Source organism: Triticum urartu, chromosome 3 (assembly GCF_003073215.2).
Source record: "Triticum urartu cultivar G1812 chromosome 3, Tu2.1, whole genome shotgun sequence".
NCBI lineage: Eukaryota > Viridiplantae > Streptophyta > Magnoliopsida > Poales > Poaceae > Triticum > Triticum urartu.
This window is the reverse complement of record NC_053024.1, coordinates 45,418,000-45,562,178: the sequence shown is the minus strand read 5'-3', so window position 1 is coordinate 45,562,178 and position 144,179 is coordinate 45,418,000.

The window sequence follows — 144,179 nt, the reverse complement described above, 5'->3', positions numbered from 1 at the left end:
GAGGGTTACATGGCTTGCTGTACACACCTTTTGAGAGAGTCATCAATGAATTAAAATTTGATAGAATACTCTATGTGCTTCACTTATATCTTTTGAGCTATGTAGTTTTGCTCTATGTGCTTCACTTATATCTTTTGAGCGTTGAAATTTTGCTCTATGTGCTTCACTTAGATCTTTTAGAGCACGGTGGTGTTTTGTTTTAAAGAAACTATGATCTCTCCTGCTTCACTTTTTGAGAGTCGTAATAGCATGGTAATTTGCTTAATAATAACTTGCTTGGTATTCAAGATTTGTGAAAAATTCTTTTGAGTGCGTTGAATACTAAGAAAAGTTGGATGATTGATAATTGTTTTGAGATATGGAGGTAGTAATATCAAAATCATGCTAGTAGAGTAATTGTGAATTTGAGAGGTGCTTGAGTTAAAGTTTGCAAGTCCCGTAGCATGCACGTAAGGTTAACATTATGCAACAAATTTGAAACATGAGGTGTTATTTGATTGTCCTCCTTATGAGTGGCGGTCGGAGACGAGCAATGGTCTTTTCCTACCAATCTATCCCCCTAGGAGCATGCGCATAATACTTTGGTTTTTGATGGCTTGTAGATTTTTGCAATAAGTATATGAGTTCTTTATGACTAATGTTGAGTCCATGGATTATACGCACTCTCACCCTTCCATCATTGCTAGCCTCCACGGTACCATGCATTGCCCTTTCTCACATTGAGAGTTGGTGCAAACTTCGCCGGTGCATCCAAACCCCGTGATATGATACGCTCTTTCACACATAAACCTCCTTATATCTTCCTCAAAACAGCCACCATACCTACCTATTATGGCATTTCCATAGCCATTCTGAGATATATTGTCATGCAACTTTTGACCATCCAGTTTATCATGACACATTCATCATTGTCATATTGCTTAGCATGATCATGTAGTTGAAATAGTATTTGTGGCAAAGCCACCGTTCAAAATTTTTAGTTGTCACTCTTGATTCATTGCATATCCCGGTACACCGCCGGAGGCATTCATATAGAGTCATACTTTGTTCTAGTATCGAGTTGTAATCATTGAGTTGTAAATAAATAGAAGTGTGATGATCATCATTCAATAGAGCATTGTCCCAAAAAAAGGCCAAAGAAAAAAAAGAAGGCCCAAAAAAAGGGGCAATGTTACTATCCTTTTTCCACACTTGTGCTTCAAAGTAGCACCATGATATAGCAAGTCTCATATATTGAGCTTCAAAGTAGCACCATGTTCTTCATATAGAGAGTCTCTTGAGTTATCACTTTCATATACTAGTGGGAATTTTTTATTATAGAACTTGGCTTGTATATTCCAACAATGGGCCTCCTCAAGTGCCCTAGGTCTTCATGAGCAAGCAAGTTGGATGCACACCCACTTAGTTTCTTTTGTTGAGCTTTCATACATTTATAGCTCTAGTGCATCCGTTGCATGGCAATCCCTACTCCTCGCATTAACATCAATCGATGGGCATCTCCCTAGCCCATTGATTAGCCTCGTTGATGTGAGACTTTCTCCTTTTTTGTCTTCTCCACACAACCCCCATCATTATATTATATTCCACCCAGAGTGCTATATCCATGGCTCACGCTCATGTATTGGGCGAAAGTTTATGAGTTTGAAATTATTAAGGTATGAAAAAATTGCTTGGCTTGTCATCGGGGTTGTGCATGATGAGAGCATTCTTGTGTGACGAAAATGGAGCATGAATAAACTATATGATTTTGTAGGGATGAACTTTCTTTGGCCATGTTACTTTGAGAAAACATAATTGCTTTGTTAGTTTGCTTGAAGTGTTATTGTTCTTTATGTCAATATGAACTTTTGTCTTGAATCTTTCTAATATGAATATTCATACCACAATTAAGAAATTTTGCATTGAAATTATGCCAAGTAGCACTCCGCATCAAAAATTCTCTTTTTATCATTTACCTACTCGAGGACGAGCAAGAATTAAGCTTGGGGATGCCTGATACGTCTCCAACGTATCTATAATTTTTGATTGCTCCATGCTATATTATCTACTGTTTTGGACTATATTGGGCTTTACTTTCCACTTTTATATTATTTTTGGGACTAACCAATTAACCGGAGGCCCAGCCCAGAATTGATGTTTTTTGCCTATTTCAGTGTTTCGAAGAAACAGAATATCAAACGGAGTCCAAACAGAAAAATCCTTTTTGAAACGTGATTTTCTTCTCGGATAAGACCCAGGAGACTTGGACCCTACTCCAAGAAGTACTGGAGGCGGTCACGAGGGTAGGGGGCGCCCCCCCCCCTACAAGGCGCGCCCCCCTGCCTCGTGGGCCCCTCGGTGCTCCACTGACGTACTCCTTCCTCCTATATATACCCACGTACCCCCAAACGATCAGAACAGGAGCCAAAAACCTAATTCCACCGCCGCAACTTTCTGTATCCATGAGATCCCATCTTGGGGCCTGTTCCGGAGCTCCGCCGGAGAGGGCCGTCATCACGGAGGGCTTCTACATCATCATAGCCCCTCCAATGAAGTGTGAGTAGTTTACCTCAGACCTTCGGGTCCATAGTTATTAGCTAGATGGCTTCTTCTCTCTTTTTGGATCGCAATACAATGTTCTCCCCCTCTCTTGTGGAGATCTATTCGATGTAATCTTCTTCTTTTGCGGTGTGTTTGTTGAGACAGATGAATTGTGGGTTTATGATCAAGTCTATCTATGAACAATATTTGAATCTTCTATGAATTGTTTTATGTATGATTGGTTTTCTTTGCAAATCTCTTCGAATTATCTGTTTGGTTTGGCCAACTAGATTGGTAGTTCTTGCCATGGGAGAAGTGCTTGGCTTTGGGTTCGATCTTGCGGTGTTCTTTCCCAGTGACAGAAGGGGCAGCAAGACACGTATTGTATCGTTGCCATCGAGGATAACAAGATGGGGTTTATTTCATATTGCATGAATTTATCTCTCTACATCATGTCATCTTGCTTAAAGCATTACTCTGTTTTTAACTTAATACTCTAGATGCATGCTGGATAGCGGTCGATGAGTGGAGTAATAGTAGTAGATGCAGAATCGTTTCGATCTACTTGTCACGGACGTGATGCCTATATGCATGATCATGCCTAGATATTCTCATAACTATGCTCAATTCTGTCAATTGCTCGACAGTAATTTGTTCACCCACCGTACAAAACTTATGCTCTTGAGAGAAGCCACTTGTGAAACCTATGGCCCCCGGGTCTATTCTCATCATATCATTCTCCATCACTTTAATCTTGTTTTGTTTTTACTTTGCCTTTTACTTTTCACTTTGCATCTTTATATCGAAAATACCAAAAATATTATCTATCGGATCTCACTTCCGTAAGTGACCGTGAAGGGATTGACAACCCCTAATCGTGTTGGTTGCGTTGAGCTCTTTGTGTTGTGTAGGTACGAGGGACTTGTGCGTGGCCTCCTACTGGATTGATACCTTGGTTCTCAAAAACTGAGGGAAATACTTACGCTACTCTGCTGCATCATCCTTTCCTCTTCGAGGAAAACCAACGCAAGCTCAAGAGGTAGCATCAAGCAATGTGACTAATAAGTTAGTTGTGGGATGTTGCATTATGGAACGAGTAAAGAGACTTGCCGGTAACGAGATTGAACTAGGTATTGAGATACCGACGATCGAATCTCGGGCAAGTAACATACCGATGACAAAGGGAACAACGTATGTTGTTATGTGGTTTGAACGATAAAGATCTCCGTAGAATATGTAGGAACCAATATAAGCATCCAGGTTCCGCTATTGGTTATTGACTGAAAGTGAGTCTCGGTCATGTCTACATAGTTCTCGAACCTTTAAGGTCCGCACGCTTAACGTTCGATGACGATCGATATTGTGAGTTTATGTGTTTTGATGTACCGAAGGTAGTTCGTGGTTGTGGATGTGATCACGGACATGACGAGGAGTCTCGAAATGGTCGAGACATATAGATCGATTTATTGGAAGCCTATGTTTGGACATCGGAATGGTTCCGGAGTGTTCGGGCATTTACCGGATACCGGGGGGTTACCGGAACCCCCCGGGGGTCAATGGGCCTTATTGGGCCTTAGTGGGAGAGAGGAGGAGGCGGCCAGGTGGAGGGCCCCCCCAAGCCCAATCCGAATTGGGTGGGCCGCCCCTTTCCTTCCCTCTCTCTCCCTCTTCCTTCTTCTCCTACTCCTACTAGGAAGGGGGGAAACCTACTCCTACTGGGAGTAGGACTCCCCCCCTTGGGCGCGCCCTATGAGGGCCGTCCCTCCCCTCCTTCACTCCTTTATATACGGGGGAGGGGGCACCTCATAGACACACAAGTTGATTGTTTAGCCGTGTGCGGCGTCCCCCTCCACATAATTCCACCTCAGTCATATCATTGTAGTGCTTAGGCGAAACCCTGCATCGGTAACTTCATCATCACCGTCATCATGCCGTCATGCAGACGAAACTGTCGCTCGACCTTTGCTGGATCAAGAGTACGAGGGACGTCATCGAGCTGAACGTGTGCAGATCGCGGAGGTGTCATGCATTCGGTACTTGATTGGTTTGATCGTGAGGACGTTCGACTACATCAACTGTGTTTCATAACGCTTCCGCTTTCGGTCTATGAGGGTACGTAGAAATACTCTCCCCCTCTCGTTACTATGCATCTCCTAGATGGATCTTGCGTGTGCGTAGGAATTTTTTTGAAATTAATGCGTTCCCCAATAGTGGCATCAGAGCCAGGTCTATGCGTAGATGTTATATGCACGAGTAGAACACAAAGGAATTGTGGGTGTGGGTATATACATATTGCTTACCGTCACTAGTTGATTCTTGATTCGGCGGCATTGTTGGATGAAGCGGCCCAGACCGACATTACGCGTACGCTTACCCAAGACTGGTTCTACCGACGTGCTTCGCACACAGGTGGCTAGTGGGTGTCTGTTTCTCCAGCTTTAGTTGAATTGGATTCAATGAACAGGGTTATCTATGAAGATCGAAAAGCAATCACTCTACAACATTGTGGTTTTTTTGATGCATAGGTAAGAACGATTCTTGCTCAGCCCGTAGCAGCCACGTAAAACTTGCAACAACAAAGTAGAGGACGTCTAACTTGTTTTTGCAGGGCATGTTGTGATGTGATATGGTCAAGACATGATGCTAAATTTTATTGTATGAGATGATCATGTTTTGTAACACAGTTATCGGCAACTGGCAGGAGCCATATTGGTTGTCGCTTTATTGTATGAAATGCAATCGCCATGTAATTGCTTTACTTTATCACTAAGCGGTACGATAGTCGTAGAAGCAATAGTTGGCGAGACGACAACGATGCTTCGATGGAGATCAAGGTGTCAAGCCGGTGACGATGGTGATCATGACGGTGCTTTGGAGATGGAGATCAAAGGCACAAGATGATGATGGCCATATCATATCATTATATTGATTGCATGTGATGTTTATCCTTTATGCATCTTATTTTGCTTAGTACGGCGGTAGCATTATAAGATGATCTCTCACTAAATTTCAAGGTATAAGTGTTCTCCCTGAGTATGCACCGTTGCTACAGTTCGTCGTGCCGAGACACCACGTGATGATCGGGTGTGATAAGCTCTACGTTCACATACAAGGGATGCAACACCGTTACTTAAATGACTAACTACCTTATATGTGTTGCAGGGAAACAATGGGAAGCACTGAGGTTTACAATCGAGGTTAGCACGTGCATGGTCCGTTGTCTAATAGCACATTATTGTGCAATTGCAGGAACCATTCTAATTTAGGTTTTTAACAATTTGGTCTTGCACATGTAGGTCCTGCTGTCAGAGGTTTTGACCCACTGTTCGACCCTTTTTGCATATGGGGAAATGAGTTGTCCATGAATATCAGTCAAGTCAAGAAACTCAGAAAGATTGTTAGGATAAAAATTAGCGACAAAAACAACAAGATCTTTGTCTGCACAATGAAGAAGACATCAGTTCACTACAGGATGGTACTAACTATTATACCTTGCCTTTTTTATTCCTTTGCCCCATTTCCAATATAGAGAAGATATTTATGCACATCCTTGTTTTCAGGCCTTTCCAAAGCAGTTCACTGATGATTACCTCTCAAACCACCTGTATGGTCAGGAGGCGAGGAAGGTATTCATACAACACGGTTCAATATTGAAGTGTTCCTGAAGAGGACGAAGGATGGACGGTCAATCATCCACAGGCACTGGCCTAAAGTTACAAAGACCTTCAACATCAATGAAGGCTCAATATTCGCCTTCTGCTTCAGCAGTTTTCCAGATGAGATACACTGTCTATGTATCCATCTATGATGCTAATTTCGAAAGGTTATAGATGTTGCATGTGAAACTTGGGCTGGTGTAGTTGTGTAATGGGGTAGCTGAGTGCTGAAGCTATATGATGTTGTACTCTGATGTATTTCAATTATGAAAATGAAATATATTGTGTGCTTAATATGAAATGTCAATTAGATTAATAAATGGATTATGAATAATCGGATAATTAGCCTGCTAATTGGGTTTGCTATTGCAAACGGTTGTTGAAAAAATACCATGGGCGATGACCTCAGGCAACACACACAGTTTCTAGGAATAAATGTTGGATCAATGAACAATCACACAGACTTTCTCTTGAAAACTTGTTTGCGTTAGGCCACCTTGCGCAAACGTTTACCACAAAAACTGTGTGTGATGGACAGCCTTTGCCACACAGTTTCTTCTACGGACCGTGTGTGATACATTCAATAATGCAAACGATTTAACGGGAAAAATTGTGTGTGTACCTGTGAACGGAAACGTTTTCCTTGGAGCGACTGTGTGGGATGTACATACGAACGGAAACGTTTAGCGGGGACTGACTGTGGGATGTACTTGCGACAGAAACAATTTCGTCCGTATAATTGTATTTTTTAGCTCTACTGTATGTATTTCCATATTTGAGCACTCGCCGTCGCGCACCTCATTTTGTAGAGCGTGTGTGCCAGGAGGGCATATCCAACGGTTTCTGGTGTGTGGGAAGGACCCCCCTATCGCCCACACTCACTTGGCGACGGTTCCAAATGCCATCGCGGAAAGGGGTTAAAACCGTTTTGTATAGGCACCGATGCATACCATGGTTGTCTAGTGTCAAAGGATTCAAGAAAACCATGGCTTCATCATTAGCAGAAGTAACAGGCATGATGGTACGAAGCTCTCCAAAGTTATTTTGGAACGGAGTCCTGATAGGATAATTCGCTTTTTGGTACGAAGTTCAGCAAGGGACTTCGAATATCGCTATTTGGAAGGCCTTTGCTGAACTTTGTACCAAAAAGCGAATTATCCTATCAGGACTCCGTTTCAAAATAACTTTGGAGAGCTTCATACCATCATGCGCCTTACTTCCGTGCTAATTATGAAACCATGGATTTCTTCAATACTTTGACACAAGAGAACGTGCACATATAGAAGCGTAGATGAGATCAGGAAAAATATGGATCAACTTAATTATGCACATCCATAATGGGGGCATTCTTGATAAATCTCGAGAGTTTGTCGGGTAGGGGCGGGAGGGGGTAGGAGATCGACAATTTTTTCTAGGGTTTGGGTGTCCTCGAGAGTTGGTCGGGCGAGAGGGGGTTGATCGACGCTCATGTCGAAGTTACCGGAGTTTTCTTCTAGTGGTTTGGGTGGCCTCGAGAGTTTGTTAGGTAGGGGCGGGAGGGGGTAGGAGATCGACAACCTTTTTTCTAGGGTTTGGGTGCCCTCCTAGCACAACATAGCGACCCTCGACCCATCGGCGATCCTTCGACGACGACGACCCTGATAAAAAATAAGAAGAGAAGAAGAAATAAAAAGAGGAGAAGAAGAAGAATAGAGGAGAAGATCGAAGAAAAAAAGAAGAAAAGAGGAGAAAAAAGAAAGAAGAAGAAGAAAGAGGAGAAGAAGAAAAAATAGAAAATTCTATTTTTTCTTTCTTCTCCTCTATTCCTTTCTTCTTCTCCTTCTTTTTTTCTTTTCTTCTTCTTATTTTTTCTTCTCCTTCTCTCTCTTTTCTTCTCTTCTTCTTTTCTTCTTCCTTCTTTTTCTTCTCTTCTTTCTCTTTTCTTCTTTTTCCTTATTTTCCTTTTTCCTCCACTAACCTAAAATCTACTAACCTAAAATGCACTAACAGCAACTAACCTAAAAATGCACTAAATCAACTAACCTAAAATCGATATCTACTAACAACCTAAAAAAAATTAATACATATATAAAAAAACATATAATAAACAAAAAAGCTATAGAATCATTATACATATATACATAGCCTACATCCATTCATCATATAGCTACAACATACTAAAGTATATGAACAGCTAGGGAAGAGCCAGGGAGGAGGGGCGGCCGGACCTGTAGTGATGGGCAGCACGGACTGGGGCGGTCCACGGCGTATGGGGAAGGGGCGAGCGACGCGTCGGAGCGCGGTCGGCGAAGGGTCAGGCAAGGCGTGCGGATGGGCATCGAGGCAGGGGCGGAGACTGAGGGATCTGAGGATAGGGGCAAACGGCGAACGGTGGTAGAAGGTAGTGAGGCGCGCGACGTGTCCGAAGGTAGGGCGCGGCGACACAGCCGTCGGGGGCGTACGCGAAGCCAATGATGGGGCAGGGGATGAGGCGGTCGGGGGAGCGAGCGGCGAGGTGGGGCAGGGAGCCTGGGGGGACATAAGGCGTTTTTCAAGCAGCCTAAGGGCGGAGAAAACAAGGATTGTTTGTCCGGTTGGTGGCACAACCGGGATAAGGGGGAGTGGATTTGGTTGTAAAACGGGTACCAATGCACCCTTCGTCGCGGTTGGTGCTACTACTGGGGAAGGCTTGTGCTGCCGGCGCAAAGTTAGTCCCATCTCTAGTTAGAGAGGGGACCAATGTTATGGGCCACACATGCCGCTTCCCTCTGTCGAGCTCCTCTCAAATGAGGCTTACGGGAATCACACTGTATCTGCCTGTGGGCCCTCTGGGCCTTCTAGCCCATGGTTGGGTTTCTAGTCGTATTCAGGCCGTGGTGGCCTAGTAGGTGGCATTTTTTATTTTTTGTTTTTTGTTTTGTTTTTTGCTCTTATTTATTTATTTTTTGTTTCTACTTACAGTTTTTCAGTGATTCTTTTTGCTGTTAGGTCACAAAAATTATAAACTTTCTGTTAGTCCATTAGATTTGAAGAGTTCAAATTTGAATTTTTTGAAATTTGTGTGAATCACTAGTTTGTGAATAAGTTTACTATAAAAATAGATTTTTGAGTGATTCTTTTTCCTGCTATTTAATATTACTGTGTTTTATCATTATATTCAATTTGGTAATTTTTAGGTTATTTTAAATATCTGTTTTAATCAAAAACAATTTTGTTATTTTAGTTTGCTATTAAAGTTTCTAACAAAAAATTTTTATGAAAATTCTTTTGCTATTAATGTTTTGAACAGAAAATACTTTGATAATTTTAGTTGCATAAATTTTATATAATTTTAGTTTCAAAAAATACTAGAGGTTTATAAAAAGCTTTTTAGTTGATTCTTTTGCTATTAGAGTTTTATAAAAGCTTTTTAGTTGATTTTTTTGCTATTGAAGAATATTATAGTTTTGTTTTAGTTGATCATAACAGAATATTTAATTGATTATTTAGTTCATTCTTTTTGCTATTAGTTCATTCTTTTTGTATTAGTTCATTCTTTGAGCTAAATGACCCTGAAATTGAAAAGCACTATGAATGAACTCTGAAAAGGTTGAAAGTTGGCACGGTATCATCATTTCACCCACATAGCATTTGCTAAAAAGTTGAGAGGGTTACGGCAAAAACTGGATGTGCTTTGTGTAAAAAACGGACAATCTCTTTCGAAGTATCAGGGTTTCAGATGAAACTCATCTGTTACAAAGGGATTTCATTTTTTGAACTTATTTGAACTCCAGACTTTTTGTGTGTTCAAAATGCACCATTCAAAGCCACATAATCAATTTTCAACCCTTTCTGACTTCATATCATATTTTTCATGCATTTACTGATTTGTTTAAGCTAAATGACCCTAAAATTGAAAAGCAATACAAATGAACTCTGAAAAGGTTGAAAGTTGGCATGATATCATCATTTCACCCACATAGCATGTTATAAAAAGTTGAGAGGGTTATAGCAAAAACTGGATGCACTTCGTGTACAAAACGGACAATCTCTTTCGAAGTATTAGGTTCGGAGGAAAACTCATCTGTTACAAAAGGACTTTCATTTCTTCACATGTAACTGTAGTGATATTCTAGATCAAATGCATCGTCATAATACTTGTGGAGAGAAAGTCTTCACTTTTGCTTCTCTTATGTCCTTTGCTTATTACGTTGTAACCATGGATAATCTTCATCGTTTAACAGGGTGCTTGGGCCAGCCTTGACTTTGAAGGGAGGAATTTCATGAAACTTTTAATAATATTCAGACATGTCTGTCTTGCCCTCCAATCCCACGATGTCTCTTCTTCCTGAAAGAACTATGTGGCGCTTTGGCTCATCGTATGATGTATTCGCTTCCTTATCTTTTCTTTTTCTCGGTTTGGAAGACATGTCCTTCACATAGGAAACTTGTGCCACATCATTGGCTAGGACGAATGGTTCATCTGTGTACCCAAGATTGTTCAGATCCACTGTTGTCATTCCGTACTGTGGGTCTACCTGTACCCCGCCTCCTGACAGATTGACCCATTTGCACTGAAACAAAGGGACCTAAAATCACGTCCATAGTCAAGTTCCCATATGTCCACTATGTAACCATAATATGTGTCATTTCCCCTCTTGGTTGCTGCATCAAAGTGAACACCATTGTTTTGGTTGGTGCTCTTTTGATCTTGGGCGATTGTGTAAAATGTATTCCCATTTATCATGTACCCTTTGTAAGTCAATCTAGTCGAAGTTGGTCCCCTGGCCAACGAGTACAGCTCATCAGAAATAGTGTTGTCACACCTGAGACGTGTTTGCAACCAACTGCCGAAAGTCCTGTTGTTTTCACATGTAATCCAGTCGTCACACTCCTCCGGGTGTTTGGAGCACAGAATGTTCTTGTGTTCATCGGCATACGGGGTCACCAAGGTGGAATTATGTAGAACTTTGTAGTGTGATTGAGACCAAGAATGCTCGTCCCTACATATTATTGAGTCCCCTCCTAGCGTGCCTTTTCTAGTCAGTCTCCCCTCATACCGTGATTGAGGGAGATCAATCTTCTTAAGGTAAGGAATGAAGTCAACACAAAACCCAATGACATCCTCTGTTTGATGGCCCATGGAGATGCTTCCTTCTGGCCTAGCGTGGTTACAGGCATATTTCTTTAGGACTCCCATGAACCTCTCAAAGGGGAACATATTGTGTAGAAATACAAGGCCCAGAACAACAATCTCGTCGAATAGATGAACTAGGACGTGCATCATGATATTGAAGAAGGGTGGTGGAAACACCAGCTCACAACTAACAAGACATTGTGCCACATCACTCCTTAACATTGGTAGGATTTCTGGATCTATCACCTTCTAAGAGATGGCATTGAGGAATGCACATAGCTTCAAAATGGCTAATCAAACGTTTTTCGGTAGAAGCCCCCTCAATGCAACCGGAAGCAATTGCGTCATAATCACGTGGCAGTCATGAGACTTTAGGTTCTGGATCTTTTTCTTTGGCATATTTATTATTCCCTTTATATTCGACGAGAAGACAGGCGGGACCTTCATACTGAGCGGGCATTCAAAGAAGATTTCCTTCTCTTCTTTGGTAAGAGCGTAGCTAGCAGGACCTTCATACTGCGAATGCCGTTTTTTTCGTGCACATGTTGCTGATCCTCCCATGCCTCTGGTGTATCTTTTGTCTTCCCATACATGCCCAACAAGCCTAGTAGGTTCACGCAAAGATTTTTCGTCACATGCATCACGTCCATTGAAGAGCGGACCTCTATGTCTTTCCAGTAGGGTAGGACCCAAAATATAGATTTCTTCTTCCATGGCTATGCATCCCTCAGCGTCATTCGGAACAGATAGTCTGCTAGGACCCTTTCCAAAGATTACTTGTAAATCATTGACCATAAAAAGTATGTGATCACCGGTACAAATGGCGGGCTTCTTCCGGTGATCTGCCTCGCCTTAGAAATGATTTCCTTTCTTTTGACATTGATGGTTGGTCGGAAGAAATCGACGATTCCCCTGGTACACATTCTTCCTACATTTTTCCATGTATATACTTTCGGTGTCATCTAAATAGTGTGTGCATGCATGGTATCCCTTGTTTGTTTGTTTGTCCTGAAAGATTACTGAGAGCAGGCCAATCATTGATGGTTACAAACAACAACCCATGCAGGTCAAATTCCTAATGTTTGTGCTCATCCCACACACATACACTGTTTCCGTTCCACAGCTGTAAAAGTTCTTCAACTATTGGCCTTAGGTACACATCAATGTCACTGTTGGGTTGCTCAGGGCCTTGGATGTGAACTGGCATCATAATGAACTTCCGCTGCATGCACATCCATGGAGGAAGGTTATGCATACATAGAGTCATGGGCCAGGTGTTGTGGTTGCTGCTCTGCTCCCCCAAAGGATCAATGAGATCCGTGCTTAAACCAAACCATACGTTCCTTGCATCACCTGCAAAGTCCTCCCAGTACTTTCTCTCTATTTTTCTCCACTGCGACCTGTCAGCGGGTGCTCTCAACTTCCGGTTTTCTTACAGTCCTCTGTGTGCCATCGCATCAACTTGGCATGCTCTTTGTTTCTGAACAGACATTTCAACCATGGTATTATAGGAGCATACCACATCACCTTGGCAGGAACCCTCTTCCTGGGGCTCTCGTCGTCAACATCACCAGGGTCATCTCGTCTGATCTTATACCACAATGCACCGCATACCGGGCATGCGTTCAAATCCTCGTACGCACCGCGGTAGAGGATGCAGTCATTAGGGCATGCATGTATCTTCTGCACCTCCAATCCTAGAGGGCATACAATCTTCTTTGTTGCGTACGTACTGTTGGGCAATTTGTTATCCTTTGGAAGCTTCTTCAATATTTTCAATAGCTTCTCAAATCCTTTGTCAGGTATACCATTCTCTCCCCTCCACTGCAGCAATTACAGTGTGGTACCGAGCTTTGTGTTGCCATCTTTGCAATTGGGGTACAACCCTTTTTGTGATCCTCTAACATGCAATCGAACTTCAACTTCTCCTTTTCACTTTTTCAATGTCTCTTTGCATCAACAATGACCCGACGAAGATCATCATCGGGCACAGCGTCTGGTTCCTCTTGATCTTCAGCTTCTGTGCTTGGTCCAAACATTATAGGGTGGCATGAAACCCTTATAAAGCAGGTGGGTGTGAAGGGTTTTCTAGTCAGAGTAAGACCTCGTATTCCCACCCATAGGGCATGGACAACACATAAAACCATTCTGCTTGTTTGCCTTAGCCACTACGAGAACATTATGCACGCCCTCAATGTACTCAGAGGTGCGTCTGTTACCATACATCCATTGACGGTTCATCTGTGTGCATTATATATACCTAATTAAGTGTGTCAAAAACCATTATAGAACATCATGAATAGATAAGTGACCAAATTAATAGAAGTTCATCATCACATTAAAACCAAAGTACATACATAGTTCTCATTGAACAACATATATCTCTCCAGAGCATCTAATTAAACCATACATTGAAACTATCTAAACCATTACAAAGCAATAACAAATGTGATCATAATCGCAACTAAGGTAACAATTGATCCAACGGCAAAATGATACCAAGCCTCGATATGAATGGCATATTTTCTAATCTTTCTAATCATCAAGCACATTGCATCCATCTTGATCTTATGGATCATCGACGACATCCGCAACATGCAACTCCAATATCATCTTCTCCTCCTCAATTTTTTTCAATTTTCCCTTCAAGTAATTATTTTCTTCTTCAACTAAATTTAACCTCTTGACAATAGGGTCGGTTAGAATTTCCAGTTCACATACCTCCTAGATAAAAAATCTATGTCACGTTTGTCGGCATAATTGTCATAAACACTAAATGAACCAAATAGTTATAAAAGATAATATATACCACATCTAAATCATAGACAGGATGAGGGACGACGGAGGCGGATACTGATACGTCTCCAACGTATTTATAATTTGTGCAGTATTCATGCTGTTATTTTACCATTCTTGGGTGTTTTACAATCATTTTATAGCAACTTTATATAATTTTTTGGGACTAACCTATTGACCCAGTGCCCAGTGTGAGTTGTTGTTTTTTGCTTGTTTTTTACATTGCAGAAAATCATTACCAAACGAAGTCCAAACACCTTGAAACTTTACATAGATTTTTTTGGACCAGCAGGAACCCAATGGGCCAGAGCTGCACCTGGGGGTGCCCTGAGGGGGGCACAATCCACCAGGGCGCATCAGGGCCCCCTGGCGCGCCCAGGTGGGTTGTGCCCACCTCGATGGCCTCCCGTGCCCCTTCTTTGCACTATAAATTGCCAAATATTTTGAAACCCCTCGGGGTTAACCTAGATCAGAAGTTCCGCTGCCGCAGGGCTCCGTAGCCACCAAAAGCCAATCTAGACCTATTCCGGCACCTTACAGAGGGGGGAATCATCTCCGGTGGCCATCTTCATCATCCCGGTGACCACCACGATGAGGAGGGAGTAGTCCACCCTCGGGGCTGAGGGTTTGTACCAGTAACTATGTGTTTTATCTCTCTCTCAGGATCTATATCATGGGATTTTTTAATATAGTCAGATCATATGATGTTTCTCCCCTCTATACTCTTGTTGTGATGAATTGAATCTTTACCCTTTGAGGTTTTGTCATGTCGGATTGAATATTCAGAGAACACATGATATATGTCTTGCGGTATGAATACTCGAGGTGACAATTGGGGTATCTTATTGATTCACTTGATATATGTTATGGCATTCAACTTGCGGATTCCCGCGGTGATATTGGGGTAATCTATGCATAGGGGTTGATGCACGTTTTTCTCCGATGGAAACTTCGGGGTCTCTTTATAGTTTTATGTGTGGATTGCGTATTATGAATATGAATATGCTTTGGTATTATTCTAGTACGAACTCTAGGATAGATCAAACGGAAACAATAGCTTTGTGTTATTTTAGTACGAACACTTGAATAGATCGATCGGAAAGAATAGCTTTGAGGTGGCTTCGCACCCTACAAATAATTCCTACCTTTTTTTCTCCGCTAATAGGAACTCGGGAGTGATTCTTTGCTGTACTTTGAGGGATAATCATATGATCCAACTATGTTAGCACTGTTGAGAGGTTGCACTAGCGAAAGTACGGACCCTAGGCCTTGTTTTTAAGCATTGAAACACCGATTTTGTGCCCGTTCACTATTTGCTACCTTGCTGTTTTTATTTATTAAGATTATAAAAATACATTTCTACCATCAATATTACACTTTTATCACCATCTGTTCGCCGAACTAGGGCACCTATATAATTTGCCATTGTATTGGGTGTGTTGGGGACACAAGAGACTTCTTGTATTTGGTTGCAGGGTCATTTGAGACAGACCATCTTCATCCTACACCTCTCACGGATTGATAAACTATAGGTCATCCACTTGAGGGAAAATTCCTACTATCCTCCAAAGCTCTGCGCTTGGAGGCCCAACACATGTCTACAAGAATAAAGTTGCGTAGTAGACATCAGATACCAAAACCATGGCACTATATAATAACAAAAAATAATAAAAGTAAAAAATTACACAAATATCTATCTAAATCATACAAGTAAGAACTTTCTTCTTTTAGAAAGAAGATAAGATCAAGAGGCTCACCACGGTGGTGCCGGCGACGAGATCGGCACGGGCGATCGACGGCGGTGAGGACAGGGATGGGACAGGACGAACCGCCAAACCTAGACAAATATCGAGGAAAATGGAGCTTGGAGAAGGAGCTTAGATAGGAGAAAGCTTAAGTGTGGCTCGGGCATTTCATCGAACACCTCATGCGCATAGGAGGTAAGCTAGAGCACCACAAAGCTCTCCCACGACTTGCCAGAGAAACAGAGCACTCTACTGCTCTACTCGCGGGCGAGGGGGTATATATATAGGCATCTCATTAGTGTTGGTTTGTGGCTGCTGGAACCGGGACTAAAGGACCCCATTTGGTCGCGGTTCCATCCATGAACCAGGACCAATGGTTGTGGGCCAGGAGCAAGGACCATTGGTCCCAATTCGTGTCTGGAACCGAGACCAAAGGGCCAGACAAACCGGGACCAATGCCCCACGAGGCCCGTCCGGCCCCCTGGCCTCACGAAACGGGACCTGTGCCCCCATGGGTCTCGGTTCGTGACTGAACCGGGATTAATGGGCTTACCCGGCCTAGACCAAAGCCCTGTTTTCTACTAGTGACTGCATGTCCACCGACCATGTGCTATTGCAGTTGCACGCCCATCAGCTTTTATGTTCGTCTAGATATTGTGTATCTCTTAGAATATTTTGTGTTCCTGATTATGAGGGCATTTAAACAATATCAATGCTTAATATATTCGGCAAGATTTGAAATTTGAATTCTAAGGTATACAAATACAGAACATTTTATATAGTTTCATCATGTGCTAGGCATAAAACATTTTATCTAGTTCCATCATCTGCTAGCATGCATTATCATGTTTGAGTGTGTTTCAGAACAGATCATAATGTACAATAGTTCTCGGCCAGTTTGTAATTTATGAATCTATTATGTTTGAGTGTGCATTGTCATGTTTCATTGTGTTCAACTATGCATCTTCATATCTCATTGTGTGTCGCTTGAAATCGCATCTCCATATTGCCCTAACTATTTTGATACATTATAAAAAAACCATTTTAGAGCTCTAGTAATTTTAATGATTAACTACTATGGACTATTTCATATTCGGGTCCTTGGCAACAAGTGAAAGATCATTGGTGACTCCCACAAACTAATTTTCTAGTTGTTGTCCTTATGAAGCTCAATGCTTATACTTTTTAGGTATTTTAATGAATCCAAGATTCACGTTCAGTATAAGGACTACCATACTATGAAGCGGAGTACACTAGCAATTGCTTTGATTTGAACTCTAAGTCCTGACCCAATCTCAAAGTTATCAAAAATGTACTGCCTAGCGAATCTTCGTATGAGTTTCTCTAAGTCTCGGTACTTTTGAAGATTTTCTTTCGGGACTACCTAAACACTTAGGGTTGTTCATGCTATTCAGAACCACTATTCATTTTGGTCTAGAACTGCCAACCCAAATATTCCACTTTGACGAACATTATGTTTGTATGGCACTTTCGAGTCATCTTGGTTTACCTTTATGTGGTCACAAACATAAATAAGTTCGATGCATCCACTTGTTTTCGTCTAGAACATTCAAGTTATGACTTGGCACTTTTCTGCAAATTTCTCAAATCTTGCAATGGTTTTGTTTTATTTTGTTGATCATCTTCAGTTGTTCCATCTCCTCATCCACTTGGTTCAAGATTAGGTCCGTCCAGCCAAACCATGCGTAGAGAAAAGATCCTGCACAAAGCTCAATGTGCCATCCACCCTCCACAACAACAAGTGCTTCATGTTTTTGGAAGCCTTTACTGGCACCGTAATGTAAACCTTCATGAAATCTTTGGCGCCGGACGTTATGACGACGCTAAAAGGATAGGACCGTGTAGGTCTTCCTATGAGGAAGAGAACCTTTGTTGCGGGAAATCGACACCTATGGGATCACTGGGATCCCTTCTACTGTTGGCGGGCGCGGGGTTGTGGAAAGAGTGAGTCTGACAGGAAGCACACGGATCGTTTACCCAGGTTCGGGCCGCGAGGATGCGTAAAACCCTAGTCCTACTTTGGTGGATGTATTGAGAGTGTTCTTGTGTTCTTGAGCTACATACGGGGTGCAATTTTGCCCAAAATATATGAATCCTCCTCCTGGTCTCCTCGGGCCTCCTTTTATAAGAAAAAGGGGTTGCCACAGTGGCACATAGGAGGTGGAAAGATGTATAGTGGATGAGTCTATCCTCTGGCACCGTTGGACAAACGAATTTAATGCGATGCCGACGTGCCCCTCTCACTTTATCGGGGACGGCAAGGAAGCACGTCCCAGCTGTCGCCGCCATGACTAGTTTCGACACGCGTCTGAGCTGACGAGGCGTCGGGGCGCCACGTTGGCTGGCTGCTGGGCTGGCGCGGTGGTGGAGCCTTCAGGAAGACTTGCATGCCACCACGCAGGTGCTTGCTGGGTCGGTGTAGAGGCCGCTTGTCTCCACGCAGGTGCCCGCCTAGCTGGTTGAGCTAGCAGCTGCTTGGGGACGGCGGTGGAGCTTTGGCAGACGCGGGCCAGGCTGCGACCCTGCTGTTGTCCTCGGCAAGGGTCTCGCCGGGCCCCCGGTATGGGTCTTGCCGTGGCGTCGCGGTCGTCCCCGGCAAGGATCTCGCCGGGGGTCATCGTCTTCCGGTCCTCATCTGATCTTCCATGTTTGTGATCTTGACAAAGATCTGCATGTCACCACGGAGGTGCCTCCCGAGCCTTGGTTCCAATGTAGTTGTTGGCAGTGTTTGGAACTCCTGGGCTCAAGGGTGGCTCGCACTGCTGGTGTTGGGCAAGTTGCCCCGACAAGGCTCTTGCCAGGGCCACGGAGGTCGCCCCGGCAAGGGTCTTGCCGGGGGAGTCCACCTCGCCCCTTTGTTCTTCAGTGTTTCTGGAATTGGCGTTGCTTTGTTTGTCTTATGCTACGGTTCCCTCCAGCTTCCCTCCTCTGCCTTGTTAAGTGTGGCTGCGGGCGCGGCTCTGACTGCCCGCGCACAAGGAAAGGGGTCAAAAGGAGAGCCCCAACTTCTGTACACCGACAGGAGCCCCCGGGCCTGGGCCACACATAAGCGCGCCGTGTTGTTGGGCTAGGCCCAGAATGGTGCGCGGGCAGGTGGGGCGGATTTTACCGCAGTAACTTCTCGCTCGCTTGCGCTCCCCTACGACCCGTGTTGAACGCGTGATGTGGAGGGTCGTGCGTGATGTGGGGGTCATGCGTGGGGTGGTTCCCGCGTGCATGCGCCACATCGTGGTAAAGAGGCGGCTCGCGGCTTCCCCATAAAAAGAGGGAGGCGCAGAGGCGCGGCTCATTTACTTGGGTGGACTCGGGTTGTGGTCTTTAAGGCGTCAGTGTCCCTCGGTCACGGGGTGGGGAACGGTCACCCCACCCGTACCTTTGATTCTCCTTGCTTGCCACGTGTCCCCCATGCAGGTGGCAGGCGGTGGAGGCAGGAAACCGGGCCGTCGCTGATTGGGGCAGTGGGTCGGCCCCAATCCCCTGCGCCCCCGATGGCTGGATTGGCCGATAGGGGCGGCCAAGCCCCGACCCCTCTCCTTTATAAATAGGGGGAGGGGGATGGCATCCCACATCCTTTCATCATCCGTCTCCATTCACTTCGGCTCCTTTCTTCCATCTGCCATGGCGAGAGGAGGCGCCGGCCCTTCAACGGTGGCGGCGAGGGTTGCTGCACGACAGCGCGTCCCTCCTTCCCAAGAGCTCGTGGCGGAGGAGCCGGCCACGAGAGGAAGCGGGAGGGGGCGAGGCCGAGGTCGCCATGGCGCTTGGGGAAGAGGGGGATGGGGCGGCACACCAGCCTTGCCTCCGCCAGCGATGCCTCCCTCGATGGAAGGCCACTTCGGGGACCAGCCCCGCGAGTTCTTCATCAGGCTGCGCCGGCCACCGCATCACCGCCTTTGTCTCCCTACCCCCATTTGCTCGGGAGATGGAGCTCAATCCAAGCCAGACCCTCAGGTTGCACATGAGGGGCTGCGGGAACAGCGGCACGCGGGTCGACGTCGACTTCCCCACTCCTCACATCATGTACCTCCGTCGCGGATGGAAGACGTTCGCTCGTGTCCACAGCCTGACGGGGGGGCTTGTCCTCTACTTCAAGTTAATGGAGGGCGGCCTGCTCTCAGTCAAGGTCTTTGGAGATCTTGGAACTTGCCTGAAGTGCTGCATGGAGAGCTCCCCCAACGAGGAAGATTCCTCTTCAAGCGGGAGTGATGAGGAGGGTAGCGACAGCGATGATGAGAGCGTCGAGCGAGGTCACGTCGACCTTGTCGCCGATTGACCGCGTCGCCCCTCCCTACATCGTGCGGCCTGCCGAGGGCCTTCCTCGTTAAGCTCTCCATCGGCGCGTCCCCCGTCGCCTCCTTGGGCGGCTGGCGTAGGAGGGTTGGAGAAGGCGAAGAAGGTGGGTGGCGGCCATCAAGTCGGAGTACGCGGGCACCAACGCCTTCGTCGCATATTGCCGGCCCACTGCCTCATCTTCCAGCTCCCCTCCCGGCACCGGGACGTTCTCTTGGTGTCTTCTGCTCTTCGTACCTCGCCTAGGCACTCTTTTTGCCCTCCTGCTATCTTGTTCCACCTTCGGAGGAGAGGGACAAGAAAGGGATTATGGGCATCTTATCTCTTTTTAGTTTGCAAGCCCGCGGGCATTTGTTAGATTTAAAATTTGTAATCCCCTTGCTCATGTTTTTCATCCCGTATGAACTGCACCTCTATGGGACGTTTTTAATGAAAAAGGGTGCTTGTTGGGTTCTTTATGCGTGAGCGAGGCTCATGCCAAGGAATGAATCCTTGTTATTTCTAAGATAAACACTGACACCCGGCAACAGGCCTTGTCGCCTGATACGTCTCCAATGTATCTATAATTTTTGATTGCTCCATGCTATATTATCTACTGTTTCGGACTATATTGGGCTTTATTTTCCACTTTTGTATTATTTTTGGGACTAACCTATTAACCGGAGGCCCAGCCTAGAATAGCTGTTTTTTGCCTATTTCGGTGTTTCGAAGAAACAGAATATCAAACGGAGTCCAAACAGAAAAATCCTTTTTTGAACGTGATTTTCTTCTCGGATAAGACCCAGGAGACTTGGACCCTACTCCAACAAGTACCGGAGGCGGTCATTAGGGTAAGCCCCCCCCCCCCCCAGGGCGCGCCCCCCTGCCTCGTGGGCCCCTCGGTGCTCCACCGACGTACTCCTTCCTCCTATATATACCCACGTACCCCCAAACGGTCAGAACAGGAGCCAAAAACCTAATTCCACCGCCGCAACTTTCTGTATCCACGAGATCCCATCTTGGGGCCTGTTCCGGAGCTCCGCCGGAGAGGGCCATCATCACGGAGGGCTTCTACATCATCATAGCCCCTCCGATGAAGTGTGAGTAGTTTACCTCAGACCTTAGGGTCCATAGTTATTAGCTAGATGGCTTCTTCTTTCTTTTTGGATCTCAATACAATGTTCTCCCCCTCTCTTGTGGATATCTATTCGATGTAATCTTCTTCTTTTGCGGTGTGTTTGTTGAGACCGATGAATTGTGGGTTTCTGATCAAGTCTATCTATGAACAATATTTGAATCTTCTCTGAATTCTTTTATGTATGATTGGTTATATTTGCAAGTCTCTTCGAATTATCCGTTTGGTTTGGCCAACTAGATTGGTAGTTCTTGTCATGGGAGAAGTGCTTAGCTTTGGGTTTGATCTTGCGGTGTTCTTTCCCAGTGATAGAAGGGGCAGCAAGACACGTATTGTATCATTGCCATCGAGGATAACAAGATGGGGTTTATTTCATATTGCATGAATTTATCTCTCTACATCATGTCATCTTCCTTAAAGCGTTACTCTGTTTTTAACTAAATACTCTAGATGCATGCTGGATAGCGGTCAATGAGTGGAGTAATAGTAGTAGATGCAGAATCATTTCGATCTACTTGTCACGGACGTGATGCCTATATACATGATCATGCCTAGATATTCTCATAACTATGCTCAATTCTGTCAATTGCTCAACAGTAATTTGTTCACCCACCATAGAAAACTTATGCTCTTGAGAGAAGCCACTAGTGAAACCTATGGCCCCCGGGTCTATTCTCATCATATCAATCTCCATCACTTTAATCTTGTTTTGTTTTTACTTTGCCTTTTACTTTTCACTTTGCATCTTTATATCAAAAATACCAAAAATATTATCTATCGGATCTTACTTCCGTAAGTGACGGTGAAGGGATTGAGAACCCCTAATCGTGTTGGTTGCGTTGAGCTCTTTGTGTTGTGTAGGTACGAGGGACTTGCGCGTGGCCTTCTACTGGATTGATACATTGGTTATCAAAAACTGAGGGAAATACTTACGCTACTCTGTTGCATCATCCTTTCCTCTTCGGGGGAAACCAACGCAAGCTCAAGAGGTAGCAAGAAGAATTTATGGCGCCGTTGCCGGGGAGTCTACGCAAAAAGTCAACATACCAAGTACCATTACAATCCCTATCTCCCTCATTACATTAGTTGCCATTTGCCTCTCGTTTTCCTCTCCCCCACTTCACCCTTGCCGTTTTATTCGCCCTCTCTTTCTCCTTCCCCTTCTCCTTCTCCGTTTGCCTTTTTCTCGCTTGCCTTTTGTTTGCTCGTGTGTTGGATTGCTTGTTTGTCGCGATGGCTCAAGATACTACCCAATTGTGTGACTTCACCAATACCAACAACAATGATTTTCGTAGCACTCCGATTGCTCCTCTTGCCAATACTGAATCTTGTGAAATCAATACTGCTTTGTTGAATCTTGTTATGAAAGATCAATTCGCCGGCCTTCCTAGTGAAGATGCCGGTACTCATCTGAATAGCTTCGCTGATTTATTTGATATGCAAAAGAAAAAATATGTCGATAATGATGTCGTTAAATTGAAGCTATTTCCTTTTTCGCTTAGAGATCGTGCTAAAGCTTGGTTTTCGTCTTTGCCTAAAAATAGTATTGATTCTTGGAACAAGTGCAAAGATGCTTTTATGTCTAAGTATTTTCCTCCCACTAAGATCATCTCTCTTAGAAACGATATTATGAGTTTTAAGCAACTTGATCATGAACATGTTGCACAAGCTTGGGAGAGAATGAAATTAATGATACGTAATTGCCCTACTCATGGTTTAAATTTGTGGATGATTATACAGAAAATTTATGACGGATTGAATTTTTCTTCTAGAAATCTTTTAGATTCGGCTGCGGGAGGCACTTTTATGGAAATCACTTTAGGAGATGCTACTAAACTCCTAGATAATATTATGGTTAATTATTCTCAATGGCATACTGAAAGATCTTCTAATAAAAAAGTGCATGCGATAGAAGAAATCAATGTTTTGAGTGGAAAGATGGATGAACTTATGAAATTATTTGCTACTAAGAGTGTTTCTTCTGATCCTAATGATATGCCTTTGTCTACCTTGATTGAGAATAACAATGAATCTATGGATGTGAATTTTGTTGGTAGGAATAATTTTGGTAACAACGCTTATAGAGGGAATTTTAATCCTAGGACATATCCTAGTAATCCTTCTAATAATTATGGAAATTCCTACAACAACTCTTATGGAAATTATAATAAGATGCCCTCTGAATTTGAGAATATTGTTAAAGAGTTTATGAATTCACAAAATAATTTTAATGCTTTGCTTGAAGAGAAAGTGCTTAAAGTTGATGATTTGGCTAGGAACGTTGATAGAATTTCTCTTGAGATTGATTCTTTAAAGCTTAGATCTATTCCTCCTAAGGATGATATCAATGAGTCTCTCAAAGCTATGAGAATTTCCATTGATGAGTGCAAGGAAAGAACCGCTAGGATGCGTGCTTCAAAAGATGCCTTTATTAAAGCATGTTCTTCCAATACCTATGAAAATCAAGATGAAGATCTAAAAGTTATTGATGTGTCCCCTATCAAATCTTTGTTTTGCAATATGAATCTTGATGAAACTGAATATGATCTTCCTTTACCTAGAAGGCGTTCCAAAAATTTAGATGTTGCTAAACCCACTATATTGGATTTCAAGAAATTTAATTATGAAAGTTGCTCTTTGATTGATTGTATTTCCTTGTTGCAATCCGTGCTAAATTCTCCGCATGCTTATAGTCAAAATAAAGCCTTCACCGAACATATTGTTGATGCCTTGATGCAATCTTATGAAGAAAAACTTGAGTTGAAAGTCTCTATCCCTAGAAAACTCTATGATGAGTGGGAACCAACTATCAAAATTAAAATTAAAGATCATGAGTTTTATGCTTTGTGTGATTTGGGTGCTAGTGTCTCCACTATCCCCAAAACTTTGTGTGATTTGCTAGATTTCCGCGATCTTGATGATTGCTCTTTAAACTTACATCTCATGGATTCTACTATTAAGAAAGCTATGGGAAGGATTAACGATGTTCATATTGTTGCAAATAGGAATTATGTGCCCGTAGATTTCATTGTTCTTGATATAGATTGCAATCCTTCTTGCCCTATTATTCTTGGTAGACCTTTCCTTAGAACGGTTGGTGCGATTATTGATATGATGGAAGGGAATATTAGATTCCAATTTCCATTAAAAAGGGCATGGAACACTTTCCAAGAAAGAAAATAAAATTTCCATATGAAACCATCATGAGACCCACTTATGGATTTCCTTCCAAAGATGGCAATACCTAGATCTATCCTCGCTTTTATGCCTAGCTAGGGGCGTTAAACGATAGCGCTTGTTTGGAGGCAACCCAATTTTATTTTTATTTTTTTTGTTTTTGTATTCTGTTAGGAAATAAATAACCCATCTACCCTCTGTTTGGATGTTGTTTTGTGTTTTAATTAGTGTTTGTGCCAAGCTAAACCTACTGGATCTTCTTGGATGATAGTTATTTGATCTTGCTGTAATATCCAGAAACTTTGCGTTCAGTGCCCGAATTACTAAAAATCATCAGAACGTGATAAAATACTGATTCCAATTGCTTCTGATCAATAAACAAATTATCTAGGTCTTCTAATTTTGGTAGATTTTTTGGAGTTCCAGAAGTTTGCGTTAGTTACCGATTACTACAGACTATTCTGTTTTTGACAGATTCTGTTTTTCGTGTGTTGTTTTCTTATTTTGATGAATCTATGGTTAGTAAAATAGTTTATAATCCATAGATAAGTTGGAATAAAGTAGGTTTAACACCAAAATAAATAAAGAATGAGTTCATTACAATACTTTTAAGTGGTTTTATATTTTATTTCTCTAACGGAGCTCACGAGATTTCTATTGAGTTTTGTGTTGTGAAGTTTTTCAAGTTTTGGGTGAGTTATTTTGATGGATTATGGAACAAGGAGTGGAAAGAGACTAAGCTTGGGGATGCCCATGGCACCCCAAAGATAATCCAAGGACACCAAAAAACAAAGCTTGGGGATGCCCCAGAAGGCATCCCCTCTTTCGTCCACTTCCATCGGTAATTTACTTGGAGCTATATTTTTATTCACCAACATGATATGTGTTTTGCTTGGAGCGTCTTGTATTATTTGTGTCTTTGTTTGTTAGTGTGCCACAATCATCCTTGCTGTACACACCTTTTGAGAGAGTCATCAATGAATTAAAATTTGATAGAATACTCTATGTGCTTCACTTATATCTTTTGAGCTATGTAGTTTTGCTCTATGTGCTTCACTTATATCTTTTGAGCGTTGAAATTTTTCTCTATGTGCTTCACTTAGATCTTTTAGAGCACGGTGGTGTTTTGTTTTAAAGAAACTATGATCTCTCCTGCTTCACTTTTTGAGAGTCGTAATAGCATGGTAATTTGCTTAATAATAACTTGCTTGGTATTCAAGATTTGTGAAAAATTCTTTTGAGTGCGTTGAATACTAAGAAAAGTTGGATGATTGATAATTGTTTTGAGATATGGAGGTAGTAATATCAAAATCATGCTAGTAGAGTAATTGTGAATTTGAGAGGTGCTTGAGTTAAAGTTTGCAAGTCCCGTAGCATGCACGTAAGGTTAACATTATGCAACAAATTTGAAACATGAGGTGTTATTTGATTGTCCTCCTTATGAGTGGCGGTCGGAGACGAGCAATGGTCTTTTCCTACCAATCTATCCCCCTAGGAGCATGCGCATAATACTTTGGTTTTTGATGGCTTGTAGATTTTTGCAATAAGTATATGAGTTCTTTATGACTAATGTTGAGTCCATGGATTATACGCACTCTCACCCTTCCATCATTGCTAGCCTCCACGGTACCATGCATTGCCCTTTCTCACATTGAGAGTTGGTGCAAACTTCGCCGGTGCATCCAAACCCCGTGATATGATACGCTCTTTCACACATAAACCTCCTTATATCTTCCTCAAAACAGCCACCATACCTACCTATTATGGCATTTCCATAGCCATTCTGAGATATATTGTCATGCAACTTTTGACCATCCAGTTTATCATGACACATTCATCATTGTCATATTGCTTAGCATGATCATGTAGTTGAAATAGTATTTGTGGCAAAGCCACCGTTCAAAATTTTTAGTTGTCACTCTTGATTCATTGCATATCCCGGTACACCGCCGGAGGCATTCATATAGAGTCATACTTTGTTCTAGTATCGAGTTGTAATCATTGAGTTGTAAATAAATAGAAGTGTGATGATCATCATTCAATAGAGCATTGTCCCAAAAAAAGGCCAAAGAAAAAAAAGAAGGCCCAAAAAAAGGGGCAATGTTACTATCCTTTTTCCACACTTGTGCTTCAAAGTAGCACCATGATATAGCAAGTCTCATATATTGAGCTTCAAAGTAGCACCATGTTCTTCATATAGAGAGTCTCTTGAGTTATCACTTTCATATACTAGTGGGAATTTTTTATTATAGAACTTGGCTTGTATATTCCAACAATGGGCCTCCTCAAGTGCCCTAGGTCTTCATGAGCAAGCAAGTTGGATGCACACCCACTTAGTTTCTTTTGTTGAGCTTTCATACATTTATAGCTCTAGTGCATCCGTTGCATGGCAATCCCTACTCCTCGCATTAACATCAATCGATGGGCATCTCCCTAGCCCATTGATTAGCCTCGTTGATGTGAGACTTTCTCCTTTTTTGTCTTCTCCACACAACCCCCATCATTATATTATATTCCACCCAGAGTGCTATATCCATGGCTCACGCTCATGTATTGGGCGAAAGTTTATGAGTTTGAAATTATTAAGGTATGAAAAAATTGCTTGGCTTGTCATCGGGGTTGTGCATGATGAGAGCATTCTTGTGTGACGAAAATGGAGCATGAATAAACTATATGATTTTGTAGGGATGAACTTTCTTTGGCCATGTTACTTTGAGAAAACATAATTGCTTTGTTAGTTTGCTTGAAGTGTTATTGTTCTTTATGTCAATATGAACTTTTGTCTTGAATCTTTCTAATATGAATATTCATACCACAATTAAGAAATTTTGCATTGAAATTATGCCAAGTAGCACTCCGCATCAAAAATTCTCTTTTTATCATTTACCTACTCGAGGACGAGCAAGAATTAAGCTTGGGGATGCCTGATACGTCTCCAACGTATCTATAATTTTTGATTGCTCCATGCTATATTATCTACTGTTTTGGACTATATTGGGCTTTACTTTCCACTTTTATATTATTTTTGGGACTAACCAATTAACCGGAGGCCCAGCCCAGAATTGATGTTTTTTGCCTATTTCAGTGTTTCGAAGAAACAGAATATCAAACGGAGTCCAAACAGAAAAATCCTTTTTGAAACGTGATTTTCTTCTCGGATAAGACCCAGGAGACTTGGACCCTACTCCAAGAAGTACTGGAGGCGGTCACGAGGGTAGGGGGCGCCCCCCCCCCTACAAGGCGCGCCCCCCTGCCTCGTGGGCCCCTCGGTGCTCCACTGACGTACTCCTTCCTCCTATATATACCCACGTACCCCCAAACGATCAGAACAGGAGCCAAAAACCTAATTCCACCGCCGCAACTTTCTGTATCCATGAGATCCCATCTTGGGGCCTGTTCCGGAGCTCCGCCGGAGAGGGCCGTCATCACGGAGGGCTTCTACATCATCATAGCCCCTCCAATGAAGTGTGAGTAGTTTACCTCAGACCTTCGGGTCCATAGTTATTAGCTAGATGGCTTCTTCTCTCTTTTTGGATCGCAATACAATGTTCTCCCCCTCTCTTGTGGAGATCTATTCGATGTAATCTTCTTCTTTTGCGGTGTGTTTGTTGAGACAGATGAATTGTGGGTTTATGATCAAGTCTATCTATGAACAATATTTGAATCTTCTATGAATTGTTTTATGTATGATTGGTTTTCTTTGCAAATCTCTTCGAATTATCTGTTTGGTTTGGCCAACTAGATTGGTAGTTCTTGCCATGGGAGAAGTGCTTGGCTTTGGGTTCGATCTTGCGGTGTTCTTTCCCAGTGACAGAAGGGGCAGCAAGACACGTATTGTATCGTTGCCATCGAGGATAACAAGATGGGGTTTATTTCATATTGCATGAATTTATCTCTCTACATCATGTCATCTTGCTTAAAGCATTACTCTGTTTTTAACTTAATACTCTAGATGCATGCTGGATAGCGGTCGATGAGTGGAGTAATAGTAGTAGATGCAGAATCGTTTCGATCTACTTGTCACGGACGTGATGCCTATATGCATGATCATGCCTAGATATTCTCATAACTATGCTCAATTCTGTCAATTGCTCGACAGTAATTTGTTCACCCACCGTACAAAACTTATGCTCTTGAGAGAAGCCACTTGTGAAACCTATGGCCCCCGGGTCTATTCTCATCATATCATTCTCCATCACTTTAATCTTGTTTTGTTTTTACTTTGCCTTTTACTTTTCACTTTGCATCTTTATATCGAAAATACCAAAAATATTATCTATCGGATCTCACTTCCGTAAGTGACCGTGAAGGGATTGACAACCCCTAATCGTGTTGGTTGCGTTGAGCTCTTTGTGTTGTGTAGGTACGAGGGACTTGTGCGTGGCCTCCTACTGGATTGATACCTTGGTTCTCAAAAACTGAGGGAAATACTTACGCTACTCTGCTGCATCATCCTTTCCTCTTCGAGGAAAACCAACGCAAGCTCAAGAGGTAGCATCGTCCCCTTGCTTCAGCCAACCATCCTCATGCTCTTGGTGGAGGCAGGGCGAAGTAGAGTTAGGCCCCTCGTTTATTTCATCGCCGCCGCGGCTACGACCCGGTTCCGACCCAGGCACTTGGGTATAGGGAAAAAAAGGGGGAGCACGGTGGCCAAGGAGCAAAACGAGGTTTCCTACGCCCCAATATTCATACGGAAGTGCACAACAGAGGATGAAAGACTTATCTGAATCTGCAGCCCCCGGCAGCCTTGGCTTGCCGCGGTTGGATTCTTGTATCTGCAGCCCACGGCTACCTTAGCTTGCCGAGGCTGGAGCGCCGTCTCGTTCTCTTTCTTCCAAACAGCTCAGCAGAAACGTCCAAGTACCCTGCGAGCCAAAGAGGATGGAAAGGAACAGAGGAACACACACTATACCTCTATGCTAGGGGTTAGTCGCTACTAAGTACTATCAACCCTAACCGAGGTAGAGACTTAACCTAGCATGCATGCTAAAACTTAGGGCGTCAGCGCTTCATTTAGTTATGCTTAGGGTATGTGCCTGGCTTCGTACAGAGGGTTACATGGCTTGCCAGCAAGGCTTTGTACAAAAGGTGGTTTGCCGGGGGGCCTGGCAACCACGCCTTCTGGGTAAAACATACGAAGATGTTCTATGTTCCAGGAGTTCCTCACTGGAACAACATCTTCGGTCTCCAGGGAGACTGCGCAGGCCTGGTGACTCGTATTACCCGATAAGGGCCTTCCCACTTCAGCGTCAACTTGTTGGAATTCTTGGCCGATTGAACGCGCTGAAGAACAAGGTCGCCTTCCTCAAAGCTTCGGGCATGAACCCTGCGGCTATGGTAGCAGCACAAGGCTTGCTGGTAGCGTGCTGCTCTCACAGCCGGCCGAAGACGATCTTCCTCAAGGAGCGTTGTGTCATCTTGCCGCAATTGCTCTTGCTCAAGCTCGTCATAAGAGAGCACTCAAGGTGACCCGTATGTGAGTTCCGTGGGGAGAACTGCTTCTGCCCCGTATACCAGGGCAAAGGGTGTCTGGCCGGTGGCTCGATTTTGCGTCATTCTGATCAACCAAAGAACTGCCGGCAACTCATCAATCCAGCACCTTCCGCTCTTGTGCAGTTTGTCAAAAGTCTTTGTTCTCAGGCCTGACAGTACTTCAGCATTTGCCCTCTCCGCTTGGTCGTTGCTCCGTGGGTGTGCCACGGAAGCGAAACATACCTTGCTACCGAGGTCTTGGATGTAGTGCATGAAGGTGTAGCTTGTGAACTATGTGCCGTTGTCGGTGATAACCCTGTTGGGCACACCAAAACGGCACACTAGCCCCTTGAAGAACTTGACGGCTGACTGTGTTGTCACCTTTCTCACTGCCTCCACCTCCGACCACTTTGTGAACTTGTCGATTGCAACGTAGAAGTACTCAAAGCCCCCGACAGCGTGGGGGAAAGGGCCCAGTATGTCGAGCCACCAGACTGAGAATGACCAGGAGAGAGGAATTGTTTGAAAGGCTTGAGCTAGTTGATGAAGCTTCTTCGAATGGAAAGGACACGCTTCACACTTGGTTACTAGTGTCGTTGCATCCTGGAGCGCATTGGGCCAGAAGAAACCTTGCCGGAATGCCTTGCTGGCCAGGGCCCTCGACCCTATGTCGGATCCACATATGCCTCCGTGTATCTCTGTCAACAGCTCCAGTCCTTCCTCCCGGGGAATGCACTTCAATTTCACATTGTTTGTCCTTATCCTGTACAGGACGTCAACGACGAACTGATACATAGCAGAACGACGGACTACTTTCTCCGCTTCTTCCTGCTCCTCATGAAGTTCCCCTGTTTGGAGGAATCAAACGGTATGTTGTGCCCATGCCGGAGCCTAGGGCATGACAGCAAGGACCAAAGGCATTTTCTCTGCCATGGGAGCGGCCATCTCTACGGCTAGGGCTTGACGCCTTGCCGGAGTCGGCTGCCCCCTGGTAGGCTCAGTATCCATGGCAATATCCTTGCCGGCGGCCCCAGGGGGCTCGGGGGGAATGTACTTGCCGGGGCCTAATCCCTCCGCTTGTTCTGCTCTGTTGATGGTTCAACGTATGGTTGAGTTAACCGAAGCACAAAAGTACCTGGTTCCACTGGTAATTTGAAGGCAGCGCGCTTCGACAGGTAGTCGGTGATGTCGTTCTCCGCCCGCGGAACGTGCTCCGCTTGTATACCATCAAAGCGCTCCTCCAGCTTCCTCACCTCATCTACGTAGGCCTCCATCAACGGGCTCTGATAATCTTTGTTGACTTGCCTCACGACAAGCTGTGAATCACCCCTGACAATGAGCTTCTTAACCACGCGAGGTCCGCCGCGATCCTAAGACCGGCAAGAAACCCCTCATATTCAGCAGTGTTGTTCATGGACATCTCCCTAGGGAAGTGCATCTGGATTACATAATTGAGGTACTCTCTAGTGGGTGCAATAAGCAGCACACCAGCACCGGCGACTTGCAGCGAGAAAGCCCCGTCAAAGTACATGATCCAGTTGCGACTTGCCGCCTCGCCGAGAAGAGTAGTCTCCTGGATCTCTTCATCGGGCGTTGAGGTCCATTCCGCAATGAACTCCGCCAAGACTCTGCTCTGGATTGTTGAAGTACTTTCAAACTTCAAACCAAAGCTTGAAAACTCCAAGGCCCACTCCACGATCCACCCGGTCGCGTCCGGGTTATGCAGTATCCGTTGCAGCGGGAGGCAGGTGACGACGGTGATTTCATGTGCTTGGAAGTAATGACGCAGCTTCCTCGAGGCCATAAGGAGGCCAAAGAGCAATTTCTGCAAACCGGAGTACCTTGACCTAGCCCCCTACAAGAGGGAGCTGACAAAGTAAACCGGGTGCTGCATCATCTTCTTCCTCCGCACCACTTCATCTGGTTGCACAGGACCTATCCTGACGGCGTCAGACTCTGCCGGGGGCCTTGCCTCGCCGGCGCCAGACCCTGCCAGGGGAATCTCTGGTTTTCCATCCGCCAGCCCCGCCGTTGCCACTGCCTCTTCGTCGACCTCCCTGTGTGCCACTAGTGCGGCACTGACCACTTGATTCGTTGCCGCCAGATACAGCAGCAACGGCTCTTGTGGTTTAGGCGCAACTAGTATCGGCGTAGAGGATAGGTATTTCTTCAAATCCTGCAGCACTGCCTCGGCCTCTAGGGTCCACTCCATTGGGCCCGCCTTTTTCAAGATTTTGAAAAAGGGAAGGGCATGCTCAGCAGACTTGGAGATGAATCTGCTCATGGCAGCAACGCAGCCAGTGAGCCGACGCACATCCTTGATCCGCTTGGGCGCCTCGATCTGCTCAATAGCCTTGATCTTGTCTGGATTTGCCTCGATCCCACGATGTGACAAAAACAACTGAGAAGTTTGCCGGACGGAATGCCAAAGACACACTTCTCAGGGTTCAACTTGAGGTTGATCTTGCGCAGGTTGGCAAACATGTCTTCTAAGTCTTGCACAAGAGTTGTCTTGTCCTTGGTTTTGACCACTATGTCATCCATATAAGCTTCCATATTTCTATGTAGCTGGGGCTTAAAACCAATTTGGACTGCTCTTGCAAACGTTGAGCCAGCACTCTTCAACCCGAAAGGCATCCGTAAAAAGCAATACGTACCACATGGGGTGATGAATGATGTCTTCTCTTCGTCTTCTCTTGTCATGAAGATCTAGTAGTAGCCCGAGTAGGCGTCGAGGAATGATAACAGATCACACCCGGCCGTGGATTCGACAATCTGGTCAATGCGCGGCAACGGGAAGGGGTCCTTAGGACAAGCCTTATTGATATCTATGTAGTCGATACACAGCCTCCACTTCTCGTTTACCTTGCGCACCACCACCGGATTGGCCAACCACGTCGGATGGAGCACTCCTCTCACCAAGCCTGTCGCTTCCAACTTCCTGATCTCCTCTGTGATGAACTCTTGTCGTTCCAAAGCTTGCTTCCTGACCTTCTGCTTGACGGGTCGCGCATGGGGACAGATAGCAAGATGGTGCTCAATCACTTCCCTGGGAACGCCAGGGATGTCGGATGCTTTCCATGCAAACACATCGACATTCGCCTGCAGGAAAGTGACGAGCGTGCTTTACTATTTGCTGTCGAGGGTGGAGCTTATGGTGAAAGCCCCTCCCATGCCATCCTCCTTGATGGACACCTTCTTGGTCTCTGGTGACGCGGCTCTAGATTTCTTGCTCTTGTCGGTGGAGCTCTCTGGCACGTCCTCGACGGTAGCAAAACACTCCAAAGAGGTGCGCTTGTCGGAGTGGGTGTGAGAGGTCCTGCCGTTCTTCTTCTTCCCTCCAGGGACTTTAGCGGCAGGAGCAAGCGCCTTGGCGGCATCTGTTGCAACTACTTCCCGCTAGAGTAGGTCGGTGCAAATCAGCACATCCTTCTTGTCGCGGGGAACGGTGATGATGGTCATCGGCCCAGGCATCTTCAGCATGTTGTAGGCGTAATGGGATGGTGCCATGAACTTGGCTAGTGCCGGGCGGCCAAGAATCCCGTTGTAGGGTAAGGGAATCTCGGCTACATCGAAGACAATCCTCTCCATCCTGTAGTTCAGCTCGCCTCCAAACAGCACAGGCAGCGTGACCTTTCCCTTCGGCTGACTCCTTCCCGGGTTGACCCCTTGAAACGTACACGTCTCCTCGAGGTCTCCATCAGGAATTTGTAGCCTTTCGATCACAACTTGTGAGATCAAGTTCAGAACGGCCCCGCCGTCAACCAGCATCTTGTTCACCTTGAGGTTGCGTATCGTTGGTGAAACTAAAAATGACAAACAACCGACCGCAGTTGTGCGATCAGGGTGGTCCTCAGCGTCAAAGATGATGGGTGTGCTGGCCCACTTCAGCGGCTTATGAGCGTCGAACGACGGCTCTGCTGCTGTGATCTCACACGCCCACTGCTTGAGCTGGCTGTGAGAAGTATGCAGCGAGGCGCCACCATCGACGCACATGGCCTCTGTAGCCTTTTGGAGCTCATGCTCGTTGGACTCGTCGTCCTTGTCATGATCATCGTCTTCCTCCTTCTTGTCGAGGCCCCGATCGGGCCTCTCCTGCCAGTTATCCTTGTCGCGGCGGCCTCCTTGGCTGCCACGCTTCTTTCCGGATCCTTCGGAACCACCCTAACCCTTCTCCTTGTCCCGCCTCTCATACTCGGCTTTTTGCTTTTCAGCAAGCAACTCAACTTGTCTGCAGTTCTGGAGGGCGTGGCGCTTGGTGCGGTGAATCTTGCAATACTGCTTGTCGGAGCCCCCTGGCTTGTCGGCAGCCGCCAAGGCCCGGAAAGTGGCTCGCCCGGCAATCTCCTTGCTGGGGTCGTCTGCATTGGCCTTCTTGGTGGTGCCGGTGTCGTCGGATCCCTCGACGGCAAGCACGGCCTTGCCCTTGCGTTTCCTGTTGCGACGCCGACCCTTCTTCGTCGGGTCGGCAGTGTCTTCGTCGGTAGAGTTGGTTTCCACGACGGCGTCTTCGCCGGGGTATTTCCTTCCCTCTTCAGCCCGGGTGCACCTATCGGCCAGAATGTAAAGTTCGGCCACGTCCTTGACATTGTTCATTGCCAGCTCTTCACGCATCTTGCGGTTACACACCTTCTGATGGAATGCGCTGATCACAGCGGCAGGATGAACATCCGGGATGTTGTATTGCACTCGGCTGAACCTCTATATGTACTTGCGCAGGTTTTTGCCTTCCTTCTAGGGAATGATATGCAAACCACTCGCCTGGCCATGAGCTTGGTGGCCTCCAGTGAAGGCCCCAACGAAATCATGACACAGATCCGGCCAAGAAGAAATGGAATCCGCCGGCAAGTGCATCAACCAAGACATGACATTGGGTTTCAGGGCCAACGGGAAGTAATTGGCATGCATCTTGTCGTCACGAGCTCCAGCGGCTTGCATCGCGATGGTCTAGATGCTGAGGAACTCTGACGGATGGGTCTTACCGCTGTACTTCTCGCTGACGTCAGGCTTGAACATGCGGTGGGACGGCCACTGGAACTGCCGCAGCCCACGGGTAAAGGCTGGGCAACCCACCTCATAAGGTAGGCCGCCGGAGCCTCCCGGTGTTGGGTGGTCCATAGCAGCCCCCGCCACCTGTCTGATTAGTCGCGCATATCGCGCCGGCGCTCGATGGTGGTTCGAGCGTCTTCGTGGGTTCGCTCCCGAAGAACTTGGCACTGGTCGCGGTGGGTCCGTGGATCGGACAACGCTATGGAAATGTTATCACAAGCGTCATCACGATGGATCGATACCCGCGGCGGCTGGCGTGGAGGAGGAGACTGCACCGTGGCCGTGGCACCTTCGGCCCCCCACCGCTGGCGTGCAGTGGTTCGACGGAGCGCCGACCTGAGGGCCCCGCTGGCTGTAGCTCGTGTTTGTTGTCGACGCCGACGAGGCTCCGGATGGTGGCTCTCCACTCGTCGAGCTTTTCTGCGGCAGGAGGGAAGTCCAGGAGCAAAAAGCAAGGAATAAAAATAAAATTGGGTTGCCTCCCAACAAGCGCTATCGTTTAACGCCCCTAGCTAGGCATAAAAAGCAAGGATAGATCTAGGTATTGCCATATTTGGTTTTAGGGAGAACGAGAGCAAGCTTGTTATCCATGGCATTAATCTTTCTATTTTGACAAAGTACATGGCTATTAATGGTAGAAGAAAGATTAAGAATGTTGCGGAAATTGGCATCTAGGCTAGTTTTTATCTCTTTAATAGATTCGTTCTGGTAAGAAAGCAAAAGATATGTGACTTCAGTTTTCTCGTTAATGGGGTGCCTAAAAATAGTTTTCATCATCTCATAGGTATATATGGGGTCCCCTTCAAGGAAACCCTCTACAAAAATAGAACTTAAACTTGTTTGAACGAGGCGGGCAGCCCAACATAAAAGCTTTTTAAGTAAACCTCAATTTGATATTGAGGTACATAGCTGGCCCGGATCCTTAACAGCCTATCCCAAGCATCTTTCAAAGATTCATCGAGTAAACAACGAAAAATTCCAGAATCATCTTCATCAAAATTACTAAGGTTCTCATTGATAACTCCGGCAAGTTTTTCCATAGCATTTCTATTAGTTTAGATAAGATAGACGGATTGTCTAAAGCACTAGAACTTGGGAGAGGGCCCCCAATTCTTTTTGGTTCTGACATGGCGAGGGAAGAGCGGGCAAAAGGAGGCAAAAGAAGAAAGAGAGGGAGGATAGAGAGAGAGAGAGAGAGGCGAATAAAACAGCAAGGGTGAAGTGGGGGAGAGGAAAACGAGAGGCAAATGGCAAATAATGTAATGCGAGAGATAAGGGTATGTGATGGGTACTTGGTATGTTGAATTTTTCATAGACTCCCCGGCAACGGCGCCAGAAATCTTCTTGCTACCTCTTGAGCAATGCGTTGGATTTCCTTGAAGAGGAAAGGGTGATGCAGCAAAGTAGCGTAAGTATTTCCCTCAGTTTTTGAGAACTAAGGTATCAATCCAGTAGGAGGCTACGCGCGAGTCCCTCGTACCTACACAAAACAAATAACTTCTCGCAGCCAACGTGATAAGGGGTTGTTAATCCCTTCTCGGTCACTCACGAGAGTGAGATCTGATAGATATGATAAGGTAATATTTTTGGTAATTTTATGATAAAGATGCAAAGTAAAATAAAAGCAAAGTAAAAAATCAAAGTAAATAAATAAGTATAGGAAGATTAATATGATGAAGATAGACCCGGGGGCCATAGGTTTCACTAGTGGCTTCTCTCAAGAGCATAAGTATTTTACGGTGGGTGAACGAATTACTATTGAGCAATTGATAGAATTGAGCATAGTTATGAGAGTATCTAAGTATGATCATGTATATAGGCATCACGTCCGAGACAAGTAGACCGACTCCTGCCTGCATCTACTACTATTACTCCACTCATCGACCGCTATCCAGCATGCATCTAGAGTATCAAGTTCATGGAAATAGAGTAACGCCTTAAGCAAGATGACATGATGTAGAGGGATAAATTCATGCAATATGATAAAAAAAACCATCTTGTTATCCTCGATGGCAACAATACAATACGTGCCTTGCTGCCCCTACTGTCACTGGGAAAGGACACCGCAAGATTGAACCCAAATAGCTAAGCACTTCTCCCATTGCAAGAAAGATCAATCTAGTAGGCCAATCCAAACTGATAATTCGAAGAGACTTGCAAAGATAACCAATCATACATAAAAGAATTCAGAGAAGATTCAAATATTGTTCATAGATAATCTTGATCATAAACCCACAATTCATCGGTCTCAACAAACACACCGCAAAAAGAAGATTACATCGAATAGATCTCCATAAGAGAGGGGGAGAACTTTGTATTGAGATCCAAAAAGAGAGAAGAAGCCATCTAGCTAATAACTATGGACCCGAAGGTCTGAGGTAAACTACTCACACTTCATCGGAGAGGCTATGGTGTTGATGTAGAAGCCCTTTGTGATGCATACCCCCTCCGGCGGAGCTCCGGAACAGGCCCCAAGATGGGATCTCATGGATACAGAAATTTGTGGCGGTGGAATTAGGTTTTTGGCTCCGTATCTGATCGTTTGGGGGTACGTAGGTATATATAGGAGGAAGGAGTACATCCGTGGAGCAATAGGGGGCCCACGAGGGTCGAGGGCGCGCCCCCTACCTCGTGGCCTCCTCCTTTGTTTCTTGATGTAGGGTCCAAGTCTCCTGGATCACGTTTGTTGAGAAAATCACGTTTCCGAAGGTTTCATTTCGTTTGGATTCCGTTTGATATTCCTTTTCTTCGAAACCCTAAAATAGGCAAAAAACAACAATTCTGGGCTGGGCCTCCGGTTAATAGGTTAGTCCCAAAAGTAATATAAAAGTGGATAATAAAGCCCAATAATGTCCAAAACAGTAGATAATATAGCATGGAGCAATCAAGATTTATAGATACGTTGGAGACGTATTAGTCGTGCGCATCCTGAAAAGTGTGTGTCGTGGGCACCGGGGTAGGCGACTTGGAGGTCACCGCGCCGCCCTTGGAGGGTCCCGCGTCGCCTGCGAGGGGCCCGGCTTCGTCTTTGGATTTGGCGGCGTGCGGCTCGTCGTCTCGCGCGCGAACGACGCCGCTCGCCAGGCTCTGGCTGCCAGAGCGATGTTGGTACTCGCGGGCCACGCCTCGGGTTCTATCCGCGACAGGCCTCCTGCTCTCCCGCACCGGTATGTGTCGTTCGGCTCCCGAAGAACCGATCGCTGTGACCGCCTTCTTCTTGGGAGCCATGACGATGAATACACCTATGGGATCACTAGGATCCCTTCTACGGTTGGTGGGCGCGGAATTGTGAAAAGAGCGGTTCTGACAGGAAGCACACGGATCGTTTAACCAGGTTCGAGCCGTGAGGATGCGTAAAACTCTAGTCCTGCTTTGGTGGATGTATTGAGAGTGTTCTTGTGTTCTTCAGCTAGGTACGGGGTACAATTTTACCCAAAAGATCTGAATCCTTCTCCTCGTCGCCTCGGGCCTCTTTTAATAAGAAAAAGGGGTTGCCACAGTGGCACACAGGAGGTGGAAAGATATACATTGGATGAGTCTATCCTCTGGCACCGTTGGACAAACGCATTTAATGCGCTGCCGATGTGCCCCTCTCACTTTATCAGGGACGGCAAGAAAGCACGTCCCAGCTGTCGCCGCCACGCCTGGTTTCGACACGCGTCTGAGCTGACGAGGCGTCAAGGCACCACGTTGGCTGACTGCTGGGCTGGCACAATGGTGGCAGGGGCGGAGACAGGGGGTGCGAGCAGGGGTCAGGCAACCTTCTAGCCCAAAGGCCCAACATGGGCAAAGGGCCGCTTAGCCTTGATCGCTAGTTGTAGGCATCATAAAAGGAATACGTACGTGCAACCATCATCAGCCGTGCGATCAAGCAGTTACGCTCCTATGGATCTATTCTCCCGGTAATTTCGTTCGTGATATTCTGGTAGTTCAATATGACCTTGCGCCGCCGCCCCTGGCTTCTCAGCTCTTTCTGATTGCGCCGCTCTCGCGCGGGGAAGACCGGCAGAGTGCACCCCCCTTCGCAGCGACTCCCCTTCGCAGCGACTGATTCCAGAGAACATGAGTCCACGACTGCTTGTGTGCTTCACCAGTAGTATTATCCATCAACAGTTCAAGTTCAACTTAAAGGAATCAAGGTATGTCGCCGTTGTATTGTAATTTTGGTAAATTTTTGTACTTCCTTAAAACAAAATGGTCTAATTTACTAATTTGATAAGGCAGATTCTTACTTAAATAGCTAATGTCGCTACTTGTTTAATGTTTCAATCAATGATTGAAAGATGAGAAAGAATACAACAAAATTAGATTCGTTTTTTCAAGCCCATTGCTTCTAGCTCACACTGTCACACATATCTGAGAATGCAAATCCATTGATTGAAATTAATGTAGCTTTTTTGTATTACAAGTCGTACTTGTTCGCCCCCTCATGTCCAAATCCTGGCTCCGCCCCTGGGTGGTGGAGCCTTCAGGATGACTTGCATGCCACCACGCAGGTGCTTGGTGGGTCGGTGTAGAGGCCACTCGTCGCCATGCAGGTGCCCGTCCAGCTGGTTGAGCTTGCAGCTTCTTGGGGACGGCGGTGGAGCTTTCGCAGACGCGGGCCTGGCATGCGACCCTGCTGGTGTCCTCGGCAAGGGTCTTGCCCTGGCGTCGCGGTCGTCCCCGGCAAGGATCTCGCGGGGGGTCGTCATCTTCCGGTCCTCATCTGATCTTGCGTGTTCGTGATCTTGACAAAGATCTGCATGTCACCACGGAGGTGCCTCCCGAGCCTTGGTTCCAATGTAGTTGTTGGCGGTGTTTGGAACTCCTGGGCTCAAGGGTGGCTCGCTCTGCTGGTGTTGAGCAAGTTGCCCCGGCAAGGCTCTTGCCGGGGCCGCGGAGGTCGCCCCGGCAAGGGTCTTGCCAGGGGAGTCCACCTCGCCCCTTTATTCTTTAGTGTTTCTGGCCTTGGTGTTGCTTTGTTTGTCTTATGCTTCGGTTTCCCTCCGGCTTCCCTCCTCTGCCTTGTTAAGTGTGACCACGGGCGCGGCTCTGACTGGCCGTGCACAAGTAAAGGGGTCAAAAGGAGAGCTCATACTTTTGTACACCGACAACCTTAGCTAATGTCCTTCTCTGCCTTGTTAAGTGTGACCGCGGGCGCAGCTCTGACTGTCCGTGCACAAGTAAAGGGGTCAAAAGGAGAGCCCATACTTTTGTATACGGACTACCTTGGCTAATGAATCGAGGGAGAAGTAAAAATCATATATAGACGGAGCTCCATCCGGGATTAGAGTGCGGCTGGTAGTTGGCAATGAGCTCAGCCATGAGGTTTGAGCATGGGGTGCTGGAGGAGAGGTCGTGGCATACGAAGTCGAGGAGGCCGGGGGGCACGGAGGCCTTTGTAATGAGCGATTGACGGGGCCACAAGCGAGTCAAGTAGGCGGATGTTGGCGCGGATCCTGCGAGGCACGCCTCCCTACTTTCATGGTGGATTGATTTTGGGACTCTCAATGGTGCCTCCTTTCGGGAATGGCTAGGTCAGCATCCGTGGGAGCTGAGGGGAAGGGGCTTGTTGCGTTTCCACTTTGATGGTGGAGGAGAGGGAGCTAGTCCGATCTGTGAATATGACACTCTGCCTTAGGTGTTGGGTGGCAATAATGCTAATGCACGATGGTTTACAGATGATTACACTGACTAGGATCTTTTCAAACTAACTGACCTTTCCCCCCGAGTTTCACGGGGGTGGGGCCTCCTCCCCATTAATCTCCAGCCAAAACCTACCTGCCCATAAAATCCCCTATAACACTCTGTATCTCTAGCATTACTCGTTCGGTGGTGCCCAGGTCCAGCCTGTGACGCGTGGAAGGTCACAGTCCATCGTCTAGGTGGAAGATGTGCTACATGCTAGCCATGCATGTAATTAATGGAGAATATGTCATCTTTTTGACTTGTGAGCTACTTGGCATGCAGAGAGTTCATGGCTGCCTTAGACTGGTCATCATTTTACATAGCCAAGCGAAGATGATGGAAGCAAAGTAGATGGGCAAATGTATCATGTATCATGTATCATTTTTCTACAAAAGTAGATGGGCAAAAGTAGATGGGCAAAAGTAGATGCGCAAAGTAGATGAGTTTGTTTTGCATGATGTATCATTTTTCTACATGTTCGACTACTTTAGGTGTTTTCATCGTACTTCTATCTAACCTTTTTTTAATTTCTAGCCAAAGTTAATTCTTGGTTGCAGTGAGCACCCGGTAAAAAAACATTGACTATTGATGCTTAATTAGTTAACTAAGAGTATCATCAAACTCAGGAAGTAGTTAATCGTCTTTCAAGATTCGTTCTTCTAGAAATCATTTTTTCCTTTTTTATTCATATTTAAAACAGTGTAAGCAGAACATAATTACAAAGGGCAAATTGAGTAAAACAAAAGAAAGAAGGGAATTACAACCCTTTTTATGGAGAAATTACAACCCTAGTTGGTGTAGATGCAATTCTGGGCTATGGGCTGGACATATGATCAATCCCTCACATGCAATGCATCTTATTTGAGGCCCATTTCAATGCAATGCATCTTATTTGAGGCCCATCTTAGCCCATGCAGTGAGGCACTCGTGGAAACCTGCCCAGGTTTAGGTGAAAGTGCAAGAATCTGCCCAGGTTTAGGCAGAAAAATCATTTTCTCAAAGAACTCCAACACGCCCGACCTCGGGCAGGTTTCCTCATCTCAGGCCCAGTCTTAGGCTTCTTCATCTGCCATGCCCGTGTGAAGCAGGTCTTAGTGCACGCATGTGCGTTTGAGCAAAACAAACTCATGCCAGCGTAATTATGTGTTCGTGATGCTCGTAGCATACGTGATACATGGAGTTTTTTCACCTATTTTTTTGTGATTAGTGAAGATCACGTTTTTTTGAAAAGGAGGTCATCCCCTGGTCTCTGCATCGAAAAGATGCATATGGCCATTTTATTAGAGCAAGTTCAACAAAACAAATAGTCTGGTCTGTAAAGTAAAGCTCACGGAAGGAGCGAAACAGATAAAACAAGAACAACTCAAAGCCACAACCGTCCAGACGAAAGGACACTAAGGACCTATCCTATTATGCGACTGTCATCCAAACCGGCTGAATATAGCCCGCGCTACTATCTCCCACCGGTTGCACCCAGTAGCCAGCTGCTCCCTGGAGCCCGTAGGAGTGAGTAACGACCATGTACGGATCCATGCCGTAGCCCTCAAGATAACCTGCAAGAAGTTAATAATAGATAGTCTGTTAAAAATCATATCATTCCTGCAGTTCCATATAGCCCAAAAAAGTGCGAATATTCCAATCCGAATACTTGACGCAACATGAAGAAGCACTCCATTTAACCACGTCCCAAATAACGCGTCAATGCTAACTGGAAGAATAATATTAAAGGCTATATGGACAGACCTCCAAAGTAACTTCGCGGGAGGGCAATCAAAAAATAGGTGTTGAATTGTTTTATCGTGAACACCCAAGCAACATCATGAACTGCCTACCCATCACCGCTTTCTTAAGTTATCTTTGGTGTACCACCTCCACCCCCACTCCCAGTGACACCTCTTCCTCGTCCACCCATGCTCTACCTTTCCTGTTGATCCCTCACTCCTCCACCCCATCCTCCCCGACGATGGTCGATCCGCAGCATTTGTTGTAGATCAAGCGAGTTCGATGGCGGCAACAACCCTAGGAGCAATGAAAACGGCGTCTTGGGTGCGCTAGATCCGGCACGGAGGTCAACACCGACAGTAGCCTTGTCAAAGCATAGCGGCTGTGCGGTGGCCCGTCTACCGCGACGACTCGCCGGAGGCGGCAGCGAACCCTAGTCGCCAGTCGCGACTAGCTACCGGCTTGACGTGTTGGTCTGGAGGCAGAGCAATACGGTCAACAAGGTAAAGACGAGGGCAGCTGCGGTGAGTGTGCACAACGGCGGGTATGCATGGTGAGTTTGATCCCCTTCCACACCAACTTGTGGTTTTGTTCTTCCATGTGAGATGTGTCTATACAGATGCTGGATCTAGATATTTAACCTGCTACTTTTATATTCCTTGATTTTTTGCACGCATGGTTACTGCTAGCTTAACACAAGACGTTCTGATGTTTCTCCAGTAACATGCATTGAATTAATGTACTGGTGGTTGGTTGAGTGCGTACATGATTGATTTGTGTTTGAGTAATGATCCAGACCACAAACATAAGTTGCCGGATATATCTGCATATACAGAAGCTTCTCATGTACGCATGTTAATGTCTACTAGCTGTGGTATATACTAGTGATTTATTTGATTGTGCAAAATTTTACATCATATAGGTGTCTTTAATTTATTGTCAACAGATGGTGGTTGCCACCCCTTCTCTGATATTTTGTACAAATATGTGATTTTTCATACAGACTTTTGTTCTTGCAATCTATCATACCTGGGCTTTGTTAATTATATATGTCATACATGTTCATCGACATCATTAGTGAATAATCATTTTGCTCTAGAAACAACCAACATGTTTGAGAGTTGTATGTTCAGTTGTGCATGTTTTTTTGTTGCGCTGTCTTTGGCTATAATTCAATTCATACTCAAATGATAATCCCAGAGCATATTTTCTCCTTTTCTTACTAAGAAAATCATTGTGTTTTTTAATTATATGCTGAATAGTACTTATATTATGCATATTTCAATGGATCGTGAATTTTAAGAGAATGCGAGTGTTGTTAATAACCATTTCCTTGATATAATGCATTCCCTTGATACACTATTACAGTGCCATCCCCTGGTGTTCATGGGTTCTGTTTCAGCTTGTATCTTAATAACCATTGAGTAATTGCTTAAGGAATGTAATGAATTAAATTTGAAGTTTACATGGCACGCAAGTGTTGTTTACTATTGTTTGTGCTTTGAGATGAACTTGCAGTATAAACAGTCAGTTTCATGTGTCCGCGTGGTGGATTTTGTTTCGTAGTCATGCCATTTTTTTGGCTGATTTATGTCCTCAACTGCTACTGCTGCAGTACTTGGAGTTCTGTGATGTGTATTTTGTTGCTTTGTCACTTACATGCCAACTTGATTACACTTTCAGTTCACACACATTTCTTTCGATTAATTTTAAGCAACCAGGTGTTTATTCTTGTTTTATAGTAGATACTTTGTTATTCTCGTTTAGAGGCATTGCAATATTTAAGAATTTTGTACCACATGTAATTCTTTTTTTATGTTTGTTCTAATTCTCTTATTTCTACTACAATCTATTCATATATACAAATCTGTAGTGTTGTAAATATGTGTATGATTAGGTACCCTGCTACTTGTTGCCACTTGTTTCTTTTCACACGTTTAATTAAATTTGTTGCACTATGTATCCTGGGAGTGAGAAAATATAGAACTTAATAACATGTACTAAGCTACTTCTAGTTTACCTATTGGCTATAATATTTTATGAAGTGACAATTTTTTCATCATGTGGCAGCTATTGATTTCTAGGAGCATTTTCAACAACAAAGACATGTGTTTTGACGACTTCGGCATGGACGGGCGGATCTGTGGCTAAAACGTGGATTGATGGGGGCGGTGTTGGCTGTAGAGTAGCATAGTGTGTTCTCCAAGACATGCTTGTAAACTTAATGTTTTTTGGGTATTTTCTTTATGGTCCTGTAGTGGTGTATTTTTTGTTGTGTGTGTTTAATTATCTTTTTTTAATGATATGAGCATGTATTTTCTGTAAAATTCTTACTGGCTTAAATTTTCAATGGATGAAGAGGAATAAGAGATGAGCTTATGTTCTGGCCGAAGCTGAAATTAATGAGCGTATGGTCATCGGGTGAATGAGATTAAGAATCTCATGATAGATAGAGAGTTTATTCCCTTAAAAATTAAACATGAGCAAAATAGGGTAGCAGATCGTTTGGCATGCTATAGTCGTACGGAGTGTACTACTGTTGTATGGCTCGGGAGAGGTCCACCGTCTGTGGAGGATATTTTGCCTCTGGATTGTAACCCTATGCTTATGAAATAAAACTCTTTTACCCCCGCAAAAAAATCTAATTGGGCCGATTACTATATGGGCAGCCACTCTTTGATCTAGCTGAAATTTAGTGGGCCAAAACGTTAGATAGGCTGAGAAATACATGGGCCGCCATGTCATATCCATGTCACATGTTGACGTGGCAGACAAGTTAACGATGTTATGGGCATGTCCGTTAAGTTCCTTCCATGACAGTCAAGATCCGTCATGGTATGTACGTGATCAGATTATGACGCGATATACATGACGGATTCAAAATCCGTCACACATGCCCTGCCATGACAGTTTTGTGCAGGTCTGTGATGGATTGAGTCCGTCATGGATTAACAAGATTCTTGTAGTGACAATGCTAAATTGTATAGGTGCACTAGTTCGGCGAAGAGATGGTGATACAAGTGCAATATGGATGGTAGATAAAGGTTTTTGTAATCTGAAAATACAAAAATAGCAAGGTAACTAATGATAAAAGTGAGCTAAAACGGTATTGCAATGCTAGGAAACAAGGCCTAGGGTTCATACTTTCACTAGTGCAAGTTCTCTCAACAATAATAACATAATTGGATCATATAACTATCCCTCAACATGCAACAAAGAGTCACTCCATAAGGGTGTGTTTGGTTGCGGAACGAAGTGGAATGGAATCTCATGGTTCCATTCCACTAGAATGGGTCGGTTCCGTCTCTGTGTTTGCTTGAGCACAGTAGATGGAATGGAATGGTTACATTTCGGTGTTTGGTTGGAGAGATTGAATCGAATGAATTTGATTCCACTCACAATAATTTATAACTCCACTCGCAAGTATAAATAGTTTTGAACAACATTTTAATTTCACAATGATTTATCACTGAAATATATAACCTGATATTTGATTGTTTATATATAAAAATGGTAGTCAAAGCAACTTTTCAGAAAATAAATAACAAATGTTCATGAAGCACAAAATCTAGATCACAAAGTATTAATGACAACAAAAATTATTACTACTCAGTCTCAACATAGAGCACACAAAGCTAGCACTAATCAAGTTGAGTACTACTGATTTTTGGACGGAAATGCCAAGCTAGAAAGAGTCAATCGAAGGAGCTTGCTCTTGCCATCGCTGATGCTTCTCTTGCTGCTACCGCCCAGGTGTCTGGATGCCACCGGCCCAGGCTAGCTGCCGGGAAGGAGACAGGGCCGAGCCGACCACTGCTTATCTGCTCTGCTTCCCAACAAATCGGCTGCATCTGACCTGCCATCGTTGCTTCCTACTGGGTGAGAGGAACGGGAGGAGGGAGCAATCAGCTGCTGCTTGACGAGAGAAAGACGGGGGAGGAGCCGTCGTTCCAGAGGGATCAAGTTGAGTACTACTGATTTTTGGACGAATGCCAAGCTAGAAAGAGTCAATCGAAGGAGCTTGCTCTTGCCATCGCTGATGCTTCTCTTGCTGCTACCGCCCAGGTGTCTGGATGCCACCGGCCAGCTAGCTGCCGGGAAGGAGACGGGCCGAGCCGACCACTGCTTATCTGCTCTGCTTCCCAACAAATCGGCTGCATCTGACCTGCCATCGTTGCTTCCTACTGGGTGAGAGGAACGGGAGGAGGGAGCAATCAGCTGCTGCTTGACGAGAGAAAGACGGGGGAGGAGCCGTCGTTCCAGAGGGCGAGCCGAGGGAGAGGCTGGATCGAGAGGGAGCCGCCCCATCCTTTCCTAGATCCTTGGTCGAGGGGCAGGAGACGCGGCGAAGCTTCATCTCCGGCGAGGGGAAGGAGACGCCGACAAGGCTGCATATCCAACCGCGGCGAGGGGGTGCCGTAGAGGAGGGGGAGGTGTATGGCCGCCGCCATGCCCATCGAGGGAGAGGGAGCGGGGCGCCGCGCAGGACGCCTTCCTCGTTGGTGAGTGGGGGACGACGCGAGAGAGACGCGTTCCGCGTGGTCTGGCCAATTTGGAGGAACCACCCGGTTCGGCATATAGAGGGAATATTCCTCTCCAGGGAATCAGTGCGTTCCGTTCCCTTTTTCAACTAAACACAGGAATTGCTCCCAGGTGCAGGTCCGACCCGTTACATTCCACTTCATTCCCTGTACCAAACACACCCTAATAGAGGAGAACAAACGAAGAGATTATTGTAGGGTACGAAACCACCTCGAAGTTATCCTTTCTGATCGATCTATTCAAGAGTCCGTAGTAAAATAACACGAAGCTATTCTTTCTGTTCAATCTATCATAGAGTTCGTACTAGAATAATACCTTAAGACACAAATCAACCAAAACCCTAATGTCACCTAGATACTCCAATGTCACCTCAAGTATCCGTGGGTATGATTATACGATATGCATCACACAATCTCATATTCATCTATTCAACCAACACAAAGAACTTCAAAGAGTGGCCCAAAGTTTCTACCGAAGAGACAAGACGAAAACATGTGCCAACCCCTATGCATAAGTTCACGAGGTCACAGAACTCGCAAGTTGATCACCAAAACATTCATCAAGTGGATCACGTGATATCCCATTGTCACCACAGATAAGCACATGCAAGACATACATCAAGTGTTCTCAAATCCTTAAAGACTCAATCCGATAAGATAACTTCAAAGGGAAAACTCAATCCATTACAAGAGAGTAGAGGGGGATAAACATCATAAGATCCAACTATAATAGCAAAGCTCGCGATACATCAAGATCGTTCCACCTCAAGAACACGAGAGAGAGAGGGATCAAACACATAGCTACTGGTACATACCCTCAGTCCCGAGTGTGGACTACTCCCTCCTCGTCATGGAGAGCGACGGGATGATGAAGATGGCCACCGGAGAGGGATTCCCCCCTCCAGCAGGGTGTCGGAATGGGTCTAGATTGGTTTTCGGTGGCTACGGAGGCTTCTAGCGGCGGAACTCCTGATCTAGGTTTCTTTCTGGAAGTTTTGGGTTATATAAGAGGTGTTGGAGTCGGGGACAAGTCAGGGGGGTTCCCGAGGCGGCCACGAGGCAGGGGGGCGCGCCCAGGGGGGTAGGGCGCGCCCCCCACCCTTGTGGAGGCCTCGGGACTCTTCTGGCCCACCTCCGGTACTCCATGGGCTTCTTCTGGTCAAAAATGATCTCTGTGAAGTTTCAGGTCAATTGGACTCCGTTTGATTTTCTTTTTCTGCAATAGTTAAATACAAGGAAAAAACATAAACTGGCACTCGGCTCTAGGTTAATATGTTAGTCCCAAAAATCATATAAAATAGCATATTAATGCATATAAAACATGCAAGGTTGATAATATAATAGCATGGAACAATCAAAAAATATAGATACGTTGGAGACGTATCTGCATCCCCAAGCTTAATTCGTGCTCGTCCTCGAGTAGGTAAATGATAAAAACAGAATTTTTGATGTGGAATGCTTTCTAGAATATTCTTCAATGTATTTTTCTCTGTTGTGGCATGAATGTTCAGATCCGAAAGATTCAAGATAAAAGTTTATTGTTGACATAAAAATAGTAATACTCCAAGTATGCTAATCAAGCAATTATGTCTTATCAAAATACATAGCCAAAGAAAACTTATCCCTACAAAGTCATATAGTTTGGCCATCCTTCATTTTCGTCACACAAAATGCTCTCATCATGCACAACCCCGATGAAAAGCCAAGCAATTGTTTCATACTTAGTCTTTTCAAACTCTTTTAACTTTTACGCAATATATGAGCGCGAGCCATCGACATAGCACCATGGGTGGAATAGAATATGATGATTGAGGTTGTGTGAGAAGACAAAAAGGGAGAAAGTCTCACATTGACGCGGCTAATCAATGGGCTATGGAGATGCCCACCGATTGATGTCAATGCAAGGGGTAGGGATTTCCATGCAACGGATGCACTAGAGCTATAAATATATCAAAGCTCATCAAAGAAACTAAGTGGGTGTGCTTCCAACTCGCTTGCTCACGAAGACCTAGGGCATTTGAGGAAGCCCATCATTGGAATATACAAGCCGAGTTCTATAATGAAAAATTCCCACTAGTATATGAAAGTGACAAAATAAGAGACTCTCTATCATGAAGATCATGTTGCTACTTTGAAGCACAAGTGTGGAAAAAGGATAGTAACATTGTCCCTTCTCTCTTTTTCTCTCTTTTTTTATTTGGGCCTTCTTTCTTTTTTTACTTTGGCCTCTTTTCTCTTTTTTTCGTCCGGAGTCTCATCCCGACTTGTGGGGGAATCATAGTCTCCGTCATCCTTTCCTCACTGGGACAATGCTCTAATAATGATGATCATCACACTTCTTTTTACTTACAACTCAAGAATTACAACTCAATACTTAGAACAAAATATGACTCTATGCGAATGCCTCTGGTGGTGTACCGGGATGTGCAATGACTCATGAGTGACATGTATGAAAAATTAAGCATGGTGGCTTTGCCACAAATACGATGTCAACTACATGATCATGCAAAGCAATATGACAATGATGATGCGTGTCATAATAAATGGAACGGTGGAAAGTTGCATGGCAATATATCTCGGAATGGCTATGGAAATGCCATAAAGGGAGGTATGGTGGATATTTTGAGGAAGATATAAGGAGGTTTATGTGTGATAGAGCGTATCATATCATGGGGTTTGGATGCACCGGCGAAGTTTTCACCAACTCTCAAGGTGAGAAAGGGCAATGCACGGTACCGAAGAGGCTAGCAATGATGGAAGGGTGAGAGTGCGTATAATCCATGGACTCAACATTAGTCATAAAGAACTCACATACTTATTGCAAAAATCTACAGGTCATCAAAACCAAGCACTACGCGCATGCTCCTAGGGGGATAGATCACTAGTAGAAAAAGGGTCAAACGTGAAGCACATTAGTGCCGGTTTGCATTAGAGCCGGCACTAATGTGTACATTAGTGCCGGTTCGTGGCGGCGATCAATAGTACCGGTTCGTGGCGAACCTTTAGTACCGGTTCATGCCACGAACCGGTACTAAAGAGGCTGTGTCAGCCTGCGGTCAGGCTATGGCCCCACCATCACCATTTAGTGCCAGTTCGTACCACGAACCGGTACTAATGAGGTTATGGCAAGCTGTTTTTAGTCCCACCTCGCCAAGAGAGAGGCAGTATGAGCGGTTTATAAGCCGTGAGTGCACAGACAAGGACGAAGAGTTGCAATGCTCACCTACATGTTGATTAGCTTCAAGCCTTGCGGAATAGCATAGATTGCACTGAGCTATGTGCAGTGGCTTAGTGCAATCTATACTATTTCGAATGGCTTGAAGCAAATTAAGCAGCATTGCACCTCTTTTTTATTTTTAATAACTTATTTAAACTCCGGACTTCTTTTGTGTTCAGTATGCAGCATTTAAAGCGACGTCATCAATTTCCAACATGCTCTGACATCATTTGTTGTTTTTCGGTCATTTACCTAATTGTTTAGAGAGCTAAATGACCGTGAAATTCAAAATCACTACAAAATGAATCTTGAAAATGTTGAAACTTGGCATGGTATCATCATATCACCCGCATAGCATGCGCGAAAGAGTAGAGAGGGTCACGGCAAAAACTGGACGCACTTTGTGTACAAACTGGGCATACTCTTTCCGAGTATCAGGGTTTCGGACGAGAACTTATCTGTTACATGGCCACTTCAATGTTTTTTAAACTTATTTGAACTCCGGACTTCTTTTGTGTTTAGTATGCAACATTTAAAGCGACGTCATCAATTTCCAACATGTTCTGACATCATTTGTTGTTTTTCGGTCATTTACCTAAGTTTAGAGAGCTAAATGACCGTGAAATTGAAAATCACTACAAAAATGAATCCTGAAAATGTTGAAACTTGGCATGGTATCATCATATCACCCGCATAGCATGCGCGAAAGAGTAGAGAGGGTCACGGCAAAAACTGGACGCACTTCGTGTACAAACTGGACAAACTCTTTCCGAGTATCAGGGTTTCGGACGAGAACTCATCTGTTACATGGCCACTTCAATGTTTTTTAAACTTATTTGAACTCCGGACTTCTTTTGTGTTCAGTATGCAACATTTAAAGCGACGTCATCAATTTCCAACATGTTCTGACATCATTTGTTGTTTTTCGGTCATTTACCTAATTGTTTAGAGAGCTAAATGACCGTGAAATTGAAAATCACTACAAAATGAATCCTGAAAATGTTGAAACTTGGCATGGTATCATCATATCACCCGCATAGCATGCGCGAAAGAGTAGAGAGGGTCACGGCAAAAACTGGACACGCGAAGAAAAAGTTTCACACCCAAAGATCTGGGATGTGATCGGCTTAACTATCATCACTTTCTTCTGTGTTTCACACCCAGGAGGGAATCTCTGTAATAGTTAGGGTAGCTAGTTATGTGTTTTGGCATTTGAAACGCGAAGAAATTTTATGTGCAAGCAAATTCTTTCATGCATTTACTGATTTTTTTCCAGCTAAATGACCCTGAAATTGAAAAGCATTTCAAATGAACTCAGAAAAGGATGAAAGTTGGCATGGTATCATAATTTCACCCACATAGCATGTGCAAAAAAGTAGAGAGGGTTACCGCAAAAACTGGATGCACTTCGTGTAGAAAATGGACAATCTGTTTCGAAGTATCAGGGTTTCGGACGAAAACTCATCCGTTACAAAGGCATTTCATTTTTTAAATAACTTAAGCATTACCAAATTGAATATAATGATAAAACACACTAATATTAAACATAAGAAAAAAGAATCACTGAAAAATGTATTTTTAAAGTTAAGTTATTCACAAACTAGTGATTCACACAAATTTCAAATAATTCAAAATTTAAACTATTCAAATTTAAAAAGTACCGGCACTAACTGAAAGTTTCTAAAAACTATCAAAAATATTCACAAAGAAACTCTAAATACAGCAAAAAAACAACTAAAAATAAATAAAACAGAAAAGAAAAAAACTAAATGAAAAAAGCCCACCTACCGGGCCATAGCGGCCTGCATACGACTAGAAACCCAATATGTTGTTGGGCCAGGATGCAGGCCCGCAAGCCCAATAGGCCCCACAGGGCTGGGTAGCAGAGGTAGGCCCAGAAGGCCTGCTTTAGAGAGGAGCTCGAGACAGCAGCGGCGGCGGGGCTTATAAGCAGGTGTGAGCGCCCTTCGGCTAGCGAGGTGGGACTAAACTTCTGCGCCCCTCGCCTGGCAGCGGACACCCCTTTAGTACCGGTTGGTGGCTCCAACCGATACTAAAGGCCCCCCCTTTAGTACCGGTTGGTGGCTCCAACCGGTACTAAAAGCCTTCGTTTCCCGCCGCTTGGCCTGGTGAAAATAGGCCTTTAGTACCGGTTGGAGCCACCAACCGGTACTAAAGGCCCATCCTATATATATAGCACTTACGTAAATTTCAGTTTCATCTCCCCACTTCGTCTCCAACCTCCGCGGCGCGCGCCGCTCGATCCCATCGTCGCCGCCCGTCGCCCGTACCGTCGTCCGTCGTCATCGTCGCTGTCCCCGCCGCCGCCCGTCGTCGTCGTCGTCTCGCGCTGCCACCCCGAACGCCGCCGCCGTCCGTCGTCATCGCCGCGGCCGTACGTCTCTCTCTCGCTCCCGCGCACACACATACATACACACACATACACACACACACCGGCGCCCCCGCCCCGTACACCGGCGCCCCCGCTCGTACGTACGGGGCGGCGGCGTAGGGCCGCACACACACACATATACCACACACACACGCATACACACACACATACACACTTACGTACGTACACACATATACGTATATATACACACACATGCATACACACACATACACACACACATTTTTTTTACTTATTTTCTGTTTTTTAGAAAAGTTAATTAGATGATCAAATGTTAGATTAATGTCGAATGTTAGATGAATTAGCTAGCTAGATAGAAAAATTGTCGAACTAGAGATTAGAACTAGTTGAATAATTAATATAACTAGTTTATTTTTAGTAAAAAAATTTAGGTATATGAGATTAGAACTAGTTGAATAATTAATATAACTAGTTTATTTTTAGTAAGAAAATTTAGGTATATGAGATTTGATGATCTAATTAAAATATTATTTGTTAATGAGTTTTTCTGTTTATTTAATTTTTTATATATTTTGAGTTTATATAAATGTTAGATTAATGTCGAATGTTAGATGAATTAGATAGAAAAGTTAAATATATAGTAATGTCAATTGAATATATAGTTAGATATATTGATGTCAAATGTTAGATGAATATATATTTGGCTAGATATAGGTGTTTAATGTTTCACCTATATGAACATAGGAAATGTCATCTGACGACGAAAAAGATTTATTATGTGCGAACACTGTGAAGACCAGCGCGGCCTGTGCGACCAAAATTTCCTTGCTGATGGTAGGCGCTTCAGCATCAAGCTGGATGAGACATTTGAAGTTGATACAGTAAGTCACTTTGTCAATTATTATTTGAATGCACAACTTATGCTTCATTTGCTTCAACCTATAATTTTAAATTTTCACTATTCTACTAGCGCATCCCCTACCATGCAAGAATTTTTGTCTTGGATAAGATAGGTTTTAGTGCTATAGATGATATGGAGGTAAAGAGAGTTTACTTGAAGACGGAGCATGGGTATACTTTCAACGTCAAATAATATAATGGAGACACATACACCCATTTTGAATGCAAAACTTGGCAAGCACTATGCAAGGCTTATGCATTTGAGCCTGATATGGTTATCACCTTTGATATTCGTCCGGAAGATGATATTGAAGGTAATATAGACATCTGGGTCGATGTGCAAACGCCTCCAGTTCTACCATTTGGTGAGTTTTTCTCAACCATGCATGCATATGTTTATGTCTTTCATACAGTTTATTCAAAAATAGTTGACAACTAATTTGTATTGTTAGCTTATTTCGGTTCAAGAAAATATGTCCGGCGCTTAGTAGACAGGACCTACTACTGCCCCGGGTCTCAACTAAACTGTGAGGAGATAAGTCATTATGTTTCATGGCTTGAGGATCTTAATACTGTCAAGACAATTTTTTTCCTAAACTTAGAAATGTTAGTACTCAAAACGTGCGACCAATGGTGATCGTATTGAACTACGGTCACATCTATAATCAAAAGATGGTAAGATTTTAAATATTTGTCCTTAATTAGTGCATCTTTTGCATACATTATTTTTGAAGCTAAAACTTTCATTGCTTAGTATATTAATTACTATACGATGTTGTTCAACAGGGACTTTCGATGACAGTTGTGCCTCAGTGGATCGAGACAAAAGGTCGCATGTCAATGGTTAGCTTACGACCAAGATTTCCTACATTGCACATGAGTGCATTCAGGATTTCTGAAAGCGAAGAATGCTTAATAGTGAAAGATTGGAGCAAAATTGTTAACGATCGTAGAGAAGTACTAGGGGGCAGTAAGGAGAAGCGCAACCCAAGATTAGGAGACAGATTCATCTGCATGCTCCAGTATGATGGATCAGGAGAGCTATACATGTTCTATGCTATTCTACCTGAGAGGGAGCAGCAGGATCAGTAGCTACTACTTCATGCTCTTAATTAGTACTTGTCTCATGGATCCATGTCCTGAACTTCGATGTTAGTGATGATTATGTTGAACTTGATGATATCTCTTTGCTTCTGTTACAAAGTGAATGTTTCCTCTTTAAGCTAGCCAACGTTGATGATGATTACATAGCTAGCGGTAATAACTATGATGATTAAATAGTGGTAATTAGATGACTACGATGATTTTTAGCTAGCTAGAGTTTATTTATTTATTAATATGCGATGATGATGATGATGATGATGACGACTACAACTCATTATAACATAAAACAATCCTAAATTAAATTGATAACACAAATTTAATTGAAAAATACAAAATAAAACAAAAACCCACAACCATTTAGTACCGGTTGGTGTTACCAACCGGTACTAAAGGGCTCCCGGCCCCCGGAGCTGGCTCGTGCCACGTGATACCCCTTTAGCACCGGTTCGTGCTGAACCGGTACTAAAGGGGGGGGGGCTTTAGTGCCGAAAATTTAGTGCCGGTTCCTGAACCGGCACTAAAGGGCCTTACGAACCGGTGCTATTGCCCGGTTCTGCACTAGTGGATTGGTAGGAAAAGGCCATCGCTCGTCCCCGACCGCCACTCATAAGGAAAGCAATCAAAGAACACTCCATGCTTCAAATTTGTCACATAACGTTTACCATAAGTGCATGCTACGGGACTTTCCAACTTCAACACAAGTATTCATCAATTTCACAATTACTCAACCAGCACACCTCTAATATTACCACCTTAATATCTCAAAACAATCTATCAAGCATCCAACTTCTCTTCGCATTTAAAATTTAAAACCAAAGTGAATTACCATGCTGTTCTAAAGGACTCTAAAAATGATATAAGTTAAGCATGAGAGATCAATTATTTCTATAAAATAGAACCACCGCCGTGCTCTAAAAGATATAAGCGAAGCACTAGAGCAAATGATAAACTACTCCGAAAGATATAAGTGAAGATCAATGAGTAGTTGAATAATTATGCAACTATGTGAAGACTCTCTAACATTTAATAATTTCAGATCTTGGTATTTTATTCAAACAGCAAGCAAAACAAATAAAAATAAAATGATGCTCCAAGCAAAACACATATCATGTGGTGAATAAAAATATAGCTCAAAGTAAAGTTACCGATGAACGAAGACGAAAGAGGGGATGCCTTCGGGGGAATCCCCAAGCTTAGGCCCTTGGTTGTCCTTGAATATTACCTTGGGGTGCCTTAGGCATCCCCAAGCTTAGGCTCTTGTCACTCCTTATTCCATAGTCCATCGAATCTTTACCCAAAACTTGAAAACTTCACAACACAAAACTTAACAGAAAACTCGTATGCTCCGTTAGTATAAGAAAATAAATCACCACTTAAGTACTCTTGTGAACTCATTATAAATTCATATTTGTGTATTATATACTGTATTCCAACTCATCTATGGTTCATACCCTCCGATACTACTCATAGATTCATCAAAATAAGCAAACAACACATAGAAAACAGAATCTGTCAAAAACAGAACATTCTGTAGTAATCTGGATCAAACGTATACTTATGGAACCCCAACAATTCTAAAATAAATTTCTTGATGTGAGGAATTTATCTATTAATCATCTGCAAAAAGAATCAACTTAATCGCACTCTCCAGTAAACAATGGCAGCTAATCTCGTGAGCGCTAAAGTTTCTGTTTTTTACAGCAAGATCGCAAAGACTTTCCCCAAGTCTTCCCAAAGGTTCTACTTGGCAAAAACACTAATTAAAACATAAAAACTAAATCATAACAGGGTCTAGATAAATTAATTATTACTAAACAGGATCAAATAGCAAAGAACAAAAATAAAGTTGTGTTGCCACCCAACAAGCGCTATCGTTTAACGCCCCTAGCTAGGCATGATGATTTCAATGATGCTCACATAAAAGATAAGAATTGTAACATAAAGAGAGCATCATGAGGAATATGACTAGCAAATTTAAGTCTAACCCACTTCCTATGCATAGGGATTTTTTGAGCAAACAACTTATGGGAACAATAATCAACTAGCATAGGAAGGCAAAACAAGCATACTTTCAAAAATTTCAACATGTAGAGAGGAAATTTGATATTATTGCAATTCCTACAAGCATATATTGCTCCCTCATAAAAATTTTCAGTAGCATCATGAATGAATTCAACAATATAACTATCACATAAAGCATTTTTTCATGATCTACAAGCATAGAAAATTTACTACTCTCCGCATAAGCAAGATTCTTGTCAATCGGAATAGTGGGAGTATCATAAGAAACTCGAATACTACAAATTGTCTACACACTAAAAGAGTAATATTCAGAAAAAGGGTAATCATAATCATGACAAGTCTTATAAATATAATCATCACTACTTTTATAGCATAAGTGTCATCACAATAATCATCATAGGTAGCAACTTTGTTCTCATCATAACCAATTGAAACCTCTTCCAAGATAGTGGAATCATTACTAAAAAAAGTCATGACCTCTCCAAATCCACTTTCATAATTATCACAATAAGATTCAACATCCTCCAAAATAGTGGGATCATTACTTCCTAAAGTTGACACTCTTCCAAACCCACTTTATCAATATAATCATCATAAGTAGGAGGCATGCTATCATCATAATAAATTTGCATATCAAAACTTGGGAGACTACAAATATCATCTTCGTTAAACATAGCACCCCCAAGCTTGGGACAAACATTAATTGCAGCAAATAGATTCTCAAACATGTCATTCTCATCAAACATATCATCCCCAAGCTTGGGCCTTTTCATATCATAAGAATAATCACTCCCATCATTAATATTATGGATAGCGCCAATAGTATAACAATTATCATCATCACAATGAGAAATAGGAGCAACATCAATTGGGAGGGATACATTTTTACCTTTGCTTCTCCGTCTTTTCTTTTTCTTCTTCACATCATGTGTGGGTTTAATCCTCTTTTCGAAGCTCCTTATTAATGTGATTGGTTGAATAGGAGGCTCCTCCTCGTTACCTGATTCATCATAAGAAATAATAGGAGAATATTGGGAAGTCTCTTCCCTTTCATTAGTATTCTCTTCATCTTCTATTTGTTTTCTTGTCTTTCTGTAATTGGCAATATAAGGATTTTCAATGCAATTCACCGCACAATACATAAAAATTTCTTCTAGATCAAAATCAAGAAATCTATCAAGATTAAATTTTGGAATACTCTCAGTTATACGTTTCATTTCTTCATAGCCCAAAAGAAGACTAAGCTCTTTATGATGCTCCAGGGTAATCAAATTTTCACAATTTTTTGGACACAATTTGATCATGAAACAAATAGCATTGGAGATTTAAATGACCATGTTCATTGCAAAGTTCACAAGGATGGCGATAGATATTGAATCTTTCAGCACAATCATCTAGCCTTTCTTGCAACCATTTAGTTTCCAAATACTTATGCCTCTTGCAAAATCCATCGTCCCTATATGGTGTGTGCTTGCAAGCTCTATGTATTCCACAAAAGTTGACATGCTTATAAGAGACATTTTCATCATGACTAGTGCAATCATCATTAGTACCATGGATATTCAAGGAATTCATACTAACAACATTGCAATCATGCTCATCATTCAAATATTTAGTGCCAAACATTCTAATGCATTCTTCTTCTAACACTTTGGCACAATTATCGGAATCCTCATTTTCATGAAAGATATTAAAAAGATGAAGCATATGAGGTGCCCTCAATTCCATTTTTCTGTAGTTTTCTTTTATAGACTAAACTAGTGATAAAATAAGAAACTAAAAGATTCGATTGCAAGATCTGAAGATATACCTTCAAGCGCTAACCTCCCCGGCAACGACGCCAGAAAAGAGCTTGATGTCTACTACACAACCTTCTTCTTGTAGACGTTGTTGGGCCTCCAAGTGCAGAGGTTTGTAGGACAGTAGCAAATTTCCCTCAAGTGGATGACCTATGGTTTATCAATCTGTGGGAGGCGTAGGATGAAGATAGTCTCTCTCAAGAAACCCTGCAATCAAATAACAAAGAGTCTCTTGTTTCCCCAACACACCCAATACAATGGTAAATTGCATAGGTGCACTAGTTCGGCGAAGAGATGGTGATACAAGTGCAATATGGATGGTAGATAAAGGTTTTTGTAATCTGAAAATATAAAAACAGCAAGGTAACTAATGATAAAAGTGAGCTAAAACGGTATTGCAATGCTAGGAAACAAGGCCTAGGGTTCATACTTTCACTAGTGCAAGTTCTCTCAACAATAATAACATAATTGGATCATATAACTATCCCTCAACATGCAATAAAGAGTCACTCCAAAGTCACTAATAGCGGATAACAAACGAAGAGATTATTGTAGGGTACGAAACCACCTCAAAGTTATCATTTCTGATCGATCTATTCAAGAGTCCATAGTAAAATAACATGAAGCTATTCTTTCCATTCAATCTATCATAGAGTTTGTACTAGAATAACACCTTAAGACACAAATCAACCAAAACCCTAATGTCACCTAGATACTCCAATGTCACCTCAAGTATCTGTGGGTATGATTATACGATATGCATCACACAATCTCAGATTCATCTATTCAACCAACACAAAGAACTTTAAAGAGTGCCCCAAAGTTTCTACAGGAGAGTCAAGACGAAAACGTGTGCCAACCCCTATGCATAAGTTCACGAGGTCACAAAACTCGCAAGTTGATCACTAAAACATACATCAAGTGGATCACGTGATATCCCATTGTCACCACAGATAAGCACATGCAAGACATACATCAAGTGTTCTCAAATCCTTAAAGACTCAATTCGATAAGATAACTTCAAAGGGAAAACTCAATCCATTACAAGAGAGTAGAGGGGGATAAACATCATAAGATCCAACTATAATAGCAAAGCTCGCGATACATCAAGATCGTGCCACCTCAAGAACATGAGAGAGAGAGGGATCAAACACATAGCTACTGGTACATACCCTCAGCCCCGAGGGTGGACTATTCCCTCCTCGTCATGGAGAGCACCGTGATGATGAAGATGGCCACCGGAGAGGGATTCCCCCCTCCGGCAGGGTGCCGGGACGGGTCTAGATTGGTTTTCGGTGGCTACTAAGGCTTCTGGCGGCGGAACTCCCGATCTAGGTTTCTTTTTGGAAGTTTTGGGTTATATAAGAGGTGTTGGAGTCAGGGACAAGTCAAGGGGGTTCCCGAGGCGGCCACGAGGCAGGGGGCGCCCCAGGGGGTAGGGCACGACCCCCAACCTCGTGGTGGCCTCGGGACTCTTCTGGCCCACCTCCAGTACTCCGTGGGCTTCTTCTGGTCCAAAAATGATCTCCGTGAAGTTTCAAGTCAATTGGACTCCGTTTGATTTTCCTTTTCTGCGATACTTAAAACAAGGAAAAAACAGAAACTGGCACTGGGCTCTAGGTTAATAGGTTAGTCCCAAAAATCATATTAAATAGCATATTAATGCATATAAAACATCCAAGGTTGATAATATAATAGCATGGAGCAATCAAAAATTATAGATACGTTGGAGACATATCAGTCCCCAACAATGAATTTCACCCTATGGAAGAAGGTTTCTTTCACTCTGATGAGACCCTTCCAAAATGGTGAATCATTAGGTCTTACGGTCACCAGAGCATGAGTTTTAGAATGCAAGTATTTATTTCTTAGGATTTGTGCCCACTGATGTCTACTATGCAACTTTATTCTTGTAGACACGCGTTGGGCCTCCAAGCGCAGAGTTTTGTAGGATAGTAGCAATTTTCTCTCAAGTGGATGACCTAAGGTTTATCAATCCGTCGGAGGCATAGGATGAAGATAGTATCTCTCAAACAACCCTTGAACCAAATAACAAAGAGTCTCTTGTGTCCCCAACACACCAAATACAATGCGAAATTGTATAGGTGCACTATTTCGGCAAAGAGATGGTGATAAAAGTGTAATATGGATGGTAGAAATATATTTTATATTCGGAATAAATAAAAATAGCAAGGTAGCAATTAGAAAGCGGGCACAAAAACGGTATTGCAATGCTTGAAAATGAGGCCTAGGGTTCGTACTTTCGCTAGTGCAATCTCTCAACCGTGCTCATATAATTGGATCATATAACCACCCCTCAAAGTGCGATGAAGAATCACTCCAAAGTTCCTATTTAGTGGAGAACATAAGAAGAAATCATTTGTAGGTTACGAAAACGCCTCGAAGCTATTCTTTCCGATCGATCTATCCAAGAGTTCGTACTAAAATAACACCAAATAATTTCAGATTCATAATACTAAATCCAACACAAAGAACTTTAAAGAGTGCACCAAGATTTCTACCGGAGAAACACAGACAAGAACGTGCATCAACCCCTATGCATACATTACCCCAATGTCACCCCGGGAATCCGTGACTTGAGTGCCAAAATATATATCAAGTGAATCAAAATAATACCCCGTTTTCACCACGAGTATTCATTTGTAAGACATATATCAAGTGCTCTCAAATCCATAAAATTATTCAATCCAATAAAACAAAATCTCAAAGGGAAAACTCAATTCATCACAAGATAGAGAGGGGAAAACACCATATGATCTGACTATATTTACAAAGCCCGCGATACATCAAGATCGTGACATCTTAAGAACATGAGAGAGAGAGAGGGAGAGAGTAAACACATAGCTACTAGTACAAACCCTCAGCCCCGAGGGTGGACTACTCCCTCCTCATCGTGGTGGCTGCCGGGATGATGAAGACGGCCACAGGAGAAGATTCCCCCCCTCCGACAGGGTGCCGGAACGGGGTCTAGATTGGTTTTCGGTGGCTACAGAGGGCTGCGGCGGCGGAACTTCTGATCTAGGGTTACCCCCATGTTTTTGGAATATTTGGGAATTTATAGGGCGGAGAGGGGGTACGGGAGGCCACTGAGGTGGGCACAACTCACCTGGGCGCGCCTGGGCCGCCAGGCGCGCCTTGGTGGGCTGTGCCCCCCTTGGGGCACCCCCCAGGTGCTTCTCTAGCCCACTGGATGTCTTCTGGTCCAAAAAAATCCACAAAAAGTTTCACGATGTTTGGACACCGTTTGAAATTGATTTACTACGATGTAAAAAACAAGCAAAAATAGCAGCCGGCACTGAGCACTTGGTCAATAGGTTAGTCCCAAAAAATGATATAAAGTTGCTATAAAATGATTGTAAAACATCCAAAAATGATAATATAACAGCATGAATACTTCATAAATTATAGATACATTGGAGACATATCAGCATCCCCAAGCTTAATTCCTACTCGTCCTCGAGTAGGTAAGTGATAAAAGAAATAATTTATGAAGTGTGAATGCTAGCAAAGTGCACAAGTTTGATCAATGACAATTTCAATCACTTCTCCTAGCATCATAATAGCAATTATTTCTTATAAAACTTCTCATGTTAAAGTAGCAACCAATTCACATGTTAAGCTTCAAACTATGAATTCTCTTGAAACTCAACAACCTATGTTCTCAGTCACCAAGCAATTGCAATTCAACTTATTTAACAGAGTCTAAGTAAAATCTCCACATACTCAACCATCATATAGTCTTATATGATTGCTAACACTTACCGCATACACATGAGCAAAACGTTTCAACCGGACACATAGAAAGATAGGGGCTTATAATTTCTCCTCCCAACGTATTCACCTCTAGGGTGATGTCAACAATAATAACTCATTCTACCCATATCCAACTAGATATATGTGCCTAGATCTTTCCTCACCACATGATGCTTGCCAAAAGAGAAAAATAAAAAGGAATAGAGAGAAAAACTTTGACTCTTTGCATAAAAGTAAATACGTAAAAGTAAAAATAGGCCCTTCGCAGAGGGAAGCATAGGTTGCCATGCACTTATTTGTTTGTATGCTCAACCCCTTAGTGCAAAAGAACGTCACGTTGTGTTGCCCCTTGTGATGGCAACCTTTATTAAACCAATTCTAACCGATAATTGTTGAAGAAGAAAGGTGAGATGCCTACCGGGGCATCCCCAAGCTTAGATGCTTGAGACTTCTTGAAATATTATCTTGGGATGCCTTGGGAATCCCCAAGCTTGATATTTTTGTGTCTCCTTAATTCTTCTCATATCACGGTTTTCCTAAATCTCAAAAGCTTCATCCACACAAAATTCAATAAGGACTCGTGAGATAAGTTAGTATAAACCAATGCAAAAACCTTATCATTCTCTATTGTAGGAAATTAATAAAAGTATGATTCAACATTGCACACTAAATTCCTCTGCATATTTAATACTCCTATCCTCAAATAGAATCATTATACAAGCAAACATATGCAAACGATGCAAACATAATAGCAATCTGCCAAAACAGTATAGTCTGCAAAGAATGCAAGAGTATCAATACTTCCCTAACTCCAAAAGTTATGAAAATTTTCCACACTGTAGAAAATTTATAAGAGCTCATTTTTCAAAAAAATTCAACATTTTATCACACTCTGAATTTTCTAGGGAATTTTTGCAACAGCGGTAAACTTTCTGTTTTCAAACAACAACATGTATACTTGCAAAATAAGCATGGCAAAGGCTATCATTGCCACTTTTATTGAAATAAAAGATGCAAAACATTATTCTAAATAACATCGAGCAAATACTAACAAAATAAAATGACGCTCCAAGTAAAACCCATATCGTATGACGAATAAAGACATATCTCCAAGTGAGGTTACCGATAATGTTGAAGACGAAAGAGGGGATGCCTTCCGGGGCATCCCCAAGCTTATTTGCTTAGATCTTCCTTGAATATTAAATTGGGGTACCTTGGGCATCCCCAAGCTTAGGGTCTTGTCCCTCTTTATTCTCCTCAAATCGACATCTCACCCAAAACTTGAAAACTTCAATCACACAAAACTTAACGGAACTTTGTGAGATAGGTTAGTATGATAAAGAGCAAATCATTTCACTTGGGTAATGTCAAAGACATGATTCATAATTGTTTCCACACAATGCCTACTATAGCATATCATTTCCACAATTTATATTGAGCAATATAAGTCATGGAAACTATAAAACAAGCAAACTATGCATTGAAAACAGAATGTGAGAAAAACAGAACAGTTTGTGGTAATCTGTACTCCAACCATAATTCTGCTGCTCCAAAAATTCTGAAAAATTAGGAAACCCTGGGAAATTTGTCTATTAATCTTCCACAAAAAGAATCAGCATTTTATCACGCTTTTGTTAAAACTGAGAATTGTTTTGCTGAGCGCAAAAGTTTCTGTTTTTCAGCAAGATCAAATCAACTATCACCGTAAGCCATCCCAAACGTCTTACTTGGCACTTTATTGAAACGAAAGCTATAAAACATGATTAATACAGTATCTTAATCATGTGAACACATAAAAACAGTAGGTAAAAGTGTTGGGTTTTCTCCCAACAAGCGCTTTTCTTTAATGCCTTTAAAGCTAGGCATGATGATATCAGTGATGCTCACATAAAAGATAAGAACTGAAACACAAAGAGAGCATCATGAAGCATATGACTAGCACATTTAAGTCTGGCCCACTTCCTATGCATAGGGATTTCGTGAGCAAAAAACTTATGGGAACAAGAATCAACTAGCATAAGAAGGCAAACAAGCATAACTTAAAAACTTTCAACACATAGAGAGGAAACTTGATATTATTGCAATTCCTACAATTGTAAGTTCCTCCCTCATACTAATTTTCAGTAGCATCATGAAGAAATTCAACAATGTAACCATCACATAAGGCACTCTTTTCATGATGCATAATCATAGAAATTTTGTTACTCTCCACATAAGCAAATTTATGTTCATCAATAGTAGTGGGTGCAAACTCAACAAAATAACTATCATGTGATTGAAAATTAAAAGCATGATGACAAGTTTCATGGTTATCATTATCCTTTAAAGCATACATGTCATCATCATAATCATCATAGATAGCAACTTTTTTATCATAGTCAACTGAAACCTCTTCCAAAGTAGTAGATTCATCATTAAATAAAGTCATGTCATCTCCAAATCCATTTTCATCAATATAATCATCATAAATAGGAGGCATGCAATCATTATAACAAATTTACACATCAAATATCATCTTCGTCGAATATAGCATCCCCAAGCTTATGGCTTTGCATATAATTAGCATCATGGATATTCAGAGAATTCATAGTAACAACATTGCAATCATGCTCATCATTTATATCAAACATTCTATTGAATTCTTCTTCTATCAATTGAGCACAATTTTCCTTTCCATCATTTTCACGAAATACATTATAAAGATGAATAATATGATGCAACCTCAATTCCATTTTTTTGTAGTTTTCTTTTTATCAACCAAACTAGTGGTAAAACAAGAAACTAAAAGATTCAATTGCAAGATCTCAAGATATACCTTCATGCACTCACCTCCCCGGCAACGGCTCCAGAAAAGAGCTTGATGTCTACTATGCAACTTTATTCTTGTAGACACGTATTGGGCCTCCAAGCGCAGAGTTTTGTTGGACAGTAGCAATTTTCCGTCAAGTGGATGACTTAAGGTTTATCAATCCATGGGAGGCGTAGGATGAAGATAGTCTCTGTCAAACAACCCTGCAACCAAATAACAAAGAGTCTCTTGTGTCCCCAATGCACCAAATACAATGGGAAATTGTATAGGTGCACTAGTTCGGCGAAGAGATGGTGATAAAAGTGTAATATGGATGGTAGAAATATATTTTTATAATCTGAACTAGGACAATGCCCGTGCGTTGCAACGGGAGCATAGATATTCGAATAGTTCAACATGAATCATGTTTTACATATATTTTTCAAGCTTTATACACATCATGTGTTGTATACATCTTTTACTATTGAATCAGTACTCTTCTTCCTGAATATCTGATGGTTCAGCATAGAAGCAAAGACTTGATTTATCAAAGAAAGAATAAAACAATTATCTTGGAAGGTGAGCTTCACCACAAGGAGTACATTTATTTAGTAGCTTGACCCTAGTAGGTTAATTTATTTTTTCATGGAATTTACATACCACGGAGTTTAACCACATCCGGTAAGGATTCTTCAAAACATTGTCTGTCTTATTGGCAATGTAAATGGTATAACTTTGTCACACTATACATCACAAAAAATGCAACTTCAAACACAGCATAAATGAATGTCACACCATACATCTCCAATTAACATCCAATTGTACACAATGACTATTCACGTACTTATATCCAATTAACAGGGAAAAAATAGCAGCTATACACAGCAATACACTTACATGTGGATCCACATAATAAATTGTCACAAAATCCTGGTGGAAGCGGGAGATAATAATGCAGAAGATAAAGGCGGCCGCTACTTTGGCCAACTACAGATCCTGAACGGCAGCTTGTCCATCCAAACAACCATATGTTTCTTCTTCTGGATTTAACCACGACATATGTTCAAGGATAATTGTGAGACATCTTATCTGTAAGTCTGTAAACCCACCCAGGTGTAGGATATCAGTTGTAGGAAAACCCTTACCCATCATTTTCCCAACTTATAGATTAGTAAACTGAAGGTGCAGTAGTAGTAAGCACTAAGTACTAAGCAAGACTACTACCTCGACAAAATTTTACTAAGGTACAGTAGCGAGCAACAACTACTTACCGAGGACAATGTGTTAGACATAGGCTGCATGCCAAATCCTTTTAGCCTGTAAGAGATGTACTTGCCATCCTCGCTAATAGAATATGTTGATAGAGCAAGTGTCCGATCATTGCTCAAGTGTTTGGATCCAAGATAACATTCACCTCTCCTTCCAAATCATCTTGCATTGCCACCGCAGAGAAGCACGATATTGTAGACACACATCAGTTGTAAAACTAACCAGAAATGGCAACAATCAGACAATCATGTGGACAAATTCCTAAATCAGGAAGCTGCATATGACACCTGCATCCCACCACCAATCAGAAGCACAAGAGTGACGTGAAAACAGAGAGATGTGGCTTCAGGCGACCAAAATCACCTGACCAAGATAAATGGTCATTGAATTGTAACTTCGACCATTGATTTTCTCACTTTCAAGTATCAAGATACATGCATAAAAGTAAATAAGATGCTCTCGAAGCATAATGGTTTTGTTTCACAGCAAAAGTAAATTAGAACTTTCACCATAACAAACAGAAAGTAAATACCATACCCTGCTGACTTCTCTCATAAAGAAGCAGGGAGTCCAACGGCATTTTCAGCACCGACCTCATTTTGATTTGTTTCAACTCCAGGTTCCACCTTACCTTCAGATAGCTGATCAGCCGTAGAAGCTGATTCAGATGCTAGCTTACTTTTAGTCTTGTAGTGCTGGTTCTGCCATCTGTAGTGCCTATCATCTCTCATGTCAATTTTGCCCCTCACTATTATTGTAGTTTTAAGAGTGAGTGCCAGCATATACATCTTGTTGCTATTGGCGAGTGGCGACCATCGCCGTTGCCGTAATGAGATTGGTACGGTTAGACTTATCTCGTGTCAGTTGTAGAAAAATCGAACGGAGATATGTTATACACATTGAATTTCTTATCAACACAGATGGGATAATTTAATTGGATCAGTTTATGCATAGATGACATAATTTACCGGTGTAAAACCGAAGAGTAATAAAATTACGAAGAAATTCCCTATTGCAGTTAATATGACTTTCTTTAAATTAGAAGCACACCACAAGGTCCGATAATCTAACTTAGGTATAATCTATCCAACAAATATGAAGTACAATCAAGCCAACTAATCTTTACATGAGAGCAATATGCATAGCCATAGCATCTAGAGCCCTCCTTTTCTTATGCTGTTTATGAATGTAAGAATTTTCAGATATGTTTCTGAAGGCAGAACCATATACATACATCCAAAAAACTGGACATAGCATTGTATATGGTTATATCATCTGCATAATAATCACCGAGTTAAACTACAATCGAAAACCATATACATACCTCCAAAAATCCGTTTCGAATCAAGGTTAACGCAAATAGCATCTACTGTTGCAGTCATCAACGCAAACAGGTTTTGCTGTTTTGGGCACTATGAAACAAAAGAATGCCGATAGTCATAAATGAATAGATATATAGATGAAGAGTGGATACTAAAACAAAGGACACATCCATATGGGTGTGAGTTTGTTGGACTCACCATCGTGCGCTTGCCCCGCCCGCCATCCCCAGGCCACCGGCTGCTGCCTGCAGCGCACCATGAATCTGTCTGCGTCGCGCTCGTGCCCGCCGTCCTCGGGAGCACCATCCACTCACAGCCAGCTACCGCCACGCAGGAGGAGAGGTAGGTGGGGGCCTCTCCGGCTAGCTGGGGCTTGACACTTTTGAGTAGCACAGATCTGAGATAGATGTAGCGGGTGAGCAGAGATGAGGTGGGTGACGGCGTTCAAACGTGGTCTAGGATAGGTCCTGGACCGACTTGACGGCCATAACCGCTGGCCCGTTGAGGATGAAGGGAAGGGAGGCACAGCAGTGGCGGAGGCGGAGGTGCGGCCATCTAGGGCGAGAAAGGAAGAAAGCTACACGTTTTATTGGATAGTCCAGGAACCCGCGAATCCTCTCGTTGGGCTTGAGCTGATCAATGATCGATCACTATTGAAGGGCTTGACCAAAAACAGAAGGGACGAGGACGCTGCCTATTTTTAGATAGGAGAGGTCTATGAGAGAGAGAAAAAGGTAGGAGAGAAATCTCAGCCATCAATCTTTATGTTAACATAAAATTAACGGATATAAAAGAGTGACGTATGGAGGACTATGAAAGTCTCCGTACTTTATTATTAGGTAAAGATAAATAAAAACAGCAAGGTAGCAAATAGAAAACGGGCACAAAAACGGTATTGCAATGGTTGAAAATGAGGCCTAGGGTCCGTACTTTCGCTAGTGCAATCTCTCAACAGTGCTAATATAATTGGATCATATAACCACCCACTAGTAGAAAAGGGGGCAAAGGTTCAGGCCGGGTCAGCCCATTGTCCCGGTTCAGTCACGAACCGGGACTAATGTGAGCATTGGTCCCGGTTCGTGCGGCTAAGGCATTAGTCCCGGTTCACCTGAGCCCTTTAGTCCCGGTTTGAGGCACGAACCAAGACTAAAGGGTGTGATGCCCTTTAGTCCCAGTTTGTGTCTCAAACCGGGACTAAAGATTACACCTTTTGTCCCGGTTTGAGACACAAACCGGGACTAAAGGGTGCAATGCCCATTAGTCTCGGTTTGTGACTCAAACCGGGACTAAAGGTCCCATTTTCAAACTCTACCCCCCCGGTGGATCGCCTTTTTTGTTTCGAAAAAATCAAAAGAAAATGATAAAAACTTCAAAAAATAAAATCCTTTGAGAGGTAGTTATATTACTACATTTACGGCCTGTTTGCAAATTTTTAGAATCCTCAAATTCTAAAAGGAAAAAAAGTTATGCTCAAATTTTTAGTTTTTTTGAATTTTTGTTAAATCTGGTCAAACTATGGTCAAACTACTTATTCAAGAAGTATTAGTGTTACTAAATAATTATTCAATAATATTAGTGTTACTAAATAATTATTTCAGTTTTTTTGAATTTTGGTCAAATATGGTCAAACTATGGTCAAACTGTGGTCAAACAATGGTCAAACTACTTATTCAGGAAATATTAGTGTTACTAAATAATTATTTCAGTTTTTTTTGAATTTTGGTCAAATCTGGTCAAACTAGGGTCAAACTGTGGTCAAACTACTTATTCAAGAAATATTAGTGTTACTAAATAATTATTGTTTTTTAGAACAATAGTTTCAAACTCAAACAGTGAAATGTGTGACTTCATGCTCAAGCTAAATTCCTGAGGATTAATAGGATTGACATCTTACTATTGTCAGGAAAACAACAAGTGCAGACTTGGAAACAAGGGAGAATAGAACCCAGAAGTTAAGCGTGCTCAGGCTGGAGTAGTGAGAGGATGGGTGACCGTTCGGGAAGTTAGATGATTTGGAATGATGAGGGGTGATTAGAGATTAAAGGTTAAATTGAGCAGTGATGAGGGGTGATTAGAGATTAGAGGTTAAAATAATTCAGAAATTTGAAAATAAAAAAAATTCAAAAGAAAGATCATAAAAAAATCATAAAATTTCCTTTAGTACCGGTTGGTGTTACCAACCGGGACTAAAGGTGGACCTCCAGGCAGCGGCCACGTGGAGGGCCTTTAGTCCCGGTTCGTATAAGAACCGGGACTAAAGGTGGAGGCTTTAGTACCAACCCTTTAGTCCCGGTTCCAGAACCGGGACAAAAGGCCCTTATGAAGCGGGACAAAAGGCCCTCTTTCTACTAGTGACCCCTCATAGTGCGATGAAGAATCACTCCAAAGTTCCTATCTAGCTGAGAACATAAGAAGAAATCGTTTCTAGGGTACGAAACCGCCTCGAAGCTATTCTTTTCGATTGATCTATCCAAGAGTTCGTACTAAAATAACACCAAATAATTTCAGATTCATAATACTCAATCCAACACAAAGAACTTCAAAGAGTGACCAAGATTTCTACCGGAGAAACAAAGACAAGAAGGTGTATCAACCTATGCGTAGATTACCCCAATGTCACCTCAGGAATCCGTGAGTTGAGTGCCAAAACATATATCAAATGAATCAAAATAATACCCCATTTTCACCACGAGTATTCATTTACATGACATATATCAAGTGCTCTCAAATCCATAAAAGTATTCAATCCGATAAAATGAAATCTCAAAAGGAAAACTCAATTCATCACAAGATAGAGAGGGGGAAAACACCATATGATCCGACTATATTAACAAACTCGCAATACATCTAGATCGTGACATCTCAAGAACACGAGAGAGAGAGAGAGATATTAAACACATAGCTACAGGTACAAACCCTCAGCCCCGAGGGTGGACTACTCCCTCCTCAGCGTGGTGGCCGCCGGGATGATGAAGATGGCCACCAGAGATGATTCCCCCCTCTGGTAGGGTGCCGGAACGGGGCCTAGATTGGTTTTCGATGGCTACAGTGGCCTGAGCGGCGGAACTTCTGATCTAGGGTTACCCCCATGGTTTTTGGAATATTTGGGGATTTATAGGGCGAAGAGGGGGTACGAGAGGCCATCGAGGTGGGCACAACCCACCTAGGCGCGCCTGGGCCCCCAGGCACGCCCTGGTGGGTTGTGCCCCCCTCGGGGCACTCCCTGGGTGCTTCTCTGGCCCACTCGTTGTCTTCTGGTCCAAAAATCCATAAAAAGTTTCGCAATGGTTGGACTTCATATGATATTGATTTCCTGCAATGTAAAAAACAAGCAAAAAACAGCAACTGGCACTGAGCACTTGGTCAATAGGTTAGTCTCAAAAAATGATATAAAGTTGCTATAAAATGATTGTAAAACATCCAAAAATAATAGTATAACAACATGAATACTTCATAAATTATAGATACGTTGGAGACGTATCACCCACATACCCTCGAATTCCTATGATAATCTATAGAGCCATGTGCTCAACAGGCATTTATTTTTAATCTCGAGGTTCTTGATCCCAAGACCCCCCTGGTCTTTTGGTCAACAAATAATATCCCATCTTGCCAGACGATACTTTGTCTTAACCTTGTCAGACTGCTAGAAAAAACGGTCCATACTAGCCTTCCTCCATATGACATAAGCTTACCCTTCCATCAGCTTAGTTTCTTCTCGAAACGATCCTCGATAAATTTCCACTCCTTATTAGTTAGTTTCCTATGATGGATTGGAATGCCTAGATAGCTGAATGGTAATGACCCTAGTTCACAACCGAACAATTGCTTGTAGCTGTCTTGATCATCTTTGGCCCTACCAAAATAGAACAACTCACTCTCGTGGAAGTTGATCTTAAGGCTAGACAGTTGTTCAAATAGGCATAACACTAGTTTCATATTCCTTGCCTTTGCAAGGTCATGCTCCATGAAGATAATAGTGTCGTCCGCATATTGTAGGATAGAAACGCTCCCATCCACCAAATGGGGAACAAGACCACCTACCAAGTCTCTCTCCTTGGCCCTAAAAAAGATATTTGTGGAGTGGATACGGTGAATCTTTTGCAATGCTTACTCTACTATCCATCTCCAATTGATAATCATGTATTTGTAAAAATTGTGCATCGTGTATTTAAAAGGTTAATTTGATAGATGCCTCTCGAACTCTGGCGATTCCAAGAAATGCCATAGCAATTTTCAAACATTGGAAAATGTCATTTCCAGTGGTATTTTTCAAAGTCTGAGTGGCGTTTTTCAAAGTTTGCAAAACTTGTAGTGGCATTTTCTGAAGTTTGGAAATGGCAGTGGCGTTTCTCGGAATCGCCAGAATTCAACTGGCATTTATCCAATTAACCCTTATAAAAATTCAATGCTTACTTTACTCTCCATCTCCAATTGATAATCATGTATTTCTAAAAATATTCAATGCATATAAAAATTGTTCATCATGTATCTATAAAATATTCATCTTGTTTGTAGGAAAGGTCGCCGTCTATTAAAAAATATCTGCTGTGTATCTAGAAGTTGATCATCGAGTATTTAAGAATGTTTATCATGTATTTCTAAGGATTTCATCTTTTATAATTAATTGATTTTACAAAATTTCATATTTACTTATATACACCCCAATTTGGTTTTTTCTTGCATTTCTTTTTGTTTTGTTCATCGCATGTTTAAAAATGTTCATTGTGTATATGAAAAATGTTTGTCATGTATTTTAAACATACTCATCTCGTATTCCAAAAAAGGTCTTTTTAGAAAATATCATCATGTATCTAAAAGATGTGCATCGTATATAATAAAATCTCTTGGTTGTTACCTCATAATTCATCGCGGAAGCACTGGCATTCCCCGTCACTGACTCAAGACGAGGAGATGATGAGGGCTAGTGGCGCAAACCCTAGTGCCAACATCAATGTGGCATCTCTTGTTTGCCACGCCGGGGGGAGGGGGGGTAATGGCCTTGGCTAAAAAAAGGGGGTCTTTCCTCGCTTATATGGAATGGCATTGTGATTGTAAATAATGTGAAGTGGCAGGAGGATGGGGCATGGGGTCGGTGGAATGCACATTGAACACAGCGAAGCTCCCAGAGATGAGCTTTTCCACTCACATGCAAAAGAGCGACAACTAAAAGCAACCTGTTTGGTTGGGCTACTAGCTTATAAGCGTGGAAAGCCTGCTAAAATCCCAACCAAATACCACCACAAACTTTGTTGCATCACGCAAGTAGACATGGCTAGCTATTTATTGCGATTATTAATTGGGCTCCGCACGATGCTGAAGGAAATATGCCCCCGAGGTAATAATAAAGTTGTTATTTATATTTCCTTATATCATGATAAATGTTTATTATTCATGCTAGAATTGTATTAACCAGAAACTTAGTACATGTGTGAATACATAGACAAACAGAGTGCCATTAGTTTACCTTACTTGACTACCTCGTTGAATCAATGATGGTTATGTTTCCTAACCATAGACATGAGTTGTCATTTGATTAACGGGTTCACATCATTAGAGAATGATGTGATTGACTTGACCCAACCGTCATCTTAGCACGATGATCGTTTAGTTTGTTGTTATTGCTTTCTCCATAACTATACATGTTCCTATGACTATGAGATCATGCACCTCCCTAATACCGGAGGAACACTTTGTATGCTACCAAACGTCACACCGTAACTGAGTGGTTATAAAGGTACTCTACAGGTGTCTCAGATGGTGTTTGTTGAGTTGGCATGGATCAAGATTAGGATTTGTCACTCCAATTGTCGGAGAGGTATCTCTGGGCCCTCTCGGTAATGTACATCACTATAAGCCTTGCAAGCAATGTAGCTAATGAGTTAGTTACGGGATGTAGCATTACGGAACGAGTAAATAGACTTGCCGGTAATGAGATTGAACTAGGTATTGAGACACCGACGATCGAATCTCGGGCAAGTAACATACCGATGACAAAGGGAACAAAGTATATCGTTATGCGGTTTTGACCGATAAAGATCTTCGTAGAATATGTAGGAACCAATATGAGCATCCAGGTTTCGCTATTGGTTATTGACCGAAGACATGTCTCGATCATGTCTACACAGTTCTCGAACCCGTAGGGTCCGCACGCTTAACGTTCGGTGACGATCGGTATTACGAGTTTATGTGTTTTGATGTACCGAAGGTAGTTCGGAGTCCCGGATTTGATCATGGACATGACGAGGAGTCTCTAAATGGTCAAGACATATAGATCGATATATTGAAATCCTATGTTTGGACATCAGAATGGTTCCGGGTGGAATCGGGAGTATACCGGAGCATCGGGAGGTTACCGGAACCCCCCGGGAGGTATATGGTCCTTATTGGGCCTTAGTGGGAGAGAGGGGAAAGGAGCAAAGGAGCCCCCCCCCCAAGCCCAATCCGAATTGGGAGGGGCACCAGCCCCCCTTTCCTTCCTCCTCCCTCCTCCTTCCTTCTTTCCTAAATCCAACAAGGGAAGGGGGGAATCCTACTCCCGGTGGGAGTAGGACTCCCCTTGGGGCGCGCCTAGGAGGCTGGCCCCCTCCCCCTCCTCAACTCCTTTATATACGGGGGAGTGGGGCACCCCATGGACACACAAGTTGATCATTGATCTTTCAACCGTGTGCGGTGCCCCCTCCACCATAATCCACCTCGGTAATATCGTAGTGGTGCTTAGGAGAAGCCCTGTTCCGGTAGCAACATCATCACCGTCATCACGCCGTCGTCTTGACAAAGCTCACCCTCGAAGCTCTACTAGATCGTGAGTTCGCGGGACGTCACCGATCCGAACGTGTGCAGATCGCGAAGGTGCCATACCTTCGGTGCTAGATCGGTCGTTCGTGAAGACGTACGACTACATCAACCGCTTTGTCATAACGCTTCCGCTTACGGTCTACGAGGGTACGTAGACGATACTCTCCCCTCTCGTTGCTATGCATCACCATGATCTTGCGTGTGCGTAGGAATTTTTTTGAAATTACTGTGTTCCCCAACAGTGGTATCCGACCCAGGTTTTTGTGTAGATGTTATATGCACGATAGAACACAAAGGAGTTGTGGGCGTGGGTATATACATATTGCTTGCCGTCACTAGTTGATTCTTGATTCAGCGCCATTGTTGGATGAAGCGGTCCAGACCGACATTACGCGTATGCTTACGCGAGACTAGTTCTACCAACGTGCTTCGCACAGAGGTGGCTAGTGGGTGTCTGTTTCTCCAGGTTTAGTTGAATCGGATTAAATGAAGAGGGTTATTTCTGAAGATCAAAAAGCAATCACTATACCGCGTTGTGGTTTTTTTTGATGCGTAGGTAAGAACGGTTCTTGCTCAGCCCGTAGCAGCCACGTAAAACTTATAACAACAAAGTATAGGACGTCTAACTTGTTTTTGCAGGGCATGTTGTGATGTGATATGGTCAAAACATGATGCTAAATTTTATTGTATGAGATGATCATGTTTTGTAACATAGTTATCGGCAACTGGCGGGAGCCATATGGTTGTCGCTTTATTGTATGAAATGCAATCGTCATGTAATTGCTTTACTTTATCACTAAGCGGTAGCGATAGTCGTAGAAGCAATAGTTGGCGAGACGACAACGATACTTCGATGGGGATCAAGGTGTCAAGCCGGTGACGATGGTGATCATGACGGTGCTTTGGAGATGGAGATCAAAGGCACAAGATGATGATGGCCATATCATATCACTTATATTGATTGCATGTGATGTTTATCCTTTATGCATCTTATTTTGGTTAGTTCGATGGTAGCATTATAAGATGATCTCTCACTAAATTTCAGGGTATAAGTGTTCTCCCTGAGTATGCACTGTTGCTACAGTTCGTCATGCCAAGACACCACGTGATGATCGGGTGTGATAAGCTCTGTGTTCACATACAACGGGTGCAAGCCAGTTTTACACACGCGGAATACTCGGGTTAAACTTGACGAGCCTAGCATATGCAGATATGGCCTCGGAACACTAGAGACCCAAAGTTCGAGTGTGAATCATATAGTAGAGATGATCAACATAGTGATGTTCACCATTGAAAACTACTCCATCTCACGTGATGATCGGACATGGTTTAGTTGAAATGGAAAATGTGATCACTTAGATTATTAGAGAGATGTCTATCTGAGTGGGAGTTCTTAAGTAATTTGATTAAATTGAACTTTAATTTATCATGAACTTAGTACCTGATAGTATTTTGCATGTCTATGTTGTTGTAGATAGATGGCCTGTGCTGTTGTTCCGTTGAATTTTAATGCGTTCCTAGAGAAGGCTAAGTTGAAAGATGATGGTAGCAACTACATGGACTGGGTCCGTAACTTGAGGATTATCCTCATTGCTGCACAAAAGAATTACGTCCTAGAAGCACCGCTAGGTGACAAACCCGCTGCAGGAGCAACGCCAGATGTTATGAACACCTGGCAGAGCAAAGTTAATGACTACTCGATAGTTCAGTGTGCCATGCTTTATGGCTTAGAACTGGGACATCAACGACGTTTTGAATGTCATGGAGCATATGAGATGTTTTGGGAGTTGAAGTTAATATTTCAAGCAAATGCCCGGATTGAGAGATATGAAGTCTCCAATAAGTTCTACAGCTGCAAGATGGAGGAGAATAGTTCTGTCGGTGAACATATACTCAGAATGTCTGGGTACCACAATCACTTGACTCAACTCGGAGTTAATCTTCCTGATGATAGTGTCATTGACAGAGTTCTTCAATCACTGCCACCAAGCTACAAGAGCTTCGTGATGAACTATAATATGCAAGGGATGGATAAGACGATTCATGAGCTCTTCGCAATGCTAAAGGCTGTAGAGGTAGAAATCAAGATGGAGCATCAAGTGTTGATGGTCAATAAGACCACCAGTTTCAAGAAAAAAGGGTAAAGGGAAGAAGGGGAACTTCAAGAAGAACAACAAGCCAGTTGCTGCTCATGTGAAGAAACCCAAGTCTGGACCTGAGCCTGAGACTGGGTGCTTCTACTGCAAAGGAACTGGTCACTGGAAGCGGAACTGCCTCAAGTATTTGGCGGAGAAGAAGGATGGCAAAGTGAAAGGTATATTTGATATACATGATATTGTTGTGTACCTTACTAATGCTCGCAGTAGTGCCTGGGTATTTGATACTGGTTCAGTTTCTCACATTTGAAACTCGAAACAGGGGCTACGGATTAAGCGGACATTGGCTAAGTACGAGGTGACGATGCGTGTGGGAAATGGTTCCAAAGTCGATGTGATCGCCGTCGGCACACTACCTCTACATCTACCTTCGGGATTAGTTTTAGACCTAAATAATTGTTATTTGGTGCCAGCCTTGAGTATGAACATTATATCTGGATCTTGTTTGATGCGAGACGGTTATTCATTTAAATCATAGAATAATGGTTGTTCTATTTATATGAGTAATATCTTTTATGGTCATGCACCCTTGATGAGTGGTCCATTTTTACTAAATCTTGATAGTAGTGATACACATGTTCATAGTATTTAAGCCAAAAGATGCAGAGTTGATAACGATAGTGCAACTTATTTGTGGCACTGCCATTTAGGTCATATTAGTATAAAGCGCATTAAGAAACTCCATTCTGATGGACTTCTGGAATCACTTGATTATGAATCACTTGGTACTTGCGAACCATGCCTCATGGGCAAGATGACTAAAACTCCGTTCTCCGGAACAATGGAGTGAGCAACAGAGTTATTAGTAATCATACATACTGATGTATGTGGTCCAATGAACATTGAAGCTCGTGGTGGATATCGTTATGTTCTCACCTTCACAGATGATTTGAGCAGATATGGGTATATCTACTTGATCAAACATAAGTCTAAAATATTTGAAAAGTTCAACGAATTTCAGAGTGAAGTGGAGAATCATCGTAACAAGAAAATCAAGTTTCTACGATCTGATTGTGGAGGTGAATATTTGAGTTATGAGTTTGGACTTCATTTGAAACAATGCGGAATAGTTTCACAACTCACGCCACCTGGAACACCACAGCGTAATGGTGTGTCTGAACGTTGTAATCATACATTACTAGATATGGTGCGATCTATGATGTCACTCATTGATTTATCGCTATCGTTTTGGGGTTATGTGAAAGTGCAACTATCCCTAGGTGGTTTTGGTAATTCATAACAACATATAGCTCATTGAGCTAATGCTATTCCAAGATGATTATTTCAGGAAAGCTCAATGATTGGCATGGCATGGATGTGAAAGTGGAACCCTCAAAATGCTAAGGACAAAGGATTGGCTCAAGCTCAAAAGCTCAAGACTCTTCATTTTATATTTTAGTGATCCAAGATCACATTGAGTCTTTAGGAAAAGCCAATACTATCAAGGAGGGATGAGGTGTTTCTTAATGAGCCTCTTGCTTCATGTGCTTAGTGATATGCTCCAAAACCCTCAACTACTTTCCCATATCCACATATGACCTAAACCCTAAGCCAAACTCGGTCCTATCGATTCTTCCTATCCGGCGCCACCGAGTTTCACTTGTCATTAGCCACTGCCAAACCCTAGCAATTCGGTCCTACCGATAGGGATCTCGGTCTCACCGAGATGGGGTTGCAAACTCTCTGTTTCCCTTTCGTAACTTTTTGGTCTCACCGAAAGAGCGAATCGGTCCCACCGAGATTGCAATGTAAACTCAGTGTTTCCCCTTTGTAACTTTTCGGTCTCACCGAGTTCCACTCGGTCTCACCGAAAGAGCAAATCGGTCCCACCGAGTTTGCCTGACCAACTCTCTGGTTAGCTAATTACCAAATTCGGTCTCACCGAGTTTGTGTAATCGGTCTCACCGAGATTACGTTATGCCCAAACCCTAACCATATCGGTCCTACCGAGTTGCATGTCAGTCCCACCGAAAATCTCTAACGGTCACTAGGTTTACATTTTCGGTCCGACCGAGTTTATTGATTCGGTCCCACCGAGATTGGAAAACTGTGTAACGGTTGGATTTTGTGTGGAGGCTATATATACCCCTCCAGCTTCTTCTCATTCGAGGAGAGAGCCATCAGAACACACATACCATTCCAACTCATATGTTCTGAGAAAGAACCACCTACTCATGTGTTGAGACCAAGACATTCCATTCCTACCATATGAATCTTGATCTCTAGCCTTCCCAAGTTGCTTTCCACTCAAATCTTCTTTCCACCAAATCCAAATCCTATGAGAGAGAGTTGAGTGTTGGGGAGACTATCATTTGAAGCACAAGAGCAAGGAGTTCATTACCTACACACCATTTGTTACTTCTTGGAGAGTGGTGTCTCCTAGATTGGCTAGGTGTCACTTGGGAGCCTCCGACAAGATTGTGGAGTTGAACCAAGGAGTTTGTAAGGGCAAGGAGATCGCCTACTTCGTGAAGATCTACCGCTAGTGAGGCAAGTCCTGTGTGGGCGATGGCCATGGTGGGATAGACAAGGTTGCTTCTTCGTGGACCCTTTGTGGGTGGTTGCTTCTTCGTGGACCCTTCGTGGGTGGAGCCCTGTGTGGACTTGCGCAACCGTTACCCTTGGGTGGAGCCCTGTGTGGACTCGCACAACCATTACCCTTCGTGGTTTGAAGTCTCCATCAACGTGGATGTAGGATAGCACCACCTATCCGAACCACGGGAAAAACATCCGTGTCTCCAATTGCGTTTGAATTCTCCAAACCCTTCCCTTTACATTCTTGCAAGTTGCATGCTTTACTTTCCGCTGCCTATATACTCTTTGCATGCTTGCTTGAATTGTGTGATGATTGCTTGACTTGTCCTAAATTATTTAAAATCTGCCAAGAACTAAAATTAGGAAAAGGTTAAGTTTTATTTGGTCAAGTAGTCTAATCACCCCCCTCTAGACATACTTTTGATCCTACAAGTGGTATCAGAGCTTTGGTCTCCATTTGCTTTGATCTCCATAGCTTTTGGTGGTCATAGCCTTGGTTTCACAACCTAGGAGAGTATGGCGTCTAGCGAGGGAAATTATCACCGTAGAGGTCCTTACTTTGATGGTACTAATTTTGCTAGTTGGAAGCATAAAATGAAAATGCATATTCTTGGACAGAACCCCGCCGTTTGGGCCATTGTGTGTGTTGGTTTGCAAGGTGACTTCTTTGATGGGAGAGAACAGAACCGTGAAGCTACCGCGGATGAGTTGAAGATGTTGCAATACAATGCTCAAGCTTGTGATATTCTCTTCAACGGATTGTGCCCCGAAGAATTCAACAAAATCAGCCGCCTTGAGAATGCAAAGGAAATTTGGGACACTTTGATTGATATGCACGAAGGTACTGAATCCGTCAAGGAATCCAAGTTGGATGTGCTTCAAAGCCAACTTGACAAGTTCAAGATGAAGGATCATGAAGGTGTCGCTGAAATGTACTCTAGGCTTGCTCTCATCACAAATGAGATTGCCGGCTTAGGAAGTGAAGAGATGACCGATAAATTCATCATCAAGAAGATTCTAAGAGCCTTGGATGGAAAATATGATACCGTGTGCACATTGATCCAAATGATGCCCAATTACAAAGATCTCAAGCCAACGGAAGTGATTGGAAGAATTGTTGCTCATGAGATGTCACTTAAGGATAAAGAGGAACTTCACAACAAATCAAGTGGTGCCTATAAAGCCTCATGTGAAGCCCCTACATCATCAAGTGAGAAACAAGACTTCAATGAAGAATTGAGCTTAATGGTGAAGAACTTCAACAAGTTCTACAAGAGTAGAAGCAAAGATAGAAACTCCAAGTCAAGGTCCTACAATGACAAAAGATCTTCTAGTCGAGAGCGAAACTGCTACAATTATGGAAGACCCGGACACTATTCCAATGAGTGTACGGCTCCCTACAAGAGAAGAGAAGATTCTCCAAAAAGAAGAAGCAAAGGATCACCACCAAGAGAGAGAAGGAGTAGAGATGATCGTTATGAACGAAGATACTCACGGAGAAGCAAGGATTCGGAAAGGAAGGAAAAATCATCAAGGAGCTACACAAGACGAAGACATCAAGCTCATGTTGGTGAATGGGTATCCGGCTCCGACTCCGACAGCCACTCCGAGAGAAGTTATTACTCCGACTCCGAAGATATTCAAGATGAAGGTGTTGCCGGTCTAGCACTTGTGTCAACCAACTCCTACGACATATTTGACTCACCAAATGAAGGAATTGGAAGATGCTTCATGGCCAAAGGTCCTAAGGTAACACACCCCGAGTATGTTGATTTCAATAGTGATGAAGATGACTTGTTAGGTGATGATTTGCTTGGTGACAACTCTAGTGATGAATATTATGATGAAAGACCAATTAATCATGCTAATCAAGATAAAACGAATGACAATGATAAGGAGAAAATTGAGGCCCTAACTAAAGAACTAAACACTCTTAAGTTAGCTCATGAAACCATCTTCGAAGATCATCGAGAACTTTTAAGAGCTCATGAGAAATTACGCTTTGAAAAGCTCAATCTTGAGCAAGAGCATGAGTTCTTAAAGGCAATCAATGATGATCTCCACAAGAAAAGTTCTTCTTACATTGCCAAGCGTTTAATCTTATCCACTTACATGCCTCAAGTCAAGTCTAGTAACAAGAACAAGAAAGATTCTTCCTCTAGTAGTAACAATGATCATGCTAAATCCAATATTGTTGCTTCTAGTAGTTCTCTTGATTCCACTAATGATTCTCTTAGCCAAGTTACACTTGAGGAAGAAAATAGCTTATTGAAGGGAATTATAGAGAAATGAGTGTACAAAAGCCTTTCCGGTAGTAAGCAATTCGAGGAAATTGTGCGCAAGCAAGGAATTCACTGGAAGAATCAAGGTGTTGGTTTTGAACGAAAGTTCAATGCCAATGGAGTTGAGTGGGAAGAAGATCAATACCCCAAGACAAAGTTTGTCCCTCAACAAGAGAAGTATACTTCTTTCAAGGGGACACAAGCTCAAGATGATCTTCCATCACAAGACTACAAGCAAAAAGGCAAGGACAAGCTTCAAGAGGAAATTGATGCATTTGAAGAAGCTCCAAAGACCTTAGTCAAGTGGATTCCCAAGATTACTTCAAGTTCCACTTCATCAAGTACGACTACAACTCCAAGATTCCCATCAAGATGATGTGGATCCAAAAGAAGAAGAACTAGAGAGTTCTTGAGGGTGACTCTGCCAACGTACTTCACTCTTATCATTTTGGCAAGAACAAGTGCAATCAACTTCCACATCTTGCACTAGTTCAAGGAGTCACAAACCCTCTTGTTGGTAAGACAAGGGACAAGGTAACCTAAAAGTTTTCATGGACATCATCTTTGTGTGTATCACTCTATGTCTATGGATATCCTTGTTTGTTCCTTGTGGGACTAACCCATGTAGGTATTGAAAGTGCAATTCACTCAAATGGATAGCTCCAAGAGATCTACATCAACATTGACCATCCACATCTTTAATATCTACATGAAGTCATCATCGACAAAACCCAAGCTTAGTTCATCCCTCTTAGGGGGGATATCACATCTAGGGGGACCTTTGCTCTAAGACTTGAGTTAAAGAAACTCTAAAGATGTGAACAAAACAATGCTTTATGTAAAAGTGGTAACCCCACTTGAGCTTAAACGATGAGTATGACCTATGATCAAGTGTTCTCACTTGACTCCTAAGTCAATATACTCATATATAGATGACCTAGTCATCGCAAATTTCTTGATAGATGCTAGAATTGGTTGTGCATGCCTTATCACATATTTCATTTGCCATCTTATTGTGTGAGCATGCTGGTTGCATATTTTACTCATTCGAGGACATCCACTTGTTGTTTTGATTGTTTGGTTTTATCTTCTTTTGCCAAGTGGATGGACAAGAATGCCTAAGAACCTCCTCTAGCTATCTATGTTGTTCTCGTCTCAAACTCTATTCATGCTGCATCACAAAATTTGATCAAGTCAGATTCGAACCACTCTGTGTGAGGAGCGCTCGGAGTCCCCGATTCGTCATAGACTTAAACTTCCAAAACCTCTTTATGATTCTCGGTCTGACCGATACTCCACCTTCGGTCCTACCGAGATCATTAAGTTGATCTAGGTTTTCGATCTCGGTGCAACCGATTTGAACATTTCGGTCACACCGAGTTTCAGTAACTGCTTGCAGTTAAGAATCTTGGTGCCACCGAGTTATTCCACTCGGTCACACCGACAGGGTCGGGCTATATATAGTCACGGGCAAAATTTTGGAAATTTCTCTGAACCCCTTCGCCCGTGCGATAGCCTGCTCTGCCCACGTGGTCTCTGGATCGTCTTCTCGCCGCCAGCAGCCTCCAGTCGCTGGTCTCCATCACCGTCAACAGGAATTCTGCCCCGCCGTTGCCGCCGTAGCAAGTCCCCGCCGAACTAGGGTATGGACTTGATCTTTGTGCTATTCCTCAATCTGATTCCTAGCACATTGTGATCATATTGATTCTAGCCATGATTGAAACACTCCTATCCAGTTAAAACGCTCATAGATTAGATTTGATTCGAAAATTCTAGGTTTAGGTTTCCGCCGAAACTATCTCGGACCCACCGAGTTGAAAAACTTGGTCCCACCGATTTGGCTTATGCCATTGCACAAGTGAGACTCGGTCTGACCGAGAATTACTTATCGGTGTGACCGATTTTTGAACTCAGTGAAACCCTAGCAGTCTCGGTGCCACCGAACTGTGACTCGGTCCTACCGAGTTCACTAGTTTAGGTTCCAAAACTGCTTCGGTATCACCGAGTTTGAAAATCGGTAGATCCGAGATGATTTCAGTGGGAAACTAAAACTAAGTTTTTGGATCATTCTTTTGCAAAAATCTCTGCATTTTGTGATGCTCATCCACTCTATCTCTTCTATAATCTATTCACAGGGTCAGCAGTCAGTTTGCAGCATGTCTGATCAAAGTGATAGCCAAAATATGTCAGAGCAGCAAGTGGTGATGAGTGAGGGCACTAGTCCCTCAAGTTCTTCTGATGAAGGCAGTAGGAGCACTCCTAGCAATTTGCCAAAGGCTACCACGAGACAAAGGAAGAAGAGGACTTCAGATTCCGAAGATGAGGACTATGTGGCAGAGGAAGAGGCCACTTCCAAGAGAATTGAGCCAGCTCAAGGCACTAAGCCAGGCCTGAAAATCAAAAGGCCAGCAGGCAGGCAGCCAATGTCAAAGGCCAGAATGTCAACTGAGAAGCCCATAGAGCCAGTTGCAGCTGAGGGCAAGAAAAGAAAGGAAAGGGTGAAGAAGACTGTGGCTAGAGTGCTTGGCAAAGCTTCCATCATGGAAGAGGAAGAAGAAGAAGAGGCAGCTGCACCAGCGCCCAAAGCACCCAAGCTAATGGGAGATGCCATAAAATCAGGGGAGCTGCTTCCAAGGCCAAGCCAGCTCCAAAGCCAAAGCCTAAGAGAAATACAAGGAGCATTCCTGCAGCTGAGAAGAACAAGGCCCTAGTGCCTGAGACTGTTGCTGAGGATGAGGAAGAGAATGTCCTGAGAAAGCTAAAGCCCAAGATCCCAGACCACAACGATGCTCATCCTGTGGCTGAGGACATGAAGCTCAGGAGAGATTCAGGGCTAAGGAAATGGAGAGAAGCAGACCCATATGCTTCAAGGAGAAGGACAGCAGTGGACTACAGGTTTCACACCAAGGAGCAGCAGGATTTTTATGAGACAGTGCTGCTAGATAAGAAGCCCATTGTCTGCGATATGCGTTGGGTTGATTGGCAATACATTAAGGAAAACGAAGAGCACTATCCCGGAGTGCAAGACAGCTTCATAGCTTGTGGAGTAGCTGACTTTGTTGGGAAGACGCTCACAAAGTGGAATGAGGAGCTTATCATGCAGTTCTACTCCACGGCACACTTTTATCCAGATGGGAGGATCACATGGATGTCTGAGGGTACAAGGTACCAATCCACAGTTGCTGAGTGGGCACAGATCATTAATGCCCCAGAGGAGCAAGATGATGACTTGGATATCTATGCCAAGAAGAAGATGGACCATAACTCCATGTCCAATATGTACAAGGAGATCCCAAATGAAGCACTTGATACCTTCAAGTTTGGCTCAGTACATTACCTTCTGTCAGGGCTCCCGACTATCAATTGGATCTTGAGGCACACCTTATTGCCCAAGTCTGGAGATCACAAGATGATCAGAGGCCATGCTATCAACTTGCTACATGTGTTTGATGTGCCTCAGAAGTTCAAGGTGATGAGCCTCATAGTGGAAACTATCAAGAGGACTGCAGCAGATCAGAAGAGGAGCTGCGGATATGCCCCTCAAATTCAGGAGCTCATCAACTCCAAGATGGGCACGGGCATATATCTATTGGACAAGGAACACCTGCCCATCCGTCCAGATTTCGAGGACAATCAAGTTGTCATGACTGAGAACGAGCCATCATCTTCCCAAGCATTTGCAAAGAAGGAGAAGGCGAGGAAGGAGAAAGCTGCCAAGATGCCTACTCAAGAGGAGGCATCTGAGTATTTCTTGAAGACCAAACAAGAGCAGCTTGGTTACTTGATTGAATCCACGCTGAGGATTGAGCAAAGTCTGGCCACCCTCACTCAGAATCAGCAGAGCCTAGAGAGAATCATGGAACAGAAGTTCTATGACTTGGATGTCAAGGTAACGGAAGTTCAGTCTGCAGTGGAGCAGCTCCAGGAGGACATGCAGGAGAGGAGAGGCAGGACTACCACTCATGCCTTTTCCAGAGTGCCACGAGGCCCGAGATCATCTGCCGTGCCAGTTGCTGACACCAGAGCCACCACTTCAGCACCAGCTACAGCCTCAGCTCCAGCGTCTACTTCAGCTCCAACTCCAGCGTCTACTTCAGCATCTACCGAAGCCTTCGTCCTTGGAGTGATCCGGACTCCACCACCACCAGAAGATCAAGCCTGAGCGTCGATTTAGCACTATGCATTTTCTAGGAACTTTTTGGTAACTTGTTGCCAAAGGGGGAGAAGATGTATAGATCATATGCTTCGAGAGAGAGAGTGTTGCTTTTCTCTCTTGCTTTATTTGGTGGTTTTTCAAACTTGTTTGCTTTTGAGTGCTTGAGATACTACGTCATTATTTGTGAGACATTGATGATCATGTGTTTGATCATAAGCTACACTTAATGCTTGCTTATTTCTATTATCCTATCTATCTTGTGTGATCATTCACTTTTCTTGCTGATGAGTGCATGTATTTCATTCTTATCATTTTGAGCGCTCCACCAAGATGTATGTGACATGGAAGAGTAACCCATGACTCTAACTCTTTGTGCATTTGCAGTCCAAAGTAAATTTTAAATATGCACAAATTTAGCGGGAGCTCTTACTTATCACATACTTCTCAAAGCGACGATATATTTCATGCTTATTATCATTTGTCGAAGCTTTGATCTATATGTTGACATCAATTACCAAAAAGGGGGAGATTGAAAGTGCAACTATCCCTAGGTGGTTTTGGTAATTCATAACAACATATAGCTCATTGAGCTAATGCTATTCCAAGATGATTATTTCAGGAAAGCTCAATGATTGGCATGGCATGGATGTGAAAGTGGAACCCTCAAAATGCTAAGGACAAAGGATTGGCTCAAGCTCAAAAGCTCAAGACTCTTCATTTTATATTTTAGTGATCCAAGATCACATTGAGTCTTTAGGAAAAGCCAATACTATCAAGGAGGGATGAGGTGTTGCTTAATGAGCCTCTTGCTTCATGTGCTTAGTGATATGCTCCAAAACCCTCAACTACTTTCCCATATCCACATATGACCTAAACCCTAAGCCAAACTCGGTCCTACCGATTCTTCCTATCCGGCGCCATCGAGTTTCACTTGTCATTAGCCACTGCCAAACCCTAGCAATTCGGTCCTACCGATAGGGATCTCGGTCTCACCGAGATGGGGTTGCAAACTCTCTGTTTCCCTTTCGTAACTTTTCGGTCTCACCGAAAGAGCGAATCGGTCCCACCGAGATTGCAATGTAAACTCAGTGTTTCCCCTTTGTAACTTTTCGGTCTCACCGAGTTCCACTCGGTCTCACCGAAAGAGCAAATCGGTCCCACCGAGTTTGCCTGACCAACTCTCTGGTTAGCTAATTACCAAATTCGGTCTCACCGAGTTTGTGTAATCGGTCTCACCGAGATTACGTTATGCCCAAACCCTAACCATATCGGTCCTACCGAGTTGCATGTCAGTCCCACCGAAAATCTCTAACGGTCACTAGGTTTACATTTTCGGTCCGACCGAGTTTATTGATTCGGTCCCACCGAGATTGGAAAACTGTGTAACGGTTGGATTTTGTGTGGAGGCTATATATACCCCTCCACCTTCTTCTCATTCGAGGAGAGAGCCATCAGAACACACATACATTCCAACTCATATGTTCTGAGAGAGAACCACCTACTCATGTGTTGAGACCAAGACATTCCATTCCTACCATATGAATCTTGATCTCTAGCCTTCCCAAGTTGCTTTCCACTCAAATCTTCTTCTTTCCACCAAATCCAAATCCTATGAGAGAGAGTTGAGTGTTCGGGAGACTATCATTTGAAGCACAAGAGCAAGGAGTTCATTACCTACACACCATTTGTTACTTCTTGGAGAGTGGTGTCTCCTAGATTGGCTAGGTGTCACTTGGGAGCCTCCGACAAGATTGTGGAGTTGAACCAAGGAGTTTGTAAGGGCAAGGAGATCGCCTACTTCGTGAAGATCTACCGCTAGTGAGGCAAGTCTTGTGTGGGCGATGGCCATGGTGGGATAGACAAGGTTGCTTCTTCGTGGACCCTTTGTGGGTGACTGCTTCTTTGTGGACCCTTCGTGGGTGGAGCCCTGTGTGGACTCGCGCAACCGTTACCCTTGGGTGGAGCCCTGTGTGGACTCGCGCAACCGTTACCCTTCGTGGGTTGAAGTCTCCATCAACGTGGATGTAGGATAGCACCACCTATCCGAACCACGGGAAAAACATCCGTGTCTCCAATTGCGTTTGAATTCTCCAAACCCTTCCCTTTACATTCTTGCAAGTTGCATGCTTTACTTTCCGCTGCCTATATACTCTTTGCATGCTTGCTTGAATTGTGTGATGATTGCTTGACTTGTCCTAAATTAGCTAAAATCTGCCAAGAACCAAAATTGGGAAAAGGTTAAGTTTTATTTTGTCAAGTAGTCTAATCACCCCCCCTCTAGACATACTTTCGATCCTACATTATGCTTTAGAGACAGCTGCATTCACGTTAAATAGGGCACCATCTAAATCCGTTGAGATGACACCTTATGAACCGTGGTTTGGCAAGAAACCCAAGTTGTCGTTTCTTAAAGTTTGGGGCTGCGATGCTTATGTAAAAAAGCTTCAACCTAATAAGCTCGAACCCAAATCGGAGAAATGTGTCTTCATAGGATACCCAAAGGAGACCGTTGGGTACACCATCTATAACAGATTCGAAGGCAAGATATTCGTTGCTAAGAATGGATCCTTTCTAGAGAAAGAGTTCCTCTCAAAAGAAGTGAGTGGGAGGAAAGTAGAACTTGACGAGGTAATTGTACCTTCTCCCTTATTGGAAAGTAGTTCATCACTGAAATCAGTTCCAGTGATTCCTACACCAGTAAGTGAGGAAGCTAATGATGATGATCATGAAACTTCTGATCAAGTTACTGCCGAACCTCGTAGGTCAACCATAGTAAGATCCGCACCAGAGTGGTACGGTAATCCTGTTCTAGAAGTCATGTTACTAGACCATGACGAACCTACGAACTATGAGGAAGCGATGATGAGCCCAGATTCCACGAAATGGCTTGAAGCCATGAAATCTGAGATGGGATCCATGTATGAGAACAAAGTGTGGACTTTGGTTGACTTGCCCGATGATCGGCAGGCCATAGAGAATAAATGGATCTTCAAGAAGAAGACTCACGCTGACGGTAATGTTACTTTCTACAAAGCTTGACTTGTTGCAAAAGGTTTTCGACAAGTTCAAGGAGTTGACTACGATGAGATTTTCTTACTCGTAGCGATGCTTAAGTCTGTCCGAATCATGTTAGCAATTGTCGCATTTTTATGAAATCTGGCAAATGGATGTCAAAACTGCATTCCTTAATGGATTCTTTAAAGAAGAGTTGTATATGATGCAACCAAACGGTTTTATCAATCCTAAAGGTGCTAACAAAGTGAGCAAGCTCCAGCGATCCATCTATGGACTGGTGCAAGCATCTCGGAGTTGGAATATATGCTTTGATAAAGTGATCAAAGCATATGGTTTTATACAGACTTGCGGTGAAGCCTGTATTTACAAGAAAGTGAGTGGGAGCACTACACCATTTCTGATAAGTATATTGAATGACATATTGTTGGTCGGAAATAATGTAGAATGTTTTGAAAAGCATAAAGGAGTGTTTGAAAGGAGTTTTTCAAAGAAAGACCTTGGTGAAGCTACTTACATATTGAGCATCAAGATCTATAGAGATAGATCAAGACACTTGATATATTTTCAATGAGTACATACCTTGACAAGATTTTGAAGTAGTTCAAAATGGAACAGTTAAAGAAGCAGTTCTTGCCTGTGTTGCAAGGTGTGAAGTTGAGTAAAGACTCAAAACCCGACCACGGCAGAAAATAGAAAGAGAATGAAAAGTCATTCCCTATGCTTCAGTCATAGGTTCTATAAAGTATGCTATATTGTGTACCATACCTACTGTGTACCTCACCATAAGTTTGGCAAGAGGGTACAATAGTAATCCGGGAGTGGATCAATGGACCGCGGTCAAAAATATCCTTAATGGAATAAGGAAATGTTTCTCGGTTATGGAGGTGACAAAGAGTTTGTCGTAAAGAGTTATGTCGATGCAAGCTTTGACACCGATCTAGATGACTCTAAGTCTCGATCTAGATACATATTGAAAGTGGGAGCAATTAGCTAGAGTAGCTCCGTGCAAAGCATTGTAGACATAGAAAATTTGCAAAATACATACGGCTCTGAATGTGGAAGACCCGTTGACTAAATTTCTCTCACAAGCAAAACATGATCACTCTTTGGATGTTAATCACATAGCGATGTGAACTAGATTATTAACTCTAGTAAACCCTTTGGGTGTTAGTCACATGGAGATGTGAACTAATCACATAAAGATGTGAACTATTGGTGTTAAATCACATGACGATGTGAACTAGATTATTGACTCTAGTGCAAGTGGGAGACTGAAGGAAATATGCCCTAGATGCAATAATAAAGTTGTTATTTATATTTCCTTATATCATGATAAATGTTTATTATTCATGCTAGAATTGTATTAACCGGAAACTTAGTACATGTGTGAATACATAGACAAACAGAGTATCCCTAGTATGCCTCTACTTGACTAGCTCGTTAATCAAAGATGGTTAAGTTTCCTAGCCATGGACATGTGTTGTCATTTGATGAACGGGGTCACATCATTAGAGAATGATGTGATGGACAAGACCCATCCGTTAGCTTAGCATAATGATCATTCCGTTTTATTGCTACTTCTTTCTTCATGACTTATACATGTTCCTCTGACTATGAGATTATGCAACTCCCGAATACCGGAGGAACACCTTGTGTGATATCAAACGTCACAACGTAACTGGGTGATTATAAAGATGCCCTACAGGTGTCTCCAATGGTGATTGTTGAGTTGGCATAGATCGAGATTAGGATTTGTTACTCCATCTATTGGAGATGTATGTCTGGGCCCTCTCGGTAATGTACATCACTATGAGCCTTGCAAGAAATGTTACTAATGAGTTAGTTGTGGGATGATGCATTACGAAACGAGTAAAGAGACTTGCCAGTAATGAGATTGAACTAGGTATGACGATACCGACGATCGAATCTGGGGCAAGTAATATACCGATGACAAAGGGAACAACGTATATCGTTGTGCGGTTTTGACCGATAAAGATGTTCGTAGAATATGTGGGAACCAATATGAGCATCCAGGTTCCGCTATTGGTTATTGACCGGAGATGTGTCTCGGTCATGTCTACATAGTTCTCGAACCCGTAGGGTCCGCACGCTTAATGTTCGGTGACGGTCGGTATTATGAGTTTATGTGTTTTGATGAACCGAAGGTTGTTCGGAGTCTCGGATGTGATCATGGACATGAAGAGGAGTCTCTAAATGGTTGGGACGTAAAGATTGATATATTGGAAGGCTATATTCGGATATCAGAAAGATTCCGAGTGATACGGGTATTTTTCGGAGTACCAGAGAGTTACGGAAATTAGCTCCGGAAATAATGGGCCTTAATGGGCCATACGGGAAAGGATAGAAGGGCCTCAAGGGGTGGCTGTGCCCCCCCATGGGCTGGTCCAAATTGGACATGGGAGGGGGCGGCGCCCCCTCTTTCCTTCTCTCCCTCTTCCCCTTCTTTCTCCTCCTACTCCAACTAGGGAAGGGGGGAAACCTACTCCTACTAGGAGTAGGAATCCCCCTTGGGGCGCGCCATAGAGAGGGCTGGCCCTCCCCTCCTCCACTCCTTTATATATGGGGGACAGAGGCACCCCATAGACACACAAGTTGATCATTGATCTCTTAGTCGTGTGCGTTGCCCCTCTCCACCATAATCCACCTCGGCCACATCGTAGTGGTGCTTAGGCGAAGCCCTGTTCCGGTAGCATCATCATCACCGTCATCACGCCGTCGTGCTGACGAAGCTCTCCCTCGACACTCTGCTGGATCGTGAGTTCGTGGGACATCACCGAGCCGAACGTGTGCAGATCGCGGAGGTGTCGTACCTTGGGTGCTAGGATCGGTCGATCGTGAAGATGTATGACTACATCAATCGCGTTGTCATAACGCTTCCGCTTACGGTCTACGAGGGTACGTGGACAACACTCTTCTCTCTCGTTGTTGTGCATCACCATGATCTTGCGTGTGCGTAGGAAATTTTTGAAATTACTGCATTCCCCAACATTAATCACTAGTTAATTTAATTTCCCTGGTATTGGTCTACTGGCTACTGCATATTTTGCAGGAATTGCCAAAGTTTACAAATGGCCATTCACTTATAGGCATCAAAAGGATGGGTGAGCTAGATGTGCAAGCGATTGCAAGTGCTTGCAGCAAATATGCATCACAAGAGGATGCACAAATTAACTCTGCTATTCTTTGGTCAAAATGGCAAGTTGAAATTACAAACTCAGGATGGCATCCATTTAGAGTAGTCGTGGTGGATGGTAAAGAGACGGTATGTAAACTGCGAGCTTCTCTGCTATTCTTTTATAGTTTCCTAGCTTATATAGCCTTGAGTCATAATTTGATTGTAAAGAGATGGTGGTATGTACCATGTAGTCTGTAGAACCTCTCTAGTGTTGTTCCTTGTTTTCTAGCTATGTTAGCTTATAACCTTGAGTCAACGACTACTAGAAGGGTTTAATAATACAGAATATTGAGTAGTTCTGTTCATGACATCCGGAGATCACATCTGCTTTTGCAAGCATTGCCTTTCCTTTTACTAAATTGTAAAAATATTCCCATGAGCCATGTTTCCATCTGATGATGCATACCTTCTCTTCTTCGGTTTAGGAGATTCTCTCTGAGGACGATGACAAGCTTCGCAAGTTAAAAGAAGAGCATGGTGAGGAAATCTACACCTTGGTAACGAAGGCGCTGCTTGAAATGAATGAGTTCAACGCCAGTGGACGTTACATCGTATCGGAGCTGTGGACCTGCAAGGATGATCGGAAAGCGAAGCTGGAAGAAGCCATTCAGGTCATCCTGAAATAGTTGCAAACACACAAGAGGAAGCGCTGAGCACCCCCAAAATATTGATCTACGGGCTTGCGGTGTCCTACTTCTACCGCCTTGAACCTCACTCTAATGCAGTCGTAGTGCTAGTGGATTGGTTGGAGGTACGTAGTAGTTCAGTAGTTCTTAATGATCATGCAACAAGACTAGCTATGATCGCGATTTGTTCGCTACTTATAGAGTTTAGCGGTTAGATGATGCACATGTGTAGCCTTGGCATGATGGATGCTTGTACTAATCTTAGAGTGTATTTTGTATGTAGCCCGGGCATGGATGCTAGTGCTGATCTAGAGTATATATTTAATTAGGTATCCTCTTTGGTCTGAGTGTTCATTATGTTAGCCTTAATCTTGATTCATGGATCTGCATAGTTTGTTTTTCGTTATGCATGTAGCTTAGTTTGTCTAGGAAGTAGTTGTCTGACGAAGCTTCAGCGGACGCGTGCAGAGAAGGCGCGATGCCAAGGCGTCGTGCGATACGACGATGATGGCGAGATGCCGATGGCGACGTGAGGCTGCAGTGCTGCACGAGGCAGCGTGGCCGTGTGATGCGGCAAGTGCGACGAAGGCTGAAGTGTGGGGCTCTAGTTGCATGTTTAGCCGGCTGGGTTGATCCGATTGTGAGCTGCATGCAAGTCCTAATGTTCGGACGTTGGAGTGAATCAAGGAAACAAACTGGCTGCATGCAAGTACTTGGTTAGCTAGCTTTGTGTGTATGCATGGGTTAGTGGGTTTAGTGGCCCGAGTGGAGGCTGGGTTAGGGCTTGCGTGAGCCAGCCCGGTGTATATATATATATGTGTTCATCAGATGAATGAAAAGTAGGCCGAGAGGGCTGAGGAAAATATGTAGCATGTGTGTTCGCCAAGAAGAGCCTATGGCAAAGCATTTGTGCTCCTTCTTGGTCCATGAGTGTGTGTGTGTGTGTGTGTTTGAGTTTCTCCCATGTGTGTGTTCTTGTGTTTTTGAGAGAAGAAGATAGAGAGAAACCACAAGAGAGTTGTGTGAGGCATCAAGAGAAAGAAGAAGAGAGGCGCTAAGAGGAGAGGCGGCGCCAACAATTGGCATCAGAGCTTCGTCGATCCGGTGGCGGCGGCGACAGCGCGGTGGACTTCATGTGAGATGGAGGCCGGAGGCGCAAGTAGGAGGCTTGTGTCGGCGTGAGGCCGCTGGTGCTTTTACGGCATGAGGCCATTATGAGGAGAAGATGGTGTGGCGATCGGCGCCGCGAAGGCGTCGACCACGTCAAGAGATGGCCGCTGCATGCGGCAGGAGGCCGTGGTACTCGGCGTTGCGATGGCGTCGTCCACGACAAGATGGCTTGGTGATTGGCGTTGCGAGGACGTCATCCATGACAAGATGGTTCATGGTGACCGCTGCTGCGACGGCGTCGCTGGCGGCGCGTGGCCGGTTACGGCGCTGTGATGACGTCATCAAGTGACAGCGGGTGATCTACGTCGAAGTTTGTGATGATTGGAGAATAAAGATTAGAGAGGAAAATGTTAGACTTAATCTTGATTCATGTATCTGCATAGTCTGTTTTTCGTTATGCATGTAGCTTAGTTTGTCTAAGGAGTAGTCGTCTGACGAAGCTTCAGCGGACGCGTGCAGAGAAGGCGAGATGCCAAGGCGTCGTGCGATATGACGATGATGGCAAGATGCCGATGGCGGCGTGAGGCTGCAGTGCTGCGTGAGGCAGCATGGCCGTGAGATGCGGCAAGTGCGACGAAGGCTGAAGTGTGGGGCTCTAGTTGCATGTTTAGCCGGCTGGGTTGATCCGATTGTGAGCTGCATGCAAGTCCTAGTCTTCGGACGTTGGAGTGAATCAAGGAAACAAACTGGCTGCATGCAAGTACTTGGTTAGCTAGCTTTGTGTGTGTGCATGGGTTAATGGGTTTAGTGGCCCGAGTGGAGGCTGGGTTAGGGCTTGCGTGAGCCAGCCCGGTGTATATATATGTGTTGATCATATGAATGAAAAGTAGGCCAAGAGGGCTGAGGAAAATATGTAGCCTGTGTGTTTGCCAAGGTGAAGAGCCTATGGCAAAGCATTTGTGCTCCTTCTTGGTCCATGAATGTGTGTGTGTGTGTGTTTAAGTTTCTCCCATGTGTGTGTTCTTGTGTTCTTGAGAGAAGAAGATAGAGAGAAACCACAAGAGAGTTGTGTGAGGCATCGAGAGGAAGAAGAAGAGTGGCGCTACGAGGAGAGGCGGCGCCAACACATTATGCGTGTGTTTTTTTGAACGGTCACCGGGGGGGGGGGGGAAGCTTCCCCACGTGAATATATTACCACTCAATATGAAGGTCGGAGGATTACAGCAGGAGTATGATTACAATTTTATCTAGAGGGTATTGCAGAGGAGACAAAATGTAGCCACTATCTAGCAGAATTACTATCCTCTGTCTTTTTGAACCGGAAAACCCAAAGAGAGAAGTCAGCTACAATATTTCTTATCGTTATTCTGAGCGAGTGGTCTTCGTTCCTGAACACGAGAGCATTTCTCGAGTCCCAGAGCTTCCAGGAGACTATCAAGAAAACCGGTGGCCAGATGTTGGGGTTGAGGCCCAGAATCGGCGGTTGTTGGTGAAGAGCAGTGAGGGAGGTCGGGGCAGGCAGGCCCAGGCGAGACCAAACTTGTGCTGCATAGGCGCAGGTGGAGATGAGGTGAAGAGCATCTTCATACGGGTCTTGACATCGTGGGCAGGCTGCGGATTGAGCAACATGTTTGTGAAACATGTTGGCCTTCGTGTTTAGCCGGTCGCGGAGGAGAAGCCACGCGAAGATCTTGACTTTGATCGGAACCTTGGAAGCCTAGACAAACTCATGGTGTGGATCAAAGGAGTCATCAGCAACAATGGAAGGGTATGCTTTCTTGGCTGAGAATGGAAGCCCATGCGTGAGAGACCGCTCGTCTGGTCGGTCGACCTGTTGGAAATCCTGCAACAGCAACAACACACAGTCTAGCTCTCGAGAGGCAGCATTAGTAAGGCGGCTCCAAAGGTTCGACAATAAGCTGGTTTGGCAAATGGTAGCCACTAGCACCTTGTCATCAATGGAGTGTGAGTATAGGTGTGGGAAAACATTGTGGAGGGGTGACTCGATAATCCATTTATCTAGCCAAAAAAAGTAGATAGGCCATTGTAGATGATCACAAAGGAGTGCTCAATTAGGAGGGGGGTTTGTTTATTATTTTCCAAAGAAAAGAGGGTCTGGAGGTTTTTGTTGCAATGCCCAGTGGATATAGGTGGTTGTCGGTGTCAAAACCGGCGGATCTCGGGTAGGGGGTCCTGAACTGTGCGTCTAAGGCGGATGGTAACAGGAGGCGGGGGACACGATGTTTACCCAGGTTCGGGCCCTCTTGATGGAGGTAATACCCTACTTCCTGCTTGATTGATCTTGATGATATGAGTATTACAAGAGTTGATCTACCACGAGATCGTAGAGGCTAACCCTATAAGCTAGCCTATGGTATGATTGTATCTTGTCCTACGGACTAAACCCTCCGGTTTATATAGACACCGGAGGGGGGTAGGGTTACACAAGGTCGGTTACAAGGGAGGAGATATACATATCCGTATTGTCTAGCTTGCCTTCCACGCCAGGGAGAGTCCCATCCGGACACGGGACGAAGTCTTCAATTTTGTATCTTCATAGTCCAACAGTCCGTCCAAAGGATATAGTCCGGCTGTCCGGAGACCCCCTAATCCAGGACTCCCTCAGTAGCCCCTGAACCAGGCTTCAATGACGATGAGTCTGGCACGCGGTATTGTCTTCGGCATTGCAAGGCGGGTTCTTGTCCAAATACTCCCTGGAAGATCTCTGAACACAAGGATAGTGTCCGGCTCTGCAAAACAAGTTCCACACCCCACCGTAGAGAGAATAATATTTCCACAAATCTAATCTGTTGACATGTTTAGCAACATCACATCATGTCGTGGCTTGGTCATTATTCGAACCGTTTTCCTCAACCAGCACTGCACATATCACGAGGCGGTTTTCTTGACACGTCTAGTCGAAGCAGAGATCGTGTCCCCTTATCACGGGATTCTCATCAATATGAGTATGGGTAACCCAACCGCGCCATCAATTACAGTGCTCGGGGAGTAAGCGATTTTAACAGGTAAGTGGGGAGGCGCATCTCCTCCTCCGCCCTTATAAAGGGACAAAGATTCACCCTTTTTACCCATGCCTTCTTCCTCCTTGCTTATCCATTCTTGTGCACTCGAGCTCCAGCACCCAAGTTCGCGTCTTTCTCCTCAAACCACTCCGATCATGTCCGGAGCGGGAGGCAAGTGGATGGTCTCCTCCATCACGGTAGAGGACATCACAAAACTGCGGGCAGCCGGATATCTGGCCGCGGAAATCGCGCACCGGCTGCCGGCTGCGGGACAGATCGTCCCTACACCCGAACCCCATGAGAGGGTAGTTTTCCTTACCCACTTTGTCCGCGGACTGGGATTTCCTCTCCACCCGTTTGTCCGTGGGCTCATGTTCTACTACGGGCTGGATTTTCATGATCTGGGCCCCAATTTCATCCTCAACATCTCGGTGTTTATCGTCGTGTGCGAGGCCTTCCTCCGCATCAGGCCCCACTTCGGCCTGTGGCTAAAAACCTTCAATGTCAAACCGAAGGTGGTGGTCGGCCAGCAAGCAGAGTGCGGAGGCGGCATGGTGGGAAAAATGCCCAACGTCACCTGGCTAGAAGGCTCCTATGGGGAGAACATAAAGGGGTGGCAATCGGGGTGGTTCTACATCACCGAGCCGCGCGACTCCAACTGGGTGGCGGCCCCCAAATTCCGATCTGGAATCTCCACGCGGCTCACTTCCTGGAAAGAGAAGGGCCTGTCCTGGGGCTCTTCGGTAGAGCTGACCGGACTCCAGACCTGCCTCAGGAACATGGCGAGCAAGAAAATCAAGCTCGTCAACGTGGTCCAGGTCATGCTCTTCCGCCGGATTCTCCCGTGTCAACGATGGGCATTCGATTTGTGGGAGTTCGACCTGGCCCAGCACCAAATGCCGCGAGAGCTCTTCGACACGACGCACGAGGATGTCTGGAAGGTGCTGTTTAAAGGCGTCGAGGTTCCCCCTTCCCTCACCGAGGACCGCAGACTCAGCGCAAAGTGTCGCGCTAATCCGGTAAGTTTTCGTATCTTGCAGGGTATTTATTTGCCCCGGTTAAATGATGTGCGGGATCTGAGTTCTCATGCCATTAACAGGACTGGATAAAGACAGCGGAGCACCTCGATTGCCCAGCCCCTCTGCCTGAAGATCCCGCAGACGCTCTCCTGACGGAGATGCTGACTCCGGCACCTTACGAGGTGCCGGCGAAGAAGGCTAGGAAGAAGGCCACGGGGACCCGAAAGGGTCTCCGGCACAAGGTTGCGTCGAACTCATTGTCCGATCACTCCGACGCACCCTCCTCCCCTAAAAACGAGGAGGAGGAGGAAAGTTCTCTCCCCCCGGACGGGGGGGGGGGGCAAGAAAAGGAAGGCCAACCCATCTGGGGAGGCCGAAGGGTCCAAGAAGGGAAGGACCCGCGCTCCGGACTGTTCCATGACGGCAGCCGACAGCGGCGACGAGTGGCTACCCAGGGTCAAGCCCCCTGGCGAAATCGTAAGTGTCCGGACACCATATTACTTCATGGTATGTTTTATTGCACTGCTTCTCCTCATGCCGAACATGATTATACAGTCCGTCCCGAGCTCATCTCGACGTATCCTCGTCGAGCGGCTCATTGGACTCGTCGGATATGAACAGCGTGGTTCTCTTCCGACCGCTTCCACCCCTCGCCCTATGGACAACGCCGAGATGTTGTCTCAAAAGGCACCGAGCCAAGGGGAGGTGGTCCTGGGGGCGCCTCGAGGCGACTTCCCGGACCCTGGGTACCAAGGGAGCGAGGCTCCTATGGGCTCCGAGTTCGTCCCACAGTCGAACACTGCGCCGAAACCTTCGATGGTTCCGTACTCCGGCAGGCGGTCCCCCGTTAAGGGGGGCCAACCACCCGTGCCGGTATCCTCTATCCATCCAGAGGAACCGGACAACTTGCTAGAAGCCCTTCGCAGCTCTTCCATCGACGAAGAGCACCGCACTATCATGAGTGCGGTGGTCGAGAAGGTTCAGTCCGCCAAAAAAGGGCTGACCGAAGCTTGCGCCAGCCTCCTAACAGGCTTTGAGGTAAGCAATCAAAATATATATAAGAAAATATTACTGCATAGATAGTAGCCCCTGATGCTCTGTTCGGTGTTCGAGAAGAAAGGCCGAATGGAGGATCAAATGATGAGTCAGGAGTCTAATAAGAATATGTCTATGTGTAAGTGCAAGCTTCCCTGCTGGCCGCTGCCGCACGTACTACGGAGGACTCTGTACTGATGCAGGACCTGGAGCGGTCCGAGAACAAGCTTGGCCTTGCCAAGAGGTAGCTCGAGGAGAGCAAAGGTAAGAAATACCTTGTCTATGCTTTGGAAAATAAGTTCGGTTGTAAAATAATAGGATCATCATGAATTTGCCAGGGGCCACGACTGAGGTGGCGACCCTGAAGAAGGCATTGTCCGAGGCTGAAGACAAAGCGGCCAAGGAGCGCATCGAGCGGGAGAAGAAAGAAGCCAGAGTGGGCGAGGTGCAGCAAGAGCTCGAGGCTCTTGCCAAAAAACACGAGTCCTTGGAGCTTGACTCTAAGACGCGAGAGTCCGAGCTCGCACAGGCGCTTGAAAGCGCCCGGAGCGCCAAGGATGAAGCCCACAAGGCCCTCGACGAAATTGAGGCGGCGAAGAAAATAGCAGCGGGTAAGGCATTCATTATGCAAAGCAAGCATGTGAAGGAAACTTTCCTTTTTCTTACCCGAGTTTGGAGCTCTCCAGGAGCGTTCGTAGATCTTCCCCGCAATGTACTGGATGCCGCGGAGTTTTACCGGGCTGAAGAGGGAAGCTCGACGGAGAAGTTGTTCTGGTCTCAGTATACTAGGACCGAACACCCGATGGCTTTGAGCGACTAGCTGAAGCAATTGGTCGAGCTTCACAAGGCGGCCGAACAGGCCATGAGGGGCCTGATAGTCCGGATGTGGCCTGACGAGCCCTTGTCCGGTAGCTACTTCGGTCTGGTGAGGCGGCTTGTGGAGGCCTGCCCACGTCTTGAAGTCATAAAGCGGTCCGTCTGCATCGAGGGTGCGTGCAGGTCTTTTGCCCGGGCAAAGCTGCACTAGGAGAAGCTGGACGCCGTGAAGCTGGTGAAGGAGGGGCCGCTGGAGGGCAAGGAGCATCTCCACCCCGAGATGTACTATGAGAGTGTCCTCAAGGGTTCCCGCCTTGTGGCGGATGAATGTGCCAGGGATGTAATTTTTGAATGATCACGCTCATATGATCCTGTAATGTGAAACAAGTTCATCTGCGCTATGCAACGCTTTTTGTGTTTTAAAATATTACATTCTGTGCGGCCGTTTATAATATCTGAGAGTTGACCAGTCGTCGGCTTCTGCCCCCATGTAACTAGTACTGGGGTGTTCAGAATAAACCTGAGCACTCTTTACCCCAATTTTGGGTCCTTCAAGGGAGGTGTTCAATGGAACGAATCAGGCAATCAGACTATAAGGCTTTACCGCTCTCACTTAGCCATAGAAGTCTACAATTTTAAACTTTGGCGAAGCCCCTAGTGTTCCGAAGGCCGAATTTGGGGCGCTATACTCGCCTAAGCCGGACAAGGCCGACTCCTCGCCCGAAGCGGAAAAAGTCTTTAAGGACTTGAGACCTCTTGAACAGCGACCAGTCTCTCGCCTTATCATGACAGTCAGTTTTCAGCTTTCTCTACTGAGGTGCTCGTCCGGAAGAACCGGGACACAATCGCAGTAGTTCTCCCACTACTACCTTAGCCGATATAGAGGAACATAAGGTACCAAAGCATGGGAGCCGGGCAAACCCAACATTTGACCACAGACATGATTCAGAGTTGATGCATATAATGCTATAAGTTCGGGGTGCCGCACTGTGAAAGTGTTCGGACTTCTTGCGCCGTATTATGGGGTAAACGAAAGCCCCTGGCGTACTGACCGTACCCGAACGTGCGGGTGCGGATTGTCGTAAATGGACATATAAGAGAGAAAAAAGATAAATAATGCAATAATAGACTAATGATATGCATTGTTATTTAAATAATACGTTGAAGCGTACTGGTACAAGTAGTGTAATAAGCAGAAAGTAGGAGTCAGTATCCGGCTCTTTGGGGGTCATCCTCCATTGTATCGTCGCCATTGCCTTGTTTGGGGGTGTCCACCATGTATATATCATATGTTGAGGTGGCAGTCCAGCGCCCTGTGGGCAGTTGTTCCTGTTCGTCTCGTTCGTCGTCGTCCATACCGTTGAAGTCTTCGGAGTCAAAGCCGAGCATGTCGGTTAAATCGTCGACAGTGGCTACTAAGTGGGTGGTGGGTGGGCTACGAATTTCTTCGTCGTCCGCATCCCATTCTAGCCGGACATAGTTCGGCCAAGGTTCTCCTGACAGAGAGAGAGACCTTAATGAATTTAGCACATCGCCGAAAGGTGAGTGCTGAAAGATATCCACGGAGGTGAACTCCATGATCGGCGCCCAATCAGATTCGATGGGTGCGGATGCAGGCGGCTCGGAGTCCGTGGCTGGAGAAGAATCCAGTGGTTCGGCGACACGACTCTCGTAAAGGGTGAAGTCAGTATCCGGCTCTATGGCCACTGAGAGTGCGGCCTCCATGGCGGGGTCTATCCCTCCGCTCTCGGATGGCGCGATTTGCTCCGGATTGATGGCCGGAGTAGTCGCACTCCTGAACATTGTCCGACAACAGAGTTACGTCATGCTCGTCGCGACTGTGCGGCACACCTGACATGGGCTCGAATCCGTCGAAGATCAAGTCTCCGCGGATGTCGGCTGTGTAGTTCAAGTTTCCGAATCTGACCTGATGGCTAGGGGCGTAGCTCTCGATCTGCTCCAGATGGCCAAGCGAATTGCCCCGCAGTGCGAAGCCGCTGAATAAAAAGATCTGCCCGGGGAGGAAAACCTCACCCTGGACCGCATCGCTAGCGATGATTGAAGGAGCCATCAAGCCTTACGGTGACGACACAGTGGAACTCTCAATGAAAGCACCAATGTCGGTGTCAAAACCAATGTCGGTGTCAAAATCGGCGGATCTCGGGTAGGGGGTCCCGAACTGTGCGTCTAAGGCGGATGGTAACAGAAGGCAGGGGACACGATGTTTACCCAGGTTCGGGCCCTCTTGATGGAGGTAATACCCTACTTCCTGCTTGATTGATCTTGATGATATGATTATTACAAGAGTTGATCTACCATGAGATCGTAGAGGCTAACCCTAGAAGCTAGCCTATGGTATGATTGTATCTTTTCCTACGGACTAAACCCTCCGGTTTATATAGACACCGGAGGGGGCTAGGGTTACACACGGTCGGTTACAAGGGAGGAGATATACATATCCGTATTGCCTAGCTTGGCTTCCACGCCAAGGAGAGTCCCATTCGGACACAGGGCGAAGTCTTTAATCTTGTATCTTCATAGTCCAATAGTCCGGCCAAAGGATATAGTCCGGCTGTCCGGAGACCCCCTAATCCAGGACCCCCTCAGTGGTGATACCACTAGGTCCAAGGGATGTTTGGGTGTTGCAAAATTTTGAAGGAGAATTTCATAAGTAGGCAGCGGTTCTGAATTTCTAGATTTTTAATGCCTAGACCACCAAGTTCTTTCGGTTTGCATACATTTGTCCACGCGACCAGACACCTCGCACCCATGCACGTGTCCTCGTTTGACTAGAAGAAAGATCACCGGATGGCGTCGAGCTTAACAAGGATAGACTTAGGGAGGCGGAAGACGGACATGAAATATACGGCTAGGGAGTCGAGGACCGCTGTCAGCAAAGTTAGCCTTGCTCCACGGGAGAGCAATCACGCTACCCAGCCGAATAGGAATTTTTGAAAGCTGTGTATGATAGGGTCGAAAGCTGAGAGAGGTAGTTTGGTAGGGGAGAGAGGGAGACCTAGGTAGATTAAAGGAAGGGAAGAGAAGTTACATCCAAGAGCTGCCGTGATATTATTTTGAATAGAGGTATCCATGGAAATTGTGAGAAGAGAAGTTTTTTGGAAGTCGATGACCAGACCAGTAGCTAGGGCGAAGTCGTGCAAGGTGGTTTTGAGGGTGGTAGTTGCGGCCACGCTAGCAGCAACAATTATTAGCGTGTCATCATTGTATTGTAGGGTCACAGGGGGTTCATTGGGTCGGAGAGGTGGCAAAGTTCGTTCTGTCGGAAAGCCTGGGCGATCAATCTTTGAAGGACATCGGCAACGATGATGAACAAGTAGGGCGAGAATGGATCCCCTTGTCGAAGGTCGCATCTACATTGGATCCAAGACCCTGGATTACCATTAAGGAGAATAGCCGTTTTGCCAGTCTGTAGAATGTTTTGGACCCAAGCACAGAAGATTGGAGGGAAACCCAGTGCTTGTAAGATAGATATGAGAGAGGACCAGCAAATGGAGTCAAAAGCTTTTCTAAAATCAAGCTTGATAACCATGGTTGGGGCTTTTCTTGTGTGGCAAGCACTGAGAATGTCGGCTGTCTAGATGAAATTTTCTGCAATGTTATGTCCGTGAAGGAACCCAGTTTGGTCGTAGTGAATGAGAAGCGGGGTAAGAGGTTTTACTCGGTTTGTGAGAACCTTGGCCACCGCTTTTGAGGTACAGCTTTGTAGAGAGATTGGTCGAAATGCATCGGGTGAGGTTGGAGCTTGGGTTTTAGGGAGGAGGACCATAAAGGCTCGGTTGAAGCGATCGAGAGAAGCAGTTGGATCATGGAATGCAGAAAAAACGGGAGTATGGAGTGTTTGATCTCATTCCAGAATTTTTGAAAGAAAAGGGTCCAAATCCGTCCAGGCCTGGGCTGGCGTTAGTGTTCATATATAGAAAGGCATGGTGGATTTTGTCTTGGGAGAACGGATTTGCAAGATCACGAATCTGAGGTAGAGTTATCGGATATAGCTGGAGTAGGCTGAAGTTCCAGGTAGCGGTTTTTGTGGTCCCGATGAGTTGTTGGAAGTAATTTTTTAGGATCTCGTCTTTGTGTTCATGTAGGAAGGTTTCAGAGTCGTTATGGATTAGCATGGGGATTTTATTGGAACGTGGCAGAGGCATGGAAGAACCTGGTGTTTTCATCGCGATCAACGGCTCCCCTAATCTTAAGCCTCTATTTCCAGAAGGAGATTTTTTGTTTGATAGCACTTTGTAGCAGGTTTGTAATTGAGAGTCTTAAGTTTCTATTCAAGCAGGGAGAGGGGGGCAATTTCCTCGTTCAGGTCGAGAGCCAGAATTGCAAGTTTGCAATTTGCCTCCCATTGGTAGATGGGCCTAAGAGATCTGGCCCAAGTTTTGAGGGCTGAGCGAGTTTTTTTAGTTTTTGAGCAAGAAAAGTAGCAGAGTCCGCAACAGGCCCAATATTGTTTTCTACATTGGGCTGCCAAAAGTTTTGCACTATGGTTCTGCAGGCCTGAAAGGAGGTCCAGTAACATTCAAAACGAAAAAGGTGGGAAGATGGGATCGATGTGGAGACAGTAACCAGGAGTGGTACGTGATCGGAGGCGAATCGAGAGAGGGAGGTCAGGTGCGAGTTGGGGAAGAGCGCATCCCAGGCGAGGTTTATAAGAACTCTGTCAATTCTTATTAGCGTGGGGGACATCCTCTTATTTGACCACGTGAATTGGCGGTCAAGAAGAGGGAGTTCGAGCAGCGCAAGTTGTTCAATGGTGTCATTGAAGGCATCGGCCTTAGGCCGTCGAAAATTCTTATTGTTCTTTTCATTAGGGAAGCGGATTAGATTGAAATCGCCGATGAAAAGCCATGGGGATTGTGGTGGAGGTTCGATATGTTTGAGCTCTTCTAGAAATTCTAGTTTTAGATCCCTTTGTGAGGGAGCATAGAAGTTGGTTATGAAGATGTTGTGTTGCGAGGCAAGACATGAAAGGGTTAGGGTGGAGGTAAAACGTCTATGGTCACAGTTAAGAAGTGAAAAGCAACGTGAGTTAGTGGCAGAGAGAATACCGCCCGCAGAACCAATCGCGTCGAGGTGGTTATTTGAATCAAGGAATCGTGGCAAGATCAAGCGTAGTTTAATGGTGTCCGGTTTGTGTAACTTAGTTTCTTGAAACAAAGCGATCGATGGGCGCAATTGGTTGATTTCAGAGAATACATTAGCACATTTGTCATTATCACCTAGTCCGCGAACATTCCAAGACACGATGGAGTAGGTTTCATTCCTCATAATGGAAACTTAAGCAGCCACCTTACATTGGAGTACCGACCCAGCAAACAAACGTCCAGGGTCGGGAAACAGTGAGACTGATTGACAGAAGCAGGCATGAGCATCATTACATCTAACTTAAGCTTAACATAGCAACTACGGTAGGGTGCGACGCACCGGATACATGGCCAGCAAGGGCCGCCACCGGAGTGGAAGTTGATGATTGGGGACCTAGTCATGGCGATCCGAGGCCACCGGAGCCCGAAGCGATGCCAGCCACACCCTCAGGCGGAGCACCGCAAGCAGCAGCAATGGCCGCGAGGTCCTCCGGCAAGGCAGGACCGTGGGCTGAGTCGTCAATGAAGCCATCCTCATCACAGAGACGAGCATGGACAAGAGCGTCCGAGAGATCCTTCGAAGCAGATGAAAGGTCGAGCTTTTTCGCCTTGGAGCGCATGGCCTTGGTAGTCATGGAGGAGTAGATAGGCGACTCGATTTCGGCCAGGCGCGCACTGCGTCTGGCCTTGACGCCGGAGTCAGCCGCCATCTTGGCTCGCCTGCTGATACGCCTGGCCAAGCACTCATGAGTGGGCTCCGAAGGCAGATCCGGAGCCGGGACGGTTTGAACCACCGTCAGAAGTGGCAGTGGGGGCAGGAGGAGAGTGGGGAGGTGACAGTGGAGGCGGCAAGGGAGCTGGGGAGGGGGAGCTGGAAGTGCGAGCAGAGGAAGGGGAGCTCGTGATCGGACCAACTGGCGAGCAGGAGGGCTAGTGCGTGCGGGAGGAGACCATGGAGCGTGGACAAGCATGGCGACAGGCATGCCATCCGCCATGACAGCAAGGATAGGGATGCCGTCGAGTGGAGCCGCAGTAGCAGGTGATGGTTGAGGACCCGAGGGGGATTTGGGCGTGCATGCGAAAGGGGACATAGTGGCAGCGATGGTTCGTATCTGACGTGTGGTGATGGGGGACAGGCGTGGGTTGGATATCTAGGAGGAAAGGGAAGAGGTGTCACCGTCCTTGGAGGAGAAGGGCGAGGCACTCGAGCCATGGCGGAAGAGAGCACAGCTCTGAGGTTTGACGACAACAACATCGTTGTCAGGGAGGCGCACCGTCATGCAGGAAGGAAGGACGAAGTCGCGGGCAACCATGACAAAAGCGCGGACGCTGGAGTGATTGCCCTGGAAGCAATGCTGGTCAGCGGACACGAAGTCACCCAGATGGGAGAAGAAGTAGTCTGCCCCCTCAGGGTGCCAGAGCTTGTGCCAATGTGTAAATGCTCCCTTGTGCCAATGTCGGCGTGTCCTGCTTTTCTGGGCAACAAATCTACTGTGTTATAGTGAGAGCTTTAGGGCTAGAACTGCCTCATGGACCTGCAAAATTGGACATGTAAAATCTACTGTGTTATAGCCGGATGTAGTTCTTGTACCTGCACTGCAGTTTATCTATTTGGAATCTGGAAACTGCAGAGGAGCAGCTGAGCTGGGAAGGGGAGTAGATCAAATTTGACAATTGCAGAGTGCCACCTGCTCTGTTCTGACTCTCTCGGCAATCTTCCACCCAAACACACAAACCCAACAACTACACTATACAGCAAGAAGAAACCTCTTTGATCAATCAAGTTTACGCTCGCGAGCACGCGTGCAGAGTTTCATGAAGAAAGAAGCATTTTTGTAGTGTTGTTTCTGCATGAAAATTTGCATGCATGTTCAGAATTAGCCAATGTTTGTTCCCAATGAAATTCAGAATTTTCGGATTTTTTATTATTTTCTGATTTTTACTGTTTATGAGAGTGAATCTGAGCTCGCGAGCAGAAGGGTAATTTCGCTGATTAAGTATTTTCTTTGTTTTTTTAGTATGCATATAAGATTTAGTCAAAGTCAAACTTTGTAAAATTTGACTAACTTTATAGAAAGAAATATTAACATCTATTATACTAAGGTTATATGTTATCTTTATCTTTACCTAATAATAAAGGATGGAGGCTTTCATAATTCTCCATACGTCATCACATTATATTCATTGATTTTATGTTTACATAAAAATTAATGACTGAGATTTGTCTGTTTATTTTTTTCTGGTCGTTTCTTTGCATGACGCCTCCAAAAAGAAACTTTGGAAAGACTCAACCATGGCTGCTGAGAACCGGCGATTGATCCACAACGTTTGATTGGGACCCGTCCAATATGGTTTCCTCCCCCCTTACGTTACACTTTTCAATCCAGTTTCCTCCCATGTACGTTATATAAAATAAAGGCAAAGTGCATCCCTAGACTATGCTCCAGATCAAGCTCTACTAGGAGTCACGAGTCATCGATGCACGTGGGTACATCCTCCGCCATGTTCCGATCAGGCCTCCCCGCCCCCGTCCTCCTCCATGCTTCAGTCCGGCCTCCCTGTCCCCATCCTCCTCCATGCTCTGATCGGGCCTCCCCGTCCCCGTCCTCCTTCATGCTTTGATCCGGCCTCCCCATCCCCATCTTCCTCAATGCTCCGATCCGACCTCCTCGGCCTCCTCCACACAAAGATCAGAAAGAGGAGAGCCCAGCGGAACGCTGTGTCACACAACTATGCTTGCGAAGGGAGATCAGGAGTCTCAGGGCATCTTCAATGCGGGCGCTAGCAGGGTGGGGCCAGGATTTATTCCCTAGCCAAGCAGCGGTTACATCGCTAAATCCTGGCATCGGGTACTCCGTGGGCGCAAAAGAAGGAGGCCGGCTCTAGGCCCTTTTGCTTGAGGAGCTGCGCTGTTCCAGTCCAGGTATTAAGCATCGGTGGTTAGCGTCATGCATTGGAACAGAAGGCGCTTAGCGCTTTTTATTCGTTTTGTTATTTGTTTTTTTCTGTTTAAGCGCCCAGATAAGCGTCTCCCATTGTACATGCTCTCAGGGATCAAAAAAGGAAGAACATACTCTTGGTGGCGCAAGCATCCCAACATACCAGATATTGTCCCCTGTCTTGACTTCATAATGGCGACATACCACACCGTGGAGGGTACGAGCTGACTCTCACGGTGGTGGCGATGCGATTCTTTGGCTACGCGGCAGCAGCGACTTGCACAGTTCATGTGGCGGTTGTCGCCTCCATGGAGCATCTCGACCTCAGTCGCCACGTCACCTGCACAACAAAACCGCGAGCACCAGCGATGCCACCAGAAGAGGGGATTGGGTGGCGGCTTTTTTGGGCGGCCCAGCCGGGGCCAGTAGAGAGGAGAGGCATCGATGATATTTCTCCCATGTCGTAGCCAACGGCGGCGTCAGCGCACCCAACAGGCGGAACTATAGAGTATGGAGGCCCTTCTGGTGGACCGGCTGTGTTTCTGCACAAGCCAACAAGTTCCTGCCCTATGGGCTATGAACAGGTGCGGGAGGTGCCAAACTAGAGGGTTCGGGTGGACGGACTTCGCGATCCGTGTGATCTTCTTCAGCTTTTCTCGGATAATGGTAAGATGGAACCACTACGAGATATCTGCTGCATAAGAGTACATATTTCATCCATGATTGCTGCTAGGATTGATGCCGTACTGGAGAAACATGGCAACAGCAGCCCATCATCCATCTCTGTCGATGTGGTTGACACTTTGACACTCACAACATGGTACTCCCTCTTCGATGTACAGATTTATCTCTGTTGCTATTTATGACTGAAATTGGGGACCACGTATTAGATGCATGCAATGTATTTCTGTACCCATGGTATGTACATGTACTGCGATTATCTAAAAGATAGTAACAGTGTGCATCACATCTCTCTGTTAGTGTCTTCGCATGATAATGTTTGATTGCTTTTAACGGCCGATGCACATGCAGTAGTCTGCAGAGACACTCCATGCAGGTATTAAGCATCATTGGAGGTTTACAACAGCCTAATCAATTATCAGCCCACGTACAGACATGGCAATGTGTTGAATACAACCTCTCCAGTTAGTTGACCCTGTTTAGTTTTCTTCTTCCCCACCCCATGAGTCTTCATTGTATTTTACTAAAAAGAAGTTCTTAATTAGAACACAACATATAATAATGATATATGGTATTAGTTCAAGAAAATATCCTGTGATTGTAATATTTTTCATGTGAGACATTAAGGGACAAGGAAGCTGCAGTTTTTCTTTAGTACAATTGTCAGGCAGATGTTTGTTCAAACGCTATATGAGAATGGGCTTCTTTTCGCATGCCTTGATTGATATTTCGAGCTCCTTGTGTAATTACATGAGCTATGGAAAATTGACTGTATGCTGCTCCTTTTGGACTGTTGTAACATGATCTTTATATTCATATATAGTGGAGTTTTGGGGGTATTAAAATAAGTTGGATTAGTAGCTCCATGGCAGTTAGTTCCATCCATGTTAAAATGAGACTTTTGGTATATTAAGTGCAGTTTCTATCATCCATCTCATACAGGTTGCGTCCAAGTTTGTATTTGGCCCCCGCAAGAAAGAAAAGGAGTTTAGCATTTAAAATTTCAAACTATGCATATGATTAGTTCACGCATCAAGTTCAGCAATTCGTGTGACTTTTAAGTCCATATAATTAAGATTATGCAATGCCATGATTCATATTCATATTAGAGAAAGGGGAAAATATAGAACACGTGAAAGCCATGAACAGATATGCTGATCTCTTATAATTGTCTAAGATTGATTGACATTCTCATCTAATAAAATTCTACCGTGTATGCCCTCATAGATTATTTCCGAGGGTGCAACAAGAAACAATATGGGACTGTCGAATACTTGCCGGCCTGAGAAGTTGCCCAGGTATGTAGCTAATCCAAGGATTATTTGATGCTTTAGCCACCAACACGCGCGCGTACACAACCAGCTACCCAAGCAGGCAGGTGGATTGATTCCGGCTGGCTGCAAACAAGCAGGCAACGCAGGCACACAACGTCGATCAAGATCTTGTTGAAACACATGCACGCGACGCCTGTCTCTGGCCCAAATTTTTATTACTACTTCGATCTAAGATTTACAAGGGGACTGGGATTACAAGGGTATATATAACAGCTAGGAATGCAATGACGGCATGCCAATTTCATGGTTATCTAACAGTTTAGACATTATTTATAAATACCATTGCAATTGTCATATTGTTATCATTATTATTAGTGCAGGCTGGATTGATAGATGGCCGGTAATATGGTTCAACATTGGCTAGATAAGAAAAACTAATTGGTGCATCATATATGCCATGCATTTGGGTGATGACTGCTACAGAGTCCCTATGTTGTCTTTGAGTACTAACAAACTATTTTCTGTTACTTTTTAAGGTCAGTTCTTGAATTCTCATTGTTCATCTTCTTTTTATTACTTCATCATTTTAACCTGAATACAACTTTATGTGCCAATTAAGTGGTGTATACACAATCGCACTTCATCATTTCATACCTCTAATTTTTTCATGAATACTCTTGTTTCTTAGTTTTTTTTCAGGCCGTAAACTGCACCCTTATTGTTTCCATGCCTTCTCTTTTATAGACGATCACACTTCTAAAACATATGTTGTCAATTTTAGGCAATGTTGCATCAAGCAGGAGTTTACTCAGTTCAATAATATATCTTCTTTTTTAATAGATATACGAGGAGACATGCAAGAGAAAATGTGTGCAGATGGTTCAATAAACTAGATAGTCATAATGCATTAAGATCAGGTGAACGCCGTGGCCATTGACGAGTGCTGGAAGAAGGATAAGTAGGGACACGGGAAGAACATATATCTCAAAATAAGGACGTGCGATATTTTTTCCGTTGCAACACACGAGCATGTTTGCTATGTGGTATACAAAAGGTTGATGAAATCATCATATGGAAATGCTTGACCGTTTCCGTAAATACATAGTACAGTATTATTGTACACGATAAGAACGATACTCTTGCACATGTGATGACCACTTCTCCGCTAGATATATCATTTCGGAGGGATTTTGTTGGGCCCCGTCTTGTGTCATGGCAACATCTTTTATCCCGTTTGGATTCGATTAACTTGACACAAGGGCGGGATGTCTGTCGCTGGAATCTTACTACATCTGGGTCCTTCACAGTTGACTCTATGTATCGTGCACTATCGCACATAGAGATTCCAGTGGCCAATAATAAACAAATCTGGAAATCGAAGATGCCACTAAAAGTTAAGATTTTCATGTAGTATCATCGGAGAGGAGTTGTGCTAACTAAAGACAACCTCGCAAAGGAAGCAAGAAATGTAGTTTTTGTACTCATGACGAGACAATCAAACATCTCTTCTTTCAATGCAAGTTTGCGCGTTCTACATGATCAGTTATCCAAATAGCGTCAAATTTGTATCCACCAACAAGTGTTACCAATATATATGGTCACTGGCTTGATGGAATACCAAATACTTTTAGTACGCTAATACGGGTGGGAGCGTCTGCCTTACTATGGTCGCTTTGGCTATGTAAAAATGATTGTGTTTTTAATGGCAAAATCTCTTCTCCTATGCAGGTTATTTACCGTTGTACGCACTGGCTTCGTATGTGGTCTACTCTGCACCGAATGAAGTACCAATCGCTGTTCAAGGCGATGTGTATGCGGTTGGAGCGGGTGGTCAGGGAGGTTTTTACCCACATGGGTGGCAGCATAATCTCCGAATCGATCCACCTTCTCCGTCGACATAGGCATAGTTTCGGCCCCATATGGCTTTACTTTGCCACTTTGTCGTCTTATTTTTTTTTGTCAGACTGTTTGTTTGTGCATTTTAGCTATGCAGAGGCCGGATGACGCTCTTTATGTTTTGTATCCGCTCGATGCTACATTTTGAGTTAATAAAAGCGCCCTTTATCGAGATAAAAAAGTACAGTATTATCACTTTGTTTTTTGCATTATTACCCAGTTCTCTTGGGGGTACTATTCAGCAATCCCGCCTACCAGATAAATGAGTGCTTTTGTTTATTTAACGTGGTTGCCTGATTAACGAAGTCGTGGTTTCTGTTAGCTATTTTCCCCACTACCTAAACAACAACTTATCTTTCAACCTACAATATACGTTACTCCTCGATTGCCTAGCTCCCCTCTTAAGAAACCCCTCTGTTCTTCTATATGATCCTCCAAAAAAATGGGGTTATAATTTGGTGGAAAGACACGCATGGTATTGATGTTCTGAGGGCTAATGTTCATTTCTGGAGGAAAATAATCTTAGATTTCTAACTGAACTATAATAATCCATCTAGTTATGGTTGTAGAACAAAGAACATATTACACATCGATGTAATCTCTTGTAGATTTGTGGACAACAACTAGAGTTCATGTCCCCGTTGCAATGCATGAACAATTTTCCTAGTGACAATTAATTTCATCATGTATCTAATAATATTGATTTCATAGTGTGAATGTTGATATATTTTTCTATAAAGCTAGTAAAGTTTGACTTTGATCAAATTTTATATACGAACTAAAAAGAAGAAAGTACCTACAATGGTGTCCCACTTCCCCTCACTGGCCGGCCTCCTCGCCAACCGCCTGCTGGTCCTCTACGACACCACATGGTCCGCAGTCGCTGCCATGTCTGTGACCGTTACGGCTCTCGCGCCCGAGGTCGCCTATGTCTGGGGTGTCGCGTCTGGTTCACCGCTCACCAAGGCGAGCCCGCCTGGCAAATTTGCCAGAGGCAGCATCAGCCTGCCACTTGACGGCCGTCGTATGTGTGCCTGCTTACCTCTTCGGTCGGACCATGCCTGACGTGGTCGTTCTGTGCTGGCCTCTCTGTCGGGTCATGTCTGACGTGGTCATTCCGTTCATGTTCACTGTCATGGTGATCACCAGCGTCGTCGGGTTCACCGCCGCCATGGGCGTCTGGGAGGACGACAATGAGGAGGAGAACACTGAGGTAGGACATGTGTAGGGTATGCTGCTACATCAGTCAAGATGTACTTTCTAGTTTTTGAAATTTGTCAGCGGCAACAATGCAAAGTCAAATCTTTCTGTACTTCTTAGCAACCAAAATATCTGAAAGCAGGATGACTACTGCGCTTCAATCAATAATCCAATCGGAAACGACCGACAAATATACTTTTTTTGGCAAACAACAACCCTCAAAAGAGGGTTCCAGATATTATTAGCATCCAAGGCAATGTACAGAGATCTAGTTCCCTCTAGGAAAAGAAATGGCCTCCAACGCCATTTTATAGTTACAATTGTTGAGGAAATCGTTAACTGGTAGCTGCTCGGTCGGCTGGTGAGTAGAGGATTAATAGGCTAATTGGCAAGTTAATCAGCCATTTAATCAATTAATCGGACGATTTATCGGGTAATCGGCTACTCGGGGACTCTATGAGTAGGGATTAATCGGCAAGTTAACTGGTTAATCGAATGAATTCTTGAACAGATCTAGCTCCTTTACTGCAAACGAAGTTATAGGTAGAAGGAGATTTAGAAGAGTATACCTTTTTTTTAAGATTATGAGCCCTCAGATTGTTAATCCTTGGAATGTGGTCAATCCTCTAAGAACCAAGCCCAGAAACCAGATTGAAGAAATCAGCGAGAGTAGGTCTTAAGTTCCAATGTCCTGGATTTCGTATTAGATCCTTAGCTTTCGCCTCTTCGACCAATATCCTACAATCAGATAAGAAATAGACAGAGTTTCAATTCAAGTATTTGACAGCCTCAGCCGCTAGAAGAAGTCCAAGTGCTTCAACCTGCAAAACAGAACAAACAGTCCTAGAAACAGCTTGAATAAATAAGGAATGATTCCTTGTTTCGTCCCTTAGAAATACTCTGAAAGAGGCTTTATCTTGGCTAACTACAGGATTGAATGCTGCATCGACATATGCCACGAAACCTGCATGTTGAAAATTCAGACCCCTATCAATATTATCGCTTTTTTATTCCAACATTGGAGAGTCTTTTATCTTCTAATTCATCCTCCAATGCACCTGCATTAAGCACTGATTTGTAAGCGTATATTACTTGCATTGGATCCCAATTTTTCTTTTCAAAAAGAATATCATTTCTAGCTTTCCAAATATTCCATAAAGTAGTAAAGATGAACTCTAAACTTAAATCAGGGTGATGGCTAGACAGAATCAAGTTGATGACATCCGAAGGATATAAGCTATGATTTACCATGTCTGATTTAAACCCTAATTTGAACCAAACAGATCTAGAGAAATTGCATAAAAAGAACAGATGCAAATCAGATTCATCATGGCCACACCTAACACATTCTTTTTTTATATGTTTCAAAAATCTAGAGGCTCTTAATCCTGAAGCAATAACTCTTCTAATGAGTCCCCAAGCAAAAGTTTTAACCGTAGGAGTCAAACTTTTATTTTTTCCAAACCTGGTTAAGAATTTCTATCTCCTGATTGATCACAAGAGATCTTTGGTTCATCACATTATCCAAGATGTCCTGCATAAAAACTTTGTAAGCACTTTTAGCAGTACAACTTGAATTTGGAGTGTGAATCGAGCAGAAGGTGTTTGTCGCCCTTTATGTGTTCTATTTCAGGACTTGTTGAGTTGTGCCCTCAGCTGAACCCTTTGTGCACTATGTTTTTTGCTACCTTTGTGTGAAACTGTGGTGTGTACTTTGTTGGATCTTGTGGCTCTGGTGGTTTTCTTTATCTATAAAGCGGGACGAAAGCCTTTTTTAGTAATCTAGCAGGAGGCATCATCAAGCTCAACATTTATGACATGAGTGTTTAAACATCATTTTTCAAAGTCTCATCAAAATAGGCACTCATTTTATCCTCATCCCAAACTTTATAATTAGGCTTCTGAAGATGTCGGGACCCCGATCCTAAGTCACACCGATCTAGCATGTAACACATCAGATCACTTTGCGGCCTCACGCACGGTATCCCCACGGGTGCCACCTTACCTGGCCCGGGACCGTTTGCGCTTTTTGGCTCACGTATATGATAGTGTCGCTAGCATCCATATGACAGAGAACCCGGGCCGACATGACTAGTCGTGAACCCAAAGTGGCACTAACTTACAGGGACAGGCATGTCGGTCAATAGCGTATGAATCCGGACTGTAGCAACTGGGCTAACAGGACTCCGGGAACCCGGGCTGTAGCAGGCTAACAGGACTCCGGATGTCTCCGTGTGACATTTCCCCAAAGGGACAGACACAGGAACGAAGTGAATCACATGCCGGCCAGTCTAAGTGTTCCGGAGCAGTAGTGCTGGGCTAACAGGACTCCGGTAAATCGGATTGTAGCGGACTACCAAGGCTCAGTGGAAGCACTAGACTACATTTCCCCATAAGAGAGGCTATAAAGGATAAACAACTAGATTGTCAGATCCCACACATAGCAATACACGTTACATGTACGCATAACATGCAAGTATGTGTTGTACAACATGGCATCACAACATAACTCAAACTCATATAGATAAAGGCCCAGAAAAGCCACATAGCATTCAATACAAATAGGGGTCTCATGACCCATCATTCAGAGCATACAAACAACGGAAGCATTACATGTCTGAGTACAGGCAACTACAGAAGAATAAGGATGAGAAGCCTGACTATCTACAAGACCCTCCCAAGGGTACAAGATCGTAGCTGGGATACAAGCTACTCGTTGAAGTCACTAGTGTAACCAACTGCAAAATATAAATAAGCAAACGTGAGTACGAAGGTACTCAGCAAGTCTTACATCAGAACTACCTACATATGCAACATTATCAACAAAGGGGGTGGTGGAGTTTTAACAGCAGCAAGCCAGCTTTGAGTCAGTGGCTAACCTATACTACGAGTATCAGAAACTTCTTTGAGGTGAGGAGATGCACACGAGTCCACATATTCACCATATCAAAACTCCACTATGGATCCGTTCCCGTCTCCCTACGAGAAGGCCACCCGTAGCACTCATGCTTATCTTGCGTATTTTAGAGTATCCACTTCAAGTTGTCTATGTACTACATAAGTCCTCCAAGTTTCCATATCCGAGGAAAACGGCTATTCGAATAGATAATGTTGACCCTGCAGGGGTGTACTTCTTCACACACGCTCTCGCCACTTATCGCCCTGTACACGTCATGTACCTCGGCAACCTTCAAGCGGAAACCGGGCGAGGGTGTTGGCCACGACCTGACTAATCACACAAGTCTCTCGTCCAGGTTTATCGCCTATTCGAGTTCCATCCGCAAGGAGTTCCAGCCAAAGTCTCCAGTACGGCCCCAAACGATGTGTGCAGGGTTCCCAAGCCCACCATCCGGGTGCCACTTGGTACACCGTGCCACGGTGCCTAGTCTGTCCCAAGATCGTCCCGTCGGACACCACCTGGTAGACAACTAGCACTACCTACAAACGCCAGAAACTAGTTGCAACTTCTGGACAGAGATAAAAAGTAGATTAATAAGCCGAGAGGGGCCGGATAACCGGAACCCAATGTGTGGTAGTAACTGGACTTGGATAACATATACAGAACTCAGTGCTTAGGGACGGTTCCAATGAGACAACCCACCATGTACTCCTACATGGCCTCTCATCGCTACCTTTACCAAAACGTGTTCACACACCTAGCCTTTATCGGTAGGACATGTTCACCACTCTGATTCATTCCCGAGGAATCAGACCTGACACAACTCTAAGCATAGCTTGCATAAAGAAAACAAGCATGGATTAGTAGGCACATCAAGGCTCAAGCAACTCCTACTCATGCTAGTGGGTTTCAACTATTTACTGTGGCAATGACAAGTCATGCAGAGGAACGGTTTTAACTACCGCAGCAAAAAGTAGCAGTTGAATCGTTCTTGTCCTAATGCAGTATAAGGAGTAGGAGCGGGAGAGTGGGATTTATCGAAATGCTCAAGGGGGGGTGCTTCCCTGATAGAACGACGAAGGGGCACTGCTCCTCTGACAGGTACTCGGGAACACCTTCCGGAGAGGAACCTATCGAGAAGAAACGGTGCCGGCAATCAATACACAAACAAATGCAACAATATGATGCATGAACATGACATGTGCAAATGGTAGTGTTTGGGCTAATGCAGATGCTACCAAGTTGGTTGAAGCCCATTTGAATCAAAGATTCAAATGCAATTCAAAATGAAGCATTTAAAATGTCCATATTATGTTTTCACTTATACAACATGTATAAGTTGGTTTTTCATGCATGGAACTGGCATAAATGGATTCCTTGCGTTTTTCTGATTATTTTCATATATAAATTATTTCATTCTGAGCTAAGGTTGAATTTCTATAAATTTTAGAAGTTTATATCATTTTCTGGATTTTCCTAATTTATTTTAATACTAGAAAATGAGTAACTGCGTCAGCACTATGTCAGCATGATGTAGGCGAGTCAACGGGGCTGACCAGGTCAAACCTGACCAGTGGGGTCCCACTGGTCAGTGACCCAGTCAACTAACTAAGTTAGTTAGTCCTAACTAACTGGGCAGGGCCCACTAGTCAGTGACTGAAATAACTAACCTAACTAGTTAATTAGTCCTAACTCGAGTAATTAGTCGGGCAGGGCCCGCAAATCAGTGAGAGAGAGGGGGAGGTCAAACCGGGCAGTGGGGTCAACCCACGCTAGTCAACGGTCAGCGGTCGCCGGCGTTTAGCCGCCGGCGAGTCCAGACGCGGCGGTGCGCTGCGGGTTTTGCCTACAGGGAGCCATTTGGCGCGCGGAGCGCAACTACGGGATGCGGACGCTCGTTCGGATCCAACCGTGGTGTTGGCGCGGCCGGGGAGTGGCCGGAGTGGCGCCGACGACGACGAGTGCGGCGGCCGGAGTTCGGTCGTCGAGCGAAACGGTGTTGCAGGGAACGGCAGGGGCCGCGGGTGGTCGCGGTCAACTCCTGGGAACGTGCTGAGCACGGTGGTGTGCTCAGACGCGACGTGCGTGATCTCTAGCCACGGCGGCGACACGGTCGGCGGCGAGCAAGCTTTCGGCCTCGACGGAACTAGCGCTAGAGGACGTGCGGGGCAACGGGAAAAGAGGCGAACGGCGGAGGAGCTCACAGCGGACTCGCTAAGAAGGCCAGTGGGCTCGAGGAGGCGCTGAAGACGGCGAATCGGAGTCGGCAGTCGGCGGTGTCCGAGGTTGTAGACGATGGTGATGACGACGCTATGGCGCGCCCCGGCTTGCTTGGCTCGGTGGAGATGACGAAGACGACGTCGCGGAGCTCCTGGGCATCTCCAGGGGGCGAGGGGGAGGCAGTGGGCGCGGCAACGGCATGCGGCGGCGAGGGCAGCGCTCGGGCGCGGTGAGAGAGAGCGAGGGAGAGCGCTCGAGGGAGAGAGAGGGAGAGGTGCAGGGGGTCGTGGCGTCCACAGCGGCGTCGGGAAGGGGACAGGCAGGCAGGGAGAGAGGAGGTGGCCACGGCGTGTGGCCGCAGGCGCTGGGCACGCGCCTCTCGTCCTCCTAGCGAGAGGAGGGAGATGACTGGCACGAGCCCGGTGGAGTGGGCTGCTGCAGTGTGGGCCAGGTAAGAACCAGGTAAGGGTTTTTCCCTTTTTTGTTTTCTTTTCTATTTCTGACATATGTTTTTGACTTAAAATAAATACTAGCACAATTCTAAAAATGTTGGGATTCCTTGTGACCACTAGTTATAATATACCAGAGGCCCTCACCAATTTCCAACATTTTTGGAGCCATTAAAATATTTATATTATTTAAACAGCTCCAATTCAAATACATATGGGTTCATTCAAAATTCCAAAATGTTTAGCAAAAATGTGCATCACTTCTGGTTGTTGTTTGCAACATTTTCCAAAGACCATGAACATTTTTTGAAGAGCATTTTGGGTTTATTGAAATTCCATTTTTAATTTGAATCTATTTGAATTTGCTTTGGTGCTAGGGTTTGAAACATTCCCCATTTCAATTTCATTTGAAACTTAAACATGATGCAGAAAGCAAGCCTTGATCATACCAGAACTAGGGATGTGACAGAAGATCACTAATGATGTTTGGACAAGGACCATTAAGGTTTGGCTTGAGATGATCATAATCACATCCTTTACACAAAGGATTGTTCCAGATGGAAGAACCTTAGTAATTAAAGAGGAGGCATTATTAATTATATTCCAAGCCATATTAGTAACCAAAGATTTGTTTCATGATGGCTAAATTCCTAATACCCGTGCCTCCTTTATGCATAGGTCTACAAATATCATCTGAAGCTCTAAAACAAATAGGCTTTGCCTTATAATCCTTCTGCATACCTATCCAGCAAAATTTCCGAACAATGGAAGTGAGTTTGTGTATGATGCATTGACTTAAGAGAATATTAGACATATAGTAAACCGGAAAAGAAGCAAAGACTGGTTTTATAAGAGTAGGCATACAAACATGAGATAGTCTATTCGCCTTGTAGCTGTTAAGTTTGGCTGTAAAATTATCAATAATAAAGTTATAAGCGTTTGCCCTATTCCTACCAGGAAGAATAAGAGGATGACCAAGATGAATAGTGTTAAGATCCATATCCAGAGCAGGAAAAGTATTTTTTTTGTAGAATTTCTAATAGAGATGTTTGTATTCTTACTAAATAAAATTGCTGACTTGTTCCAATTGGGAGTTTGACCTGAGGCATCGCAGGATTGGTTGATGATGTGAGGAATAGTATCTGCATCTTCATTATATGCCCTGCCACAGACAGTCAAATCATCTACAAACATTAAAGAGTGAACAAAAGGATGGTTGGGTCCTAGTTGAATGCCGTGGAGATGATTAGTATTTAAGGCTTCCTGCATAGAAAGTGACAACTCATTGACAACAAGTATAAAAAGATATGGCGACAGTGGACATCCTTGTCGGATGCCTCTTGATCCTTTAAAGCTACCAATAGGCATCCCATTTATGTTAACTGAAAAAGTAGCAGAAGATATACATTCATAAATTAGATTGACAAAATGACCATGCAACCTTTTACGTAGGAGAGCTCTTTTGATAAAAGTCCGCTCTATCCTATCAAAAGCCTTTGGAAGATCAATTTTGAGCATGAAAGCTTTATGTTTCCAAGAAGCTAATTGGAAGGAGTGAGTAATATCTTGAGCCACAAGAATACTATTTGGAATTTTACTACCCTGAATAAAAGTTTGTTGAGATTCATGAATATAATCAGGGAGAATATCTTTCAGCCTATTGGCCAAAGTTTTTGTTATAGTCTTATACACTACATTACATAGACTAATAGGTCTAAATTCTTGAGGACTATGCATTATCTTTTTTAGGAATCAACATGATATAAGTTTTACTAACAAATATGCCCGTGCGTTGCAACGGAAGAAAACAACCCTCACAAGCCATTTACCCACTGAGCATCGTTAAAGACATCACCTAATGCCCATAACATAATAAACATGACTAATACATCATCCTGAGGTGCACATCCTCCATTTCAATATAACATTAGACACATGTTTCAGCTTCTCGTCTTTGCCGCCCTTGTCGCCGGTGGTCGCGGTACCAGTTGTCACTAACCAAGGTTGGCCCGGTCCAATAGCTGGATTGTTGAGTCACCTTCATGTCCGACGAAGATCAAGAACGTTAAACAAAGTTCTTTTAATCATCTGGATAATATAATAGGAAAAGGCATTGCACATAATATATGTCTCTATCATCATTTAAATTAAGTAGTTTGTGTCAGATAGACCATGAAAACTTAGTTGGACTCCTCATGCATTTTGACGCACTGGCCGAGTGAGACTGGTCATACGTGAAGACGTGACAGAGAAAAAGATTCCTTCAATATCCCTAGTTTAATAAATTAAACTAAAACAATGCATCAGGTTGGCATATTTCAAAAATTCGCCAAGTTTTATTAATAGGTATAGATTAAAGCAATTTAGCTACAGTGCCTCCCTTTTTTTAAATATGTTTTAAAAAAATGTTTGCCTTTTCAAATTTAAAGTTCAAAACATATTTGTGTTTTTAAAATGTATGCAAATTCAAAAGACAATCACAACGGTACCTTCTAGTTTTAAAAAAATTGTTTGTGTTTTTAAAAAATACTCAGGTTTCAGAAAAAAATAGAAAGATAAATATTGTTCTTTTAAAAAACATGTTTGAGTTTCAGCTTATTCTTAACAACTTTGCAAAAAGTTTGCGTTCTAAAATATATTTACTTTAAAAAAATATTTTCCTCTCAGTATCTCGAGCGATTCCTAGTTAAATGTAAAACTTCACGTTTCTAATTAAACACCAAGGCTTCCTTTGTCTAGTGGCTAGCACTCTGAGCGTTGTAGCTTGAGCGGCTGGGTAGGGTAGTATTTATTCAGAAGCTTACCTTTGATGTAAAAATCTTGTACTAGCCTAGTCACATCATCACTAATCCATCTCCGTGCTAGAAGATAGAAAGCTACATTGAGACCATTAGGCCCTGGAGAAGCATCCCTTTTCATTCCCTTTAGAACCTGCAATATTTCTTCTTTATCTGGTAAAGGAGGAAAATCAACCATGCCTTCATTGTTGTTACTGATTGGAGGAAGAATATCAAAGTTAGGTCTACTAGAGGTAAATAAGTTGGAAAATAGTTGATAAAACAGGAATCAGTATCTTCTCGATTTTGAAAAAACATTGTTAGTTGATAAAACATCTTACTTAACATGTTCTTCCTCCTTCACTTGAACACAGAGTTATAAAAGAAATTTGTATTCTATCTTCCTTGGTAGCCCAATGTTTTTATCTCTTTGCCTATAGTATTCTATAAGCTTACTCATGGTATTATCGTATTGTTGTACTAAACTAGCTTCAAAATTGTGATCCTGAAGGTGAATGGGCTTAGATTGCAGTTCTCCAATTTCTCCTTGTATTACATCGACCTGTTACTTCTGTGGTCGCTTGCTCCTACTCCATTTCTTAAGAGAACCTGCAAGTAATCCACTTCTAACATGGAAAGGTTAGTTATTAGTACAGTTCCGATTTTTTTTAGCTGTATCATAATATTCCTCTTCAAGAAGCCACCAATTTTCAAATTTAAAAGTTCTCCTACTTTTGATAGTCAAAGGCTGAGAAATAGTAAGAATTGGAGCCTGATCACTATGCATAATAGGAAGACTGTACGCAGAAGTATTAGGAAAATTATTGCACCATACAATATTAGGAAAGCAACGATCAAGCCTTTTATAAGTAGGAATAGAAGTGAAACGCTTATTGCACCATGTGAGAAAGCAGGACCATTATAACACATATACATCGTTTCACATAATTTGAGAAGTTAGCCATACGATGATGGTTCGATACAACATTACTATTCTTCTCTAAGGGATCAAGTATATCATTGAAATCACCCATGCAGTATATTGGAATCCCTGGAGAAGAAGACACAAAATCCTCGATCATCTTCCATATGTCCTTGGTTTTACGGTGGTGAGGATTGCCATAGACACAAACTAGGTAGAAACTAAAGTTGATACTTATATTTACAACCGATGCTAGAACTACATACTAACTATAGTACTTGATATCTAGCTTCATGTCATCCAACGACTTGACCCAAAGGCCTCCAGCTTGGCCTTCCGCCAGAACAACAAAACTTGGCATTGATGGATGACATAAGATTGGCAAGATATTGCATCTTGTTACTGCCAAGGGTCTTGCCTACCCCTCGACAGTTCCAGGGTATGAAATTCATGGTGTCCCTAACTCCTTCAAGGATGGCATCATAGCCTCTTCAGAAGAAGTTCCATTCCTCTTATCATTCCCCTTGCCATGAACTAACGCTTTACCACCAGTGTTTGCATCAGTTTGAATGACACCTGCAACTTGATCTGCATTCTTGGGAATCATCTGACCACCAACATCATCCATAACTAATCCGGTGAAGCCACTGATTTGAGTACGATTAACCCCCGAGTGCGGAGAGCCCATCGAGCAAGGTCCTTGACCTGCAACCTTGCATTCTGAAGCCAACCGTTGATATGATGCGGATCATCGGTGGTAGGAATACCAGTTGTCATACAACTTCTCAGGTGCACGCCATTGTGGCCATCATGAACACCTCCATTCCCTCCACCGTATGGAAAGTCAGCTTTTATTGGAACCGAAAAGGATCTATATCTATCTATCTATCTATCTATCTATACCTCTATATCTATCTATCTATCTATCTATACCTCTATATCTATCTATCTATCTATCTATCTATCTATCTATCTATCTATACCTCTATATCTATCTATCTATATCTATCTATACCTATACTAATTTGTGACTCCCTAAAAATTTCCACATTAATTAGTAATTAGGAACCGTTAATCTCGTGGGACCAAATTATTACGGTCAAGATCTCTCGCAAAAAGAAAAAAAATCATGGATATCTCCCTCATGACTGAAATCTCTCAATCTCTCACGTCTAAAAATACTTCACACATGGGCCTTTGCATGCGGCAGCTGGGACGCAAGTTATTACGCCTCAGATTGAAATAAATTATTGAACAGCAATAGACAACGTATGAGAAACCAACTATTTTTCCCCATGCCCTAAGAATAATCGTAAAAAAAAACGTACACACCTGCGTGCATGGGGAAACCGGATAGGGAACCAAGTTTTTTTTTCTAAAGTATCCCTTGATTATCTCCTGAAAACGTGCAAAGCAGAAATTCCCGTACACACCTGCGTGCATGGGGAAATAGGATAGCGAACCAAGGTTTTTTTTTGCTAAAATATCCCTTGATTATCTCCTGAAAACATGCAAAGCAGAAATTCCCTTAAATAACCATGCCTTGATTATCTCCTTAAAACGTGCAAGGCAGAAACTACCTAACCGGAAATTTACACGAAGAAAATCTCACGCCTCTGCATAGAAACAGATTATTTTGCATGTTCTCTCCCCCTAGAAAAATAGGCAGGTACATGCGAGAACCATTGCAGTCTGCCAAACTTCTTGATTCCACGAGTGATTGGCTCTTCTGATCGATTTGAGTCCGCCAAGACGTGCAGCTGTATCCCTTCTCGATCGACATCCGACCAGTGCAACTTAAACTTTTTGATTCCCTATCCATCTATTTTCTTGGAGAAATTAGGATCCACGATTTGTGATTGGCACTTCTGATCGATTCTGAGTCCGCCTAGACGTACATCTGGCCAGTGCAACTTCCTCTGCCAGCCTGGCCCCAGACAAATCGACGACATGGCTACGATCATCCAGCGGGAAAGCCTTGCTGGTTGTCTTTCTGTAAACATCGCCGGTTTGCCTTCCCGGCAAAGACAGGCTCCCACTCTCCTTCTGTTCTCCAAGGGGTTATCCCGAATTCCCGATTGATTTTGAGAATATATCAACTAGCATTGTTTACAAGTTATAAAGCTTTCTTTGATCTCATGGTAATCCAACTCTGTTGTTCAATACTTCTAATAAGTTTTTCATCAATCATGCTCTCTGACTATGCTACCAGCAGGACTTATACATCAGGTTATCACATTGTATTAATTGTTTATGTCTAACTATTATTTACTTCTTGCATCTACTAATGTTGATGTTACCTATAGGAATCGACGACATAATTTTGTGTTTTAAAGGTGCTCTCAATGAATTTCCAACCAAGCAATGTTTTGTCATGTTTTATATACCAGAGGCAAGGTCGATTCAGAGGAGAAATATATGCACAAAAAATTAATTCAATGGCATTTTGTTTTGTTGGTGGGAGGGCGCTGTCTAAACATAAGTAAGAATATGTGATCATCAAGTGTGAGAGATGGCAAGAGTACATGTTAAGGACAAGGGCAAGTTAAAGATTAAGGTGATTTTATATTGTTCTCACATCGATCAGTTTCTATAGTATATATGATGATATATTAAAAACAGTCTAGCAACTATTGGTACTTATAATTGGTTGATTAGCACCAGTGAGTGATACAATACAAGCGGTAAACTGCTGCAACAAGTTACGTTGTAGTGTAGTATCTATCCGTAACATCTAAAAGAAACAAAAACTGATTAGCATTTTATGTAAAAAAAATGAGTTGTAGTGTCTATTTGTAACATCTAGAAGATGAAATAATCTGATCGATGAGCATTATTTGGTTTACAAGACTATGTATCTTTGTTCTTTTAATTGTTATTAATATAGGCATCTCCGTATTATGAGGTATAGAGACTAGAAGGAAGATTCTAAATACTTGGATATCCAAAGTTGTAAGAGCAGTCTATTACTTTATTGGGATGTTACTCTGATCAATACTTGCCGCCAACAAACTAAATACCCTCGCAAATGTTATAGTGACTTTTTTCCTTCTCCAGTATATCTTCTCTAAATCGTATTTAGTTAGGAAGGTGCTTCTCTATATTTGCTGGCAAGCACATGTCACTTCACTGCCTCTGCCACATCTGGTGATCGGATGTAGTATACATGTCTCCTCTTTCTGCTGCATCTTCTTCCTTTGCTCCTCACGGATTGTTTGTTCTCTTTAACTCCACTGCTTTTTACTGGATCTTCACATTTGGTTCCATATATATGGTTGCAAACATCCCTGGCCGTAGCTGAGCATACTGCAGGCCCGGTAACAACGCCACAGTTGGTAATCAGTATACTTCGCATATGACATAATAGTGGCCGCAAAGTTAAATCCCTTGGGTCAGGCTTTGTAATGCACTACACCTTCATACCTATTTAAGAAGTTTATGTTTTGTCTGTACTTGATGCACTAGCTCTATGTTTTGGATGTCAGTAGGCAGTTTATTTAGTGATATCATCAGCAAGTTTTTCAATTCTTATAGCAGGAGCATTAAAATGTGTACTATGTTTCAAATAATACTTCTGAAGATGATTTTAAATATAAATATGACCTTTTCCTCGATGAATACGTCTATAGTTTGTTTACTTTTGACTTTGGTGCTACGACTCTTTTGCCCTAAACAGTACACATGTTCCAGTCTTTTTTCAGTCTGAAGGATAACAAATTAACAAGTAGCCAACATTTGTGCTATGCAAATAAGTAATTGGTCTCTTAAAGTATGTGCAAACGAAATAAGTCACACTGTTATTGAATAATCCATACAGAATTGACATAACAGAACTCATTGATAGCCATTTACGAGACAAAGTGCTTTTTGTTTCAGAGATTTCGTAATATTTAGTGAAAACTATTGTTATTCATGTGAAACCAACTCCTCATTTTCTTAATAAGCTTATTATCCTTCTTTTTTGCAGAAGTATTAGGTGAACTCTAAATTTGTACAGTGCCGATGATGCAATTATGCTGCTTAGATTAGCATTCAATTCATTATTTGTTCATCCTTTTTTGGTTCATTTTAGGTGAAATATATACAATATAATGAACTTCCCTATGGTCATCTTATTAGGAACTTTCAGTTGAATAAAGGCATAAGAGAGATGCATGTGCCAACAAGCGATGCCCTGAAATCTTCTAAAGTTGTTGCTTCACATTCTGATTTATGGTGACTTAAATATTTGCTTCAAGTCTTAGTATCTTCTACCTATCTATAACTTATTTTCTATGACTGACGACTAAAATTATTTTCAGCTCTATCTATTTTGCATATATTTGATAGATAGATTTATACTGAGCATGTAGATTTAAATATATGATATTATCCAAACACAAAAAATATTATTAATAATTCGTTTTTATTTTCCCTAATCAACCAGCCCGTGCAAAAGTAACATATATCTAAGGTATTATAAACAACTAGCCCGTGCGCATGCACGGGTTGACGGCTAGTAGTACTAAAGTCTTAACAAGAGCGGCATCAAGAAGTCCCCTTCCCTTTTCGCTAGGGATATCCCAGTGGTTAGGGCGAGCTCTGGAAGGACGTGCCTGAGTAGATCGATGCATGCCTCCATCTGCCTTAGCCCCCACTCTACCATCACTTCTAAGAGGATGAAAATCCCTCATCACCATAGGCATGGACACGAACTCCTGGGTGAGGCACACCAGAGATGAAGAACGTGAAGAATCACCGGCTGAATGGATGGGTGGCGTCTGCGGAGCAGTTCTAACAAGGAAAGGACGCGGCGGGGAGACATCTAGATTGGGCTGAGCAAGACACTTCAGAGGAGGGCCTTCGGATGTAAACCCCCCCCCCCCTATCACATGGATCTTCACACCATTTGAACATAGCCACGACACCAAAGAAGCACGGAAACTTATTCGTGGATAATATTGGTTCATTTCACCGAGTGACGAGTTTACTCCTCACCCGCCTGCACCGCCTCGGCGAGAAGGGGCAACGGTTGCTATTGCTCGTTGGAGGAGGAGAATTCACCGACGCAGCGGTGGAGGATGATGGCCCTAGAGACCGTGGGCGGCGGTGTCACGATTTGGAGCTCCCTCCAGATCCATTGGCCGGTGCCGAGAACCAGCCGGTGCCGCCGGAACATCGCTCGACCGAGGAGAGAAGAGGGTCGGCTACGGTCTGTGAAGAGGAGATGGGAGGCGAGGTGAGGATGGAGTTGGTCGGCGCAGCCTCCCTGCTAAAGTAGTCTGGGCAGGCGGACCGACGCTGCTTTAAGAAAAGGGTTAATTATCCTTTTGCCCTCAGTGGTGTCCATGTACTCAGTTTTGCTCTCAGATGCGAATTGTCTTTAGTTTTGCCCCTAGTCCATGCACAGCAACTATGACGAGGCCAAACGGCCATATTTGAGTCCATTCCGTCCACCGGCGTTAGTGGTTGTGGGTCCGAAACTTAAACGTGGGACCGTGTGGATATGGGTCCGGAGCTGACATGTAGGCCCGTGCAACTAAATCCCCAAATCATTCTAGCTCACTCTGCCCATCCGCTGGCCGGCTGTCCTGCGCCGCCGCCGCCACCACCTGCGCCGCGGCCAGCACCTGCCCCGCCACCAGCTGCACGGCCTGCTCCACCGCTACTGTCCTGCGCCTACACTCCACGGCTACCTGCGACGCCCGCCACCTTCCTGCGACGCCACAGGTGGGGCGCCCGCCACCTGCTTGACCCGCAGTGCGGCCTCCTTCCTTGCGCCCGGCGGAGTGCTCAAAGGTGGGGGCTGTTGGAGCTATTTGAACTAGGAGGAAGAACCCTAGGGCGAAATGGCCAGCAGCGGCGACCCCGGAGTATACGGCGAGGCAGGCATCGGGCCGGAGATCCGCCGCGTCCACGACTGGGTTCCTGAGGGGTAAGTCTCGCCTCTTGTTTAGATTGAGCTTAGTTGTGCATTTGAACACTCGATTCGAGTAGGTTTGCCCAATTAGTATGCTGATTGCATCTCTGTTTTTCGCCGGTTAGGATGGAGTTGCGGTTTGCTTTCATGGTGCACACTAGAAGGGACCGCTACATGTTTGATGCAAAGAATAAGAACAAATACCAAGGAGGTTTTGATTATCGATTGCCAATGGCTAGTAATTGGAGTTTCAGACAATTTGGGAAGGTAATTTGTAGCCAATATCCTTGGGGTTTGCTTGATGAAGTGGTATACAAATACTATGATGGGGTTTTGAGTTAAAAGCACTGGGGGTCCTAGAACTTGCTCTCAATGTGATGGTTTGGTCCTACAACTTGAAAATTGACCCTACCCAGTCCCTGAACTTGCTCAAGATGTGCAAATCAAGTCCTGACGAATCCGAGCTTGCCATGTGGACTCGTGGGTGCGCACCCGGTCAGCGCGTCGCATTTTGCAAAGACCCCCTGCCGTTGCTTCGTATCAACCCGCAGTACCACCATTTCACCTAAATTTATTAAAGGAGACCACTGTCTGGTCCAACCCGCAGCTCACTTCCCTATCTGTTTCTTGCTTTGCTCCTCTGCTCGACGCTGCAGCTCTTCGCCGCCGTCCAGCCCGCCGCAGCCGCCAAGCAAGCTAGCGGCCATGGTTTCATGGAGTGATTCCGGATCGAGCTCGTACGCGTCAAGTGGCGACGAGTCACCAGTCGGGTGAGATCCTGTCCAGGTTCAAATGGGCATCTAGGGTTTCTGAAAAATGCGATTTCTTACCAGATTTTGTTTTAGGGTCCTCGCACCATTGAGAGCACCGATTGGGCAGGCCTTGCTGCAGATCTACCTAATAGGTGTGAGCACCAAGCAGTGTGTGAGAAGTTTGTTGCATTTGAGTCTGTTGACAGTGGAAGAAGATTTCTGGGTTGTGCACAAAAGGTTAGTACATGTTGGTAGTTGTAGATTGAGATGGTAGTGCTGTAGTACTAGTTCATTTGATATTGAACTTGATCTGTTGTGCCATTTTGTGCCATTTAGTTTATTTTAGTTGTTCAAATATGTATTTTTGTGCAAATAGACATGTTGTACTGAAACTTGATTCAGTGAGTTAACTGAATTTTGATTCAGTTAACTTAGTTTTGTCCAGTTAACTGCATTTTGATTCAGTGTTACTGTATTTTCTTCAGTTAACTGAATTATGCATTTCCTCACCAATTTTAGGATGGGCCTAAATGCCCCTATGTGCATTGGGTTGACCCAGAGTGGCCTCCACAATTGAGGACCAGTCTAGCTAGGATCTGGGGCATGTATGAAGATGAGGTCACATCCAGGATTAGGCAAGCTTTTGTTCAGGCTGAAGAAAATGTTAGGGTTGTGAAAGAGAAGGAAGCCATGGAAAAAGACCTGAGGTTTTTTAAACTTGGTTTTGCTAAGATGGTGGCTGACAAAGAGCAGGCAATTACTGAATTGGGCAACACAAGGCTAGCTCTGTCTGGCCTAAAGCTAGAACTTGAGAAGAAGAGAATGGCTGACAAATCAGTGACCAACATTCATCAGGTGGTCAGGGCTAAGGCAGAGAAAGAGAGGGATGAGATGAAGCAAGAGAGGGACAAATTGAAGGAAGAAAGGGATGTGTTGAAGAAAGAGATTAAGAAGCTAGAGTATATGATTGGTGACCTGTTCAAGCATAAAGAGGACACCAAGTGCAAGATAAGGAAGGTTAGGGAGCTACTAGATGAATTTGAGTGATTATCTAGACTTGTTTAGTTAATGATTATCAGTGGACTTGTTTAGTTAATTTGGGTTATCTTTGATGCCCTGTATCCAGATGCACTATCCAGATGCACTATACTATTTGCTGCAATCAACAAGCATGCACTATGTTATCTGAATTTGGTTAAGTGAATTTGGATTATCAATGCTCTGCCAGTTAACTGAATTGCTTTTCTGTTGAACTTAACTATTATTCAGTTATCTGAATGTAGATTCAGTTAAGTGAGTATTTCTTTGGTTAACTGAACATTGTTTCAGTTTACTGATTTGTTATGTCAGTTTACTAATTTGTTATGTCAGTTCACTGTGTTTTTTATATATACAATGAAATTTTATCAAATTTTTTTTGTATAAGATTGTTTTTGCAGTTAACTGAAGTTTGCTATACAATGTTAACTGAATATGGTTCAATTAACTGTTATTTGTTCAGTTATCTGAAAGTTGCATACACTGGTATTTTGGATCACAGAATGGTAGATCCAGGATTTCATTAAGTTACTTCATACATTCCATACACTGCATCACATATCAAAGAAGAAGGAGGAACTAGGATTTATTACATTGCATGACATAAAAGCTTATTCATCTGGATACAGAATTCATGTAGATACTACATGACAAATAAAAACCAGATACTGCATCACATAAAAACTTCAGTTAACTGCAAATAGCCTGGAGGATCTAGATACTGCATCACATAAAAACTTATTCATCTCGATACAGAATTCTACTCCACCTCATCCTAGTCACCTGAACGGGATGGAAGTTTGCCCTCCTCCTTGCCCAGTGGATGACATCATCATCACTAGGGTTAGAGCTAAGGGGGAATGCCTCCTGGAACTGCTCCATGTCTTTGCGGTTGCGTGCTGCAAGTATCCGCTGAGCTAGGTTCCTTCTCTCCCTCCTTCTTGCCTCTCTGCGCCTGGCTACCCTTGGCACCTGTTCTTCTTCATCGATGACCTCTCCAAGATCCATCTCTATCTGTCCTAGGGTTTTCTCTGGTGGCTAGGGGGAGGAGAAGGGATTGTGGCTGTTGTTTGTGGCAAATGGGGGTGCTTTATATAGTAGAAATGGTGGTTGGTAGGTAGGCATTAGATTTATGGTGGTAGGTAGGCCAAATGTTAGAGTCAACTGTTGGTTTCCAAAGTAATAAACACTCTGAATTTGAACTTAACTGAATTATAACTAACACTCTGAATTCTAACTAAATGTAATTTGAACTTAACTAGATTATAACTAACACTCTGAATTTAAGTTAACTGAATTCTTACTAAAGGGAATTATAACTTAACTGAATTTTAACTTAACAGTCTAAACTAGACTGAATTTTTACCAAACTGAATTCTTACTAAATGGAATTATAACTTAACTGAATTTTGACTTAACAGTCTGAACTTAACTGAATTTTAACTTAACAATCTGAACTAGACTGAATTTTGACTAAAAAATGAGTCTGAAACCTGAATTTCTGTATGAGGTGCCATATGTACAGATTGCTATTTATAGTAAGTGCTCCACATGCAGAAACAAGAGAAAGAAACAAGTAAAGCAGTACTGTATGCAACATTTGCATCACAGCAGTGCAGCACACCACATTTGCAAGATTGGAAGCAGTCCAGTTGCATACCAACATCATGCATGTTCAGATAATTACAGATAACTTATGTGTTGTATATAGGAGCACACCTAACCATAGAATGTCCAAAAGAGTTCTAACTTATATGCTGTGATGATATAGCAGCATACCTAGCTAACAGCCCCATCTTACTAACTTATATGCTGTCATATATATCAGCATACCTACCTAACAGCATCATATCTCTAACTTATATGATGTGGTATGACAGCATACCTAAGCAGCACCTCTTGCAAACGCAGCATTCTTCAGTCCTTGAGCAGCTTCAGGCGCTCGGAGCGGCGCACCTCCAGAACAGCTGCCCTCTTCACTGCTGCTTTCTTCTTCTTGCTAACCTCCTGAACAGCCGGCGCCACCTCCTCCTCCTCAACCTCCTGCTTGATGATAGCGGATTCAGGCAGATCTGGCAGGTCGTCCACCTCAATGGGAACGTTGCGGCCACCATCCACGGCGGCTCCAATCGGCGCAACGATCTGCACCTCCGGCTCATCGTCTGACAATAGGACGACCTCCGACACCTCCTCGTCAGATGACTCATCGTCGGAGTCGTCGTCAGGCCCGAAGAGGATAGACGAACCTTGACGGTCCCAGTAGGTGGCGTTGACGGGCGCCGGCAGGGCAAGCACAAAGTCGTGGACGTGCTCGGTCTTGGACGCAACGCACTCTGCATCCGGCTGGGCCGGTGCCGCGGTGGATGAGCGGTACATCCACCAGCGGGCCCGCTGCCTGGGGTCAGGGGAGCGCTGAACCTCGCGCATTGCCCAGAGGAGGATGGTCGCCGGAGGAACGTTGATGCCATCGGGGAAGGCACGACGCTTCTCAGCATCCGTCATCACCTTGACGAGACCGCGTGTGTGGATCTTCATCATCTGAACACTTGGGAACCACCGCGCGATCTCTCTGTATTGCGCGCGAAGCTCGGGGTTGTCGCCGGCCAGCTCTTCGACGGCTTTCTGCCATCTGAGACTCTGGTCCATGGCGGCGGCGGTGGCGTGGTCGTTGATACGGTGAGTGGCGTGGTTTTTTGGGTGGTTGGCGGAGTGGTGGAGGAGTGGGGTGTGCGAGCGGTGAGTGGAGAGGGAGAACGGCAGGTCGCCACGTCTTAAAGTGAGGAAACCGAAACGACTACGGTACGGTGTGCTCGATCGTCAGATAGAGGCCGTAACGCATGCTTAACTGCAGGACCACCAAAGTTACAATATGTATATCCGGAGGTGCTACTAGAACAAATCACTAGCTCTATCCCACTGGCATTGCACGCAGCATTATAAACCCCAGGTCCTGGGCAAATTTTATTTTTTATTTTTTTTGAAACTACATCATTGTGCACATTGAGTTAGCTAGCTCATTGTGCACATTCACATAAGTAGAAGAATATTTTTATTTTATTTTATTGAACAACATCATTATGCACATTCAGTTAACTAGAAGAGCAGGCAAAAAATTCAGATAACTAGAACAACATGCATTAAAATTCAGTTAACTAGAACAGCACAATAAGGGCAAATTCAGTTAACTAGGTCATTGAGCACATTCAGGCATTAACTAGTTTTGCCACCAAAAGAAGGCAAATATTGCCACTTCATGCCACTGTTTGGCATACTTAATAGGCCAGTCTTAAAGTTACATCAGTTTAGGCCTTTACAAAAAATGGCAATTGCAACAGCTAGCTAATCAGGGAGCAGGTGCATTCAGATCTTCAGCAGGTGCATTGAGATCAGGTATTTGCCTCTGAATCTGATATCCAAACAACATCCACCATGCCCTCTCACCTGGAACACTTCCTCTTCCTGCAACTGGAGCAGCACCTCTTCCTCTGCCTGCATCTGGAGCAGTACCTCTTCCTCTACCTGCATTTGGAGCTGCACCTCTTCCTCTGCATGGAGCTGGAGTTGCACCTCTTCCTCTGCCTGCAGCTGGAGCTGCACCTCTGCCTCTGCCTGCAGCTGGAGCTGCACCTCTGCCTCTGCCTGCAGCTGAATCTGCTCCTGTTCCTCTGCCTACAACAGGAGGTGCATTTCTTTGTCTTTTATTTGCTCTTCCTTCTTCTCTTTGAGCTATTGTGTTTGCCCTTCTCTGTCTACCAATGAGCATCTCTGTGGTGATCACTGGCTGAGGTATTGCAGTACCACCAGCAGCAACAAAGGCAGACTGCTGTGGTAATGGGCCATATGCCCTTTGAGAAGCTCTTGTAGCAATTTCCCTTTGAGCCATGGTGAAAACCATACTTGTTGGTGAATCAATTGGATCCAACAGAGGGTCTACATTGTTTGGGAAAATGTTCTGCACAGATTCATTTAAGCACATTAAGTTCTACAATGACATAAGTACAGTACAAATGCAGTACAATGACATATGTAGTTAAGTGCTTGCTATACCTGAAGAAAGGTAGGGTCATCATAGCTTTCATCAACCACCTCTATCCCATCTTGAATGAGACTTTCCTGCCATTTGTAGTGCCCCTTCCTGTTGTGATCAGCTCTGCCACAGATTGAGCAGTGCATTGTCACACCTTTTCTATTCAGAACCCTAACACCATTCTTGATCTTCTCCTCTAGTGCTTTCTTCCTATTCTTCTTGGGTCTTCCAAACTGTTTAGTAAACACTGGTGGATGCACCTTGTACCCATTCTGTTTCTCCCAATGCTTTGGGTCTGCAAGAGGAACAAGAGTGTACCCATATGCCTTGAGATATGTCTGAACTGTGTAGCAGTCATGAACCATTGTCTCTGGGTCAATCCTCTCCTCCCTGCAACATGCTATACAATGACCACATGGTACTCCTGACAACTGCCATCTTCTGCAATCACATGTGTGCAAAGCAAGATCCACTATGTAACAGTTGTTACCAGACTGTACTTTGAACAATTGTTGTCCAGCTTCAGATACATGGCAGTTTGCAGCAAACTCTGTATTCTTATCCAATTTCTTCTGAATCTTTGGGCATATTCTCTGGCCTACCCACTTTTCTATAGCTTCCCTTTGTTTACTCACTAGCCTGTGCATGATCTTGTAGAAGATATATTCAAGCATACTAAGCACTGTCATCTCTCTACCATCAAGAATGTAGCTGTTAAACACTTCAGAGTTGTTGTTAAGCAGGATGTCACATTTGGGAAAAATCCCTGAAGAATGCCTTGCATCATGTGTTTGGCTCAAGCCTCTCAGTCCACTGGAAGGCAGCTTGGCAGTGATCATCCATTTTCTGACAGTTCTCTCTCCATTTTACCTTGTTTGGTGATCTTGCAATCGCCCACAGATCTTGCTTCAGTACCTCTCCTTTGTGCTTCTCATTAAAATTTTGGTAAACATGCCTCACGCAAAACCTGTGTTCTGCATCTGGCCAAACCTTGTGCACAACATTTATTAACCCTTTCTGCTTGTCACTCATAACTGTGAAAGGAGTTGTGTTTGTAATATTTAGATCATCTTTTAGAGTGGTCAAAAACCACTCCCATGAACCTTTGCATTCTACTTCCACCCAGCCCATTGCAATGGGAAATATGCAGTAATTAGGATTAATTCCAACAGCACTAAGGAGCACTCCTTTAAACCTTGTTTTCATATGACAACCATCAATAAAGAGAATAGGCCTGCAGCCCTTTAGCCATCCTCTCTTACAAGCATCATATGACCAATATAATGTTTTCAAACATTTTCTGCCCATTGGAAATTTTATATCTTTGACAAGTGTAGTTGTTAGCAGAAATGTAGACCCAGGGTTTTTGCTCCTTAGCTCATGCCCATAATCCCATAGCCTGCTGAACTGCTCTTCCTAATCACCATGTATCTCCTTAAGTGCTTGCTTCCTAGCCCTAGCAAGCTTCCATCTATTAGGAGTAACATTGAATTCCTTTATTATTTTCCTTGAAAATGTTCCAATGGACATCTTCTGGTCATCTCTGAACTCGTCAATGAAAAAGTTGCATAGGAATTTTGCTGTCATATCCTTTAACTTCCACTTCTTCTGGCACTTATGCAATCCATTATATGCCTTGATGACAAAACCTCCAGTCCTGTTGTCATTTCCAGCCTTAAGCACCCATGGGAAACCACCACCCTAACAAACTGCCTCCTATCTGATCTTGTCATTCTTAAGCTTCTTGATCTGCACTCTGCTCCTTATTGAATAGGCCTTGAGAGCTTTCCTCAACTCAACCACATCAGCAAATACCATACCTAGTTTAAATACAGGGGATTTCATGTCCACCTTGGAATTGAAAGCTTTGAATTTGTACTTCAGTTGATCTTGTGCTTGTGTGGAGAGGTTGAGATCTTCATCTTCAAGGACATAGTCAGGCTCAACCTCTACCTCCTCTTGCTCAGCCTCTTCATCAACATCAAAGTCAATGTTTTCTTCATAAAGATCATCATCTCCATCATCTATTTCGTAATCACTGTCACTGAAATCTGAATCTGACAGCACATCATTTTCAGGTTGCAAATTTGGATTTGCAGCAGCAACAATCACATTTGTCTCTGCAGCATTAACATGGTCTGGCTATGCATAATTAAGGAGGTCCTGCTCTGCACTTATAAACAGGTCAGGCTCTGCATAGTATGTCAGCAAATTTTGGTCAGCAACAGAATTAAGCAAATCTGTCAGAACATCATCTTCTGTTGTCCCATCAACTGCAACCTCTGAAATTGGATCTTCAACATTCATTGAAATAATGCTCTGACCACATGATGCACTGCTTGCACCAACAATTGAGTTGCCCATTCTGACAGGGTTTACAACAGATGACAGCTTTATTATCAAATCTTCTCTGAAATTGCAGATGAAGTCTGCATGGTCAACCATAATTGTAAGAACTTTGTGCTGAGCACTAGCTGTGATAAGATGCTGCAAATCCTCATCACCCTTAATTCTCACCAAGCCATCTGAAAGTGTTTTCTCAGGTAAACACTAGTAAATAATGTGCTCATTGGCAGGATATCCCAACCATTTTAGGTGTTCTTCTAAGACTGCATATGAAAATGTGCAAGCATCAACATAGTCAAGGACCTCCAAAGAAGAGTTATAATACTCTGGGGCAGTGATAGATCTACAGAAAAGACCATCATGTTCCAGCTCAAGTGTAAAGAAAGGAGTGTGAACACTCTTTCCCATTGCTGAGTCACACACTGCATACCAAAAAGACAGATATTCAGTTAAAATTCAGTTAACTGAACATGAACTGCCCAAGTTCAGTTAAAAATACAGTTAACTTAACTGAACATGTACTGCATACAAAAAGTACATACATTCAGTGCAAAATTCAGTTAACTTTAAATAAACTTCACAAAGTCAGTTAAAAATTCAGTAATACTTAACTGAACATGTACTGCATGCAAAAAAATTCAGATAAATTACACATTCAGATTTATTATATCTACTTCACCAAAACCATAACATGTAACCCAATGTACAGAACACAACATGTCAATCTCACACAAGAAATAGAACATAGCTCATAACCCTAGCTTCATGCAAAAACCACACCTTCTTCACCAAACCCATAACAACGAAGAGTAAACCCTAGACTAAATGCATAGCTCATAACCCCAAGCGCACTTGATAGGATTGCCACTTGGCTAGATCGAAGCAACTAACAAGCTTGAATCAGCTTCCCCAAGCGCACGGATCCGCCGTACGAGGCCGTACTATGGACGGCACAATAAAGAAACGGAACAGGGAGAGAAGATGCAATTCGGAGGAGCTCACCATAGTCTGGAGGAATGACTGCAGGCGGCCAGACCAGATGAGCCGACGGAGGCGGCACTGCACCGCCGAACTGCTCCGGCGAGGCAGCCATTGTTGCTGACGTCAGCAACGATCGCTCCAGCACCGACAGAGAAAAAGATGGAGAAGAATGAGTTGCGATAGGCCATAGGAGTTCCCCCCTCGATAGATTAAATGCGGTTAATAAATTCAGGTGCTCTGGTGCTGGTAGTGCGGGTTGATTGAGAACAACTCCAGGGGGCTATTTGCAAAACAGCACGGCTGACCGGGTGCGCATCCACAAGTCCACATCGCAAGCTCGGATTCGTTAGGACTTGATTTGCACATCTTGAGCAAGTTCAGGGACTGGGTAGGGTCAATTTTCAAGTTGTAGGACCAAACCATCACATTGAGAGCAAGTTCTAGGACCCCCAGTGCTTTTAACTCAAAAGAAATGGGTGACAGTTAGTAATGATGAAGAGCTAGCTACCATGTTTGTTAGGCATAAAGAGAAAGATAATTTTCATGTGAGGCTGCAAGTTGATGTGCTTGAGCAGGCATTTGGACCTAGGATGATGGGTGCAACATCTCGGGGAGAACCAAGTCGTCGTAATGGCATCTCTAGACAGAACAGTTCAGTTGGTGCACGACGACGTGGTGGCTCGACAAGTGTGGGCAACAGCAGTAGGGTCCCCCTTGAAGTGGAGCTTGATGACTACAATTCTGGGGTTGATGAAGAGAAGATATATTCTGATGTTATTCGGAATTTACGACGGGCACCTCGGACTGAAAACCAAGATGAGGCTCACAATGCAGTCCGTGTGGATGATGACGCGGTGGGTGAGGACAAAGACCTTGCAGCTGTTGAATGGGACCCTTTTAACCCTCATATGAAAGAAGGTACGGTTTTTGCATCCATGAATGAGTGTAGAAATGCACTTGTGACATACTGCATCAAGGTAGAACGTACTTTCAAAGTTGACAAGAGCGATCAAGTATGTTACAGAGTGCACTGTCCGACTGAGGGTTGTCCATGGAGGCTGCTCGCATCTAAAATGCGAAATAGCACTAATGTTCAGGTCAAAGTGAACCCTTTTAAGCACACATGCCAGGAATCAACCCTTAGGAAGGATACAATCAGTAGAGCCAAGTCAAGATGGGTGGCAGAAGAAGTAAAGAAGTGGGTGAAAGAAAACCAACAAGTGGGTCCAAAGGAATTGCAGAAGAACATCAAAGATAAGTTCAAGATAGATTTACCATACATGAGGTTGTTCAATGGTAAACAACATGCTATGGATTCTATTTATGGTAACTGGCAGGAAAGTTTTCAATTGTTGTATTCATTCAAAGGTGAAGTGGAGAGGACAAGCCCACCTAGTATTGTAGATATTGATCACCACACCGTGGAGTACACATTCAGGGGAGTGACAAAGACCAAGGAATGCTTTAGGAGGGTTTTTGTCTGCTTTGAGGCTTGTCGCCGGGGTTTTTTGGCAGGCTGCATGCCTTATTTGGCTATTGATGCCACTTTTCTCACAGGGAGGTTTAAAGGACAGTTAGTAGCAGCGTGTGCAGTTGATGCACACAGAACCCTTTTGTATTTCCAGTTGCCTGCGGTGTGCTGGAGACAGAGTCTGAGGAGAGTTGGACTTGGTTTTTGCATAATCTGCGCCGGGCTATTGCACATCCCAATGGGTTGGTCATTCATACAGATGCCTGCAAAGGTTTAGAAGTGGCCATGGACAATGTGTTCCCTGGAGTAGAGCATAGGGAATGCATGTGTCACCTTGCTACAAATTTCATGAAGAAATTCAAAGGAAAGGTGTATACCGACAATTTATGGCCAGCATCTTTGACTTGCAGTGTGAAGAAGCACAACTACCACTTGAGGCAGTTATACATGAATCCCAAAGCGAAAGAATACTTGTAAACACACCACTCCAAGTTATGGGCCAGAAGCCAATTCAGTGAAGTGAGCAAAGTTGACTATGTGCACAATAATCTAGCAGAGTCGTTCAACTCAACGATCCGGTAACTAAAGGGTCATTATGTGGTGGATTTGCTTGACAGGATAAGGATAGAATACATGCAGAAATTTCATTATCGTGCAGGAATAGCCGAGGCAAAATTCATGGGCCACATTATCATCCCTGCCGTGATGAATGAACTGAAGCAGAAGACAACAGGTTTGGAAATGAACATGACTCTTTGCTCGGGTACGATAGCAGAGATATCATATTTGGATAAAGAGAAGAGGGAATGGAGATATCCAGTGGATTTAGAAGCTAGAACTTGCAGTTCTAGGCAATGGCAGATAACTGGGTTGCCATGCATTCATGCCTTGTTTTTCATCACTTCTCTCCCTGGTCCAGCAGGGAACATACAACAGTATGTGCGTGATTACTACTCTGTTGCAAGGTTCAAAGCCACATATTGTCAGGAACCTAATTCCAAGCCACATCGATCTAGCCGGTAACACCTCATATCACTTTGTGGCCTCACGCACGGTATCCCACGGGTGTCGCCTTACCATGGCCCGGGACCATTTGCGCCTTTTGGCTCACGTATATGATAGTGTCGCTAGCATCCATATGACAGAGAACCCAGGCCGACATGGCTAGTCGTGAACCCAAAGCGGCACAGACCTATGGAGACAGGCATACATGAATCACATCGAGCATGTCGGTCATCAGCAAGAGATTCCGGGCTGTAGCACTGGGCTAACAAGACTCCGGGGAACCCGGGCTGTAGCAGGCTAGGAAGGACTCCGGATATCACCGCGTGACATTTCCCCGAAGGGACAGACATAGGAACGAAGTGAAACACATGCCGGCCAGTCAAGTGTCCTGAGAAGTAGTGCTGGGCTAGCAGGACTCCGGTGAACCGGGCTGTAGCGGACTACTATGGCTCCCGGAACACTAAACTACATTTTCCCCATAAGAAAGGCTGCCAAGGATAAACAACTAGATTGTCGGATCCCACTCATACCAAGCATTTCAATCATACACACAATATGCCCGATATGAGTACATACAACATGGCATCACAACAAAACTCTACAACTCAAGTACTTTATTTAAAGGCTCCAGAGAGCCATACATAACATGTTCATAAAGATAGGCGTCACATGACCCGACACTCAAGTCATACAATCATACAAGCACATGCGGAAGCAACTAGTCTGAGTACGGACTCTAGAAAGAAAGAAGGCTTCTTGAAGCCTGTCTATCTACATAGGGCCCTCCATGGCCAGGATCACCACCTGGGTGGCTAGTCACTCGTCGACGTCAAGGTCTACGTAGAACCCATCGGAGGGGGCGGTATTGTCGTCTGAAAACAGTAATTAAGCAAACATGAGTACAAAGGTACTCAGCAAGTCTTACAACAGAACCTACTATACATGCTTATTCTCAAGAAGGTGGTGGGGTTATTGCAGCAAGCCAGCTTTGACTCTTGGCTAAGCTACCCTACGAAACTTCACTAGTAAAATAATTTCGCACACGAATCCACTACTCACCAACACAATACTCCACCGTGGATCCTCCCTCGTCATCCTACGAGAGGGCCATCCTCGGTACTCACACTTATCTTGAGTTTTTTTAGTAGTATCCATTAACTTGTCTATGAACTGTATAGGCAACCAAGTAGTCCTTTACCGCGGACGCGGCTATTTGAATAGTTTTATACCCTGCAGGGGTGTACTTCGTCACACATGTTTCCACCACTTAGCGTCTGCACATAACATGTGCTCGGCAGACTTCAAGCGAAAACCGACGTGGGTGTAGACCACGACCTGACTAACCTCACAAGTCTCTAGTCCAGGTTTATCGCCTATTCAGGTTCCATCCGCAAGGAAATCCAGCCGGGGTGTCCTCAACGGCCCCAAACGATGTGTACAGGGTTCCCGAGACACCAAACGGGCGACTCGATACACCGTGCCACGGTGTATCTACCGCATCATAGCCCACCCCTAGGGTCAGCGCTACGTACGGCCGCCAACACATAACCTACAAACACCAGAAACTAGTTGCAACTCCTGGACAGAGGACGAGATGGGTCAGTAAGTCGAGCGGGGTCATATTTCAGGGCCCAATGTGTGGTAGTAACTGAATCTTAAATCACGCATACAGATCTCAGTTCTTAAGGACGGCCTCAATGAAACAATCCACCATGTACTCCTACATGGCCCCTCATCGATACCTTTACCAAAACATGTTCAACACATCCCTCAAATTACCGACATAAGCATTTCACTCTAGCCCATCACCCAGATGAACTAGACCTGACACAACTCTAAGCATAGCAGGCATAGCAAGGTAGGAATCACATACATGGCTCAATCAACTCCTACACATGCTAGTGGGTTTCATCTAGTTACTGTGGCAATGACCGGTCATGCAGAGGATAAGGGTTCAACTACCTTAGCACACAGCAGTTTGAATCGCGTTTGTCTTAATGCAGTAAACAAGAGCAGAAGTGAGAACATGGGTTTTGTATCGGAATGATCAATGGGTTGCTTGCCTGTTGTAGAGGTAGTAGGGTACTGCCCTTCAGACGGATACTCGGGGTTATCCTCGGAGGCAGAACCTACCACGAAAGACACACCGAACATAATCAACACATGGTAATATGCAACAATATGATGCATGCTATGACATGGCAAGATGAAAGTGTCTTGGCCTAATGCAAGATAAAACAGAAGGGGATGAACTCATTTGAATCAAAGATTCAAATATTAGCTCATTAAACATGGCCTTATTAGTGCATTACCTTATTCTGCTTAAACAGCAAGGTAAACTTGTTTTGTCATGCATGAAACCATTATAGATGGATAGATTGAATTTTTCTGATCATTTTTCATATATAAATCTTTGCATTTGGAGCTATGGTTGATTTTCAATGATTTTTAGAAGTTTTGGCTATTTTCTAGAATTTCCTATTAAAAAATAAATCCAGTAATTGAATTAATGCGTCGGCACTGCGTCACTGTGATGTCAGCGGGTCAAAGGCGCCAGCCCAAGTCAAACCTGACTGGTGGGCCCCTTCTGTCATTCTCTCAGCTAACTAACATAGTTGGTTAGTGTTTAGTTAGCACTAAACTGGGTTAGTTAGGCTCTGGGCCCACATGTCAGTGAGAGAGGGGTAGTTAACGGCGTCATTAACCTCTAACAGAGTGATTAGCTCTAATTTAAACTAATCTAAATTAGTTAGGAGCCGGCCCCACCTATCTGTGTCTCAGGCGGAGTCAAACTGGGGTGAAACCCCTGGTCAGCGGGGTTAATCCCGCCGGCGTTGAGTCGCCAGCGAGGCCGAGACGGCGGAGGGCTTTGGAAATCGCTCACAGGCGACCAAATCGACCGCGGTTTGGTCCTACGCGTAGCTGGGGCTCGCGCGCATCTAGTGGGGCAAGTGGGAGGAGCTGGGGTGGAGCGAACTCGCCGGAGTCGAGCTCGTGGCGGCGGCCGGAGCTCGGCCGTTGGTGGTTTTGCTGCTGCAGCGAGCTAGGGGGAAAACGGACGTGCTAGCAAGGCGCTGCGAGGTGCGGGGAGTGCGTTAAGCACCCGCGCTTGACCAAATGGCCACCGGAGTGACACCGGCATCGAGCTCGCGCGGCGGCGTGCTACGGTGAGAAAGGGGGCGGCGTCTACGGCGAGCATATGAAGCAGGGAAGAGGGGGGATTGATAGAGGAGCTCACGGCGGTTGCAGAGCACGTCTCAGCAGGCTCGGGGGAGGTCAGACGTCGTCGGGGCGTTGCCGGCGATCTCGGCGGACCGAGGAAGAAGAATCGTCGGGGAGGCGCTTGGAGGCGTCCGGCGTCGCATGAGTCGATGAGGAGGTCGAGGACGGCAGCGCGGAGCTAATGGGCTTGTCGGAGGGGCAAGGGGGTGGCTCTGGTGATGACTACGGCGAACGGTGGCGAGGATCGCGCTCGGCCATCGCGGGAGAGGGTGAGGGAGACGAGGGGGAGAGTGAGGGAGGAAGAGAGGGGGACGTGGGGGTTGGCGTGGCACCCCTCGACGTCTCCAGGGCGTCGGCAGAAGCAGGAGGTGGCCGGCGTGTGGCCGTGGGCGCCGGCCACGCGCTCCTCGTCCTCCTGGTGGGAGGACCAGGACGACTGGCAAGGCCAGTCGGCTGGGCCGAGCCAGGTGGGCTGGGCCAACACAGGTGAGGCCCAGGTGGTTTCCCTCTCTCTCTTTTTTTTGATTTGTTTCTGTTTTCTATTTTTTTCTGCAACTATTCGGCTTTATTAAAAATACTAAAACGTTTCCAAAAATCCTGAAAATAAATGTGGGCTCTGTTTAGAATATTTCCAACAGCAAACATTTATTTCCAGAATTATTTGAGCATTTAAATTATTTTATAGCATTTAAATGCCCAAAATCAAATACTTATGATTTAATTCAATGACCTTCTATTGCCCTAGAACATTGTGCACCAATTTTTGCCAGAGGTTCTAACCCAAGACAAAGAGGGTGAACTTTTTAGAAGGCATTTTAGTTTCATTGAAAATAATTTTAATAAACCCTAGTTGTTTCCAGGGGGTGTTGGGGTTTCTGTCTTCCCCATTTCAAATTTAAGAGGAATTTAAACATGATGCACTCTCTAATGCTTGAACTAACTAGGGTGTGACACATATTCTTGAACTAACTTGAGCAATTGACAGAATTGAGCATAGTTATGAGAATATCTAGGCATGATCATGTATATAGGCATCACGTCCGTGACAAGTAGATCGAAACGATTCTGCATCTACTACTATTACTCCACTCATCGACCGCTATCCAACATGCATCTAGAGTATTAAGTTAAAAACAGAGTAACGCCTTAAGCAAGATGACATGATGTAGAGAGATAAATTCATGCAATATGAAATAAACCCCATCTTGTTATCCTCGATGGCAACAATACAATACGTGCCTTGCTGCCGCTTCTGTCACTGGGTAAGGACACCGCAAGATCGAACCCAAAGCTAAGCACTTCTCCCATGGCAAGAACTACCAATCTAGTTGGCCAAACCAAACAGATAATTCTAAGAGACATGCAAAGATAACCAATCATACATAAAAGAATTTAGAGAAGATTCAAATATTATTCATAGATAGACTTGATCATAAACCCATAATTCATCGGTCTCAACAAACACACCGCAAAAAGAAGATTACATCGAATAGATCTCCACAAGAGAGGGGGAGAACTTTGTATTGAGATTCAAAGAGAGAGAAGAAGCCATCTAGCTACTAACTATGGACCCGAAGGTCTGAGGTAAGCTACTCACACTTCATCGGAGGGGCTAGGATGATGTAGAAGCCCTCCGTGATGACGGCCCTCTTCCGGCGGAGCTTCGGAACAGGCCCCAAGATGGGATCTCGTGGATACAGGAAGTTGCGCCGGTGGAATTAGGTTTTTGGCTCCTGTTCTGATTGTTTGGGGGTATGTGTGTATATATAGGAGGAAGAAGTACGCCGGAGGAGCAACGAGGGGCCCACGAGGCAGGGGCGCGCCCTAGGGGGGGCCCCACCCTCGTGACCGCCTCTTTTGTTCCTTGGAGCAGGG